The following is a 139,580-nucleotide window of genomic DNA, read 5'->3' as shown; positions in this document are numbered from 1 at the left end:
CCCTCACTGCTGAGTACTTGGTGCAGTGTAGCAGGAGGTGGGTTTCATCCTCCAGGGCCTCCAGGTCACAGTGTTGGCACAGTCTATCCTCCCTGGGCTTGTAGCTCTGCTTGTGTCGGCCGGATTCGATGGCTAGACTGTGGGCACTGAGTCTATATCGGCTCAGGGTCCTGCGGTCTCTGGGGTCCGGGATTTTCTCCAGATACGGGGCCAGTCTGTAGTCTCTCTGTAGTCTCTGGTACGTGGTCAGTTTCTGTGAGGTGTTGATGTCGGTCCTCCAGTCACTGACATACCTCTCCTGGCCCTCGTCTACCATCTTCCTGATTCTGGTTCTTGTCAGGCTGCTGTGATTGGTTATTTTGTCCAGTTGGGTTTGGGAGAGCTGTGCCCGGGGTCCTGGTTCATCTGGCCCACGTATATGTATCAGAGCTTTGTGGTGATGGGAGCTTGGATTGCTGCTCTGTAGGTGAGCCTGAAATGATAGTGCCCTCTTCAGAGCTGCTAGGTGTAGAGGGAATCTGCCCAGCTCAGCTCGACAGGCGCTGTTGGAGGTGCTTCCATGGACCTGGAGAAGGGGCTTACAGAATTCCAGGTGGAATATTTCTGTTGGGCTGGAATCCCACCTTGACCAATCTGGGTAAGTGTGAGGGCCCCAGACTTCACTGCCATACAGGAGGATTGGGGCAATGATGGAATCGAAGATTTTTAGCCAGACCCTCACTGGTGGCTTCAGATGATACAATTTCCTTCGGATGGCATAAAAGGTTTTGCAGGCCTTGTTTTTCAGGGTCTCTATGGCTTGTTTGAAGCTCCCTGACTGGTGAATTTCCAGGCCCAAGTAGGTGTATTTGTCTGTTCCTGTTAGAGTGCAGCCGTTTACGACAAATGAAGGATGCTGGTCAAATCTTCTTTTTCTCTTCTGGAACACCATGATGTTGGTTTTCTTTAGATTGATCGGTAGTGCCCATGTGGAGCTGAATTTCTCCAAGATCTGTAGGTTGTCTTGGAGACCTTTCTCGGTTGGTGACACCAGCAGTAGGTCATCTGCATAGAGCAAGAATTTCACCTGGGCGTCATGGAGTGTGAGACCTGGAGCAGGTGAAGATTCTAGAGCAGTAGCCGCTCATTGATGTAAATATTGAAGAGCGTTGGACTTAGGCTGCAGCCCTGTCTGACTCCTCGGCTCTGCTGGAAATAAGCCGTTCTTCTACCGTTCACACTCACGCTGCAGAGGTTCTCGGTGTAGGAGCTTTTGATGACATCGTAGGTCTTTCCTCCTATTCCGCTTTCCAGCATTTTTAAGAACAAGCCCGGGTGCCACACTGAGTCAAAGGCCTTTTTAAAGTCTACAAAGCAGGCGTATATCTTCCCATGCTTTGTATTGTGGACGTGGCTCTGAATGAGACTGTGCAGGGTGTAGATGTGGTCCGTGGTGCGGTGGTTTTGCACGATCCCTGCTTGGCTTTTGCTCATGACATTGTGCTCGGTAAGGAAACTGATGATCCTTTTGTTTAGGATGCTGTTGAACAGTTTTCCCAAGTTACTGCTGACACATATGCCTCTGTAGTTGGCAGGGTCATACCTGTCCCCACTCTTGTGGATCGGTGTAATGAGTCCTTGGTTCCAGGTACGAGGGAAGTAGCCAGCACTCAGCACAATGTTGAACAGTTTAACCATTGCAGCTTGAATTTCTGGTGGGCTGTACTTCAACATCTCTGGGGGGATTCCATCCAGACCACTAGATTTTTTACACTTTATGGAAGTGATTTTCTCTGCAACTTCCTGTAATGTAATTGGTGTGTCCAGTGGGTTTTGGAAGTTTTTGATTTTCTCTTCCATTGCCTTTAGTTTTGATGTTATGTTTTCCTGCTCTTGGCTTAGTCCTTCTTTTGGGATGTCTTTGTAGAGGTCTCTGAAGTACTGGAGCCAGATGTTGCCTTTTTGGATATGGGTATCAGTCTTTTTCTTGCTCTTTGTGTCCATGTGGCTCCATATTTCCCAGAAGGAGTTGTCTTGGAGGGCATCTTGGAGTTGGCTAAGTTTGGTAGAGATGTAGCTCTGCTTCTTCCTCCTGAGGATGGTTTTGTACTGCCTTTGTATGGTGTCATAGGCTTCCCTCAGGTCTGGGTTGTTGGGGTCTCTGTGTTTTTTGTTTGAGGCTGTTCTCAGGGTCTTTCGAACGCTTTACACTCTTTGTCAAACCAACCATTGATCTGCTTTTCTTTTGGCCTCTTGTAGTTGACTTGTTTGAGGTCGGACAATTTGGCCATGGTGTGGAATATTTTGTTGAGGTCTTTTGCAGCTTGATTCACTCCTTCTGGGTTTGACTTGTACTTGTAGCTGTAGAAGTTGTGGAGCATCTCTTGTAATTCCGGTCTGTTGGGAGCCTCTTTATATTTTATTTCTGACGTCTTGGACCATTTATAGGATGGAGGTCGCTTGTAGAGGCTGCTCTGCTGTGGCTTTTGTGTGGATGGTTTCTCTGTAGATTTTATGTACAGGAGAAGTTGGCTGTGGTCTGACAGGTGCGTTTGTGGGGTGACTATGAAGGCGCTAATATTTGCCGGGTCCATATCTGTAATGGCGTAGTCTACTACACTCCTTCCTACATGGGAGTTTAGTGTGTATCTTCCCAGTGAGTCTCCCTTTGTACGTCCATTAAGAATATGAAGACCTAAACTTTTACATAAGTTCAGGAGCTTTTTGCCACATTTGTTGACTGTACTGTCATAGCTGTTTCTCTCTGAGTGTTCTGGGTCGTGACTGTCGTTCTCTGCCCCAAATATGTAGATGTTTCCATCTGTGGTCAGAAAGTCTTTTTCTCTCCCTGTTCTTGCATTGAGGTCTCCAAAGATCAGAACTTTGCCCAGGACCTGATAATGGGTGGCTTCTTCTTGTAAGACCTCAAAGCTGTCTGGATTGAAGTAGGGGGACTCTGGCGGTGGTATATAGATGGTGCAGAGGTAGACATCGGACTGAGAGGTGAGGATGGAGCTGCTGATTCTGATCCATATGTGGCTGCCTCCTCTCTTCACTGGTTTGATGTACTGGTGGAGCTCTTCTTTATACCAGATCAATATTCCTCCTGAGCAGCGGCCCTGTTTGGTGTTTTTATTTTTAAGGGCAGGGACAGAGATTTCCCTGTATCCGATTGGCACCGGAGATTCGTTTTCAGCTCTGGTCCATGTTTCCAGGAGGATCTGAATGTCTATATTCTTCAGTCTTTGAATAAAGTCGGGGTCATTTGTTTTACATCCAAAGGCCGAGGTGCTCAGGCCTTGGATGTTCCAGCTGCTGATTGTGAATGAGGTCATTTTTTTTTTTTTTTCTATATACCTCATGTGTATATACCTTGTAATGAGTGCGGCTGTGTAAGACACTCTGGATTTACGACTGGTTTATAGGTATGTTAGATCCAGTCACATTAGTTTCCTGCACAATGTGCTGAGCAGGGTTCTAATCTCTTCCATATCTCTGCCCTGCATGTCTCTGTGTGGGGCTGATGGTCCCCTCCATGGTGGTCTCCTCCTCTGATGGCCCGATGTTGGGTGAAGGGCTTTGTTTCTGGCCTCCTGTGATGAAATTGGGGTTTCCTGTCTTTTTATTGTTGGGGGTCTTTCCATGGGATTTTGGTTGTTGTTGAGTCCAGGCATGGGGTCTCTGTTTAGTATAATGTCCTTCAGCTCTTTGGCCAGTAGGCTGACCCCTTGTTTGTTTAGGTGCTTGTCGTCATAGAGGTGTTGGTGATTTATGGAGGGGTGTTGTGCCAGGATCACGTCGGGCACAGCCTTGATTCTTGTGGTCAGGTCCATGTTGATGTTCTGGGTAGTTTGGCTGGATACATCATTTCTTGGGAGCAGAGATGATAGAATTATTTTGCTGTCTGGGAATTTTAGTTTTGCCGTCTTTGCCAGTTGTCCTGCGATCTGCTGGTGTTGGGCTGGCAGATTGTTTGTTCCTGTGTGTATAAAAATATGATTTGGGCTTGTGAACCGTGGGTTATTGATGACTGCCATCACCTGCTCAATTGTTGCACAGTGGATTTTTTTGACCCTTTTTCCTGGAAATAGTCGCCATGTTTTCAGGTATTTCCCATTTGAGTCCATTATTAGGATGGTATCAAAACGTTGTGAGGTCACGGGTGGGGTACGTGGGTGAAGCTGGGGGTCTGTGCTGGAGATTTTGCTGGTGGCTGGTTCTCTTCTCTTTTCTGTTTTTCTGGTTTGTGGTTCACTTATGTTATTTATGTTATGTTATGTCTATCTATCCCTCTATCCCTCTATCTATCTCTCTATCTCTCTATCTATCCCTCTATCTATCTCTCTATCTATCTATCCCTCTATCTATCTATCCCTCTATCTATCCCTCTATCTATCCCTCTATCTCTCTATCTATCTATCTATCCATCTATCTATCCCTCTATCCATCCCTCTATCTATCTATCTATCCCTCTATCCATCCCTCTATCTATCTATCTATCCCTCTATCTATCCCTCTATCTATCTATCCCTCTATCTATCTATCTATCTATCTATCTATCTATCCCTCTATCCATCCCTCTATCTATCTATCTATCTATCTATCCCTCTATCTATCCCTCTATCTATCTATCTCTCTATCTATCCCTCTATCTATCTATCTATCCCTCTATCCCTCTATCTATCTATCTATCCCTCTATCTATCTATCTATCCCTCTATCTATCTATCCCTCTATCTATCTATCTATCCCTCTATCTATCTATCTATCTATCTATCTATCCCTCTATCTATCTATCTATCCCTCTATCTATCTATCTATCTATCCCTCTATCTATCTATCCCTCTATCTATCTATCTATCCCTCTATCTATCTATCTATCTATCTATCTATCCCTCTATCTATCTATCTATCCCTCTATCTATCTATCCCTCTATCTATCTATCTATCTATCCCTCTATCTATCTATCTATCTATCCCTCTATCCCTCTATCTATCTATCTATCTATCTATCCCTCTATCTATCTATCTATCCCTCTATCTATCTATCTATCCCTCTATCTATCTATCTATCCCTCTATCTATCTATCTATCCCTCTATCTATCTATCTATCCCTCTATCTATCTATCTATCTATCCCTCTATCTATCTATCCCTCTATCTATCTATCTATCTATCCCTCTATCTATCTATCTATCCCTCTATCTATCTATCTATCCCTCTATCTATCTATCTATCTATCTATCCCTCTATCTATCTATCTATCCCTCTATCTATCTATCTATCTATCCCTCTATCTATCTATCTATCTATCCCTCTATCTATCTATCTATCTATCTATCTATCTATCCCTCTATCTATCCCTCTATCTCTCTATCTATCTATCTCTCTATCTATCTATCCATCTATCCATCCCTCTATCTATCTATCTATCTATCTATCCCTCTATCTATCCCTCTATCTATCTATCTCTCTATCTATCCCTCTATCTATCTATCTATCCCTCTATCCCTCTATCTATCTATCTATCCCTCTATCTATCTATCTATCCCTCTATCTATCTATCTATCCCTCTATCTATCTATCTATCCCTCTATCTATCTATCTATCCCTCTATCTATCTATCTATCCCTCTATCTATCTATCTATCCCTCTATCTATCTATCTATCCCTCTATCTATCTATCCCTCTATCTATCTATCTATCTATCCCTCTATCTATCTATCTATCTATCTATCCCTCTATCCCTCTATCTATCTATCTATCCCTCTATCTATCTATCTATCCCTCTATCTATCTATCTATCCCTCTATCTATCTATCTATCCCTCTATCTATCTATCTATCTATCCCTCTATCTATCTATCTATCCCTCTATCTATCTATCCCTCTATCTATCTATCCCTCTATCTATCTATCTATCCCTCTATCTATCTATCTATCTATCTATCCCTCTATCTATCCCTCTATCTATCTATTTATCCCTCTATCTATCTATCTATCCATCCCTCTATCTATCTATCTATCTATCCCTCTATCTATCCCTCTATCTATCTATTTATCCCTCTATCTATCTATCCCTCTATCTATCTATCTATCTATCCCTCTATCTATCTATCTATCTATCCCTCTATCCCTCTATCTATCCCTCTATCTATCTATCTATCTATCTATCTATCCCTCTATCTATCCATCTATCTATCTATCCCTCTATCCATCCCTCTATCTATCTATCCCTCTATCCATCCCTCTATCTATCTATCCCTCTATCTATCTATCTATCCCTCTATCTATCCCTCTATCTATCTATCTATCCCTCTATCTATCTATCTATCCCTCTATCTATCCATCCCTCTATCTATCTATCTATCCCTCTATCTATCTATCTATCCCTCTATCTATCTATCTATCCCTCTATCTATCTATCCCTCTATCTATCTATCCCTCTATCTCTCTATCCCTCTATCTCTCTATCTATCTATCCCTCTATCTATCTATCTATCTATCTATCCCTCTATCCATCCCTCTATCTATCTATCCCTCTATCTATCTATCTATCCCTCTATCTATCTATCTATCCCTCTATCTATCTATCTATCTATCCCTCTATCCCTCTATCTATCTATCCCTCTATCCCTCTATCTATCTATCTATCCCTCTATCTATCCATCCCTCTATCTATCCCTCTATCTATCATCTTTGAAGCTGAATAATCTGCTTCTGGTTTCTCTACTGCAATACGGAGGTCAAGATTACCAAATCTTCCTATGTTTTTCATTACAGGCAGTGGCTCAGTGGTAGAGCTGCTGCCTATGGATAATTAGTTCATCACTTCGAGTCCTGGCCGTCCTGGAAAAGAATTTAATTTTATTTATAATTATTATTTATTTATAATTATAATTTAATTTAATTATGCACTGAGGGGAGGAGCCACGGGACACACCTCTAAAATCGAGGCAGTTCACGGAATGAGGCTGCATTGAGTGCTCGCTCACAGATGTCGCTGAGTCAGTGTGGATTACGCCGGACCTGGATATTTGGAGGGGTTAATAAAGTGGTGACAGAGGGGGCTTTTTGGTGTTTTATTTTAAATAAAGGATTTTTTGGTGTTGTGTTTATTTACTTTAAAAAAGGCAGATATCCAGCATCAAGGAGAGTAGTGGATTAAAACTTGCTTTTATTAGACAAGTAAAAACAAAATGTGGTCCAGTGAGCACAGAGGCACAAGTATTATGCGTATAAACCAACGCGTTTCGACCAGAGCGTCTTATTCATGGCATGAATAAGACGCTCTGGTCGAAACGCGTTGGTTTATACGCATAATACTTGTGCCTCTGTGCTCACTGGACCACATTTTGTTTTTACTTGTCTAATAAAAGCAAGTTTTAATCCACTACTCTCCTTGATGCTGGATATCTGCCTTTTTTGAAGTTGTCTTCCGCCCGGGCCAGGGCGTTCCCTGCATCGGTTGGAGTCCAGGAGTGAAGAGGGGTGAGCTGACTATGGTTCTTGTTTATTTACTTTACTTACAGATTAGTGATGGTGTGTCATAGACTCTGCCATTACTAATCTTGGACTTAGTGGCAGCTATGGGTTGCTATTAACTCCTTATATTACCCTGATTGCCACCGTATCACGGCAATCGCGAAGGGCCGGTGACAAGCCGGGACTGTCGTATCTAATGGATGCGACATTCTCGGGGCAGCAGCGGGCTGATATTCTCGGCTGCGAGAGGGGGGGCCGTAACCATGGCCCTCGCCCTCCCCAGCCTGAAAATACCGGCCTGCTGCTGTGTGCTTACCTCGGCTGGGTATCATTTTTGGCGGGGGACCGCACGTTGTTGTTCTAAATTATTTATTTTACTACAAGATATAGACCCACCCACCAGCGGCTGTGATTGGTTGCAGTGAGACAGCTGTCACTAACGGAAACCACTCATAGGCGCCGGTGGGCGGGGGAAGCAGGGAATACGAGATGGAATAATGAGTGGCCGGCATATTCAAAAGCTGGAGAACCCGCCGCAGTGTGACAGACGTGCAGCGCTGCGCCCGTGATCGGTGAGTAAGGAAGAGAGAGGGAGAGACTGACTGACCAAAATGGCCGCTGGCTTATATAGCCCCTATGACGCCGTGCGGCCAAGCCAATCACAGTAACACCACAACAAAGATGGCTGCGGCGTTACTGTGAGGACAAGCAACATCAGATGTGTTCATTGGCTGGAAAAAGGCGCCAGGAAGTCCAGAAATGAAAATGAAAGTACCGGAGCGTGTCTCCGGTACGTGCTAGGTCCGTGCCCGCATGTACTAGAGACACGGGCACACGTAAACCCATTTAAATCAATGGGTTTATGTGCATGCACGTGTGCAGCCATTGGCCCGTGCCTCCGTGTGGACCAAACGTGAGCCCGTGTGCTCCACACGGATGCATGTCCGTTTTTCTCCGGCAGCACGGGTGTCACACGGCTCGCACACATACCACACGGAGGGATGTAGTGTGGATGCGGTCCTGTGTGACACACGCCGGAGAAAACTCACGTGCCAGAGAAAAAAACCCCAAAACATTACTCACCTTCTCCAGCCCTCCTGTCTCCGCCGCTGCTGTCACTTGCTGCCGACCGCTGCTCATTTAATATTCACTTCACTGCGGCCGGAAGCAGCAGCAGCGGCGGGGAGTCGGCAGGACCGGAGACCGAAGATCAGCACCACGGACAGCGACGCCAGGGACAGGTGAGTAGAAAGTTCCCGTTCTCCGTGTGTTATTACGGATAACACAAGGAGAACACACGTGAAACGCACCTTTGACACGTCCGTGAAACACGTGTGTGATTTTCACGGGCGTGTGAAGGGGGTCTTAGAGTGTGGATAGCAGTTAGATGTGATAATAGGGATGTGGTGAGGAGGCCAGGATTAGGAGAGATATCTCCAGCAGAGAGAGTGTTAGTAGGTGGGAGCAGGAGAGGCCGTGAGGGGCCATGTGTGTCCGGAGACCAGGGGCTGGCTGGTAAATTTTGGCCTGAGGGGCAGCACACAGCAGTGGCCCATGAGCAGCGACCCATCCTTATTGTATTTACCTTCGGCTGCTTAATATAAGGAGTAGAGGTAACAAGGCTTTAAAAAGATAAAGCCAAAGTAATGATGATATTGTCGTGGGGAAATGCCGACTAAATTCTCATCCACGTCTATCAGTGTCCTACTGAGAGGTGTCCGGGACTCTAATCAGCACCTGACCATAACTGTGCAAAATGCATACATCCGATCACTACACTAGGAATACAGGGGAATCCTGACAGTGTGCACTGCGCTCTATCACCAGTCATCAGTCTGTTGTCGCTTCCATTATAAAACAGTCCACCTAAAGAAGCCTCATATGAACTTTTTTCTCTTTCTATGTGTAAATATTACTGTAGTGTACTGTCATTGTGCTAATATACTCACCTGCCACAACCTTTTCCTGTGTGCTGCACCGCTCTGCTCCTCTTCTCAGTGACATCACCGCTCTGCAGACTCTCTGGGTCGCACTGTGATCTGCTCCTCTTCTCAGTGACATCACTGCTCTGCAGACTCTCTGGCTCGCACTGTGATCTGCTCCTCTTCTTAGTGACATCACCGCTCTGCAGACTCTCTGGCTCGCACTGTGATCTGCTCCTCTTCTTAGTGACATCACCGCTCTGCAGACTCTCTGGCTCGCACTGTGATCTGCTCCTCTTCTCAGTGACATCACCGCTCTGCAGACTCTCTAGCTCGCACTGTGATCTGCTCCTCTTCTCAGTGACATCACCGCTCTGCAGACTCTCTGGCTCGCACTGTGATCTGCTCCTCTTCTCAGTGACATCACCGCTCTGCAGACTCTCTGGCTCGCACTGTGATCTGCTCCTCTTCTCAGTGACATCACCGCTCTGCAGACTCTCTGGCTCGCACTGTGATCTGCTCCTCTTCTCAGTGACATCACCGCTCTGCAGACTCTCTGGGTCACACTGTGATCTGCTCCTCTTCTCAGTGACATCACCGCTCTGCAGACTCTCTAGCTCGCACTGTGATCTGCTCCTCTTCTCAGTGACATCACCGCTCTGCAGACTCTCTGGCTCGCACTGTGATCTGCTCCTCTTCTTAGTGACATCACCGCTCTGCAGACTCTCTGGCTCGCACTGTGATCTGCTCCTCTTCTCAGTGACATCACCGCTCTGCAGACTCTCTGGCTCGCACTGTGATCTGCTCCACTTCTCAGTGACATCACCGCTCTGCAGACTCTCTGGGTCGCACTGTGATCTGCTCCACTTCTCAGTGACATCACCGCTCTGCAGACTCTCTGGGTCGCACTGTGATCTGCTCCTCTTCTCAGTGACATCACCGCTCTGCAGACTCTCTGGCTCGCACTGTGATCTGCTCCTCTTCTCAGTGACATCACCGCTCTGCAGACTCTCTGGGTCACACTGTGATCTGCTCCTCTTCTCAGTGACATCACCGCTCTGCAGACTCTCTGGGTCGCACTGTGATCTGCTCCTCTTCTCAGTGACATCACCGCTCTGCAGACTCTCTGGCTCGCACTGTGATCTGCTCCTCTTCTCAGTGACATCACCGCTCTGCAGACTCTCTGGCTCGCACTGTGATCTGCTCCACTTCTCAGTGACATCACCGCTCTGCAGACTCTCTGGGTCGCACTGTGATCTGCTCCTCTTCTCAGTGACATCACCGCTCTGCAGACTCTCTGGCTCGCACTGTGATCTGCTCCACTTCTCAGTGACATCACCGCTCTGCAGACTCTCTGGGTCGCACTGTGATCTGCTCCTCTTCTCAGTGACATCACCGCTCTGCAGACTCTCTGGCTCGCACTGTGATCTGCTCCTCTTCTCAGTGACATCACCGCTCTGCAGACTCTCTGGGTCGCACTGTGATCTGCTCCTCTTCTCAGTGACATCACCGCTCTCCAGACTCTCTGGCTCGCACTGTGATCTGCTCCTCTTCTCAGTGACATCACCGCTCTGCAGACTCTCTGGCTCGCACTGTGATCTGCTCCTCTTCTTAGTGACATCACCGCTCTGCAGACTCTCTGGCTCGCACTGTGATCTGCTCCTCTTCTTAGTGACATCACCACTCTGCAGACTCTCTGGCTCGCACTGTGATCTGCTCCTCTTCTCAGTGACATCACCGCTCTGCAGACTCTCTGGCTCGCACTGTGATCTGCTCCTCTTCTCAGTGACATCACCGCTCTGCAGGCTCTCTGGCTCGCACTGTGATCTGCTCCTCTTCTCAGTGACATCACCGCTCTGCAGACTCTCTGGGTCACACTGTGATCTGCTCCTCTTCTCAGTGACATCACCGCTCTGCAGACTCTCTGGGTCGCACTGTGATCTGCTCCTCTTCTCAGTGACATCACCGCTCTGCAGACTCTCTGGGTCACACTGTGATCTGCTCCTCTTCTCAGTGACATCACCGCTCTGCAGACTCTCTGGGTCGCACTGTGATCTGCTCCTCTTCTCAGTGACATCACCGCTCTCCAGACTCTCTGGCTCGCACTGTGATCTGCTCCTCTTCTCAGTGACATCACCGCTCTGCAGACTCTCTGGCTCGCACTGTGATCTGCTCCTCTTCTCAGTGACATCACCGCTCTGCAGACTCTCTGGCTCGCACTGTGATCTGCTCCTCTTCTCAGTGACATCACCGCTCTGCAGACTCTCTAGCTCGCACTGTGATCTGCTCCTCTTCTCAGTGACATCACCGCTCTGCAGACTCTCTGGCTCGCACTGTGATCTGCTCCTCTTCTTAGTGACATCACCACTCTGCAGACTCTCTGGCTCGCACTGTGATCTGCTCCTCTTCTTAGTGACATCACCGCTCTGCAGACTCTCTGGCTCACACTGTGATCTGCTCCTCTTCCCAGTGACATCACCGCTCTGCAGACTCTCTGGGTCGCACTGTAATCTGCTCCTCTTCTCAGTGACATCACCGCTCTGCAGACTCTCTGGCTCGCACTGTGATCTGCTCCTCTTCTCAGTGACATCACCGCTCTGCAGACTCTCTGGGTCGCACTGTGATCTGCTCCTCTTCTCAGTGACATCACCGCTCTGCAGACTCTCTGGGTCGCACTGTGATCTGCTCCTCTTCTCAGTGACATCACCGCTCTGCAGACTCTCTGGCTCGCACTGTGATCTGCTCCTCTTCTCAGTGACATCACCGCTCTGCAGACTCTCTGGCTCGCACTGTGATCTGCTCTTCTTAGTGACATCACCGCTCTGCAGACTCTCTGGGTCGCACTGTGATCTGCTCCTCTTCTCAGTGACATCACCGCTCTGCAGACTCTCTGGCTCACACTGTGATCTGCTCCTCTTCTTAGTGACATCACTGCTCTGCAGACTCTCTGGCTCGCACTGTGATCTGCTCCTCTTCTCAGTGACATCACCGCTCTGCAGACTCTCTGGGTGACACTGTGATCTGCTCCTCTTCTCAGTGACATCACCGCTCTGCAGACTCTCTGGCTCGCACTGTGATCTGCTCTTCTTCTTAGTGACATCACCGCTCTGCAGACTCTCTGGCTCGCACTGTGATCTGCTCCTCTTCTCAGTGACATCACCGCTCTGCAGACTCTCTGGGTCGCACTGTGATCTGCTCCTCTTCTCAGTGACATCACCGCTCTGCAGACTCTCTGGGTCGCACTGTAATCTGCTCCTCTTCTCAGTGACATCACCCCTCTGCAGACTCTCTGGCTCGCACTGTGATCTGCTCCTCTTCTCAGTGACATCACCGCTCTGCAGACTCTCTGGGTCGCACTGTGATCTGCTTCTCTTCTCAGTGACATCACCGCTCTGCAAACTCTCTGGGTGACACTGTGATCTGCTCCTCTTCTCAGTGACATCACCGTTCTGCAGACTCTCTGGCTCGCACTGTGATCTGCTCCTCTTCTCAGTGACATCACCGCTCTGCAGACTCTCTGGCTCGCACTGTGATCTGCTCCTCTTCTCAGTGACATCACCGCTCTGCAGACTCTCTGGCTCGCACTGTGATCTGCTCCTCTTCTTAGTGACATCACCGCTCTGCAGACTCTCTGGGTCACACTGTGATCTGCTCCTCTTCTCAGTGACATCACCGCTCTGCAGACTCTCTGGCTCGCATGGTGATCTGCTCCTCTTCTCAGTGACATCACCGCTCTGCAGACTCTCTGGCTCGCACTGTGATCTGCTCCTCTTCTTAGTGACATCACCACTCTGCAGACTCTCTGGGTCGCACTGTGATCTGCTTCTCTTCTCAGTGACATCACCTCTCTGCAGACTCTCTGGCTCGCACTGTGATCTGCTCCTCTTCTTAGTGACATCACCCCTCTGCAGACTCTCTGGCTCGCACTGTGATCTGCTCCTCTTCTCAGTGACATCACCGCTCTGCAGACTCTCTGGCTCGCACTGTGATCTGCTCCTCTTTTTAGTGACATCACCGCTCTGCAGACTCTCTGGCTCGCACTGTAATCTGCTCCTCTTCTCAGTGACATCACCGCTCTGCAGCCTCTCTGGGTCGCACTGTGATCTGCTCCTCTTTTTAGTGACATCACCGCTCTGCAGACTCTCTGGCTCGCACTGTAATCTGCTCCTCTTCTCAGTGACATCACCGCTCTGCAGACTCTCTGGCTCGCACTGTGATCTGCTCCTCTTTTTAGTGACATCACCTCTCTGCAGACTCTCTGGCTCGCACTGTGATCTGCTCCTCTTCTTAGTGACATCACCGCTCTGCAGACTCTCTGGCTCGCACTGTGATCTGCTCCTCTTCTCAGTGACATCACCGCTCTGCAGACTCTCTGGCTCGCACTGTGATCTGCTCCTCTTCTCAGTGACATCACTGCTCTGCAGACTCTCTGGCTCGCACTGTGATCTGCTCCTCTTCTCAGTGACATCACCGCTCTGCAGACTCTCTGGGTCACACAGTGATCTGCTCCTCTTCTCAGTGACATCACCGCTCTGCAGACTCTCTGGCTCGCACTGTGATCTGCTCCTCTTCTCAGTGACATCACCGCTCTGCAGACTCTCTGGCTCGCACTGTGATCTGCTCCTCTTCTTAGTGACATCACCGCTCTGCAGACTCTCTGGCTCGCACTGTGATCTGCTCCTCTTCTCAGTGACATCACCGCTCTGCAGACTCTCTGGCTCGCACTGTGATCTGCTCCTCTTCTTAGTGACATCACCGCTCTGCAGACTCTCTGGGTCACACTGTGATCTGCTCCTCTTCTCAGTGACATCACCGCTCTGCAGACTCTCTGGCTCGCACGGTGATCTGCTCCTCTTCTCAGTGACATCACCGCTCTGCAGACTCTCTGGCTCGCACTGTGATCTGCTCCTCTTCTTAGTGACATCACCACTCTGCAGACTCTCTGGGTCGCACTGTGATCTGCTTCTCTTCTCAGTGACATCACCTCTCTGCAGACTCTCTGGCTCGCACTGTGATCTGCTCCTCTTCTTAGTGACATCACCCCTCTGCAGACTCTCTGGCTCGCACTGTGATCTGCTCCTCTTCTCAGTGACATCACCGCTCTGCAGACTCTCTGGCTCGCACTGTGATCTGCTCCTCTTTTTAGTGACATCACCGCTCTGCAGACTCTCTGGGTCGCACTGTGATCTGCTCCTCTTCTCAGTGACATCACCGCTCTGCAGACTCTCTGGCTCGCACTGTGATCTGCTCCTCTTCTCAGTGACATCACCGCTCTGCAGACTCTCTGGCTCGCACTGTGATCTGCTCCTCTTCTCAGTGACATCACCGCTCTGCAGACTCTCTGGCTCGCACTGTAATCTGCTCCTCTTCTCAGTGACATCACCGCTCTGCAGCCTCTCTGGGTCGCACTGTGATCTGCTCCTCTTCTCAGTGACATAACCGCTCTGCAGACTCTCTAGCTCGCACTGTGATCTGCTCCTCTTCTCAGTGACATCACCGCTCTGCAGACTCTCTGGGTCGCACTGTGATCTGCTTCTCTTCTCAGTGACATCACCGCTCTGCAGACTCTCTGGGTGACACTGTGATCTGCTCCTCTTCTCAGTGACATCACCGCTCTGCAGACTTTCTGGGTCGCACTGTAATCTGCTCCTCTTCTCAGTGACATCACCCCTCTGCAGACTCTCTGGCTCGCACTGTGATCTGCTCCTCTTCTCAGTGACATCACCGCTCTGCAGACTCTCTGGGTCACACAGTGATCTGCTCCTCTTCTCAGTGACATCACCGCTCTGCAGACTCTCTGGCTCGCACTGTGATCTGCTCCTCTTCTCAGTGACATCACCGCTCTGCAGACTCTCTGGCTCGCACTGTGATCTGCTCCTCTTCTTAGTGACATCACCGCTCTGCAGACTCTCTGGCTCGCACTGTGATCTGCTCCTCTTCTCAGTGACATCACCGCTCTGCAGACTCTCTGGCTCGCACTGTGATCTGCTCCTCTTCTTAGTGACATCACCGCTCTGCAGACTCTCTGGCTCGCACTGTGATCTGCTCCTCTTCTCAGTGACATCACCGCTCTGCAGACTCTCTGGCTCGCACTGTGATCTGCTCCTCTTTTTAGTGACATCACCGCTCTGCAGACTCTCTGGCTCGCACTGTAATCTGCTCCTCTTCTCAGTGACATCACCGCTCTGCAGCCTCTCTGGGTCGCACTGTGATCTGCTCCTCTTCTCAGTGACATCACCGCTCTGCAGACTCTCTGGCTCGCACTGTGATCTGCTCCTCTTCTCAGTGACATCACTGCTCTGCAGACTCTCTGGCTTGCACTGTGATCTGCTCCTCTTCTCAGTGACATCACCGCTCTGCAGACTCTCTGGCTCGCACTGTGATCTGCTCCTCTTCTCAGTGACATCACCGCTCTGCAGACTCTCTGGGTCGCACTGTGATCTGCTCCTCTTCTCAGTGACATCACCGCTCTGCAGACTCTCTGGCTCGCACTGTGATCTGCTCCTCTTCTCAGTGACATCACCGCTCTGCAGACTCTCTGGCTCGCACTGTGATCTGCTCCTCTTCTCAGTGACATCACCGCTCTGCAGACTCTCTGGCTCGCACTGTGATCTGCTCCTCTTCTCAGTGACATCACCGCTCTGCAGACTCTCTGGGTCGCACTGTGATCTGCTCCTCTTCTCAGTGACATCACCGCTCTGCAGACTCTCTAGCTCGCACTGTGATCTGCTCCTCTTCTCAGTGACATCACCGCTCTGCAGACTCTCTGGGTCGCACTGTGATCTGCTCCTCTTCTCAGTGACATCACCGCTCTGCAGACTCTCTGGGTCACAATGTGATCTGCTCCTCTTCTCAGTGACATCACCGCTCTGCAGACTCTCTGGGTCACACTGTGATCTGCTCCTCTTCTCAGTGACATCACCGCTCTGCAGACTCTCTGGCTCGCACTGTGATCTGCTCCTCTTCTCAGTGACATCACCGCTCTGCAGACTCTCTGGCTCGCACTGTGATCTGCTCTTCTTCTTAGTGACATCACCGCTCTGCAGACTCTCTGGCTCGCACTGTAATCTGCTCCTCTTCTCAGTGACATCACCGCTCTGCAGACTCTCTGGCTTGCACTGTGATCTGCTCCTCTTCTCAGTGACATCACCACTCTGACAGTTGCTATTAAAACCAGTAGTTCCAGGCTCCATTTACTTTAATGGAGGCATGTTCTTTGGAGAGTAACTGTAAAGCGCGGGGTTAAATATTCCTGTCAAAACATAGTCTGACGTTCCCCGAGTCACATGAGGTGTCTGTGCCAGGCCTCCTATACACACACACACACACAGGCCTCCTATACACACACACAGGCCTCCTATATACACACACACACACACACACCAAGGCCTTCTCTCTCTCGCTCTGTGTGTATGTATATGTATGTATATTATATATATATATATATATATATATAAAATAGATCCCTCTGTGTGTAATGACTGTATATAAAAGGTTCCCCGTTTGTATTGAATTACTGAAATAAATGAACTTTTTGATGATATTCTAATTTATTAAGATGCACATTAGTTTCTGTTTTGTTTTAATGAGGGTGATTTGAATAATCTTTTTTTTTTCTTCATATTTTTAGAAATACAAATAATTTTTACTTTATTTAAGTTCCCTTAGGAAGGACCTCATCTTGGATTCCTCCGCTTATTTTATATAATGTAATACAATGATATTAGAGTATATGATAGATACCATAGTTTTCTTCCATCATGGCAGGCACGGGGGCTTTCAGCCATGGCTGCCCAGGATCGAATTCTGTCCCCCCTCACCCCTGGACAAGACATCTTAAATGTAGCTATCAGATATTGACAGTGGCATTTAAGAGGTTAACAATAGTAATCAGAGCTCAACTCCGATCACTGCTGTTAGAGGTAGATGATGGCTGTGTACCACAGTCATCATCCGCTGTGTTGGATGCTGTGATGCCAATGTGATATGACTGAAAGAATGAGTGTGATTAGATAGGAATCCTAATCAAAAGATAGTGATCACAGGTATTATTTGATCCATCCAAAACTCAGTATCAAAGAGGTGTCCTCTGGTTGAACCTATTTCACCATGATGAAGAATATACATGTTAGTAGATCTTGAACAAACCACTTATGAGGAAGGAACGTTTACAATTCAACTTACAGGAAACTCATGTAAAATTCAGGGCTCATTGCAATTATCTCCAGGAAACTGTGGTCGGCCAATGGTCAACTAACAAAATGTGCAGGAAGCTACTGGTACCCACAGCCGCGTGTGGTCAGGTTACATGACCATGACTCATCAATCACATGCTGGTCACAGTTGCAATACTCGGTGCACACGACGTACACATTTTTGGTATAAAAATACAGGATTCGCTTAGTGAGATTAGGGACATTTCCAGGATGCTCAAGTAGACGCACCGCTCCTGTGATGCAGAGGCCGGGTTGTTTTCCTTCTCACTAATCGAGTCCCTCTGATGAGAAAGGAGTGCTACAACATACGTTAATGTTGATGCATATTTCTGTTATTGTATAAGAGTCTATGACTATAAAGTAGTTCTAATGCCTATGTACCATTGATTATTCATGTGCTATTAAAATAAATAGTATCTTGCTACAAAGAATCTTAGTATTCGTGCCTGATAAGGATATCAGGGAGCGCTTCGTAAGTACAGGCTTTCAGCCCCCTTTTTAGGAGAATTTAGCAAGACAGATGCCGGCAGCTCCAGAACTCACATCATGCACCGGGACCCCGGAACGTCCAATGTCGGATGGTGTTAGTCTCTCGGAGAATACATATTGCCGTTTCCTAGTTTCACCTTATGGCTATGGATCATGTAACCTCATGTAAACCTGCCAGTAACAGAAGGGGCGAGGTCCTTTATTTTCATAAGATGTAAAATACAAAACAAGTGTCCAATAAAAAAAGAATTGCCAAGTAAAAAGGCAGCGCCCATATTGCTTTTAGTGACTATATTCTATAAAATATCTTTATGTGCCATGATGAAGGTTGAGCTAAGGAGAAGGGCTTTGCACGCCACGGCCTCAGTCCTCGAAGTGGAAGCTCAGGTCGGTGTCTGCCATCTCCCGCTTATAATACTCGTCAAATAATTCATTTTGAGCCACCGTGAGATGGTTCTTCCAGTCTCCGCAAATCCCTAGAAAGGCAGAAATACAGGATTGGATGACCATAGACACAACATAGCATCAGTATTGATGCTCCCCACAAGCACCTCATACCTTTCCTCATGAAGGGCGAGATGTTGTGGTCCATGACGGTGGAAGGGACGGAGCGGTAGTTGGCCATGTGGTTGTCTTTCATGGTCTTGAAGGTGGTGCGTTCATTGATCTTCTCCAGAACATCCTCAGGTAGGTCCTTCCCTATGAACTTCATCACTTTCCTGATCTCACGGTCTTTGTTCTGTACCAAATAGATGGTAAAAGTTTAGAAAATGTTGCCAGCTTCTTGTCTAATCCTGACCTTCTCTTTATTTCCACGCCACTGCTGTCTCGGACCTCACTGGTTATGGATTGCACGCATGCGCTGGCTCCCGGCCTAATAACAATCTCGTCTAGGCCAAAATACCAATGCACCAGGCTTCTTGAGAAGCCTTGATGTTGACTTGTTGGTTGAGTAATAAGTCCCTATTGTTTCCTGGAGTCAACAAAGCGTTTGTTCGTGTTCCAGTTGACATTGACCCCGCTTGTATACTTGACCACATCATCTTATCTGCTGCCCATCCTGATCGCCACCTATTTGGTGCTGCCAACCAAACTTGGTCTGCCTCAGCTCTCTACGGTTTCTGTCCACTATCTTGAGACCACAATGAGGCATCTTCTTGTCACACTAAGTATGGGGAAAATACTGAGCGAACAGCGAGAAGGGAGAGAAGGGAAGAGGGTCTAGAGGAGGGGGAGATGGTGACCTCTGATAAAACCATCGACTGGTCCTTGGCTCCCCTGACCATCCTAGATAGATTCCACACCTATGCGCCAAGCAGGATTCCTGGCCCTGGCTGACCCTGAACTGGGTCCTAGGTAATGCACGGGCGGGAAGAGCTCAAGTCAACCCCACTAAAGGGTTCTTCTCACATAGCGAGATCGCTGCTGAGTTACAGATTTTGTGACGCACCCGTGACCTCATCAGCGATCTCGCTGTGTGTGACACTGAGCAGCGTCCTGGCCCCTGCTGTGAAATCGCTGCTCGTTACACACTGCTCTGGTTCATTTTTTGGACGTTGCTCTCCCGCTGTGAAGCACACATCGCTGTGTTTGACAGCGAGAGAGCAACGATCTGAATGTGCAGGGAGCAGGAGCTGGCGTCTGGAAACTGCGGACGCTGGTAACCAAGGTTCACATCGGGTAACTAAGTGAAGCGCTTTGCTTGGTTACCCGATATTTACCTTGGTTACTAGCGTCCGCCGCTCTCAGGCTGCCAGTGCTGGCTCCCTGCTTCCTGCCCACGTAGCCGGAGTATACATCGGGTAAATAGGCGAAGCGCTTCGCTTAGTAACCAGATGTTTACCATGGCTACGACTGCAGGGAGCCAGAACTAAGCGGTGTGTGCTGGTAACCAGGGTAAATATTGGGTAACCAAGCAAAGCATTTTGCTTAGTTACCCGATATTTACCTTGGTTACCAAGCGCAGCATTGTTTCCACGAGTCGCTGCTGGCTTGGGGCTGGTCACTGGTGAGATCTGCCTGATTGACAGCTCACCAGCGACCATGTAGCGACGCACCAGCGATCCTGACCAGGTCAGATCGCTGGTGGGATCGCTGGAGCGTCGCTTAAGTGTGACGGTACCCTAAGTCCTAAAGATAATACAGGAAAAACAAACAGGAAAAAATCAAACAAACAACTTATCTCCAAGATGATGTAGGGAGAGGAACAGCAACATACAACAGTGTTTCTCCAGATGATTACAAGCCGACTGATTGAAAAAGAAAAAAAAAAAAAGAGAAGAGCCACAGAGAGAAGAGGACCAAAAAAAAATGGTGGAGAAACAAAAAAAAAGAGAGAGGAGCTGCCACAGAGAGAAGAGAAGAAGAGTTCCCACCTGTAACATGTCCTCGTAGAAGAGGTAGAGGATGTCCTTCTGTTGTCTGATCTTCCACCAGCCCTTCACGTGATCGCTCCATGGCCCAAAAGCCGCTACATGGAAGAAAAGAGGACAATCAGTGACAAGGTCGAAATGTGAAAAGTCGCAGAAACAGCAAAGTGTTTCCAGTGCATGCTGAGATTTGTAGTGTCCTCTCTTCTGGGGTGCGGCCGGTTTGGTGACTGATATCGCTCAGTCGAGGATGTATTTATTTGCATCCAAGAAGGTTACAGTCCCGATCCCATTATTGGATTTAACCCTTTATGTGTGCAGCTAGTTTTCACCCCATGGCCGGGTATATTATACGTACCTTTCCCTTCTATAAACGTGTGCAGGTATTCTTCAAGAGTCCCCGGATCTGGGTGCACAACGGCCATGCGATAAAAATGATAATAAGACACCAGTACATCCTTCGGGTTTCGGGCGATGTAAATGATCTGCAGGGGTAAAAGAGGAAATCACACGACTTAAACCTGTACGTCTGATTGGTTCAGCAAAACGTGGTATAGGAAGTTTTATAGGATAAAAGATGCTTCTGGATAAACAGCGACAAAGGATAAGCAAGGATTAAAGAAAGACAGACCCTTTATAGCAATAGAGCATGATAAAGTCTACAGAGGTAGAAAAGGGCACATTACAGCAGTAGAGTACAACCAAGGTCTACGACAGTATGGACCCATTATAGCAATGGAGTATATCCAAGGTCTCCAATACCATAGAAACCAGGGCCGTGGAGTCAGTCGGTATAAAATGGACCGACTCAGACTCCTAAAATACAGCTGAAACCCTTAGTTTCCCTCCCTCTCTATACAGACACAGCTGCAGGTTTTTCCCTCCACTCTCTATACAGACACATCTGCAGGTTTTTCCCTCCACTCTCTATACAGACACATCTGCAGGTTTTTCCCTTTACTCTCTATACAGACACATCTGCAGGTTTTTGCCTCCCTCTCTATACAGACACATCTGCAGGTTTTTGCCTCCCTCTCTATACAGACACATCTGCAGGTTTTTCTCCCATTTTCGGTTAATTAGGAACCAACATTATTTCTATTTGCCAAATGCCAGAATAATGAGAGAGAGAGAATGTTTTCAGGCACTCTTCTTCCTTTCTGCACAGCGACGTTTCCTCCAGGTCATTAGTATTTGGTGGCATTGCCTTTACACTGTGTGACTTGGGGGGAAACATTTTGGATCCTTCCAGAAGCTTCTCACAATAGTTGGTGGAATTTGGGCCGATTCCTCCTGACAGATCTGGTGTAGCTGAGCCATGTTTGGAGGTCGCCTTGCTCATTGCCTTTTCAGCTTTGTCCATAAATTTTCAGTTGGACTGAGATCAGGGATTTGTGATGGCCACTCCAAGACAATTGACTTTGTTCTCCTTAAGGCCGGTTTCACACATCCGGCTTTTCGCTTGTTTGCCGGATCCGGCGCTCTCCCGTACAGACAATACAGTACAGTGACAGCGCTGTAACTTCCGGGTCACATGCGCCAGTCACATGACAGCATGTGACCGGCGCTTGTTGCGCTGTCACTGTACTGTAGTCACTGTATGGGAGAGCGCCGGATCCGGCAAACAAGCGAAAAGCCGGATGTGTGAAACCGGCCTAAGCCACTTTGTAACCAGTTTGGCAGTAGCTTCAGGACATTGTCCATTTGGAAGACCCATTTCCGACCAAGTTTTAAGTTCCTGGCTGATGTCTTCAGATGTTCTTCAGTATTGCCACATACCTGCAGATGTGTCTGTATAGAGAGTGGAGGGAAAAACCTGCAGATGTGTCTGTATAGATAGTGGAGGGAAAAACTTGCAGATGTGTCTGTATAGAAAGCAGAGGGGAAAACCTACAAACGTGGATTTATATAGAGAGGATGGAAAAACCTGCAGATGTGTCTGTATAGAGAGCGGAGGGAAAAACTTGCAGATGTGTCTGTATAGAGAGCGGAGGGAATAACCTGCAGATGTGTCTGTATAGAGAGCGGAGGGAAAAACCTGCAGATGTGTCTGTATAGAGAGCGGAGGGAAAAACCTGCAGAGGTGTCTGTATAGGGAGAGGAAGGAAAAATCTGCAGATGTGTTTGTATAGAGAGGAGGGAAAAACCTGCAGATGTGTCTGTATAGAGAGAGTTGTACAGGTGCTAGAGGTGGGGAGACAGAAAGCGCAAATAGGGTCTTACCCGGTATGACTGGAGATGACGAAAAATAAGAGTACACTCACCTGATCTGGTTGTGCCAGTCACAACTCCTGAGATCGCATGTGAGTGTCAGATTGGTTTGAAAGCAGCGGCCCCGTGACGAGCAAATGTCAAATATATAGAAATAGGAAAACGGGTTTTAGCCGCGCTGAAAAACCACTGGTGCAGGATTAATGAAAAGGTTTCTTTTTTATTTCAGCATTTCCAACGCGTTTCAGAGACAAGGACCGTCTCCTTCCTCAGGGAAAAAAGAAATCATGATGTCTGTATAGAGAGCGGAGGGAAAAACCTGCAGATGTGTCTGTATAGAGAGCGGAGGGAAAACCTGCAGCTGTGTCTGTATAGAGAGAGGAGGAAAAAATCTGCAGATGTGTCTGTATAGAGAGAGGAGGGAAAAATCTGCAGATGTGTCTGTATATAGAGAGGAGGGAAAAACCTGCAGATTTGTCTGTATAGAGAGCAGAGGGAAAAACCTGCAGATGTGTCTGTATAGAGAGCGGAGGGAAAAACCTGCAGATGTGTCTTTATAGAGAGAGGAGGGAAAAACCTGCAGAGGTGTCTGTATAGAGAGAGGAGGGAAAAATCTGCAGACGTGTCTTTATAGAGAGCGGAGGGAAAAACCTGCAGATTTGTCTGTATAGAGAGCGGAGGGAAAAACCTGCAGATGTGTCTGTATAGAGAGCGGAGGGAAAAACCTGCAGATGTGTCTTTATAGAGGGCGGAGAGAAAAACCTGCAGATGTGTCTTTATAGAGAGCGGAGGGAAAAACCTGCAGATGTTTCTTTATAGAGCGGAGGGAAAAACCTGCAGATGTGGCTTTATATAGAGAGGAGGGAAAAACCTGCAGATGTGTCTGTATAGAGAGCGGAGGGAAAAACCTGCAGATGTGTCTTTATAGAGGGCGGAGAGAAAAACCTGCAGATGTGTCTTTATAGAGCGGAGGGAAAAACCTGCAGATGTGGCTTTATATAGAGAGGAGGGAAAAACCTGCAGATGTGTCTATATAGAGAGCGGAGGGAAAACCTGCAGATGTGTCTGTATAGAGAGCGGGGGGTAACTATTTACACTGTATATATATATATATATATTGAGTCCAGGATGTGATGAATATTTTTCCCTAAGAGTTTGTGAAATGTCCTATAAATGCCTGTCCTGTCCTGATGTGCGGACCTCGGCTGTTAGTGGAGAGGAGTCTGTGCTGCGCGTCTGTCCTGATGTGCGGACCTCGGCTGTTAGTGGAGAGGAGTCTGTGCTGCGCGTCTGTCCTGATGTGCGGACCTCGGCTGTTAGTGGAGAGGAGTCTGTGCTGCACGTCCGTCCTGATGTGCGGACCTCGGCTGTTAGTGGAGAGGAGTCTGTGCTGCACGTCTGTCCTGATGTGCGGACCTCGGCTGTTAGTGGAGATGAGTCTGTGCTGCACGTCTGTCCTGATGTGCGGACCTCGGCTGTTAGTGGAGATGAGTCTGTGCTGCGCGTCTGTCCTGATGTGAGGACCTCGGCTGTTAGTGGAGATGAGTCTGTGCTGCGCGTCTGTCCTGATGTGCGGACCTCGGCTGTTAGTGGAGAGGAGTCTGTGCTGCGCGTCTGTCCTGATGTGAGGACCTCGGCTGTTAGTGGAGATGAGTCTGTGCTGCGCGTCTGTCCTGATGTGAGGACCTCGGCTGTTAGTGGAGAGGGGTCTGTGCTGCACGTCTGTCCTGATGTGCGGACCTCGGCTGTTAGTGGAGAGGAGTCTGTGCTGCGCGTCTGTCCTGATGTGAGGACCTCGGCTGTTAGTGGAGAGGGGTCTGTGCTGCACGTCTGTCCTGATGTGCGGACCTCGGCTGTTAGTGGAGAGGAGTCTGTGCTGCACGTCTGTCCTGATGTGCGGACCTCGGCTGTTAGTGGAGAGGAGTCTGTGCTGCGCGTCTGTCCTGATGTGCGGACCTCGGCTGTTAGTGGAGATGAGTCTGTGCTGCACGTCTGTCCTGATGTGCGGACCTCGGCTGTTAGTGGAGAGGAGTCTGTGCTGCGCGTCTGTCCTGATGTGCGGACCTCGGCTGTTAGTGGAGAGGAGTCTGTGCTGCGCGTCCGTCCTGATGTGCGGACCTCGGCTGTTAGTGGAGAGGAGTCTGTGCTGCACGTCTGTCCTGATGTGCGGACCTCGGCTGTTAGTGGAGAGGAGTCTGTGCTGCACGTCTGTCCTGATGTGCGGACCTCGGCTGTTAGTGGAGAGGGGTCTGTGCTGCACGTCTGTCCTGATGTGCGGACCTCGGCTGTTAGTGGAGAGGGGTCTGTGCTGCACGTCTGTCCTGATGTGCGGACCTCGGCTGTTAGTGGAGAGGAGTCTGTGCTGCACGTCTGTCCTGATGTGCGGACCTCGGCTGTTAGTGGAGAGGGGTCTGTGCTGCACGTCTGTCCTGATGTGCGGACCTCGGCTGTTAGTGGAGAGGAGTCTGTGCTGCACGTCTGTCCTGATGTGCGGACCTCGGCTGTTAGTGGAGAGGAGTCTGTGCTGTGCGTCTGTCCTGATGTGCGGACCTCGGCTGTTAGTGGAGAGGAGTCTGTGCTGCGCGTCCGTCAGCTCCATGATGTCAGTAGTGATGTCACCATTTTACTATAGTAAATTTATCACAAACGTGAGTGATGTATGAGGACGTGGGACTGGAAATGAGGGAACCTGAGGAGTCGGGGGTTTGGCTAACCCACTCCACAGCCCTGCCGGAAACTATAGGCTAAGCTAAAGGATAGATGGGTACGTTATAGGAAAAGGGTAAGACACGGGTCCACGATAGCACAGCTCAGCCTCTTACAACCCAGCCAGGGTCGCAGAGACCTCTGCATACGATACCCCGAGCTGTACAGTAAAGCCTTACACTAAAGAGTTTGGATATCTAAAAAATAAAGGAATTTTAGATAATTTTCCACAGTAACATGAATGAGATTCCGAGCTACTAACCAATGACAAATATCTTTCTAAAAACTGATGTGTCATATTTTGGGAGATGAGTGAACCCGAACTGTAAAGTGTGGGGTTCGTACCGAATACAGACTTTGGCGTTCGGGTGCTGCGCGTGTACTGACCACTCGCTCCAGCATCGGCGGCTCTGGTACACGCGGTGCTCGGCCCAGTGCGAGCAGCTTGCAGTCGCTCAATGGCTCTCAGGGGGGTTAAAAGAATGGTTTTGAATATAGTGTGTCCAACAAAAAAAAACAAACCCACCCTCCCCCCCCAGGAAATGCCGTGTTTACGGCTGACGGTATGTGGGAGGAAAACCGAACTGCCCCATCAGTGACTTTCGATGGGGTTTGGACTACGAAATATAGTTGGGATCAAGTCTGGATCTTCCGAACTGAACTTGATCTGAAGTCCGGCTAAACCTGAATTTTCACGGGTCCACTCATCTCTGGTCAAATTGGATTTTTTTAAATGTTGAGAGAGGCTGAAGGACAAAATTGCCTCATAATGTTTTATACATCTGCATCCCATCCCAATGAGGCTAAGAATGCATGTTTATGGGTTTATGGTGGAGTCAGGAATTCGTCTGACAGCTATCAAAGATGTATGGGCTGCTTGGGACAAGAGAGAAAGTGCAACTCGTTAAAGAGCGATAGGTCAGCCCTTGAGCTGAGATTAACCCCTTATTACCCTGATTGCCACCACTACAGGGCAATTGGGAAGAACCAAGTAAAGTGCTGGGGTTGTCACATCTAATGAATGCGACGATCCTGGATGGCTGCAGGCTCATATTTTTAGGCTCCCAATAACTTGGGTCTCCCCAGCCTGAGAATTCCAGCCCCCAGCTGTCTGGCTTTATCTTGGCTTGTATGATAGATGCTGTATGTAAAAAGATAGGTCACATATAAAATAAGTTTTCCATGGAGGCAAAGACCAAGAGATGTAGGTGAAGGAGAACGTAAAAGGAAGACCTGAGCAGACAGCAGGAGAAGAAGGAAACCAAGGCTCCACGTCACCCCAGACTGATCCGGAAGATGCAGGGTTGTGATCGGCCTCGATCTACAAGGAGCTCACGTCGATCTTCCAGTACCTTGCATTTCTTTTCCCAGAAGCTGCTCGGCAGGAGGTGCACCGGTAAATGAGATTTGATGACGCGTGGAGACTCCCTCGCGTTCAGGATCTCAGTTCCTGAGGAAGAGGCAACAAGTTGGACTTGGAACAAAAGAAAAGGACGCGTCGGACAAGATAAGAAACGGACTCCAGGAAGATCCGTGGCCCATGGTCATCCAGGTCACCGGAGCTTCTGACTTGGGGTAGCCCGTTCCTTTATAGAGCAGATCATAAACCAATGTGACATCAGCTACCTGTGGGCATGTTGGGCACCGCATACTCCAGAAAGGGCACACGCTCGTATATGGCTCCACGCTGGGTTTTCGCTACATCTCCATTATGAAGCATTAAATCCAAAATCTCGCTCATCCACGTGGTACCTGATAGGAAGTAACGGGTTAATCACGGACATGTCCGGTTTTCCACTGTAAACAACAATTGGAACAACTGATTTTTAATCCTTTTTTGATACCAAAATGCCATCGCCTTAAAGGGTTATTCCAGTCTTCATGGATGGATATTGTCAGCATTAATGGAGTCATTTAAAAGTACAACTCGTCCCGCAAAAACCAAGCCCTCACATGGCGAGATTGACGGAAAAATAAAAAAGCTACGGCTCTCGGAAGAAGGGGAGCAAAAAAACGAAAAACTGAAAATAGTAAGACGATAGCGATAAAATACACACATTATACATATGGAGAAAAACGGAAAGCAGAAGAGGGAAAATGTGGCTGTGTAAAAAAAAAGTGGGTGACCAGGTGACCAAACAATTGTCCATACCCATCAAAATGGCTGCCTATGTCATCATATTGGTATGTTCATATGCAAATCACCAGGATATAATCATTCTCCAGGATGAGGCTCTCAGTATTGTATGTAATATCTGCAAAAAATGGTCTCACCTGATTTTGGATAGGTAACTATCAGCAGGTCCTCATCTCTGGCCTGGAAGCACTGAACATTCTCCCAATTTTCTGCAAAGGGTCCCAGGGTGGGCATCCCACTCACCACTTTTATAGGCGGGCGTTCAACCATGTTTTCAACCTAGAAGATAGGTGGAGAGGCTTTATAAGAGGTGCGAGGTCTGGATAGATCTGGGAATGTAGCATGAGAGGTGAGGAGGATGGAAAAAATGATGTAACTAGTGATGAGCGGGCACTACCATGCTCAGTACTGGTAACTAGTGATGAGCGGGCACTACCATGCTCGGGTGCTCAGTACTGGTAACTAGTGATGAGCGGGCACTACCATGCTCAGGTGCTCAGTACTGGTAACTAGTGATGAGCGGGCACTACCATGCTCAGGTGCTCAGTACTGGTAAGTAGTGATGAGCGGGCACTACCATGCTCGGGTGCTCAGTACTGGTAACTAGTGATGAGCGGGCACTACCATGCTCAGGTGCTCAGTACTGGTAACTAGTGATGAGCGGGCACTACCATGATCGGGTGCTCAGTACTGGTAACTAGTGATGATTGGGCACTACCATGCTCAGGTGCTCAGTACTGGTAACTAGTGATGAGCGGGCACTACCATGCTCGGGTGCTCAGTACTGCTAACTAGTGATGAGCGGGCACTACCATGCTCAGGTGCTCAGTACTGGTAACTAGTGATGAGCGGGCACTACCATGCTCGGGTGCTCAGTACTGGTAACTAGTGATGAGCGGGCACTACCATGCTCAGGTGCTCAGTACTGGTAACTAGTGATGAGCGGGCACTACCATGCTCGGGTGCTCAGTACTGGTAACTAGTGATGAGCGGGCACTACCATGCTCGGGTGCTCAGTACTGGTAACTAGTGATGAGCGGGCACTACCATGCTCGGGTGCTCAGTACTGGTAACTAGTGATGAGCGGGCACTACCATGCTCGGGTGCTCAGTACTGGTAACTAGTGATGAGCGGGCACTACCATGATCGGGTGCTCAGTACTGGTAACTAGTGATGATTGGGCACTACCATGCTCAGGTGCTCAGTACTGGTAACTAGTGATGAGCGGGCTCTACCATGCTCGGGTGCTCAGTACTGGTAACTAGTGATGAGCGGGCACTACCATGATCGGGTGCTCAGTACAGGTAACTAGTGATGAGCGGGCACTACCATGCTCAGGTGCTCAGTACTGGTAACTAGTGATGAGCGGGCACTACCATGATCGGGTGCTCAGTACTGCTAACTAGTGATGAGCGGACACTACCATGCTCGGGTGCTCAGTACTGGTAACTAGTGATGAGCGGGCACTACCATGATCGGGTGCTCAGTACTGGTAACTAGTGATGAGCGGACACTACCATGCTCGGGTGCTCAGTACTGGTAACTAGTGATGAGCGGACACTACCATGCTCGGGTGCTCTGTACTCGTAACTAGTGATGAGCGGGCACTACCATGCTCGGGTGCTCAGTACTGGTAACTAGTGATGAGCGGGCACTACCATGATCGGGTGCTCAGTACTGGTAACTAGTGATGAGCGGGCACTACCATGCTCGGGTGCTCAGTACTGGTAACTAGTGATGAGCGGGCACTACCATGCTCGGGTGCTCAGTACTGGTAACTAGTGATGAGCGGGCACTACCATGATCGGGTGCTCAGTACTGGTAACTAGTGATGAGCGGGCACTACCATGCTCAGGTGCTCAGTACTGGTAACTAGTGATGAGCGGGCACTACCATGCTCGGGTGCTCAGTACTGGTATCTAGTGATGTGCGGGCACTACCATGCTCGGGTGCTCAGTACTGGTAACTAGTGATGTGCGGGCACTACCATGCTCGGGTGCTCAGTACTGGTAACTAGTGATGAGCGGGCACTACCATGCTCGGGTGCTCTGTACTGGTAACTAGTGATGAGCGGGCACTACCATGCTCGGGTGCTCAGTACTGGTAACTAGTGATGAGCGGGCACTACCATGCTTGGGTGCTCAGTACTGGTAACTAGTGATGAGCGGGCACTACCATGCTCGGGTGCTCAGTACTAGTAACTAGTGATGAGCGGGCACTACCATGCTTGGGTGCTCAGTACTGGTAACTAGCGATTAGCGGGCACTACCATGCTCGGGTGCTCAGTACTCGTAGCTAGTGATGAGCGAGCACTACCATGCTCAGGTGCGCAGTACTGGTAACTAGTGATGAGCGAGCACTACCATGCTCAGGTGCTCAGTACTGGTAACTAGTGATGAGTGGGCACTACCATGCTCGGGTGCTCAGTACTGGTAACTAGTGATGAGCGGGCACTACCATGCTCGGGTGCTCAGTACTGGTAACTAGTGATGAGCAGGCACTACCATGCTCGGGTGCTCTGTACTGGTAACTAGTGATGAGCGGGCACTACCATGCTCGGGTGCTCAGTACTGGTAACTAGTGATGAGCGGGCACTACCATGCTTGGGTGCTCAGTACTGGTAACTAGTGATGAGCGGGCACTACCATGCTCGGGTGCTCAGTACTAGTAACTAGTGATGAGCGGGCACTACCATGCTTGGGTGCTCAGTACTGGTAACTAGCGATTAGCGGGCACTACCATGCTCGGGTGCTCAGTACTCGTAGCTAGTGATGAGCGAGCACTACCATGCTCAGGTGCGCAGTACTGGTAACTAGTGATGAGCGAGCACTACCATGCTCAGGTGCTCAGTACTGGTAACTAGTGATGAGTGGGCACTACCATGCTCGGGTGCTCAGTACTGGTAACTAGTGATGAGCGGGCACTACCATGCTCGGGTGCTCAGTACTGGTAACTAGTGATGAGCAGGCACTACCATGCTCGGGTGCTCTGTACTGGTAACTAGTGATGAGCGGGCACTACCATGCTCGGGTGCTCAGTACTGGTAACTAGTGATGAGCGGGCACTACCATGCTTGGGTGCTCAGTACTGGTAACTAGTGATGAGCGGGCACTACCATGCTCGGGTGCTCAGTACTAGTAACTAGTGATGAGCGGGCACTACCATGCTTGGGTGCTCAGTACTGGTAACTAGCGATTAGCGGGCACTACCATGCTCGGGTGCTCAGTACTCGTAGCTAGTGATGAGCGAGCACTACCATGCTCAGGTGCGCAGTACTGGTAACTAGTGATGAGCGAGCACTACCATGCTCAGGTGCTCAGTACTGGTAACTAGTGATGAGTGGGCACTACCATGCTCGGGTGCTCAGTACTGGTAACTAGTGATGAGCGGGCACTACCATGCTCAGGTGCTCAGTACTGGTAACTAGTGATGAGCGGGCACTACCATGCTCAGGTGCTCGGTATGTGTAACTAGTGATGAGCGGGCAGCATTGGACCGTGAGGGTCAGGAACTGCCGGCAGGGTCACGTAAGATCCCACCGCTGTTACCAATTTATCAGGATATGACTGCTCTCTAGCACCCCCTTATCGTCGGGCCAATTATGGAACTGCCAGTCAATAAGTAAATGAGGCAGCTGCATTGCAATTATGCCAAATATTGAAGGTCTCACAGCATGAATAATGTATATATCTCACCGATTCACACTAATGGAATATATATATATATATATATATATATATATATATATATATATATATATATATAAAAAAATTGTTTAAAAGAACAGAGAGTCCTCAGTGGTTGATACCTTTTAATGGCTAACTGAAAAGATGGTAATAATTGCAAGCTTTCGAGACTACTCAGGAAGAGACCTGAGTAGTCTCGAAAGCTTGCAATTATTACCATCTTTTCAGTTAGCCATTAAAAGGTATCAACCACTGAGGACTCTCTGTTCTTTTAAACAATTTTTTTACCTCTACTGGCTAACACGGTACAAAGATATATTTTACTTGTATATATATATATATATATATATATATATATATATATATATACCTCGGCACCCTTACTGGCAGCACCACAATAATCCTACGCAAAAAATAATCTAGCTGCCACCACCCATCTGTAGGACGATCGGACACCTGTTTCAGATAGCATAAGGCTTTTTAGGTTTGGGGTCCGAATATAGAGCAAGAGGAACAGAGCTATTAAATGTTATATATTAAATTAAAAATATAAGGGAGTGTTTATAAAAATATACAGGAATTTACAGCAGAGAACAATACTATACAATATACAGTTACATAACATAAAAAGGCAAAAATAAAAGAATTCTACTACACCTGGTCACGCATTTGGCTCAGATATTGGGAGAGAGGGACTCCAGGAGAAGGTGGACAATCCTATGCACAGCATGTATGCCTCTAGGCATTCACCTTGAGTGTAATGAGGCACTTACTTATATTACCTCTGTCACACCCACAGCCCCCACCTCTGGAGTTATCATATAGGGGAGGGGGCTCCAACTCTCACAGAAGTATAAAATTCTCGTTGTCCTCATATCTCCGCCTGGGAGCGTCCCACATGGAAGATATTGCCCTCATATTTCATATTACGATTTTAGCAGAATGTGGATAGTAAATAAGGTAAATCTAGTGTGCTCTGAATGGCAGATATTAATTTTTGGCTCTTTCATATATCCTACGATTAAGCTAAAATATGTCTTGTGTGCGGGATGGACTCCTCAGATCAGCGGTATGCCCGCCATATTTGTGTGACTTATGTGCCTCGCAATATTAATACTTTTCCAACGGCTCCAGTCAGGCTGAGGCATTCTTTTGATCAGAGGATCTGTCTTCTGCACAGACGCTTCTCCTCCGCCCTCGTGTACACAAATTGTAGTCGGACCGTCTCTGAGCCCCCAGGGGGTTCCTGACTTCAAAGATTTTTGTATCCTTTCTTCAATTAATCTGGTCACGCCCCTGCCAGGGGAACATTTAGGCTATGTGCGCACTAGGCGTTTTTTTCACGCTGCGTTTTTATGTGCGTTTTTGTCTAAAAAACGCACCCGCATGCGTTTTTGCCGCGATTTGGTGCGTTTTTTGCTGCGTTTTTGCTCACTGCGTTTTTAATCAGTGCACAATGCCATTAAAGATTGTTGATGAAAAAAAAAAGGTCTGATGTCATTTCCTTCTTCAAAATGTTCATTGTATGCAGGAGAGCAGACAGCAGCTGCAGAACTACAAGTCTCAGCATCCTCCATTCACTAGTGTATGGAGGAGAGCAGACAGCAGCTGCAGAACTACAAGTCTCAGCATCCTCCATTCACTAGTGTATGCAGGAGAGCAGACAGCAGCTGTAGAACTACAAGTCTCAGCATCCTCCATTCACTAGTGTATGCAGGAGAGCAGACAGCAGCTGCAGAACTACAAGTCTCAGCATCCTCCATTCACTAGTGTATGCAGGAGAGCAGACAGCAGCTGCAGAACTACAAGTCTCAGCATCCTCCATTCACTAGTGTATGCAGGAGAGCAGACAGCAGCTGCAGAACTACAAGTCTCAGCATCCTCCATTCACTAGTGTAAGCAGGAGAGCAGACAGCAGCTGCAGAACTACAAGTCTCAGCATCCTCCATTCACTAGTGTATGCAGGAGAGCAGACAGCAGCTGCAGAACTACAAGTCTCAGCATCCTCCATTCACTAGTGTATGCAGGAGAGCAGACAGCAGCTGCAGAACTACAAGTCTCAGCATCCTCCATTCACTAGTGTATGCAGGAGAGCAGACAGCAGCTGCAGAACTACAAGTCTCAGCATCCTCCATTCACTAGTGTATGCAGGAGAGCAGACAGAAGCTGCAGAACTACAAGGCTCAGCAGCCTCCATCCAGGACTGTATGCAGTTTTTTGCCCAAAAAGAAAAAAAAATGACATGGGCTTCGCCATATTTTTGTATGCTAGCCGGGTACAGCAGACAGATACGGGCTGCCCCCAACCCCCAGCTGCCTATTTGTACCCGGCTGGGAACCAAAAATATAGAGAAGCCCTTTTTTTTTAATTATTTCATGAAATAATTAAAAAAAAAAAATGACGTGGGCTTCGCCTAATTTTTGAGTCCAGCCGGGTACAACTAGGCAGCTGGGGATTGGAATCCACAGTGCAGGGTGCCCATGCTTTCTGGGCACCCCCACTGCGAATTGCAGTCCGCAGCCACCCCAGAAAATGGCGTTTTCATAGAAGCGCCATCTTCTGGCGCTGTATCCAACTCTTCTAGCTGCCCTGGTGACGGGTGGCTAGCTAGGTAATAATGGAGTTAGGGCTAGCTGTATATTATCAGCTAGCCCTAAGCCCGAAATTCATGGTGTCACGCCAATATTAGACATGGCCACCATGAATTTCTAGTAAAGATAAAAAAAAAACACAACACACAGAAAAATATTTTTATTAGAAATAAAACACAACACAATTAGTGACTCCATCTTTATTGAAATAACCCCCCTCCGCAGTAATCCTGGGTCAGGGTCCCGCGCCGTCCAATCAGGATCCAATATCATCTGATCGGTTTGCTGGAAGGCAAAGCGATCAGATGATGTGTCAGGTTAAAGGACGTGAATCACATCACACATCAGCTGATTGTATAAAAGCCGATTATACAGTCAGCTGATGCATCAGTAGAAAAAAAAAAAAATAATAATACTCACTTATGTGCTGTGCTGATTACCGGCAGCTCCTGGAGCGATCGATTGGACAGGAGTCTGATCCTATACGATCGCTGCCGGAGCTGCCGGTAATCAGCTGATGAAGTCCCCTGACGGCAGGATCAGCTGATAGCCGGCCGGGCGCGAAAAAGCCGGCGACACCGCGATCAGCTGATGCGTCAGGTGACTGCATCAGGTGATCAGCGCCAGGTCCTGCAAGCAAGGTCCTGCCCCGGGGAGACTGCACACAGCCAGAGCGGCGGTACCGGGAGGAGCTGGGAGCGGGCATGGCACCGGGACCCTGCGGACAGGTGAGTATATGACATTTTTTTATTTTTCTACTGTTCACTTTGGTTTTCGCCGCTGCCTCCACCTCCCGCCCAGACATGACGCCGCACGGAGCTGACATGCACAGGACGGGAGGTGGAGGCAGCGGTGACGGTACCGGGAGGATTCATGCTTCTGTGTTTACCAACAGAAGGAATCCTCTTCCTGTACACGTCACTGTAGTGCCCACCCCTTGCGTTTATAGCTGCGTTTTTAGTCATAGAAACGCGGCTATATGCGTTATTCATTGCGTTTTTAACATCTCATTGAATTCAATGAGTGAAAAACGCAGTGGAAAACGCAGAAATAATTGACATGCTGCGTTTTTGTGGTCACCACAAAAACGCAGCTAAAAAAAAACGCTGTGTGAGGACAGCACTTCTGAAAACCCATAGACATTGCTGGGGAAGCAATGTCACTGCGTTTTCAGCACAAAAACGCGGTAAAAAACGCCGCTAAAAACGCGGCAAAAACGCCTAGTGCGCACATAGCCTTACCTGTCTGCTCCTGAGGGAGGAGTCGCTTCTGCTCCAGGGGTCAAGGAGACATATTTGACTATTATATTTTCATGCCAGTGGGTCCACGAAGATTCGTTACACGCTGCAAGCAGCTATTGCCTGTGGATCAGCGGGTCCATGAAGACTTCTGGAGTGGTGCAGAGCTGTGTGAGCAGCAGCAGGCCCGGGACCGATGGATCTTCTGGAGGAGGCAGCGCAGGTGGATAAGATCAAGGAGCTGTGGGGCCAGCTGATGCAGGTTGGTGAGCAGCTAAATGGGGCTGTCAGGCGGAGGTCTCCGGAGAGCCAGCGACTGCAACGAGAGCTGCGGCAGCGACAGGAGCTGCTGACAGACACACTTGATAAGGCAGTAATGGACCGGTTTAGGCAATCCCTTGTTGGGCCAGTACAGACACAGGGTGCCCAGGGTGATGCACCGAGAAACAGTGCGGACTAGAACGTGAAAATTTCCTGGGGAGTCCATGGAACATACCTCCTTTAGACTGGGGTACCCAAAAGGGGACAGAGTCCCAGAAAGGAGTGGATGCCCAAAAGGGGCAGGAGTCCCAAAAGGGGTGGTTGCCCAAAAGTGAGTGGAATCCCAGAAAGGGGTAGTGGCCCAAAAAGGGGTGGAGTCCCAGAAAGGGGTGGTTGCCCAAAAGAGGGAGGACTTCCAGAAATGGGTGGTTGCCCAAAAGAGGAAGGACTTCCAGAAATGGGTGGTTGCCCAAAAGAAGGTGGAGTCCCAGAAAGGGTAGTTGCCCGAAAGGGGTGGTTACCCAAAATGGGGTGGAGTCCCAGAAAGGGTAGTGGCCTAAAAGGGAGGCAGAGACCCAAAAAGGGGTGGTGGCCTAAAAGGGGTGGAGCATCCCAAATCCAATGGGGCAGTGGCACAGATGAACTGTAGTCAGGGACAAAGGTGGTCATGCTACAAGTGTCCGGTCTTCAGTATAGACTGCCCGTTTAATGAGGAGCCACATCTGTATTCCGTGGAAGTGCACAGACAATGCTTGACTGGACTTAAAGACGGTCACTGAGGAGGGGTCTGACAATGGGGCGTGATGTCTGAGTCAGAGAGTCCCTTACCAAAAAGGGCTTAATGACAGTGACAGACCGTGTCTACGGAGCGGAAGCTGAACGTTACCAGAGAAGTATCCCTGAGGGAAGGCGCCAAGCCCCGCGGCTTGTGGAGGAAGATATGTAACATGGCGGAGGGTGTGTACCACGAAAGTGGTGTAAGCCTGGATATCTGCTCTAGCACTTGTAGTGCCACAAGCCTTATTAGGGCTTTCCAGGGACATGTTTTACGGATAGCCGGAGAGATGGGCGGGTCTGGCTATCCACATACCTCCGCCCATGGGTATTTCTCAGGTCTTTAAAATAGCGTCAGTCATTTGGCACATGGTCTGAGAGTGGAGGTGAAAACACCTGCATTAGTCAGCTCAGCGAGAGGCTGACCGGGCCTGAGGACGAATGGCAGACCGGGTCTGAGGACGAGTGACTGACCGGGTCTGAGGATGAGTGGCAAACCTATATGGACGGGCTTTGCTTATTTTCCCTTATGCTGATGCCGGAGAAAGGCGGTTTTGTTCTTGTTCCCTGGAAGTTTATGGGCTTTAAATACATTTTCCTGGTGTTGACATAAATCACGCTGCTGTGCCTGCCTCAATACAGCTGAGAAGTGGAGCGAGCGCCCCCATCACATGTGGTGCAATCGCACATTCCAGAAAATGAGCAACAACTATGGTTTCTTAGAAGGTCTTGGAGTAGAGTCAACAAATCTGCTCTACGAATCCACACAAGACATTTATGAAGCATTACAGATTGTCGGATTAATATAATAGCTCTCGGGTGCGGGCACACGGCGTCTTTTGGCTTACGCCAATCCCTATAGCAGTATACACTATGTTAAAGGCAGCGGGGTCCTTCAGCTCCGGCTTCTGTTTGCATTTGGTAACGTTTACCCGAGCGCTGGACTTTCACGGACTGTCTCCTAATGCAGCGGACGGGTGAAGGAGCTGCCAACTATCGACATCCACTGGTCCGGTCTGTAGTGTGGTCCGGTCTGTAGTGTGGTACGATCTGTAGTGTGGTCCGGTCTGTAGTGTGGTCCGGTCTGTAGTGTGGTCCGGTCTGTAGTGTGGTCCGGTCTGTAGTGTGGTCCGGTCTGTAGTGTGGTCCGGTCTGTAGTGTGGTCCGGTCTGTAGTGTGGTCCGGTCTGTAGTGTGGTCCGGTCTGTAGTGTGGTACGATCTGTAGTGTGGTACGATCTGTAGTGTGGTACGATCTGTAGTGTGGTCCGGTCTGTAGTGTGGTACGATCTGTAGTGTGGTACGATCTGTAGTGTGGTACGATCTGTAGTGTGGTACGATCTGTAGTGTGGTCCGGTCTGTAGTGTGGTCCGGTCTGTAGTGTGGTCCGGTCTGTAGTGTGGTACGATCTGTAGTGTGGTACGATCTGTAGTGTGGTCCGGTCTGTAGGGTGGTACGAATAAGAAATAACGTTTGGAACACCATTCTATGTCTGAACTGGGTACAAAAACCTAAAAAAACATCACTATGGGGAGATAAGGTATGCACACCAGTGACTATGTAAGGGGAATACATGGAATAGCAGAAACTGCTGTGTGAATACTGACATGAAAAATCCAATAGCTATATGCAAGAGTGAATATGTGAAAAATGGAATCTGCATTACTGCCATGAATATATGAATCAAGAGAAATTTAGCTACTGAATTGATCAATGCAATAGACCCCAACACTACGCCAAAGTATTCCTCTACGTTGGGGTCCCTAGCTTGTGTGTGTCCTCTCATGCAGCTAAAAAACCTACCGTGTATGGGAGGCTGAGACCCAGGCTATATATGCGTATAATGTGGATTGGCAATAGGTGTGTGTGGGGAGGGTTCACAAACAAAAAACTACTAACATTAAGGAATAACGTTTGGAACTCCATTCTATGTCTGAACTGGGTGCAAAATCCTAAAAAAAAAAAAGTCACTGGTGTGCATACCTTATCTCCCCATAGTGATGTTTTTTAGGTTTTTGCACCCAGTTCAGACATAGAATGGAGTTCCAAACGTTATTCCTTAATGTTAGTTGTTTTTCGTTTGGGAACCCTCCCCATACACACCTATTGCCAATCCACATCGTATATATAGCCTGGGTCTCAGCTTCCCATATACGGTAAGTTTTGTAACTGCATGAGAGGACACACACAAGCTCGGGACCCCAACGTAGAGAAATACTTTGGCGTAGTGTTGGGGCTCTTCTGCATTGATCAATTCAGTAGCTAAATTTCTCTTGATTCATATATTCATGGCAGTAATGCAGATTCCATTTTTCACATTTCATTCTTACATATAGCTATTGAATTTTTCATGTCAGTATTCACACAGCAGTTTCTGCTATTGCATGTATTCCCCTTACATAGTCACTGGTGTGCATACCTTATCTCCCCATAATAATATTGTAGTGTGGTACGGTCTGTAGCGTGGTCCGGTCTGTAGCGTGCTCCGGTCTGTAGCGTGCTCCGGTCTGTAGCGTGCTCCGGTCTGTAGCGTGCTCCGGTCTGTAGCGTGCTCCGGTCTGTAGCGTGCTCCGGTCTGTAGCGTGCTCCGGTCTGTAGCGTGCTCCGGTCTGTAGCGTGCTCCGGTCTGTAGCGTGCTCCGGTCTGTAGCGTGGTCCGGTCTGTAGCGTGCTCCGGTCTGTAGCGTGCTCCGGTCTGTAGCGTGCTCCGGTCTGTAGCGTGCTCCGGTCTGTAGCGTGCTCCGGTCTGTAGCGTGCTCCGGTCTGTAGCGTGCTCCGGTCTGTAGCGTGCTCCGGTCTGTAGTTTGCTCCAGATGGGTACTTGCTGCGATTTCATCCTTTCGTGGTTGAGGTGTGCAGCAGCACATTGGCTAACAGCAATCTGTGTGCGGCCATTGTGCAAAGACGTTCTTGTGAACCTAATCCTTGGCTTCTTCGCTAAGGGGCACTTTGCACACTATGACATCGCAAGCCGATGGTAGCGATGCCGAGCGCGATAGTCCCTGCCCCCATCGCAGCTGCGATATCATGGTGATAGCTGCCATAGTGAACATTATCGCTATGTCAGTTTCACATGCACTCACCTGCTTTGCGACATCGCTCTGGCCGGCGACCCACCTCTTTATTAAGGGGGCGGGTCGTGCGGCGTCATAGCGTCGTCACATGGTTGGCGGCCAATAGAAGCGGAGGGGCGGAGATGAGCAGGACGTAAACATCCCGCCCACCTCCGTCCTTCCGCATAGCCAGCGTGAGCCGCGTGAGGCAGGTAGGAGATGTTCCTCGCTCCTGCGGCTTCATACACAGCGATGTGCGCTACCGCAGGAACGAGGAACAACATCGTAACATCGGTCATTCCCAATTCATGGAAATGACCGACGCTACACCGATAATACGATTTGGACGCTTTTGCGCTCGTTAATCGTATCAAAAATGCTTTACACACTACGATATCGCCTGCGACGTCGGATGTGCGTCACCTTCAATTTGACCGCACTGACATCGCAGCTAAGAAACATGAGACTTTTGCCTATTTTCCCAATTTAGACATAGCAATTAGGGAAGGTTATGCTGCAGCGCGACACCCATGACACGATGCTTAGAGCAGTGGCATTCACAGTGAAAGAACTTGTTACCGACTAGTAACTGGTGCGGGACCCCCATAAGGCTCCCACAGTGTGTACAGGTAATGATACACATATATATATGCAAAGATCTGCAGAATGGATCCCCGCTTCAAACTTATAGCAAGTGAGCAAAACCGTGGTGGGTGCACTGCGCGGGCGTATAAAACCGAGCATGCCTGCACACTGCTGCACTATACAAGAACGCCAAGGATGGGCGAGGAAAGATTCCACTGTACACACAGAATACCGCAATACACAGGGCATTTACAAGACCAATATACAAGACTGACAAACGCCCCGCAAACCGCACTACTGCAACACATACATGCAATGCTACAGTATTGTATCTACATGGCAGTATTATAGTAGTTATATTCTTGTACATAGGGAGCAGTATTATAGTAGTTATATTCTTGTATATAGGAGCAGTATTATAGTAGTTATATTCTTGTACATAGGGAGCAGTATTATAGTAGTTATATTCTTGTACATAGGGGCAGTATTATAGTAGTTATATTCTTGTACATAGGGAGCAGTATTATAGTAGTTATATTCTTGTATATAGGGGCAGTATTATAGTAGTTATATTCTTGTACATAGGGAGCAGTATTATAGTAGTTATATTCCTGTACATAGGGGCAGTATTATAGTAGTTATATTCTTGTACATAGGGGCAGTATTATAGCAGTTATATTCTTATACATAGGAGCAGTATTATAGCAGTTATATTCTTGTACATAGGAGCAGTATTATAGTAGTTATATTCTTGTACATAGGGGCAGTATTATAGTAGTTATATTCCTGTACATAGGAGCAGTATTATAGCAGTTATATTCTTGTACATAGGGGCAGTATTATAGTAGTTATATTCTTGTACATAGGGGGCAGTATTATAGTAGTTATATTCTTGTACATAGGGGCAGTATTATAGCAGTTATATTCTTGTACATAGGGAGCAGTATTATAGTCGTTATATTCCTGTACATAGGAGCAGTATTATTATAATAGTTATATTCTTGTACATAGGAGCAGTATTATAGTTGACATTTTTATACATAGGAGCAATATTATAGTACTTAGTCTTAAGTGCACTATATATATATATACAGTCAGGTCCAGAAATATTTGGACAGTGACACAAGTTTTGCTATTTTAGCTGTTTACAAAAACATGTTCAGAAATACAATTCTATATATAATATGGGCTGAAAGTGCACACTCCCAGCTGCAATATGAGAGTTTTCACATCCAAATCGGAGAAAGGGTTTAGGAATCATAGCTCTGTAATGCATAGCCTCCTCTTTTTCAAGGGACCAAAAGTAATTGGACAAGGGACTCTAAGGGCTGCAATTAACTCTGAAGGCTTCTCCCTCGTTAACCTGTAATCAATTAAGTAGTTAAAAGGTCTGGGGTTGATTACAGGTGTGTGGTTTTGCATTTGGAAGCTGTTGCTGTGACCAGACAACATGCGGTCTAAGGAACTCTCAATTGAGGTGAAGCAGAACATCCTGAGGCTGAAAAAAAAGAAAAAATCCATCAGAGAGATAGCAGACATGCTTGGAGTAGCAAAATCAACAGTCGGGTACATTCTGAGAAAAAAGGAATTGACTGGTGAGCTTGGGAACTCAAAAAGACCTGGGCGTCCACGGATGACAACAGTGGTGGATGATCGCCGCATACTTTCTTTGGTGAAGAAGAACCTGTTCACAACATCAACTGAAGTCCAGAACACTCTCAGTGAAGTAGGTGTATCTGTCTCTAAGTCACCAGTAAAGAGAAGACTCCATGAAAGTAAATACAAAGGGTTCACATCTAGATGCAAACCATTCATCAATTCCAAAAATAGACAGGCCAGAGTTACATTTGCTGAAAAACACCTCATGAAGCCAGCTCAGTTCTGGAAAAGTATTCTATGGACAGATGAGACCAAGATCAACCTGTACCAGAATGATGGGAAGAAAAAAGTGTGGAAAAGAAAGGGAACGGCACATGATCCAAGGCACACCACACCCTCTGTAAAACATGGTGGAGGCAACGTGATGGCATGGGCATGCATGGCTTTCAATGGCACTGGGTCACTTGTGTTTATTGATGACATAACAGCAGACAAGAGTAGCCGGATGAATTCTGAAGTGTACCGGGATATACTTTCAGCCCAGATTCAGCCAAATGCCGCAAAGTTGATCGGACGGCGCTTCATAGTACAGATGGACAATGACCCCAAGCATACAGCCAAAGCTACCCAGGAGTTCATGAGTGCAAAAAAGTGGAACATTCTGCAATGGCCAAGTCAATCACCAGATCTTAACCCAATTGAGCATGCATTTCACTTGCTCAAATCCAGACTTAGACGGAAAGACCCACAAACAAGCAAGACCTGAAGGCTGCGGCTGTAAAGGCCTGGCAAAGCATTAAGAAGGAGGAAACCCAGCGTTTGGTGATGTCCATGGGTTCCAGACTTAAGGCAGTGATTGCCTCCAAAGGATTCGCAACTAAATATTGAAAATAAAAATATTTTGTTTGGGTTTGGTTTATTTGTCCAATTACTTTTAACCTCCTAAAATGTGGAGTGTTTGTAAAGAAATGTGTACAATTCCTACAATTTCTATCAGATATTTTTGTTCAAACCTTCAAATTAAACGTTACAATCTGCACTTGAATTCTGTTGTAGAGATTTCATTTCAAATCCAATGTGGTGGCATGCAGAGCCCAACTCGCGAAAATTATGTCACTGGCCAAAGATTTCTGGACCTAACTGTATATATATATATGGGCAATATTGTAGCAGTTATATTCTTATATGTAGGAGCAATATTAAAAGTAGGTATATTCTTATATATAGCAGCAGTATTATAGTAGTTATATTCTTGTACATAAGGCAGTATTATAGTAGTTATATTCTTGTATATAGGGGCAGTATTATAGTAGTTATATTCTTGTACATAAGGGCAGTATTATAGCAGTTATATTCTTGTACATAGGGGGCAGTATTATAGCAGTTATATTGTATATAGGGGCAGTATTATAGTAGTTATATTGTATATAGGGGCAGTATTATAGTAGTTATATTGTATATAGGGGCAGTAATATAGTAGTTATATTCTTGTACATAGGGGCAGTATTCTAGTAGTTATATTCTTGTATATAGGGGGCAGTATTATAGCAGTTATATTCTTGTACATAGGGGGCAGTATTATAGTAGTTATATTCCTGTACATAGGGGCAGTATTATAGTAGTTATATTCTTGTACATAGGGGCAGTATTCTAGTAGTTATATTCTTGTATATAGGGGGCAGTATTATAGCAGTTATATTCCTGTACATAGGGGCAGTATTATAGTAGTTATATTCTTGTACATAGGGGCAGTATTCTAGTAGTTATATTCTTGTATATAGGGGGCAGTATTATAGTAGTTATATTCTTGTATATAGGGGCAGTATTATAGCAGTTATATTCCTGTACATAGGGGGCAGTATTATAGTAGTTATATTCTTGTACATAGGGGCAGTATTATAGTAGTTATATTCTTGTACATAGGAGCAGTATTATAGTAGTTATATTCTTGTATATAGGGGGCAGTATTATAGCAGTTATATTCTTGTATATAGGGGCAGTATTATAGCAGTTATATTCCTGTACATAGGGGGCAGTATTATAGTAGTTATATTCTTGTATATAGGGGCAGTATTATAGCAGTTATATTCCTGTATATAGGGGGCAGTATTATAGTAGTTATATTCTTGTACATAGGGGCAGTATTATAGTAGTTATATTCTTGTACATAGGAGCAGTATTATAGTAGTTATATTCTTGTACATAGGAGCAGTATTATAGTAGTTATATTCTTGTACATAAGGCAGTATTATAGTAGTTATATTCTTGTATATAGGGGCAGTATTATAGTAGTTATATTCTTGTACATAAGGGCAGTATTATAGCAGTTATATTCTTGTACATAGGGGGCAGTATTATAGCAGTTATATTGTATATAGGGGCAGTATTATAGTAGTTGTATATAGGGGCAGTATTATAGTAGTTGTATATAGGGGCAGTATTATAGTAGTTATATTCTTGTACATAGGAGCAGTATTATAGTAGTTATATTCTTGTACATATGGGCAGTATTATAGTAGTTATATTCTTGTACATAAGGCAGTATTATAGTAGTTATATTCTTGTATATAGGGGCAGTATTATAGTAGTTATATTCTTGTACATAAGGGCAGTATTATAGCAGTTATATTCTTGTACATAGGGGGCAGTATTATAGCAGTTATATTGTATATAGGGGCAGTATTATAGTAGTTGTATATAGGGGCAGTATTATAGTAGTTGTATATAGGGGCAGTATTATAGTAGTTGTATATAGGGGCAGTATTATAGTAGTTATATTCTTGTACATAGGAGCAGTATTATAGTAGTTATATTCTTGTACATATGGGCAGTATTATAGTAGTTATATTCTTGTACATAAGGCAGTATTATAGTAGTTATATTCTTGTATATAGGGGCAGTATTATAGTAGTTATATTCTTGTACATAAGGGCAGTATTATAGCAGTTATATTCTTGTACATAGGGGGCAGTATTATAGCAGTTATATTGTATATAGGGGCAGTATTATAGTAGTTATATTGTATATAGGGGCAGTATTAGTTATATTGTATATAGGGGCAGTATTATAGTAGTTATATTCTTGTACATAGGGGCAGTATTCTAGTAGTTATATTCTTGTATATAGGGGGCAGTATTATAGCAGTTATATTCTTGTATATAGGGGCAGTATTATAGCAGTTATATTCCTGTACATAGGGGGCAGTATTATAGTAGTTATATTCTTGTACATAGGGGGCAGTATTATAGTAGTTATATTCTTGTACATAGGGGCAGTATTATAGTAGTTATATTCTTGTACATAAGGCAGTATTATAGTAGTTATATTCTTGTACATAGGGGCAGTATTATAGTAGTTATATTCTTGTACATAGGGGGCAGTATTATAGTAGTTATATTCTTGTACATAGGGGCAGTATTATAGTAGTTATATTCTTGTACATATGGGCAGTATTATAGTAGTTATATTCTTGTATATAGGGGCAGTATTATAGTAGTTATATTCTTGTACATAAGGGCAGTATTATAGCAGTTATATTCCTGTACATAGGGGCAGTATTATAGTAGTTATATTCTTGTACATAGGGGCAGTATTATAGTAGTTATATTCTTGTATATAGGGGGCAGTATTATAGCAGGTATATTCTTGTACATATGGGCAGTATTATAGTAGTTATATTCTTGTATATAGGGGCAGTATTATAGTAGTTATATTCTTGTACATAAGGGCAGTATTATAGCAGTTATATTCTTGTACATAGGGGCAGTATTATAGTAGTTATATTCTTGTACATAGGGGGCAGTATTATAGCAGTTATATTCTTGTACATAGGGGCAGTATTATAGCAGTTATATTCTTGTACATAGGGGCAGTATTATAGTAGTTATATTCTTGTATATAGGGGGCGGTATTATAGTGGTTATATTCTTGTACATAGGGGGCAGTATTATAGTAGTTATATTCTTGTACATAGGGGGCAGTATTATAGTAGTTATATTCTTGTACATAGGGGCAGTATTATAGTAGTTATATTCTTGTACATAGAGGCAGTATTATAGTAGTTATATTCTTGTACATAGGGGGCAGTATTATAGTAGTTATATTCTTGTACATATGGGCAGTATTATAGTAGTTATATTCTTGTATATAGGGGCAGTATTATAGTAGTTATATTCTTGTACATAGTGGGCAGTATTATAGTAGTTATATTCTTGTACATAGGGGGCAGTATTATAGTAGTTATATTCTTGTACATAGGGGCAGTATTATAGTAGTTATATTCTTGTACATATGGGCAGTATTATAGTAGTTATATTCTTGTATATAGGGGCAGTATTATAGTAGTTATATTCCTGTACATAGGGGGCAGTATTATAGTAGTTATATTCTTGTACATAGGGGCAGTATTATAGTAGTTATATTCTTGTATATAGGGGGCAGTATTATAGTAGTTATATTCTTGTACATAGGGGCAGTATTATAGTAGTTATATTCTTGTACATAGGGACAGTATTATAGTAGTTATAGTCTTGTACATAGGGGCAGTATTATAGTAGTTATATTCTTGTACATAGGGGGCAGTATTATAGTAGTTATATTCTTCTACATAGGGGCAGTATTATAGTAGTTATATTCTTGTATATAGGGGCAGTATTATAGTAGTTATAATCTTGTACATAGGGAGCAGTATTATAGTAGTTATATTCTTCTACATAGGGGCAGTATTATAGTAGTTATATTCTTGTATATAGGGGCAGTATTATAGTAGTTATATTCTTGTACATAGGGAGCAGTATTATAGTAGTTATATTCTTCTACATAGGGGCAGTATTATAGTAGTTATATTCTTCTACATAGGGGCAGTATTATAGTAGTTATATTCTTGTATATAGGGGCAGTATTATAGTAGTTATAATCTTGTACATAGGGGCAGTATTATAGTAGTTATATTCTTGTACATAGGGGGCAGTATTATAGTAGTTATAGTCTTGTACATAGGGGCAGTATTATAGTAGTTATATTCTTGTACATAGGAGCAGTATTATAGTAGTTATACTCTTGTACATAGGGGCAGTATTATAGTAGTTATATTCTTGTACATAGGAGCAGTATTATAGTAGTTATATTCTTGTACATAGGGGCAGTATTATAGTAGTTATATTCTTGTACATAGGGGCAGTATTATAGTAGTTATATTCTTGTATATAGGGGCAGTATTATAGTAGTTATATTCTTGTACATAGGGGCAGTATTATAGTAGTTATATTCTTGTACATGGGGGCAATATTATAGTAGTTATATTCCTGTACAAAGGAGGGCACTCTAACTTCTAATGCTCCATGGTCTTCAGTATATGGGGGCACTCTAGCAGCAGATGCTCCATGATCTCCACTATATTGATTGCACTCACATAGCAGATGCTCCATGGTCTCAAGTAAATGGTGCACTCTAGCAGCAGATGTTCCATGGCTTCCAGTATATGGGGCACACTAGCAGCATATGCTTCATGGTCTCCAATATAAGGGGCATGCTAGCAGCCAATGCACCATGGTCTCCTGTATGGGGGGGCAGTCTAGCAGCAGATATTCCATGGTCTCCAGGGTATGGGGACACTCGTCTAGGACAGGACCTGTCTGATACATTACTGCACTTTAGATTATCTCTGACTAAACATTTTACCATGGAGCCCCAGCCACGGTACATCTCTCATATGAGGGGGAGACTCGGGGGTCTAGCAAGGTTTTTGCACCCGGTTTCACATGTGGCCTTGGGACGCCTCTAAGTTGTATTTGGACACTGAAGTCACATGACAGAATGTTTTCGTTCCGCTCCTTCCTACTCAGCTGCTTGAAGTCCTCACACAGGATCCACCATGTAATGACCCTACTTATTACATGAACACTTTACTAAGAATCATTATTCTTTATCCTGCCTGAGATCCTATTGATGGGTCCCCGACCGACCACACAGACACAAACCGCTGCATCTGGCTCTTAAACAAATAAGACCACGGCGTCTTCTCTGAATTCTTACAGAATGAAAATTTCTTAATTCGAAACAAGTCATTAAAGAAGATCTCCGGGCAGAGCATGAAGAGGCCGCCATCGTTATAGGGGAGACAGACAACGTGTCTCCTGACCACATTCACTCTGTTACCCCATAAGAAGTGGAAGAAGACATTGGTGAGACAGGGGAGTAACGTATCGTGCATCGGGATCAGGAAGGTCTTCAGCCGGATCTTCTCCACATACATCAGATCCAGTGCTTCCAGCTCTGCACCTTCTGCTCACACACCACCAGCTTCTCCTCCCAGTTCACCTTCCCATCATCACACACCACCAGCTTCTCCTCCCAGTTCACCTTCCCATCATCAGACACCACCAGCTTCTCCTCCCAGTTCACCTTCCCATCATCACACACCACCAGCTTCTCCTCACGCTTTACCTTCCCATCATCACACACCACCAGCTTCTCCTCCCAGTTCACCTTCCCATCATCACACACCACCAGCTTCTCCTCCCAGTTCACCTTCCCATCATCAGACACCACCAGCTTCTCCTCCCAGTTCACCTTCCCATCAGACACCACCAGCTTCTCCTCACGCTTTACCTTCCCATCATCACACACCACCAGCTTCTCCTCCCAGTTCACCTTCCCATCATCAGACACCACCAGCTTCTCCCAGTTCACCTTCCCATCATCACACACCACCAGCTTCTCCTCCCAGTTCACCTTCCCATCATCACACACCACCAGCTTCTCCTCCCAGTTCACCTTCCCATCATCACACACCACCAGCTTCTCCTCCCAGTTCACCATCCCATCATCACACACCACCAGCTTCTCCTCACGCTTTACCTTCCCATCATCACACACCACCAGCTTCTCCTCCCAGTTCACCTTCCCATCATCAGACACCACCAGCTTCTCCTCCCAGTTCACCTTCCCATCATCACACACCACCAGCTTCTCCTCACGCTTTACCTTCCCATCATCACACACCACCAGCTTCTCCTCCCAGTTCACCTTCCCATCATCACACACCACCAGCTTCTCCTCCCAGTTCACCTTCCCATCATCAGACACCACCAGCTTCTCCTCCCAGTTCACCTTCCCATCAGACACCACCAGCTTCTCCTCACGCTTTACCTTCCCATCATCACACACCACCAGCTTCTCCTCCCAGTTCACCTTCCCATCATCACACACCACCAGCTTCTCCTCCCAGTTCACCTTCCCATCATCACACACCACCAGCTTCTCCTCCCAGTTCACCTTCCCATCATCACACACCACCAGCTTCTCCTCCCAGTTCACCTTCCCATCATCAGACACCACCAGCTTCTTCTCCCAGTTCACCTTCCCATCATCACACACCACCAGATTTTCCTCCCAGTTCACCTTCCCATCATCACACACCACCAGCTTCTCCTCCCAGTTCACCTTCCCATCATCAGACACCACCAGCTTCTCCTCCCAGTTCACCTTCCCATCATCACACACCACCAGCTTCTCCTCCCAGTTCACCTTCTCATCATCACACACCACCAGCTTCTCCTTCCAGTTCACCTTCCCATCATCACACACCACCAGATTCTCCTCCCAGTTCACCTTCCCATCATCACACACCACCAGCTTCTCCTCCCAGTTCACCTTCCCATCATCACACACCACCAGCTTCTCTTCCCAGTTCACCTTCCCATCATCACACACCACCAGCTTCTCCTCCCAGTTCACCTTCCCATCATCACACACCACCAGCTTCTCCTCCCAGTTCACCTTCCCATCATCAGACACCACCAGCTTCTCCTCCCAGTTTACCTTCCCATCATCACACACCACCAGCTTCTCCTCCCAGTTCACCTTCCCCACATCACCAGCTTCTCCTCCCAGTTTACCTTCCCATCATCAGACACCACCAGCTTCTCCTCCCAGTTCACCTTCCCATCATCACACACCACCAGCTTCTCCTCCCAGTTCACCTTCCCATCATCACACACCACCAGCTTCTCCTCCCAGTTCACCTTCCCATCATCACACACCACCTTCTCCTCCCAGTTCACCTTCCCATCATCAGACACCACCAGCTTCTCCTCCCAGTTCACCTTCCCATCATCAGACACCACCAGCTTCTCCTCCCAGTTCACCTTCCCATCATCACACACCACCAGCTTCTCCTCCCAGTTCACCTTCCCATCATCACACATCACCAGCTTCTCCTCCCAGTTCACCTTCCCATCATCACACATCACCAGCTTCTCCTCCCAGTTCACCTTCCCATCATCAGACACCACCAGCTTCTCCTCCCAGTTCACCTTCCCATCATCAGACACCACCAGCTTCTCCTCCCAGTTCACCTTCCCATCACACACCACCAGCTTCTCCTCCCAGTTCACCTTCCCATCATCACACACCACCAGCTTCTCCTCCCAGTTCACCTTCCCATCATCACACACCACCAGCTTCTCCTCCCAGTTCACCTTCCCATCATCACACACCACCAGCTTCTCCTCCCAGTTCACCATCCCATCATCACACACCACCAGCTTCTCCTCACGCTTTACCTTCCCATCATCACACACCACCAGCTTCTCCTCCCAGTTCACCTTCCCATCATCACACACCACCAGCTTCTCCTCCCAGTTCACTTTCCCATCATCACACACCACCAGCTTCTCCTCACGCTTTACCTTCCCATCATCACACACCACCAGCTTCTCCTCCCAGTTCACCTTCCCATCATCACACACCACCAGCTTCTCCTCCCAGTTCACTTTCCCATCATCACACACCACCAGCTTCTCCTCACGCTTTACCTTCCCATCATCACACACCACCAGCTTCTCCTCACGCTTTACCTTCCCATCATCAGACACCACCAGCTTCTCCTCCCAGTTCACCTTCCCATCATCACACACCACCAGCTTCTCCTCCCAGTTCACCTTCCCATCATCACACACCACCAGCTTCTCCTCCCAGTTCACCTTCCCATCATCACACACCACCTTCTCCTCCCAGTTCACCTTCCCATCATCACACACCACCAGCTTCTTCTCCCAGTTCACCTTCCCATCATCACACACCACCAGATTCTCCTCCCAGTTCACCTTCCCATCATCACACACCACCAGCTTCTCCTCCCAGTTCACCTTCCCATCATCAGACACCACCAGCTTCTCCCAGTTCACCTTCCCATCATCACACACCACCAGCTTCTCCTCCCAGTTCACCTTCCCATCATCACACACCACCAGCTTCTCCTTCCAGTTCACCTTCCCATCATCACACACCACCAGCTTCTCCTCCCAGTTCACCTTCCCATCATCACACACCACCAGCTTCTCCTCCCAGTTCACCTTCCCATCATCACACACCACCAGCTTCTCCTCCCAGTTCACCTTCCCATCATCACACACCACCAGCTTCTCCTCCCAGTTCACCTTCCCATCATCACACACCACCAGCTTCTCCTCCCAGTTCACCTTCCCATCATCACACACCACCAGCTTCTCCTCCCAGTTCACCTTCCCATCATCAGACACCACCAGCTTCTCCTCCCAGTTTACCTTCCCATCATCACACACCACCAGCTTCTCCTCCCAGTTTACCTTCCCATCATCACACACCACCAGCTTCTCCTCCCAGTTCACCTTCCCATCATCACACATCACCAGCTTCTCCTCCCAGTTTACCTTCCCATCATCAGACACCACCAGCTTCTCCTCCCAGTTCACCTTCCCATCATCACACACCACCAGCTTCTCCTCCCAGTTTACCTTCCCATCATCACACATCACCAGCTTCTCCTCCCAGTTCACCTTCCCATCATCAGACACCACCAGCTTCTCCTCCCAGTTCACCTTCCCATCATTAGACACCACCAGCTTCTCCTCCCAGTTCACCTTCCCATCATCAGACACCACCAGCTTCTCCTCCCAGTTTACCTTCCCATCATCACACACCACCAGCTTCTCCTCCCAGTTCACCTTCCCATCATCACACATCACCAGCTTCTCCTCCCAGTTCACCTTCCCATCATCAGACACCACCAGCTTCTCCTCCCAGTTCACCTTCCCATCATCAGACACCACCAGCTTCTCCTCCCAGTTCACCTTCCCATCATCACACACCACCAGCTTCTCCTCCCAGTTCACCTTCCCATCATCACACACCACCAGCTTCTCCTCCCAGTTCACCTTCCCATCATCACACACCACCAGCTTCTCCTCCCAGTTCACCATCCCATCATCACACACCACCAGCTTCTCCTCACGCTTTACCTTCCCATCATCACACACCACCAGCTTCTCCTCCCAGTTCACCTTCCCATCATCAGACACCACCAGCTTCTCCTCCCAGTTCACCTTCCCATCATCACACACCACCAGCTTCTCCTCCCAGTTCACTTTCCCATCATCACACACCACCAGCTTCTCCTCACGCTTTACCTTCCCATCATCACACACCACCAGCTTCTCCTCACGCTTTACCTTCCCATCATCAGACACCACCAGCTTCTCCTCCCAGTTCACCTTCCCATCATCACACACCACCAGCTTCTCCTCCCAGTTCACCTTCCCATCATCAGACACCACCAGCTTCTCCTCCCAGTTCACCTTCCCATCATCACACACCACCAGCTTCTCCTCCCAGTTCACCTTCCCATCATCACACACCACCAGCTTCTCCTCCCAGTTCACCTTCCCATCATCACACACCACCAGCTTCTCCTCCCAGTTCACCATCCCATCATCACACACCACCAGCTTCTCCTCCCAGTTCACCATCCCATCATCACATACCACCAGCTTCTCCTCCCAGTTCACCTTCCCATCATCACACACCACCAGCTTCTCCTCCCAGTTCACCTTCCCATCATCAGACACCACCAGCTTCTCCTCCCAGTTCACCTTCCCATCATCACACACCACCAGCTTCTCCTCCCAGTTCACCTTCCCATCATCACACACCACCAGCTTCTCCTCCCAGTTCACCTTCCCATCATCACACACCACCAGCTTCTCCTCCCAGTTCACCATCCCATCATCACACACCACCAGCTTCTCCTCCCAGTTCACCATCCCATCATCACATACCACCAGCTTCTCCTCCCAGTTCACCTTCCCATCATCAGACACCACCAGCTTCTCCTCCCAGTTCACCTTCCCATCATCAGACACCACCAGCTTCTCCTCCCAGTTTACCTTCCCATCATCACACATCACCAGCTTCTCCTCCCAGTTCACCTTCCCATCATCAGACACCACCAGCTTCTCCTCCCAGTTCACCTTCCCATCATTAGACACCACCAGCTTCTCCTCCCAGTTCACCTTCCCATCATCAGACACCACCAGCTTCTCCTCCCAGTTCACCTTCCCATCATCAGACACCACCAGCTTCTCCTCCCAGTTCACCTTCCCATCATCACACACCACCAGCTTCTCCTCCCAGTTTACCTTCCCATCATCACACACCACCAGCTTCTCCTCCCAGTTCACCTTCCCATCATCACACACCACCAGCTTCTCCTCACAGTTCACCTTCCCATCATCACACACCACCAGCTTCTCCTCCCAGTTTACCTTCCCATCATCACACACCACCAGCTTCTCCTCCCAGTTCACCTTCCCATCATCACACACCACCAGCTTCTCCTCCCAGTTCACCTTCCCATCATCAGACACCACCAGCTTCTCCTCCCAGTTCACCTTCTCATCATCAGACACCACCAGCTTCTCCTCCCAGTTCACCTTCCCATCATCACACACCACCAGCTTCTCCTCCCAGTTCACCTTCCCATCATCAGACACCACCAGCTTCTCCTCACGCTTTACCTTCCCATCATCACACACCACCAGCTTCTCCTCACGCTTTACCTTCCCATCATCACACACCACCAGCTTCTCCTCACGCTTTACCTTCCCATCATCAGACACCACCAGCTTCTCCTCCCAGTTCACCTTCCCATCATCACACACCACCAGCTTCTCCTCCCAGTTCACCTTCCCATCATCAGACACCACCAGCTTCTCCTCCCAGTTCACCTTCCCATCATCACACACCACCAGCTTCTCCTCCCAGTTCACCTTCCCATCATCACACACCACCAGCTTCTCCTCCCAGTTCACCTTCCCATCATCACACACCACCAGCTTCTCCTCCCAGTTCACCATCCCATCATCACACACCACCAGCTTCTCCTCCCAGTTCACCATCCCATCATCACATACCACCAGCTTCTCCTCCCAGTTCACCTTCCCATCATCAGACACCACCAGCTTCTCTTCCCAGTTCACCTTCCCATCATCAGACACCACCAGCTTCTCCTCCCAGTTTACCTTCCCATCATCACACATCACCAGCTTCTCCTCCCAGTTCACCTTCCCATCATCAGACACCACCAGCTTCTCCTCCCAGTTCACCTTCCCATCATTAGACACCACCAGCTTCTCCTCCCAGTTCACCTTCCCATCATCAGACACCACCAGCTTCTCCTCCCAGTTCACCTTCCCATCATCAGACACCACCAGCTTCTCCTCCCAGTTCACCTTCCCATCATCACACACCACCAGCTTCTCCTCCCAGTTTACCTTCCCATCATCACACACCACCAGCTTCTCCTCCCAGTTCACCTTCCCATCATCACACACCACCAGCTTCTCCTCACAGTTCACCTTCCCATCATCACACACCACCAGCTTCTCCTCCCAGTTTACCTTCCCATCATCACACACCACCAGCTTCTCCTCCCAGTTCACCTTCCCATCATCACACACCACCAGCTTCTCCTCCCAGTTCACCTTCCCATCATCAGACACCACCAGCTTCTCCTCCCAGTTCACCTTCTCATCATCAGACACCACCAGCTTCTCCTCCCAGTTCACCTTCCCATCATCACACACCACCAGCTTCTCCTCCCAGTTCACCTTCCCATCATCAGACACCACCAGCTTCTCCTCCCAGTTCACCTTCCCATCATCACACACCACCAGCTTCTCCTCCCAGTTCACCATCCCATCATCACACACCACCAGCTTCTCCTCCCAGTTCACCTTCCCATCATCAGACACCACCAGCTTCTCCTCCCAGTTCACCTTCCCATCATCACACACCACCAGCTTCTCCTCCCAGTTCACCTTCCCATCATCACACATCACCAGCTTCTCCTCCCAGTTCACCTTCCCATCATCACACACCACCAGCTTCTCCTCCCAGTTCACCTTCCCATCATCAGACACCACCAGCTTCTCCTCCCAGTTCACCTTCCCATCATCACACACCACCAGCTTCTCCTCCCAGTTCACCTTCCCATCATCACACACCACCAGCTTCTCCTTCCAGTTCACCTTCCCATCATCAGACACCACCAGCTTCTCCTCCCAGTTCACCTTCCCATCATCACACACCACCAGCTTCTCCTCCCAGTTCACCTTCCCATCATCACACACCACCAGCTTCTCCTCCCAGTTCACCTTCCCATCATCACACATCACCAGCTTCTCCTCCCAGTTCACCTTCCCATCATCACACACCACCAGCTTCTCCTCCCAGTTCACCTTCCCATCATCAGACACCACCAGCTTCTCCTCCCAGTTCACCTTCCCATCATCACACACCACCAGCTTCTCCTCCCAGTTCACCTTCCCATCATCACACACCACCAGCTTCTCCTTCCAGTTCACCTTCCCATCATCAGACACCACCAGCTTCTCCTCCCAGTTCACCTTCCCATCATCACACACCACCAGCTTCTCCTCCCAGTTCACCTTCCCATCATCAGACACCACCAGCTTCTCCTCCCAGTTCACCTTCCCATCATCAGACACCACCAGCTTCTCCTCCCAGTTCACCTTCCCATCATCAGACACCACCAGCTTCTCCTCCCAGTTCACCTTCCCATCATCACACACCACAAGCTTCTCCTCCCAGTTCACCTTCCCATCATCAGATACCACCAGCTTCTCCTCCCAGTTCACCTTCCCATCACCACACACCACCAGCTTCTCCTCCCAGTTCACCTTCCCATCATCACACACCACCAGCTTCTCCTCCCAGTTCACCTTCCCATCATCACACACCACCAGCTTCTCCTCCCAGTTCACCTTCCCATCATCAGACACCACCAGCCTCTCCTCCCAGTTCACCTTCCCATCATCACACACCACCAGCTTCTCCTCCCAGTTTACCTTCCCATCATCAGACACCACCAGCTTCTCCTCCCAGTTCACCTTCCCATCATCACACACCACCAGCTTCTCCTCCCAGTTCACCTTCCCATCATCAGATACCACCAGCTTCTCCTCCCAGTTCACCTTCCCATCATCACACACCACCAGCTTCTCCTCCCAGTTCACCTTCCCATCATCACACACCACCAGCTTCTCCTCCCAGTTCACCTTCCCATCACCACACACCACCAGCTTCTCCTCCCAGTTCACCTTCCCATCATCACACACCACCAGCTTCTCCTCCCAGTTCACCTTCCCATCATCAGACACCACCAGCTTCTCCTCCCAGTTCACCTTCCCATCATCAGACACCACCAGCTTCTCCTCCCAGTTCACCTTCCCATCATCACACACCACCAGCTTCTCCTCCCAGTTCACCTTCCCATCATCACACACCACCAGCTTCTCCTCTCAGTTCACCTTCCCATCATCAGATACCACCAGCTTCTCCTCCCAGTTCACCTTCCCATCATCACATACCACCAGCTTCTCCTCACGCTTTACCTTCCCATCATCACACACCACCAGCTTCTCCTCCCAGTTCACCTTCCCATCATCACACACCACCAGCTTCTCCTCCCAGTTTACCTTCCCATCATCACACACCACCAGCTTCTCCTCCCAGTTCACCTTCCCATCATCAGACACCACCAGCTTCTCCTCCCAGTTTACCTTCCCATCATCACACACCACCAGCTTCTCCTCCCAGTTCACCTTCCCATCATCACACACCACCAGCTTCTCCCAGTTCACCTTCCCATCACCACACACCACCAGCTTCTCCTCCCAGTTCACCTTCCCATCATCACACACCACCAGCTTCTCCTCCCAGTTTACCTTCCCATCATCACACACCACCAGCTTCTCCTCCCAGTTCACCTTCCCATCATCATACACCACCAGCTTCTCCTCCCAGTTCACCTTCCCATCATCACACACCACCAGCTTCTCCTCACGCTTTACCTTCCCATCATCACACACCACCAGCTTCTCCTCCCAGTTCACCTTCCCATCATCAGACACCACCAGCTTCTCCTCCCAGTTTACCTTCCCATCATCACACACCACCAGCTTCTCCTCCCAGTTCACCTTCCCATCATCACACACCACCAGCTTCTCCTCCCAGTTCACCTTCCCATCATCAGACACCACCAGCTTCTCCTCCCAGTTCACCTTCCCATCATCACACACCACCAGCTTCTCCTCACAGTTCACCTTCCCATCATCACACACCACCAGCTTCTCCTCACGCTTTACCTTCCCATCATCACACACCACCAGCTTCTCCTCCCAGTTCACCTTCCCATCATCAGACACCACCAGCTTCTCCTCCCAGTTCACCTTCCCATCATCACACACCACCAGCTTCTCCTCCCAGTTCACCTTCCCATCATCAGATACCACCAGCTTCTCCTCACGCTTTACCTTCCCATCATCACACACCACCAGCTTCTCCTCCCAGTTCACCTTCCCATCATCACACACCACCAGCTTCTCCTCCCAGTTTACCTTCCCATCATCACACACCACCAGCTTCTCCTCCCAGTTCACCTTCCCATCATCAGACACCACCAGCTTCTCCTCCCAGTTTACCTTCCCATCATCACACACCACCAGCTTCTCCTCCCAGTTCACCTTCCCATCATCACACACCACCAGCTTCTCCTCCCAGTTCATCTTCCCATCACCACACACCACCAGCTTCTCCTCCCAGTTCACCTTCCCATCATCACACACCACCAGCTTCTCCTCCCAGTTTACCTTCCCATCATCACACACCACCAGCTTCTCCTCCCAGTTCACCTTCCCATCATCATACACCACCAGCTTCTCCTCCCAGTTCACCTTCCCATCATCACACACCACCAGCTTCTCCTCACGCTTTACCTTCCCATCATCACACACCACCAGCTTCTCCTCCCAGTTCACCTTCCCATCATCACACACCACCAGCTTCTCCTCACGCTTTACCTTCCCATCATCAGACACCACCAGCTTCTCCTCCCAGTTCACCTTCCCATCATCAGACACCACCAGCTTCTCCTCCCAGTTCACATTCCCATCATCACACACCACCAGCTTCTCCTCCCAGTTCACCTTCCCATCATCAGACACCACCAGCTTCTCCTCCCAGTTCACCTTCCCATCATCACACACCACCAGCTTCTCCTCACAGTTCACCTTCCCATCATCACACACCACCAGCTTCTCCTCACGCTTTACCTTCCCATCATCACACACCACCAGCTTCTCCTCCCAGTTCACCTTCCCATCATCAGACACCACCAGCTTCTCCTCCCAGTTCACCTTCCCATCATCACACACCACCAGCTTCTCCTCCCAGTTCACCTTCCCATCATCATACACCACCAGCTTCTCCTCCCAGTTCACCTTCCCATCATCACACACCACCAGCTTCTCCTCACGCTTTACCTTCCCATCATCACACACCACCAGCTTCTCCCAGTTCACCTTCCCATCATCACACACCACCAGCTTCTCCTCACGCTTTACCTTCCCATCATCACACACCACCAGCTTCTCCTCCCAGTTCACCTTCCCATCATCAGACACCACCAGCTTCTCCTCCCAGTTCACCTTCCCATCATCAGACACCACCAGCTTCTCTTCCCAGTTCACCTTCCCATCATCACACACCACCAGCTTCTCCTCCCAGTTCACCTTCCCATCATCAGATACCACCAGCTTCTCCTCCCAGTTCACCTTCCCATCATCACATACCACCAGCTTCTCCTCACGCTTTACCTTCCCATCATCACACACCACCAGCTTCTCCTCCCAGTTCACCTTCCCATCATCACACACCACCAGCTTCTCCTCCCAGTTTACCTTCCCATCATCACACACCACCAGCTTCTCCTCCCAGTTCACCTTCCCATCATCAGACACCACCAGCTTCTCCTCCCAGTTTACCTTCCCATCATCACACACCACCAGCTTCTCCTCCCAGTTCACCTTCCCATCATCACACACCACCAGCTTCTCCTCCCAATTCACCTTCCCATCACCACACACCACCAGCTTCTCCTCCCAGTTCACCTTCCCATCATCACACACCACCAGCTTCTCCTCCCAGTTTACCTTCCCATCATCACACACCACCAGCTTCTCCTCCCAGTTCACCTTCCCATCATCATACACCACCAGCTTCTCCTCCCAGTTCACCTTCCCATCATCATACACCACCAGCTTCTCCTCCCAGTTCACCTTCCCATCATCACACACCACCAGCTTCTCCTCACGCTTTACCTTCCCATCATCACACACCACCAGCTTCTCCTCCCAGTTCACCTTCCCATCATCACACACCACCAGCTTCTCCTCACGCTTTACCTTCCCATCATCACACACCACCAGCTTCTCCTCCCAGTTCACCTTCCCATCATCACACACCACCAGCTTCTCCTCCCAGTTCACCTTCCCATCATCACACACCACCAGCTTCTCCTCCCAGTTCACCTTCCCATCATCAGACACCACCAGCTTCTCCTCCCAGTTCACATTCCCATCATCACACACCACCAGCTTCTCCTCCCAGTTCACCTTCCCATCATCAGACACCACCAGCTTCTCCTCCCAGTTCACCTTCCCATCATCACACACCACCAGCTTCTCCTCACAGTTCACCTTCCCATCATCACACACCACCAGCTTCTCCTCACGCTTTACCTTCCCATCATCACACACCACCAGCTTCTCCTCCCAGTTCACCTTCCCATCATCAGACACCACCAGCTTCTCCTCCCAGTTCACCTTCCCATCATCACACACCACCAGCTTCTCCTCCCAGTTCACCTTCCCATCATCAGACACCACCAGCTTCTCCTCCCAGTTTACCTTCCCATCATCACACACCACCAGCTTCTCCTCCCAGTTCACATTTCCATCATCAGACACCACCAGCTTCTCCTCCCAGTTCACCTTCCCATCATCACACACCACCAGCTTCTCCTCCCAGTTCACCTTCCCATCATCACACACCACCAGCTTCTCCTCCCACCCCTTTACATCCTCCGCTTCACTCTGCAGGTGACACCTCAACCCTGTAAAATTATTATTATTATTATTATTTATTTATAGAGCACCATTAATTCCATGGTGCTGTACATGAGAAGGGGGTTACATACAAAATACGTATACAAGTTACAGTAGACAGACTAGTACAGAGGGAAGAGGGCCCTACCCTTGCGGGCTTACATTCTATAGGATTATGGGGAGGAGACAATAGGTGGGGTGTAGGTCAGGCGGCAGCTCCGCACGGTGGTCGGGCGGCAGCTCCGCACGGTGGTCGGGCGGCAGCTCCGCACGGTGATTGGGCGGCAGCTCCGCACGGTGGTCGGGCGGCAGCTCCGCACGGTGGTCGGGCGGCAGCTCCGCACGGTGGTCGGGCGGCAGCTCCGCACGGTGGTCGGGCGGCAGCGAGTTCATTGTAGATTGTAGGCATTTCGGAACAGGTGCGTTTTCAGGTTCCGTTTGAAGTTTGCAAGGGTAGGGGATAGTCTGACGTGTTGAGGCAGCGAGTTCCAGGAGACTGGGGATGCTCGGGAGAAGTCTTGGAGTCGGTTGTGTGAGGAGCGAATGAGAGAGGAGGAGAGGAGGAGATCTTGGGAGGACCGGAGGTGACGTGTTGGAGTGTAGTGGGAGAGTAGTTCGGAGATGTACGGAGGGGAAAGATTATGCACAGCTTTGTAGGTCAGTGTTAGAAGTTTGAATTGGATACGGTGGAAGATTGGAAGCCAGTGGAGGGACATGCAGAGAGGAGAAGCGGGGTGGTATTGAGGAGAGAGGTGGATAAGTCGGGCAGCAGAGTTAAGGATGGACTGGAGAGGGGCAAGCGTGTTGGCAGGGAGGCCACAGAGGAGGATGTTACAGTAGTCGAGGCGGGAGATTATGAGGGCATGCACTAGCATTTTAGCTGATTGCAAATTGAGGAAAGGGCGGATTCTGGAAATATTTTTGAGTTGAAGACGGCAGGAGGTGGTGAGGGATTGGATGTGTGGTATGAAGGATAAGGCAGAGTCAAAGGTCACTCCGAGGCAGCGAACTTTGGGTACTGGCGAGAGCGTGGTGTTATTTATTGTAATAGATAGATCAGGTGGAGAGTGTAGGTGAGACGGAGGAAAGATGATTAGTTCAGTTTTGGCCACATTGAGCTTTAGGAAGCGAGAGGAGAAGAAGGAGGATATAGCAGATAGAGATTTCGGGATTTTGGACAGCAGAGATGTGACATCTGGGCCAGAGAGGTAGATCTGGGTGTCGTCGGCATATAGGTGGTATTGGAAGCCATGGGACTTTATGAGTTGTCCCAGGCCAAATGTGTAGATAGAGAAAAGTAGGGGTCCTAGGACAGAGCCTTGAGGGACGCCAACAGAGAGATGGTGGGATGAAGAGGTTGTGTGGGAGTGGGAGACACTAAAAGTGCGATTTGAGAGGTATGAAGAGATCCAAGAGAGGGCAAGATCTCTGACACCAAGGGAAGAGAGGGTCTGTAATAGGAGGGAGTGGTCAACGGTATCGAAGGCTGAGGACAGGTCTAGGAGTAGGAGTATAGAGAAGTGCTTGTTCGCTTTGGCAGTAAGCAAGTCATTTGTGATTTTAGTCAGGGCAGTTTCGGTGGAGTGATGTGGACGGAAGCCGGACTGTAGGTTGTCAAAGAGAGCGTTAGAGGAGAGGTGGGAGGAAAGTTCAGCATGGACATGCTGTTCCAGGAGTTTTGAGGCAAGTGGGAGTAGTGATATGGGGCGGTAGCTGGTAGTAGAGGTTGGATCGAGGGAAGGTTTCTTTAGGATAGGTGTGACTGTTGCATGTTTAAAGGCAGAGGGGAAGGTTCCAGTCGTTAAAGATAGGTTGAAGAGATGGGTTAAAGCTGGAATAAGGATGGTGGTGAGGTTGGGAAGGAGGTGGGATGGCATGGGGTCAAGTGCGCAGGTGGTGAGGTGCGCTTTTGAGAGCAGACGTGCAAGCTCTCCTTCGGTGATGGTGGGGAGGAAGTTTATGGGGGAGGGGCAGTGGTCAGCTACATGAAGGGGTTGTGGTGGCTGAGCAGAGAAGACTTGCCTTATTAGGTCGATTTTTTCTTGGAAATAGGTGGCAAAGTCTTCTGCAGAAATGAGGGAGGTTGGAGGGGGCAGTGGTGGGCGAAGGAGGGAGTTGAAAGTGTTGAATAACTGTTTGGGGTTGTGTGTTAGAGAGGATATGAGGTTTCTGAAGTAATCGTGTTTAGTGGAGGTGAGGACTGAACGAAATGTGTGAATTGCATTTTTGAATGCATTTTTGATCTCTTTGATCCTGTAACTTTCTAAGGAAAGGATCCAAAATAAAGACATACAACAAAGGGCTGAGAGGACGGCCCAGCCTTCCCCGACATGATCCTGAAGGGCTCGGCCAAGTGGCCATTAATCAGTAGCTGTCTAGTTTATAACCTCCTTATACAGAACCTGCAGTCCCTGCACAAACCTCCCCAGGAGGCCATAGAGTAACAACACCTGGTCCCGGTAGTCATCATGGACTCTATCGAGAGCTTTACTCTGGTATAAGCTCACAATATAGGCTCCTACGTTGTGCTGCCTAATGGACGTCACGGCTTTTCTCATCAGCAGCAATGAGTCCTCTATAGACCGACCCTTCACACCACACGTCTGATTGGCGATGATGAGCTCACCCGCTGCCTCGATCACCGATAGTACAAGATCTTGACCCAGATTTTATACACAATGTTCAGCAAAAACAATGGACGCCAGTTCCTTATATCTTTTAAATTTCTCTTCTTTTCCAAGAGAACCAGAACAGATTGATGCTGGCACGGTAGAAGCTTCCCGGCAGAGAGACAATCATTGTAGGCCTGCACCAGGTCCGGAGCTAATAAGTGCGTGAACTCTATAGCACTCGCTGGTCAGGACGTCGAGCCCCGGGCTATTGTTGCCATTTAATGAGTCAATGCTCCTCATCACCTCCTCCTCAGTTATAGGCACGGCCATACCATCCGCCTGCTCCAGGTCTAATGTCGGCAGAGCCTCACTCCTCAGATAGGCTTTATTATCGTCATCACTGATCTGAGCCCCTTTATACAAATCTCTATAACAATCACCAACAATCTTATAGACTTTCTCCTGATAGGACTGCTCCACCCCATTCTCATCTAACAAGATGGTCATTAACTTCTTACCGACCCTATTCTTACAGGCAATAAAGGCGTCTGGGGTATGGACGCCCCAAGTATCCCACTGTCCATCTGCCTGGAGAGACGTGAGGCTCTCTCATCCGCTGCTTTATCTGGCTGACGTTCCGGCTGTCCACCTCCTGTCCTCCATTCATCTCACTGTATATCCAGCTCAGGGCGGAGTACCTCATATACTCCATATTACTACGTCTCCTGGCTGCTCGTATAATGAACTGCTTGATGTCACTTTTCATGATCTCCCACCTCTCGGCTGTGTCATCACACATACATCGGGTGGTCCTCCGCTCATAATAGAAGGTGGTGAAGGCCTTTCTCATCCCCGATCCTGTATCATGGAGTTGTTCACCTTCCAGTACCCCGGACCACAGAGCACAGCATCGGCCAGATCCATCTTTACGCTCACCATACAATGGTCGGAGGACTCCAGGGGGCTGGTCCTGTACCGAGAACATCTCACCTCTCTCTTTATATACACCTGGTCTACTCTGATGGCATTACTGGCCTTATGGCAAGTGTACTTCTTATGGTGCGATGGGAACCATAGAGATCTATTAGATGGGCCTGCTGGACCATATGAAACATCTCATCACATCTCGGTCACTTGTGGCTGCTGTCCACATTACAGGTCACATTATTAAAGTCATCACACAATATAAATACTTTAGACATGGAGCAATATGGCTTCACGTGAAGCTCATTATGAGCCATATTCACATCACTTAGACTTTCTGGTCTTCCTCCGTCCATTACGGTCACCTGTAGCGCTCCATCTCTCTGGGGACACTGAGGGGTCAGGGTCCACCTTGTGAGAGTCATTTTCAGGGATGTACGAAGAACTTTGTGCCTCTTCTTCTTGCCCCCCTTCTCCCAGTACACTGTAGCATCCGGCACTTATCTCCGGCACGGGAGGCACAGATGTCTTCTGTACTGTGGTGACATTTCTTGAAGGATCAGCAGTAGCATTCTTTCTTTTTACGGTCACAAAACCTTTATCATCAACACTGGACACTGCGGCCGGATCAGCTGATTCTGCAGAGGTAGACGGCTGATGCCTGGATGGTTTGGTAACAGGTTTTCTTGACACAATAGGTCTTTCTTTAGCTACTGTTTAGATTTAACTTTAGTACTTGATGGTAGTTTAGGACTTTCTTTGATTACTGGTGTTACTTTAGGTCTTTATTTAAAATTTGATGGTACTTGAGGTCTTCCTTTAGTAGTTGAATGTACTTGAGGTCTTTAGTGGCTGATGGTAGATTAGGTCTTTCTTTAGTAGTTGATGGTAGTTTAGGTCTTTTTTTAGAGGTTGATGGTAGTTTAGCTTTTTCTTTAGTGGTTGATGGTAGTTTAGGTCTTTCTTTAGTAACTCATGGTACTTTATACTTAAGGTTTTTCTTTAGTGGTTGATGGTAGTTTAGGCCTTTTTTGGTGGTTGATGGGAGTTTAGGTCTTTCTTTAGTGACTGGTGGTACTTTAGGTGTTTCTTTAGTAGTTGATGGTACTTCAGGTCTTTCTTTAGTGACTGATGGTACTTTAGGTCTTTCTTTAGTAACTGGTGGTATTTTTAGGTCTTTCTTTAGTGGTTGATATTAGTTTAGGCCTTTTTTGGTGGTAGATGGTAGATTAGGTCTATCTTTAGTGGTTAATAGCAGTTTAGGCCTTTTTCGGTGGTTGATAATAGATTAGGTCTTTCTTTAGTGGTTGATGGTAGTTTAGGCCTTTCTTTAGTGGTTAATAGCAGTTTAGGCCTTTTTCGGTGGTTGATAATAGATTAGGTCTTTCTTTAGTGGTTGATGGTAGATTAGGTCTTTCTTTAGTGGTTGATGGTAGTTTATGCCTTTTTTGGTGGTTGATTAGGTCTTTCTTTAGTGGTTGATAGCAGTTTAGGCCTTTTTTGGTGGTTGATGGTAGATTAGGTCTATCTTTAGTGGTTGATGGTAGTTTAGTTTTTTCTTTAATGGTAGATTAGGTTTTCTTTAGTGATTAATGTTAGTTTAGGTCTTTAGTGTCTGGTGGTACTTTAGGTTGTGGTGCTACGAGTGCAGCATCCGTTGATGAAACATCAGACTCTGGGGCAGGTTCACTGATACTGTGACTTCTATCCTCATCAATGCCGGCTTCTGGGACACCAGGATCTCTGGTGACATCTTCCTGAAGTTCTATATAACTTCTAAGGAGATCTGGCCATTATATTTATGTTCTGCGTGCGGGCACTCCCGTACCGTATGTCCTGGTCCTGAGCACAGGTTACAGATAACGGGACCTGTACACTTGTACGTTGCATGCCTGAACTGCCTACATAATGAGATCTTGGCACAAGAGCAGTTCATCTCGAGGTACCGGCCCCCATCTGTGGCACAGACGTAGCTCATCAGAATAGTAACATACCCCCCTCTCTGAGCCCAGGTAGGAGTCCGGCAGATGTCTGGTCACACCGTTCTGTTGTATGAGCTGGAATTTTCCAGAATATCTTTCATTCCACATCTGTTCCTCCTCAGAGCTCTTCTCGGGATGACTTCTCACCATCCACTGCCGGTTCAGCCAGTGCTGCAGATCCACCAGCGCCACCCCCTCAGACTGGAACAGGACGGTGGCCGTTATGACCTGCGGCTTAGACAGCTGGACACATTGGAGATGATCCCAGATCTTATCCTCTCTGGTGTCATTATAGATGTTCCAGATCGCTGATGTCATAGACCCTGCTGGATGGGACATGGATCGGCGCGTAGGCCTCAGATGCCTTAACTTTCATTAACTCTTTCACTTTCCCAATATAAATTCTGGAGGAGGACGTTCTCCTCTGATCCTGTGCACTTTATCCTCACAACATTCCCCTCTGAGGTGGGGGGTTCTCTAGTCTTGTGACACTGGAGAACAGTCTCCTGGGCTGAGATGGATCAGTGCTGGAAGTTTCCCCAGCGGAAGGTGGATGAGTATTATAGCAGCAGGAGCGTAACGTCCGCGGTCAGAGGTCGGCATCACGACCGGGCCCGCAGGGTCAGGAGCCCGGCGCCTGCCCTACAGAGAAACAGCCAGCTCCTCTCTATGAGAGAGGAGCTGTGCTGTTCAGTGGCAGACCACGTGGCCGCTACGGGGCCTTAGTCGGGGGGGGGGGGGGGGGGGCCCGGTGTCAGCGGCGGCATCAGTCATCGCGCACAGCAATGATCAAGCATGGAGCGGCGTGCTCCTCTCCATGCTTCATCATTCTCCCCCTCTGCCTGCTCTTGACGTCAGCAGAACGCGGTGACGCGACCACTGTGCGACTGCTGTACTGAGACTACAGAGCGCAGAACGAGAGGACGCCCTGACCGGAGCAGCGGGGAACGAGGAGAGGTGAGGACTTGTTTTTTTTAATCAGTGAGTACACGGTGGCCAGAGGCCTATGGGGCTGCATAATACATGGAGGTCTATGGGGCTGCATAATACAACATGAAGGACATCTTATACAAGGACTATAGGGGTGTATTATACATGGAGGAGTATGGGGCTGCATAATACAATATGAAGGACACTTATACAAGGACTATAGGGGTGTATTATACATGGAGGAGTATGGGGCTGCATAATACAACATGAAGGACATCTTATACAAGGACTATATGGGTGCATTATACATGGAGGAGTATGGGGCTGCATAATACAATATGAAGGACACCTTATACAAGGACTATAGGGGTGCATTATACATGGAGGAGTATGGGGCTGCATAACACAATATGAAGGACACTTATACAAGGACTATAGGGGTGTATTATACATGGAGGAGTATGGGGCTGCATAATACAACATGAAGGACATCTTATACAAGGACTATATGGGTGCATTATACATGGAGGAGTATGGGGCTGCATAATACAATATGAAGGACACCTTATACAAGGACTATAGAGGTGTATTATACATGGAGGAGTATGGGGCTGCATAATACAATATGAAGGACACCTTATACAAGGACTATATGGGTGCATTATAAATGGAGGAGTATGGGGCTGCATAATACAATATGAAGGACATCTTATACATGGACTATAGGGGTGCATTATACATGGAGGAGTATGGGGCTGCATAATACAATATGAAGGACACCTTATACAAGGACTATAGGGGTGTATTATACATGGAGGAGTATGGGGCTGCATAATACAATATGAAGGACATCTTATACATGGACTATAGGGGTGCATTATACATGGAGGAGTATGGGGCTGCATAATACAATATGAAGGACACCTTATACAAGGACTATAGGGGTGCATTATAAATGGAGGAGTATGGGGCTGCATAATACAATATGAAGGACATCTTATACATGGACTATAGGGGTGCATTATACATGGAGGAGTATGGGGCTGCATAGTACAATATGAAGGACATCTTATACATGGACTATAGGGGTGCATTATACATGGAGGAGTATGGGGCTGCATAGTACAATATGAAGGACACCGTATAAATGGACTATAGGGGTGCATTATACATGGAGGAGTATGGGGCTGCATAATACAATATGAAGGACACTTATACAAGGACTATAGGGGTGTATTATACATGGAGGAGTATGGGGCTGCATAATACAACATGAAGGACATCTTATACAAGGACTATATGGGTGCATTATACATGGAGGAGTATGGGGCTGCATAATACAATATGAAGGACACCTTATACAAGGACTATAGGGGTGTATTATACATGGAGGAGTATGGGGCTGCATAACACAATATGAAGGACACTTATACAAGGACTATAGGGGTGTATTATACATGGAGGAGTATGGGGCTGCATAATACAACATGAAGGACATCTTATACAAGGACTATATGGGTGCATTATACATGGAGGAGTATGGGGCTGCATAATACAATATGAAGGACACCTTATACAAGGACTATAGAGGTGTATTATACATGGAGGAGTATGGGGCTGCATAATACAATATGAAGGACACCTTATACATGGACTATAGGGGTGTATTATACATGGAGGAGTATGGGGCTGCATAATACAATATGAAGGACATCTTATACATGGACTATATGGGTGCATTATAAATGGAGGAGTATGGGGCTGCATAATACAATATGAAGGACATCTTATACATGGACTATAGGGGTGCATTATACATGGAGGAGTATGGGGCTGCATAATACAATATGAAGGACACCTTATACAAGGACTATAGGGGTGTATTATACATGGAGGAGTATGGGGCTGCATAATACAATATGAAGGACATCTTATACATGGACTATAGGGGTGCATTATACATGGAGGAGTATGGGGCTGCATAATACAATATGAAGGACACCTTATACAAGGACTATAGGGGTGCATTATAAATGGAGGAGTATGGGGCTGCATAATACAATATGAAGGACATCTTATACATGGACTATAGGGGTGCATTATACATGGAGGAGTATGGGGCTGCATAGTACAATATGAAGGACATCTTATACATGGACTATAGGGGTGCATTATACATGGAGGAGTATGGGGCTGCATAGTACAATATGAAGGACACCTTATACAAGGACTATAGGGGTGCATTATAAATGGAGGAGTATGGGGCTGCATAATACAATATGAAGGACATCTTATACATGGACTATAGGGGTGCATTATAAATGGAGGAGTATGGGGCTGCATAATACAATATGAAGGACATCTTATACAAGGACTATATGGGTGCATTATACATGGAGGAGTATGGGGCTGCATAGTACAATATGAAGGACACCGTATAAATGGACTATAGGGGTGCATTATACATGGAGGAGTATGGGGCTGCATAATACAATATGCAGGGCACCATATACATGGACTATAGGGGTGTATTATACATGGAGGAGTATGGGACTGCATAATACAATATGCAGGGCACCATATACATGGAATATAGGGGTGTATTATACATGGAGGAGTATGGGGCTGCATAATACCACATAAAGGACACCTTATACATGGAACATAGGGGTGCATTATACATGGAGGAGTATGGGGCTGCATAATACCACATAAAGGACACCTTATACATGGAACATAGGGGTGCATTATACATGGAGGAGTATGGGGCTGCATAATACCACATAAAGGACACCTTATACATGGAACATAGGGGTGCATTATACATGGAGGAGTATGGGGCTGCATAGTACAATATGAAGGACACCTTATACAAGGACTATAGGGGTGCATTATAAATGGAGGAGTATGGGGCTGCATAGTACAATATGAAGGACATCTTATACATGGACTATAGGGGTGCATTATACATGGAGGAGTATGGGGCTGCATAGTACAATATGAAGGACATCTTATACATGGACTATAGGGGTGCATTATACATGGAGGAGTATGGGGCTGCATAATACAATATGAAGGACATCTTATACAAGGACTATATGGGTGCATTATACATGGAGGAGTATGGGGCTGCATAATACAATATGAAGGACATCTTATACATGGACTATAGGGGTGCATTATACATGGAGGAGTATGGGGCTGCATAATACAATATGAAGGACATCTTATACATGGACTATAGGGGTGCATTATACATGGAGGATTATGGGGCTGCATAACACAATATGAAGGACACCTTATACATGGAATATAGGGGTGCATTATACATGGAGGAGTATGCGGCTGCATAGTACAATATTCAGGGCACCGTATACATGGACTATAGGGGTGCATTATACATGGAGGAGTATGAGGCTGCATAATACAATATGAAGGACACCTTATACATGGACTATAGGGGTGCATTATACATGGAGGAGTATGGGGCTGCATAATACAATATGAAGGACACTTATACATGGAATATAGGGGTGCATTATACATGGAGGAGTATGGGGCTGCATAGTACAATATGAAGGACACCGTATACATGGACTATAGGGGTGCATTATACATGGAGGATTATGGGGCTGCATAATACAATATGCAGGGCACCATATACATGGACTATAGGGGTGCATTATACATGGAGGAGTATGGGGCTGCATAGTACAATATGAAGGACACTTATACATGGAATATAGGGGTGCATTATACATGGAGGAGTATGCGGCTGCATAGTACAATATTCAGGGCACCGTATACATGGACTATAGGGGTGCATTATACATGGAGGAGTATGAGGCTGCATAATACAATATGAAGGACACCTTATACATGGAATATAGGGGTGCATTATACATGGAGGAGTATGGGGCTGCATAATACAATATGAAGGACACCTTATACAAGGACTATAGGGGTGCATTATACATGGAGGAGTATGGGGCTGCATAGTACAATATGAAGGACACCTTATACATGGAATATAGGGGTGCATTATACATGGAGGAGTATGCGGCTGCATAGTACAATATTCAGGGCACCGTATACATGGACTATAGGGGTGCATTATACATGGAGGAGTATGAGGCTGCATAATACAATATGAAGGACACCTTATACATGGAATATAGGGGTGCATTATACATGGAGGAGTATGGGGCTGCATAATACAATATGAAGGACACCTTATACAAGGACTATAGGGGTGCATTATACATGGAGGAGTATGGGGCTGCATAATACAATATGAAGGACACCTTATACATGGAATATAGGGGTGTATTATACATGGAGGAGTATGGGGCTGCATAATACAATATTCAGGGCACCGTATACATGGAATATAGGGGTGCATTATACATGGAGGAGTATGGGGCTGCATAATACAATATGAAGGACATCTTATACATGGAATATAGGGGTGTATTATACATGGAGGAGTATGGGGCTACATAATACCACATAAAGGACACCTTATACATGGAACATAGGGCTGCATTATACATGGAGGAGTATGGGGCTGCATAATACAATATGAAGGACACCGTATACATGGACTATAGGGGTGCATTATACATGGAGGTCTATGGGGCTGCATAATACAATATGAAGGACATCTTATACATGGACTATAGGGGTGCATTATAATATGTGGAGGACTATGGGGGCTACCTTTTACATGGACTACGAGGGTGAATTATAATACATGCAGGACTATGAAGGCTGAATTATATATAGAGGACTACGTGGTGCATTATAATAATTGGAGGACTATGGGGGTGCATTCTAATATATGAAGGGCTATGTGGGACCCTTTATACTCTATGGAAGGCTATGTCGGTCCATTGTAGTATTTGGAAAACTATATACGAGGGGGGGGGGGGGGACAAAGATACAAGTATGGGATGGGAAAGTTTTGTGCTGAGGGAAAAAGACTCTTTCCTTCAGCACCCAGCTTTCCCATGCTCTGCTATACAGCTTCCCTCAGAGCATAGGAAAGCTGGGTGCTGAGGGAAAGAGCCAAGTGTCAGCATCATTATCCTGTACCCCGAGTGTTGGTGTCATTACCTAAAGTGCCGATGGGGAGGGGGGTCAGGTCCAAACTGTGCATCGGGGACCATCAAACTCTAGTTATGCCACTGTATAGTATTTATATTCTTGTACATAGAGGCAGAATTATAGTAGCTATATTCCTGTATATAGGGGCAGTATTATAGTAGTTATATTCTTGTACATAGGGGCAGTATTATAGTAGTTATATTCTTGTACATAGGGGCAGTATTATAGTAGTTATATTCTTGTACATAGGGGCAGTATTATAGCAGTTATATTCCTGTACATAGGGGCAGTATTATAGCAGTTATATTCTTGTATATAGGAGCAGTATTATAGTAGTTATATTCTTGTACATAGGGGGCAGTATTATAGTAGTTATATTCTTGTACATAGGGGCAGTATTATAGTAGTTATATTCTTGTACATAGGGGCAGTATTATAGCAGTTATATTCTTGTATATAGGAGCAGTATTATAGTAGTTATATTCTTGTACATAGGGGCAGTATTATAGTAGTTATATTCTTGTACATAGGGGCAGTATTATAGTAGTTATATTCTTGTATATAGGAGCAGTATTATAGTAGTTATATTCTTGTACATAGGGGCAGTATTATAGTAGTTATATTCTTGTATATAGGGGCAGTATTATAGTAGTTATATTCTTGTATATAGGGGCAGTATTATAGTAGTTATATTCTTGTACATAGGGGCAGTATTATAGTAGTTATATTCTTGTACATAGGGGCAGTATTATAGTAGTTATATTCTTGTACATAGGAGCAGTATTATAGTAGTTATATTCTTGTACATAGGGGCAGTATTATAGTAGTTATATTCTTGTACATAGGGGCAGTATTATAGTAGTTATATTCTTGTACATAGGGGCAGTATTATAGTAGTTATATTCTTGTACATAGGGGCAGTATTATAGTAGTTATATTCTTGTACATAGGGGCAGTATTATAGTAGTTATATTCTTGTACATAGGGGGCAGTATTATAGTAGTTATATTCTTGTACATAGGGGGCAATATTATAGTAGTTATATTCTTGTACATAGGGGCAGTATTATAGTAGTTATATTCTTGTACATAGGGGGCAGTATTATAGTAGTTATATTCTTGTGCATAGGGGCAGTATTATAGTAGTTATATTCTTGTATATAGGGGCAGTATTATAGTAGTTATATTCTTGTACATAGGGGGGCAGTATTATAGTAGTTATATTCTTGTATATAGGGGCAGTATTATAGTAGTTATATTCTTGTACATAGGAGGCAGTATTATAGTAGTTATATTCTTGTATATAGGGGCAGTATTATAGTAGTTATATTCTTGTATATAGGGGCAGTATTATAGTAGTTATATTCTTGTACATAGGGGCAGTATTATAGTAGTTATATTCTTGTATATAGGGGCAGTATTATATTCTTGTATATAGGGGCAGTATTATAGTAGTTATATTCTTGTACATAGGGGGGCAGTATTATAGTAGTTATATTCTTGTATATAGGGGCAGTATTATAGTAGTTATATTCTTGTACATAGGAGGCAGTATTATAGTAGTTATATTCTTGTATATAGGGGCAGTATTATAGTAGTTATATTCTTGTATATAGGGGCAGTATTATAGTAGTTATATTCTTGTACATAGGGGCAGTATTATAGTAGTTATATTCTTGTATATAGGGGCAGTATTATAGTAGTTATATTCTTGTACATAGGGGGGCAGTATTATAGTAGTTATATTCTTGTATATAGGGGCAGTATTATAGTAGTTATATTCTTGTACATAGGAGGCAGTATTATAGTAGTTATATTCTTGTATATAGGGGCAGTATTATAGTAGTTATATTCTTGTATATAGGGGCAGTATTATAGTAGTTATATTCTTGTACATAGGGGCAGTATTATAGTAGTTATATTCTTGTATATAGGGGCAGTATTATAGTAGTTATATTCTTGTACATAGGGGCAGTATTATAGTAGTTATATTCTTGTACATAGGGGCAGTATTATAGTAGTTATATTCTTGTACATAGGGGCAGTATTATAGTAGCTATATTCTTGTACAAAGGAGCAGTATTATAGTAGTTAAATTCCTGTATATAGGGGGCGGTATTATAGTAGTTATATTCTTGTATATAGGAGCAGTATTACAGTAGTTATATTCCTGTACATAGGAGCAGTATTATAGTAGTTATATTCTTGTATATAGAGGGCAGTATTATAGTAGTTATATTCTTGTACATAGGGGGCAGTATTATAGTAGTTATATTCTTGTACATAGGGGCAGTATTATAGTAGTTATATTCTTGTACATAGGGAGCAGTATTATAGTAGTTATATTCTTGTATATAGGGGCAGTATTATATTCTTGTATATAGGGGCAGTATTATTATATTCTTGTATATAGGGGCAGTATTATATTCTTGTATATAGGGGCAGTATTATATTCCTGTATATAGGGGCAGTATTATAGTAGTTCTATTCCTGTATATAGGGGCAGTATTATAGTAGTTCTATTCCTGTATATAGGGGCAGTATTATAGTAGTTCTATTCCTGTATATAGGGGCAGTATTATAGTAGTTATATTCTTGTACATAGATGCAGTATTATAGCAATTATATTCTTGTACATATGGGCGGTATTATAGTAGTTATATTCTTGTATATAGGGGCAGTATTATAGTAGTTATATTCTTGTACATAGGGGCAGTATTATAGTAGTTATATTCTTGTACATAGGGGCAGTATTATAGTAGTTATATTCTTGTACATAGGGGCAGTATTATAGCAGTTATATTCTTGTATATAGGAGCAGTATTATAGTAGTTATATTCTTGTACATAGGGGCAGTATTATAGTAGGTATATTCTTGTACATAGGGGCAGTATTATAGCAGTTATATTCTTGTACATAGGAGCCGTATTATAGTAGTTATATTCTTGTACATAGGGAGCAGTATTATAGTAGTTATATTCTTGTACATAGGGAGCAGTATTATAGTAGTTATATTCTTGTATATAGGGGCAGTATTATATTCTTGTATATAGAGGCAGTATTATTATATTCTTGTATATAGGGGCAGTATTATATTCTTGTACATAGGGGCAGTATTATAGTAGTTATATTCTTGTATATAGGGGCAGTATTATAGTAGTTATATTCTTGTATATAGGGGCAGCATTATAGTATTTATATTCTTGTACATAGGGGCAGTATTATAGTAGTTATATTCTTGTACATAGGAGCAGTATTATAGTAGTTATATTCTTGTACATAGGGGCAGTATTATAGTAGTTATATTCTTGTACATAGGGGCAGTATTATAGTAGTTATATTCTTGTATATAGGGGCAGTATTATACGGTAGTTATATTCTTGTACATAGGGGCAGTATTATAGTAGTTATATTCTTGTACATAGGGGCAGTATTATAGTAGTTATATTCTTGTACATAGGGGCAGTATTATAGTAGTTATATTCTTGTACATAGGGGCAGTATTATAGTAGTTATATTCTTGTACATAGGGGCAGTATTATAGTAGTTATATTCTTGTACATAGGGAGCAGTATTATAGTAGTTATATTCTTGTATATAGGGGCAGTATTATATTCTTGTATATAGGGGCAGTATTATTATATTCTTGTATATAGGGGCAGTATTATATTCTTGTATATAGGGGCAGTATTATAGTAGTTATATTCCTGTATATAGGGGCAGTATTATAGTAGTTCTATTCCTGTATATAGGGGCAGTATTATAGTAGTTCTATTCCTGTATATAGGGGCAGTATTATAGTAGTTATATTCTTGTACATAGATGCAGTATTATAGCAATTATATTCTTGTACATATGGGCGGTATTATAGTAGTTATATTCTTGTACATAGGGGCAGTATTATAGTATTTATATTCTTGTACATAGGAGGCAGTATTATAGTAGTTATATTCTTGTACATAGGGGCAGTATTATAGTATTTATATTCTTGTATATAGGGGCAGTATTATAGTAGTTATATTCTTGTACATAGGGGGCAGTATTATAGTAGTTATATTCTTGTATATAGAGGGCAGTATTATAGTAGTTATATTCTTGTACATAGGGGGCAGTATTATAGTAGTTATATTCTTGTACATAGGGGCAGTATTATAGTAGTTATATTCTTGTACATAGGGAGCAGTATTATAGTAGTTATATTCTTGTATATAGGGGCAGTATTATATTCTTGTATATAGGGGCAGTATTATATTCTTGTATATAGGGGCAGTATTATATTCTTGTATATAGGGGCAGTATTATATTCTTGTATATAGGGGCAGTATTATATTCTTGTATATATGGGCAGTATTATATTCTTGTATATAGGGGCAGTATTATATTCTTGTATATAGGGGCAGTATTATATTCTTGTATATAGGGGCAGTATTATATTCTTGTATATAGGGGCAGTATTATATTCTTGTATATAGGGGCAGTATTATATTCTTGTATATAGGGGCAGTATTATTACCCTTTCATACAGGAGATATTTGGGTGTTGATGAGCAGAGAATATTCTCGCGGTTTGTGCTGCTTTTTAGGGCAGATAATGGTTATCTCTTGTGTTGTGGGTGATAAGTTATGAGTTGGTAGAAATGTTCCTTCTCCTCCTGTATCTGCAGTGTTATGTGGCTGCTGGTTCTGACCCGTGAGCTGTAATTGCAGTCACAATAACGCGGTTGTCGTCTGGTCAATACCAAATGTGCGCGGAGCATCAGAACCAGCCCGGTGTGTGCGGAGCATCAGAACCAGCCCGGTGTCTGCGGAGCAGCAGAACCAGCCCGGTGTCTGCGGAGCAGCAGAACCAGCCCGGTGTCGGCGGAGCAGCAGAACCAGCCCGGTGTCGGCGGAGCAGCAGAACCAGCCCGGTGTCGGCGGAGCAGCAGAACCAGCCCGGTGTCGGCGGAGCAGCAGAACCAGCCCGGTGTCTGCGGAGCAGCAGAACCAGCCCGGTGTCTGCGGAGCAGCAGAACCAGCCCGGTGTCTGCGGAGCAGCAGAACCAGCCCGGTGTCTGCGGAGCAGCAGAACCAGCCCCGGTGTCTGCGGAGCAGCAGAACCAGCCCCGGTGTCTGCGGAGCAGCAGAACCAGCCCGGTGTGTGCGGAGCAGCAGAACCAGCCCGGTGTGTGCGGAGCAGCAGAACCAGCCCGGTGTGTGCGGAGCAGCAGAACCAGCCCGGTGTGTGCGGAGCAGCAGAACCAGCCCGGTGTGTGCGGAGCAGCAGAACCAGCCCGGTGTGTGCGGAGCAGCAGAACCAGCCCGGTGTGTGCGGAGCAGCAGAACCAGCCCGGTGTGTGCGGAGCAGCAGAACCAGCCCGGTGTGTGCGGAGCAGCAGAACCAGCCCGGTGTGTGCGGAGCAGCAGAACCAGCCCGGTGTGTGCGGAGCAGCAGAACCAGCCCGGTGTGTGCGGAGCAGCAGAACCAGCCCGGTGTGTGCGGAGCAGCAGAACCAGCCCGGTGTGTGCGGAGCAGCAGAACCAGCCCGGTGTGTGCGGAGCAGCAGAACCAGCCCGGTGTGTGCGGAGCAGCAGAACCAGCCCGGTGTGTGCGGAGCAGCAGAACCAGCCCGGTGTGTGCGGAGCAGCAGAACCAGCCCGGTGTGTGCGGAGCAGCAGAACCAGCCCGGTGTGTGCGGAGCAGCAGAACCAGCCCGGTGTGTGCGGAGCAGCAGAACCAGCCCGGTGTGTGCGGAGCAGCAGAACCAGCCCGGTGTGTGCGGAGCAGCAGAACCAGCCCGGTGTGTGCGGAGCATCAGAACCAGCCCGGTGTGTGCGGAGCATCAGAACCAGCCCGGTGTGTGCGGAGCAGCAGAACCAGCCCGGTGTGTGCGGAGCATCAGAACCAGCCCGGTGTGTGCGGAGCAGCAGAACCAGCCCGGTGTCTGCGGAGCATCAGAACCAGCCCGGTGTGTGCGGAGCAGCAGAACCAGCCCGGTGTGTGCGGAGCATCAGAACCAGCCCGGTGTGTGCGGAGCATCAGAACCAGCCCGGTGTGTGCGGAGCAGCAGAACCAGCCCGGTGTGTGCGGAGCAGCAGAACCAGCCCGGTGTGTGCGGAGCATCAGAACCAGCCCGGTGTGTGCGGAGCAGCAGAACCAGCCCGGTGTGTGCGGAGCATCAGAACCAGCCCGGTGTGTGCGGAGCATCAGAACCAGCCCGGTGTCTGCGGAGCATCAGAACCAGCCCGGTGTCTGCGGAGCATCAGAACCAGCCCGGTGTGTGCGGAGCATCAGAACCAGCCCGGTGTGTGCGGAGCATCAGAACCAGCCCGGTGTGTGCGGAGCAGCAGAACCAGCCCGGTGTGTGCGGAGCAGCAGAACCAGCCCGGTGTGTGCGGAGCAGCAGAACCAGCCCGGTGTGTGCGGAGCAGCAGAACCAGCCCGGTGTGTGCGGAGCAGCAGAATCAGCCCGGTGTGTGCGGAGCATCAGAACCAGCCCGGTGTGTGCGGAGCATCAGAACCAGCCCGGTGTGTGCGGAGCAGCAGAACCAGCCCGGTGTGTGCGGAGCAGCAGAACCAGCCCGGTGTGTGCGGAGCAGCAGAACCAGCCCGGTGTGTGCGGAGCATCAGAACCAGCCCGGTGTGTGCGGAGCATCAGAACCAGCCCGGTGTGTGCGGAGCATCAGAACCAGCCCGGTGTGTGCGGATCGTCAGAACCAGCCCGGTGTGTGCGGAGCAGCAGAACCAGCCCGGTGTGTGCGGAGCAGCAGAATCAGCCCGGTGTGTGCGGAGCATCAGAACCAGCCCGGTGTGTGCGGAGCATCAGAACCAGCCCGGTGTGTGCGGAGCATCAGAACCAGCCCGGTGTGTGCGGAGCAGCAGAACCAGCCCGGTGTGTGCGGAGCAGCAGAACCAGCCCGGTGTGTGCGGAGCATCAGAACCAGCCCGGTGTCTGCGGAGCATCAGAACCAGCCCGGTGTGTGCGGAGCAGCAGAACCAGCCCGGTGTCTGCGGAGCATCAGAACCAGCCCGGTGTGTGCGGAGCAGCAGAACCAGCCCGGTGTGTGCGGAGCAGCAGAACCAGCCCGGTGTGTGCGGAGCAGCAGAACCAGCCCGGTGTGTGCGGAGCAGCAGAACCAGCCCGGTGTGTGCGGAGCAGCAGAACCAGCCCGGTGTGTGCGGAGCAGCAGAACCAGCCCGGTGTGTGCGGAGCAGCAGAACCAGCCCGGTGTGTGCGGAGCAGCAGAACCAGCCCGGTGTGTGCGGAGCATCAGAACCAGCCCGGTGTGTGCGGAGCAGCAGAACCAGCCCGGTGTGTGCGGAGCATCAGAACCAGCCCGGTGTGTGCGGAGCAGCAGAACCAGCCCGGTGTCTGCGGAGCATCAGAACCAGCCCGGTGTGTGCGGAGCAGCAGAACCAGCCCGGTGTGTGCGGAGCATCAGAACCAGCCCGGTGTGTGCGGAGCATCAGAACCAGCCCGGTGTGTGCGGAGCAGCAGAACCAGCCCGGTGTGTGCGGAGCAGCAGAACCAGCCTGGTGTGTGCGGAGCATCAGAACCAGCCCGGTGTGTGCGGAGCAGCAGAACCAGCCCGGTGTGTGCGGAGCATCAGAACCAGCCCGGTGTGTGCGGAGCATCAGAACCAGCCCGGTGTGTGCGGAGCATCAGAACCAGCCCGGTGTCTGCGGAGCATCAGAACCAGCCCGGTGTGTGCGGAGCATCAGAACCAGCCCGGTGTGTGCGGAGCATCAGAACCAGCCCGGTGTGTGCGGAGCATCAGAACCAGCCCGGTGTGTGCGGAGCATCAGAACCAGCCCGGTGTGTGCGGAGCAGCAGAACCAGCCCGGTGTGTGCGGAGCAGCAGAACCAGCCCGGTGTGTGCGGAGCAGCAGAATCAGCCCGGTGTGTGCGGAGCATCAGAACCAGCCCGGTGTGTGCGGAGCATCAGAACCAGCCCGGTGTGTGCGGAGCAGCAGAACCAGCCCGGTGTGTGCGGAGCAGCAGAACCAGCCCGGTGTGTGCGGAGCAGCAGAACCAGCCCGGTGTGTGCGGAGCATCAGAACCAGCCCGGTGTCTGCGGAGCATCAGAACCAGCCCGGTGTGTGCGGAGCATCAGAACCAGCCCGGTGTGTGCGGATCGTCAGAACCAGCCCGGTGTGTGCGGAGCAGCAGAACCAGCCCGGTGTGTGCGGAGCAGCAGAATCAGCCCGGTGTGTGCGGAGCATCAGAACCAGCCCGGTGTGTGCGGAGCATCAGAACCAGCCCGGTGTGTGCGGAGCATCAGAACCAGCCCGGTGTGTGCGGAGCAGCAGAACCAGCCCGGTGTGTGCGGAGCAGCAGAACCAGCCCGGTGTGTGCGGAGCATCAGAACCAGCCCGGTGTCTGCGGAGCATCAGAACCAGCCCGGTGTGTGCGGAGCAGCAGAACCAGCCCGGTGTCTGCGGAGCATCAGAACCAGCCCGGTGTGTGCGGAGCAGCAGAACCAGCCCGGTGTGTGCGGAGCAGCAGAACCAGCCCCGGTGTCTGCGGAGCAGCAGAACCTGGCAGGCGGCTCCGGTCCAGTTACTGTCGCCAGCTCCTACCTGAGGACGGTGTCAGCCGCGCTCCGATCACTCATCAATGAGAAGCCTGAGGAGGAGCAGGGGGCGGAGCCTGCACGGCTGGAGCTGACCACGTGACCTCACTATTAACCCCCCGCGCCCCAGAGCGTCCTGTAATTATCTGATCATACTGGATTGAAGACATATTCTATGTAACTGGAATTAGATGCAGCAGAAAGTATCACTCATAAGATTAGATACACGGCTCAGCAGACAGTATCACACAGGAGAGGATTAGATACACAGCTCAGCAGACAGTATCACACAGGATAGGATTAGATACACGGCTCAGCAGACAGTATCACACAGGAGAGGATTAGATACACGGCTCAGCAGACCGTATCACACAGGAGAGGATTAGATACATGACTCAGCAGACAGTATCACACAGGAGAGGATTAGATACACGGCTCAGCAGACAGTATCACACAGGAGAGGATTAGATACACGGCTCAGCAGACAGTATCACACAGGAGAGGATTAGATACACAGCTCAGCAGACAGTATCACACAGGAGAGGATTAGATACACGGCTCAGCAGACCGTATCACACAGGAGAGGATTAGATACACGACTCAGCAGACAGTATCACACAGGACAGGATTAGATACACAGCTCAGCAGACAGTATCACACAGGAGAGGATTAGATACACAGCTCAGCAGACAGTATCACACAGGAGAGGATTAGATACACGGCTCAGCAGACAGTATCACACAGGAGAGGATTAGATACACAGCTCAGCAGACAGTATCACACAGGAGAGGATTAGATACACAGCTCAGCAGACAGTATCACACAGGATAGGATTAGATACACAGCTCAGCAGACAGTATCACACAGGATAGGATTAGATACACGGCTCAGCAGACAGTATCACACAGGAGAGGATTAGATACACGGCTCAGCAGACCGTATCACACAGGAGAGGATTAGATACACGACTCAGCAGACAGTATCACACAGGAGAGGATTAGATACATGGCTCAGCCGACAGTATCACACAGGATAGTATTAGATACACGGCTCAGCAGACAGTATCACACAGGAAAGGATTAGATACACGGCTCACCAGACAGAATGACATAGGAGAGGATTAGATACACAGCTCAGCAGACAGTATCACATAGGAGAGGATTAGATACACAGCTCAGCAGACAGCATCACACAGGAGGGGATTAGATACACAGCTCAGCAGACAGTATCACACAGGAGAGGATTAGATACACAGCTCAACAGACAGTATCACACAGGAGAAGATTAGATACACAGCTCAGCAGACAGTATCACACAGGAGAGGATTAGATACACAGCTCAGCAGACAGTATCACACAGGAGAGGATTAGATACACAGCTCAGCAGACAGTATCACACAGGATAGGATTAGATACACAGCTCAGCAGACAGTATCACACAGGACAGGATTAGATACACAACTCAGCAGACAGTATCACACAGGAGAAGATTAGATACACAGCTCAGCAGACAGTATCACACAGGAGAAGATTAGATACACAGCTCAGCAGACAGTATCACACAGGATAGGATTAGATACACGGCTCAGCAGACAGTATCACACAGGACAGGATTAGATACACAACTCAGCAGACAGTATCACACAGGAGAAGATTAGATACACAGCTCAGCAGACAGTATCACACAGGAGAAGATTAGATACACAGCTCAGCAGACAGTATCACACAGGATAGGATTAGATACACTGCTCAGCAGACAGTATCACACAGGAGAGGATTAGATACACAGCTCAGCAGACAGTATCACACAGGATAGGATTAGATACACAGCTCAGCAGACAGTATCACACAGGACAGGATTAGATACACAACTCAGCAGACAGTATCAGACAGGAGAGGATTAGATACAGGGCTCAGCAGACAGTATCAGACAGGAGAGGATTAGATACACAGCTCAGCAGACATTATCACACAGGAGGGGATTAGATACACAGCTCAGCAGACATTATCACACAGGAGGGGATTAGATACACAGCTCAGCAGACAGTATCACACAGGACAGGATTAGATACACAGCTCAGCAGACAGTATCACACAGGACAGGATTAGATACACAGCTCAGCAGACAGTATCACACAGGAGAGGATTAGATACACGGCTCAGCAGACAGTATCACACAGGACAGGATTAGATACACAGCTCAGCAGACAGTATCACACAGGAGAGGATTAGATACACGGCTCAGCAGACAGTATCAGACAGGAGAGGATTAGATACACAGCTCAGCAGACAGTATCAGACAGGAGAGGATTAGATACACAGCTCAGCAGACAGTATCACACAGGATAGGATTAGATACACGGCTCAGCAGACAGTATCACACAGGAGAGGATTAGATACACGGCTCAGCAGACAGTATCACACAGGAGAGGATTAGATACACGGCTCAGCAGACAGTATCACCAGGGGTGTACATAGAAATCATGGGGTTCCATAGGAAAGTGCACCCCTCCAAAAAAAAATCAAAACCATATTGCGGTAGTTGGGGATGACAGCGCATGGTCAGAGGCACAGAAGGGCAGTCAGTGAGAGACATGTAATGTATTGCAGTGGAGCGGCCCCTGCTGAAGACCCCTAATGTCTCTCCACTATGATCCTGCCAAAAATATCCCATACACACACACGAGAATAACAGCCCCCCCGGGCAGAGAAGCGGCCTCCCGGGGCTCAGGGTCTGCAACATGCAGCGGAATGAGGAGGAAGCTGGGGGCGGAATATCTGGGGGGCGTCACTGTGGGGGTATCATACTGTGCTGGGGGAAGATTATCTGGGGGGCTTCACTGTGGGGGTGTCATACTGTGCTGGGGGCTGATTATCTGGGGGGCTTCACTGTGGGGGTATCATACTGTGCTGGGGGCAGATTATCTGGGGGGCGTCACTGTGGGGGTATCATACTGTGCTGGGGGCTGATTATCTGGGGGGCTTCACTGTGGGGGTATCATACTGTGCTGGGGGCAGATTATCTGGGGGGCGTCACTGTGGAGGTATCATACTGTGCTGGGGGAAGATTATCTGGGGGGCTTCACTGTGGGGGTATCATACTGTGCTGGGGGCTGATTATCTGGGGGGCGTCACTGTGGGGGTATCATACTGTGCTGGGGGCTGATTATCTGGGGGGCTTCACTGTGGGGGTATCATACTGTGCTGGGGGCAGATTATCTGGGGGGCTTCACTGTGGGGGTATCATACTGTGCTGGGGGCAGATTATCTGGGGGGCGTCACTGTGGGGGTATCATACTGTGCTGGGGGCAGATTATCTGGGGGGCTTCACTGTGGAGGTATCATACTGTGCTGGGGGCGGAATATCTGGGGGGCGTCACTGTGGGGGTATCATACTGTGCTGGGGGCTGATTATCTGGGGGGCGTCACTGTGGGGGTATCATACTGTGCTGGGAGCTGATTATCTGGGGGGCTTCACTGTGGGGGTATCATACTGTGCTGGGGGCAGATTATCTGGGGGGCGTCACTGTGGGGGTATCATACTGTGCTGGGGGCTGATTATCTGGGGGGCTTCACTGTGGGGGTATCATACTGTGCTGGGGGCAGATTATCTGGGGGGCGTCACTGTGGAGGTATCATACTGTGCTGGGGGAAGATTATCTGGGGGGCTTCACTGTGGGGGTATCATACTGTGCTGGGGGCTGATTATCTGGGGGGCGTCACTGTGGGGGTATCATACTGTGCTGGGGGCTGATTATCTGGGGGGCTTCACTGTGGGGGTATCATACTGTGCTGGGGGCAGATTATCTGGGGGGCTTCACTGTGGGGGTATCATACTGTGCTGGGGGAAGATTATCTGGGGGGCTTCACTGTGGGGGTATCATACTGTGCTGGGGCTGATTATCTGGGGGGCGTCACTGTGGGGGTATCATACTGTGCTGGGGGCAGATTATCTGGGGGGCTTCACTGTGGGGGTATCATACTGTGCTGGGGGAAGATTATCTGGGGGGCGTCACTATGGGGGTATCATACTGTGCTGGGGGCTGATTATCTGGGGGGCTTCACTGTGGGGGTATCATACTGTGCTGGGGGCAGATTATCTGGGGGGCGTCACTGTGGGGGTATCATACTGTGCTGGGGGCTGATTATCTGGGGGGCTTCACTGTGGGGGTATCATACTGTGCTGGGGGCAGATTATCTGGGGGGCGTCACTGTGGAGGTATCATACTGTGCTGGGGGAAGATTATCTGGGGGGCTTCACTGTGGGGGTATCATACTGTGCTGGGGGCTGATTATCTGGGGGGCGTCACTGTGGGGGTATCATACTGTGCTGGGGGCTGATTATCTGGGGGGCTTCACTGTGGGGGTATCATACTGTGCTGGGGGCAGATTATCTGGGGGGCTTCACTGTGGGGGTATCATACTGTGCTGGGGGAAGATTATCTGGGGGGCTTCACTGTGGGGGTATCATACTGTGCTGGGGGAAGATTATCTGGGGGGCTTCACTGTGGGGGTATCATACTGTGCTGGGGCTGATTATCTGGGGGGCGTCACTGTGGGGGTATCATACTGTGCTGGGGGCAGATTATCTGGGGGGCTTCACTGTGGGGGTATCATACTGTGCTGGGGGCAGATTATCTGGGGGGCTTCACTGTGGGGGTATCATACTGTGCTGGGGGAAGATTATCTGGGGGGCTTCACTGTGGGGGTATCATACTGTGCTGGGGGAAGATTATCTGGGGGGCGTCACTGTGGGGGTATCATACTGTGCTGGGGGCTGATTATCTGGGGGGCTTCACTGTGGGGGTATCATACTGTGCTGGGGGCAGATTATCTGGGGGGCTTCACTGTGGGGGTATCATACTGTGCTGGGGGCAGATTATCTGGGGGGCTTCACTGTGGGGGTATCATACTGTGCTGGGGGCAGATTATCTGGGGGGCTTCACTGTGGGGGTGTCATACTGTGCTGGGGGCTGATTATCTGGGGGGCGTCACTGTGGAGGTATCATACTGTGCTGGGGGCTGATTATCTGGGGGGCGTCACTGTGGAGGTATCATACTGTGCTGGGAGCTGATTATCTGGGGGGCTTCACTGTGGGGGTATCATACTGTGCTGGGGGCTGATTATCTGGGGGGCGTCACTGTGGAGGTATCATACTGTGCTGGGGGCTGATTATCTGGGGGGCGTCACTGTGGAGGTATCATACTGTGCTGGGAGCTGATTATCTGGGGGGCTTCACTGTGGGGGTATCATACTGTGCTGGGGGCTGATTATCTGGGGGGCGTCACTGTGGAGGTATCATACTGTGCTGGGGGCTGATTATCTGGGGGGCTTCACTGTGGGGGTATCATACTGTGCTGGGGGCTGATTATCTGGGGGGCGTCACTGTGGGGGTATCATACTGTGCTGGGGGCTGATTATCTGGGGGGCGTCACTGTGGAGGTATCATACTGTGCTGGGGGCAGATTATCTGGGGGGCTTCACTGTGGGGGTATCATACTGTGCTGGGGGCAGATTATCTGGGGGGCTTCACTGTGGGGGTATCATACTGTGCTGGGGGAAGATTATCTGGGGGGCGTCACTGTGGGGGTATCATACTGTGCTGGGGGCTGATTATCTGGGGGGCTTCACTGTGGGGGTATCATACTGTGCTGGGGGCAGATTATCTGGGGGGCTTCACTGTGGGGGTATCATACTGTGCTGGGGGCAGATTATCTGGGGGGCTTCACTGTGGGGGTATCATACTGTGCTGGGGGCTGATAATCTGGGGGGCGTCACTGTGGAGGTATCATACTGTGCTGGGAGCTGATTATCTGGGGGGCTTCACTGTGGGGGTATCATACTGTGCTGGGGGCTGATTATCTGGGGGGCGTCACTGTGGAGGTATCATACTGTGCTGGGGGCTGATTATCTGGGGGGCTTCACTGTGGGGGTATCATACTGTGCTGGGGGCTGATTATCTGGGGGGCGTCACTGTGGGGGTATCATACTGTGCTGGGGGCTGATTATCTGGGGAGCGTCACTGTGGAGGTATCATACTGTGCTGGGGGCAGATTATCTGGGGGGCGTCACTGTGGGGGTATCATACTGTGCTGGGGGCAGATTATCTGGGGGGCGTCACTGTGGGGCTATCATACTGTGCTGGGGGCTGATTTTCTGGGGGGGCGTCACTGTGGGGGTATCATACTGTGCTGGGGGCTGATTATCTGGAGGGCGTCACTGTGGGGTATCCTACTGTGCTGGGGGCTGATTATCTGGGGGGCTTCACTGTGGGGGTATCATACTGTGCTGGGGGCAGATTATCTGGGGGGCGTCACTGTGGAGGTATCATACTGTGCTGGGGGAAGATTATCTGGGGGGCTTCACTGTGGGGGTATCATACTGTGCTGGGGGCTGATTATCTGGGGGGCGTCACTGTGGAGGTATCATACTGTGCTGGGGGAAGATTATCTGGGGGGCTTCACTGTGCGGGTATCATACTGTGCTGGGGGCAGATTATCTGGGGGGCGTCACTGTGGAGGTATCATACTGTGCTGGGGCAGATTATGTGGGGGGCTTCACTGTGGGGGTATCATACTGTGCTGGGAGCTGATTATCTGCGGGGCTTCACTGTGGGGGTATCATACTGTGCTGGGGGAAGATTATCTGGGGGGCGTCACTGTGGGGGTATCATACTGTGCTGGGGGCTGATTATCTGGGGGGCTTCACTGTGGGGTATCATACTGTGCTGGGGGCAGATTATCTGGGGGGCTTCACTGTGGGGGTATCATACTGTGCTGGGGGCTGATTATCTGGGGGGCTTCACTGTGGAGGTATCATACTGTGCTGGGGGCAGATTATCTGCGGAGCTTCACTGTGGGGGTATCATACTGTGCTGGGGGCTGATTATCTGGGGGGCGTCACTGTGGGGGTATCATACTGTGCTGGGAGCTGATTATCTGGGGGGTTTCACTGTGGGGGTATCATACTGTGCTGGGGGCAGATTATCTGGGGGGCGTCACTGTGGAGGTATCATACTGTGCTGGGGCAGATTATCTGGGGGGCTTCACTGTGGAGGTATCATACTGTGCTGGGAGCAGATTATCTGGGGGGCGTCACTGTGGAGGTATCATACTGTGCTAGGGGCAGATTATCTGGGGGGCTTCACTGTGGGGGTATCATACTGTGCTGGGGGCAGATTATCTGGGGGGCTTCACTGTGGGGGTATCATAATGTGCTGGGAGCTGATTATCTGGGGGGCGTCACTGTGGAGGTATCATACTGTGCTGGGGGCTGATTATCTGGGGGGCTTCACTGTGGAGGTATCATACTGTGCTGGGAGCAGATTATCTGGGGGGCGTCACTGTGGAGGTATCATACTGTGCTAGGGGCAGATTATCTGGGGGGCGTCACTGTGGAGGTATCATACTGTGCTAGGGGCAGATTATCTGGGGGGCGTCACTGTGGAGGTATCATACTGTGCTGGGGGCAGATTATCTGGGGGGCTTCACTGTGGGGGTATCATACTGTGCTGGGAGCTGATTATCTGGGGGGCTTCACTGTGGGGGTATCATACTGTGCTGGGGGCTGATTATCTGGGGGGCTTCACTGTGGGGGTATCATACTGTGCTGGGAGCTGATTATCTGGGGGGCTTCACTGTGGGGGTATCATACTGTGCTGGGGGCTGATTATCTGGGGGGCGTCACTGTGGAGGTATCATACTGTGCTGGGGGCTGATTATCTGGGGGGCTTCACTGTGGGGGTATCATACTGTGCTGGGGGCTGATTATCTGGGGGGCGTCACTGTGGGGGTATCATACTGTGCTGGGGGCTGATTATCTGGGGGGCGTCACTGTGGAGGTATCATATTGTGCTGGGGGCAGATTATCTGGGGGGCTTCACTGTGGGGGTATCATACTGTGCTGGGGGCAGATTATCTGGGGGGCTTCACTGTGGGGGTATCATACTGTGCTGGGGGAAGATTATCTGGGGGGCGTCACTGTGGGGGTATCATACTGTGCTGGGGGCTGATTATCTGGGGGGCTTCACTGTGGGGGTATCATACTGTGCTGGGGGCAGATTATCTGGGGGGCTTCACTGTGGGGGTATCATACTGTGCTGGGGGCAGATTATCTGGGGAGCTTCACTGTGGGGGTATCATACTGTGCTGGGGGCAGATTATCTGGGGGGCTTCACTGTGGGGGTGTCATACTGTGCTGGGGGCTGATTATCTGAGGGGCGTCACTGTGGAGGTATCATACTGTGCTGGGGGCTGATAATCTGGGGGGCGTCACTGTGGAGGTATCATACTGTGCTGGGAGCTGATTATCTGGGGGGCTTCACTGTGGGGGTATCATACTGTGCTGGGGGCTGATTATCTGGGGGGCGTCACTGTGGAGGTATCATACTGTGCTGGGGGCTGATTATCTGGGGGGCTTCACTGTGGGGGTATCATACTGTGCTGGGGGCTGATTATCTGGGGGGCGTCACTGTGGGGGTATCATACTGTGCTGGGGGCTGATTATCTGGGGGGCGTCACTGTGGAGGTATCATACTGTGCTGGGGGCAGATTATCTGGGGGGCGTCACTGTGGGGGTATCATACTGTGCTGGGGGCAGATTATCTGGGGGGCGTCACTGTGGGGGTATCATACTGTGCTGGGGGCTGATTATCTGGGGGGGCGTCACTGTGGGGGTATCATACTGTGCTGGGGGCTGATTATCTGGGGGGCGTCACTGTGGGGGTATCATACTGTGCTGGGGGCTGATTATCTGGGGGGCTTCACTGTGGGGGTATCATACTGTGCTGGGGGCTGATTATCTGGGGGGCGTCACTGTGGGGTATCCTACTGTGCTGGGGGAAGATTATCTGGGGGGCGTCACTGTGGAGGTATCATACTGTGCTGGGGGCAGATTATCTGGGGGGCGTCACTGTGGAGGTATCATACTGTGCTGGGGGAAGATTATCTGGGGGGCTTCACTGTGGGGGTATCATACTGTGCTGGGGGCTGATTATCTGGGGGGCGTCACTGTGGAGGTATCATACTGTGCTGGGGGAAGATTATCTGGGGGGCTTCACTGTGGGGGTATCATACTGTGCTGGGGGCTGATTATCTGGGGGGCGTCACTGTGGAGGTATCATACTGTGCTGGGGGCTGATTATCTGGGGGGCTTCACTGTGGGGTATCATACTGTGCTGGGGGCAGATTATCTGGGGGGCTTCACTGTGGGGGTATCATACTGTGCTGGGGGCTGATTATCTGGGGGGCTTCACTGTGGAGGTATCATACTGTGCTGGGGGCAGATTATCTGCGGAGCTTCACTGTGGGGGTATCATACTGTGCTGGGGGCTGATTATCTGGGGGGCGTCACTGTGGAGGTATCATACTGTGCTGGGGGCTGATTATCTGGGGGGCTTCACTGTGGGGTATCATACTGTGCTGGGGGCTGATTATCTGGGGGGCTTCACTGTGGGGGTATCATACTGTGCTGGGGGCAGATTATCTGGGGGGCTTCACTGTGGGGGTATCATACTGTGCTGGGGCAGATTATGTGGGGGGATTGTGGGGGTATCTTTTCTTGATATGCTTCATTTTTCAGCCTGTGAACATAGAGCTGATGTGCTTTACCAAAAACTTCCATGTTTGTCTCCTCTGTCCATGGGACATTCTCCCAGGAGCTTTGTGACTTGTCAATATGTAGTTTGGCAAATTCCAGTCTGGCTTTTTATGTTGGTTGTTTTTTTTTTTTATTCAACAATGGTGTCCTCCTTGGTCGTCTCCCATGAAGTCCACTTCGGCTCAAACAACGACGGATGGTGCAATCTGACACTGATGTTCCTTGAGCTTGAAGTTCACCTTTAATCTCTTTAGAAGTTTTTCTAGTTCTTTTGTTACCATTCGTATCATCCATCTCTTTGATTTGTCATCAATTTTCCTCCTGTGGCCACATCCAGGGAGGTTGGATATAGTCCCATGGATTTTAAATTTCTGAATAATACGTGAAACTGTAGTCACAGGAACATCAAGCTGCTTGGAGATGGTCTTATAACCTTTACTGTAACATTCTTGTTTTCTTTCTAATCTCCTGAGACAACTCTTTCCTTTACTTTCTCTGGTCCATGTTGAGTGTGATACACACTGTCACCAAACAGCACAGGGAGTATATGTAGCCCTATATACAGGCCACTGACTGATTACAAGGTTGTAGTCACCTGTGATGCTGATTAGTGGACACACCTTCATTTAACATGGCCCTTTTGTCACATTTTTTCAAGGGCGCCATCATTTCTGTCCAGGCCTATTTCATGAGTAAAAGCAGCAATGTCTGACGTCATCTGTTCATTTTCATAGATTTTTTATTTATTATTACTTTTGTCAGATTCAAGTTATTTCTGTGACCAGTGTGGGGTTTTCTTTCATTGACGAGGGGCGAGGGGGACCAACAATTTTGAGCACGTGTGTATATGAGCGGGATTGCTCCATCATTAGTACTAGATTTTTGAACAGAGACTACTCAGTAGATACCATCAGAAATGCTAAAACTAAAGTGGACAAAAAGAGTAGAGAACGGCATCTCTTACCTAAAGAGAACAAGATTCCGGGTAATAGACCTCTGGTCACTTTCTCTACTAATTTCAGCAATCATCATAATCAAATTGTCCAAATAGTGAGGAGAAATTTACCTGTTTTATACACAGATAATATCTTGAAGGAAATTCTTCAAAACATTGTGCGATTTGTGTCAAGAAAATGTCGTACTATCGGGTCAATTGTATCCCCCAGTCATCATACGAAACGCACTATAAAAACCCCCCACAAAATACCGCAACTGACAATATATGGTTCCCTAGTGCTGGTTCACACAAATGCGGCAAAAAAACCTGCGGACCATGTCCATATATGATTTATTCCCTGAAAGTAACATCTTTTTCCATTTTTTTAAATCATTTCTAAATTGCGGCAGCTCTGATCTCATATATTATTTCCTGCAACCAATGTAAGGTCCAATATGTAGGGTGTACTATGGTATTAAATAATTTCTAAATAGCGGCAGCTCTGATCTCATATATATTATTTCCTGCACCCAATGTAAGGTCCAATATGTAGGCTGTACTATGGTATTAAATCATTTCTAAATTGCGGCAGCTCTGATCTCATATATATTATTTCCTGCACCCAATGTAAGGTCCAATATGTAGGGTGTACTATGGTATTAAATCATTTCTAAATAGCGGCAGCTCTGATCTCATATATTATTTCCTGCACCCAATGTAAGGTCCAATATGTGGGGTGTACTATGGTATTAAATCATTTCTAAATTGCGGCAGCTTTGATCTCATATATATTATTTCCTGCACTCAATGTAAGGTCCAATATGTGGGGTGTACTATGGTATTAAATCATTTCTAAATTGCGGCAGCTCTGATCTCATATATATTATTTCCTGCACCCAATGTAAGGTCCAATATGTGGGGTGTACTATGGTATTAAATCATTTCTAAATTGCGGCAGCTCTGATCTCATATATATTATTTCCTGCACCCAATGTAAGGTCCAATATGTGGGGTGTACTATGGTATTAAATCATTTCTAAATTGCGGCAGCTCTGATCTCATATATATTATTTCCTGCACCCAATGTAAGGTCCAATATGTGGGGTGTACTATGGTATTAAATCATTTCTAAATTGCGGCAGCTTTGATCTCATATATATTATTTCCTGCACCCAATGTAAGGTCCAATATGTGGGGTGTACTATGGTATTAAATCATTTCTAAATTGCGGCAGCTCTGATCTCATATATATTATTTCCTGCACCCAATGTAAGGTCCAATATGTGGGGTGTACTATGGTATTAAATCATTTCTAAATTGCGGCAACTCTGATCTCATATATTATTTCCTGTACCCAATGTAAGGTCCAATATGTGGGATGTACTATGGTATTAAATCATTTCTAAATTGCGGCAGCTCTGATCTCATATATATTATTTCCTGCATCCAATGTAAGGTCCAATATGTGGGGTGCACTACACGTACTCTTAGGAGACGTATCTCTGAACATCTTCATGATGTTAACAACAAAACCCCACACAGTTTGTCCGGTTCGTCGCTGTACTTTCTCCAGGTGCACAAAAGTGAAGTAAGTGGGTTTCGGGTGCAGGCGATTGATAAGGTACAGTTGCCAAAAAGAGGGGGTGACTATTAATTGGACATCTTTTTCTGAGCAGGTTTCCTTTTCTGAACCTCAAACAATTGCAAACACCTACCGTAATGTTAATCTGAATTCACTCCATAGAATTAAGAATCCTTATACTTCTATCCAGTACAATCTAGATCGGGGGTTCTTGATATTTTTCTGGAATCTATTAGGAATTAAAGATTCTTAAAAAAAAACCCCAAATAAATTAAAGTGGAAAATTGTTTAAAAAAGACCCATAGTGGCAGGTATGCGGCGTTTAGGAGCGACAGTCGGTTCTTGGGTGGACATGTATCTGCAGCCTCTGGCTATGAATACACCCGGATGTATACGGCATATTACACGTTATTGCTCCATTGGATGGTAGAGAATTTACAGAAGACAATGTTTGGTTACTTGTGATGTGGTGGGATTGGAGGCTTCTATGCCCCTTGATCTGGTTATTTCTGCCCTTAGACCCTGTGCGCACGCTGCGGATTTACCATGGATTTGCTGCAGAAAATATGTCTAACATTGCTGCAGTCATTCCCCAGCAAAACCTAAGGGTATAAAAAAATGCTGTGCGCATACTGCGGGTTTTTTATACTGCGGATTTACCCGCGGAATTAATGAGCATGTCACTTCTCTTCTGCGGGTACCTGCGTTTTTTGCCATAGATAATGGGGAAAACCCACAGGGACCAACCTGCAGAAAAGCAGCACCAAAACTGCATGCGGATTGTGTTGCGTTTTTTTACCGCAGGTGCGGGATTCTTTAAGGGGGTCCGGTTTTTCCTCAAGAAAAACAAGAAAAAGTCACTTTCTAGTGCGCACAGGGCCTGAGGAGACATCTGGAGAAATATAGCTCTAAAGGCCGCTTTACACGCTGCGATATCGGTCCCGATATCGCTAGTGTGGGAACCCGCCCCCATCTGTTGCGCGACACAGGCAAATCACTGCCCGTGCCGCACAACATCGCCCAGACCCGTCACACATACTTACCTGCCCGGCGACGTTGCTGTGACCGGTGAACCGCCTCCTTTCTAAGGGGGCGGTCCGTGCGGCGTCACAGCGACGTCACTGAGCGGCCGCCCAATAGCAGCGGAGGGGCGGAGCTGAGCGGGACGTAACATCCCGCCCACCTCCTTCCTTCCTCATAGCGGCCGGGAGGCAGGTAAGGAGAGGTTCCTCGTTCCTGCAGTGTCACACGTAGCGATGTGTGCTGCCGCAGGAGCGACGAACTACCTCGTTACTGCTGCAGTAACGATAATCGAGAATGGACCCTCATGTCACCGATGAGCGATTTTGCACGTTTTTGCAACGATATCGGTGTCACACGCAGCAACATCGCTAATGCGGCCGAATGTGCGTCACAAATTCCGTGACCCCAACGACTCCGCATTAGCGATGTCGCAGCGTGTAAAGCCCCCTTTAGGCTATGTGCACACTAGAAAAAGGATTTTTCTCAAGAAAATTTCTTAAGAAATTTCTTGAGAGTGAAGGATTAGCGCAGCTGCGTTTTTACCGCGATTTGGTGCGTTTTTACCGCAACTTGGTGCGTTTTTACCGTGATTTGGTGCGTTTTTACCGCAATTTGGTGCGTTTTTACCGCAATTTGGTGCGTTTTTACCGTGATTTGGTGCGTTTTAACAGCTGGTCGCTCCCTGCGCTATTGTGCCATTATCTCTGGCAAATAACGCAGTGAGCTGCAGAAAAGAAGCGACTGCTCATTCTTTTTCTTAAGAAAATCTACTGAAAGAATTTTCTTAAGAAAAAAAACCGCAGCGTGCGCACAGATAATTTTTTTTGCCATAGGTTTTGCTGGGAAATGTCTGCAGAAAAGTTACAAGAATTTCTCAAGAAATTTCTGCAGCAAAAACGCACCAAAACCGCAGGTAAAAAAACGCAGTGTGTGAACACAGCCTTATGTGGTTCAAATACAAGAATTTTTGGTTTCAGCTGTTCGTTTTTTACTAACTAGAAATTATTTTTCATTCAATACATTTTTTTTTTTTTTTTTTTTTTTTTTTTACACACCTGGGGATGGGGAGGGGGGAGTTGTGCTCCGTCCCTAGCTAATATTTTCATGCTTCAGTGTGAGGAATTTTTGCAGTATATGAATAATATTGGTAGGAATCTCCACTTTACCCATTGTGTGCGTATGGATACTGTAGATTACCTGGACGTCACCTGGAGCAGAACAATACAAAATACCATCGCTCTACTCCTTACAGGAAAAAAAACATTTTTGGTGATATTGCATAACTGCTGAGGATTATGTTGAAAAAAATAAGCAGGTTTTAACCTCATATAGAGGTAACATTTGGTCAGGGACCCCATAAATAAGAGATTACCGCGAAGTGGTTATGGGGCAGTAATGAATTGATCAATACATTAGCTAAATATCTCTTTTTTTCAAAATAATCCTCAGCAGTTATGCAATATCACCAAAATGTTTTTTTAATTTTTCATATAGTTGTATTTTTCATTCTTTATGTATCATCAAACAGTTCTGCTTCTTCATATTACTCTGAATTTGGTGTGCAGCTTTCACTTCATATAGATTATGTATTTTTTTGGCTAGCACCCTGTTCACATTTATAATGGTGTTCCAGCAGTCATTTTGATTATGTCCGTTATTTCTGGCATCACTGATGTCCCATGGACCACACTATGGTGTGATCTGTGAACCACGTACCAGAAAAACACGGACATTGAAAATAATAAACATTTTCAACTCGCCTTTCCAGCGACGCTCTGTGCAGTCTTCTGCCCGGCTCATTATGGTCATGAATATTCATGAATGCAGCCAGAGCCGACCCGGAAGTAGCTGCGGAGAGCGGTGGCCGGATGCTGCAGAGCCGACCCGGAAGTAGCTGCAGAGAGCGGTGGGCGGATGCTGCAGAGCCGACCCGGAAGTAGCTGCAGAGAGCGGTGGCCGGATGCTGCAGAGCCGAGGAGTTCAGCACCATGGACAGCAGGAACGTGACAGGTGAGTAATGTCCATGTGCAATCACGGATTCCACATGGACAACCACCGAGTGCCGTGAATTACGACACACGGAGGGACATAGGCGTTTTTTACACGTCAGTAAAGAACATTTTTTTTTTTTTTACTTACGCGTGAAACAGGCCTAAGGATGTAAAAAAATGTGGAGATATTAAACTTAAAAAAAAAAAGGTTTAGACCACAGTTTGATAAAATTAAAGGAATAATTTATAAGTATTTTTCGATTCTTTATCAGGATGGAAATCTTAAAAAAAAATCCTGTCTGATCCAGTGAGATTTGTGGCCACCGGTCACCAACAATATCGTCCCCTAGGCTCTTTTTTGTATGGAGAGAAGAGCAATGAGGATAACTGGCTTCAGACTGCCGGTTTGGTCTCAGTAAATGTATCTGCGGTAAAAGTGGATATTTTTTTGTCTCTGCTACGACGGGAGAGAGATTTAAAATTAAAAATTCCATGAACTGTAACACACAAGGTGGGACTCATCTGATGACTTGTGTGACTTGTAGCCTACAATATGTGGGCTGCACGTCAGGGCCATTATAGGTCAGAATACGTAGGCATTTATCGGAAGTGGCAAAAAAAAATTGATGACGTGTTCTGCAGCTACCGGACATTTCTCTGCCGTACGTGGAGGAGATATTAGCATGTGTAGAATTCATGGTATCGAGAAAGTTACATTACCAGCACGTGGTGGAGACTTGGATAGGATTCTATTGAACTGAGAATCCTGGTGGATCTATCGGCTGGAGACGGCAAGGTTTGAATAAGAGGTAGGACATTATATTGTCTTTATAATCGAAATGAAAAAAATATATATTTTTTATTAATCTAATATATTATTTATTAGTATTTATTATTTTAGTGCCCTTTATTCCATGACGCTTTACATGTGAAAGGGGTGTATATACTAGCGACAAGTACATATACTGTTTATTCATATGTAGGTGCGTACATTTGTCATGGATTCATACTCCTGGATTTGCGGGTTGTAGCTTCTTTGTGATTGGTGGATTCCTCACATGTGATATACAGGATATGATATAACCCGCTGAGGATACGTGGATTGGGAAATACAATGAATAAGGATTTATAAATCTGAAACGCGTTTGTTTGTGGTGGGGGGTCCCTCCTGTGATTGCGTTTTCCTGTTTTTATGGAATGAAAGCCCCATTTTTACAAATTTTCTACATAAAGCCGGATCCTGCCTCGTTCTACTTTATTCAGTTGTGACATAGAAGAGGGGTGCGGGGGAGTGTTTACCTGGACCCTCGTGCACCCGATGGAAGGAACATGAAGAGTGACCCGTTCTGCCTGTGTGGCCTCACCGAGGGGCATGTAGCGGCTGATTGTTCGGGATCTCCGTCATTTCCGGCCGTCTCTCAGTGACACTGGGTGTTCACGGTCCCTTTTCAAATCGTGTGAACAACACAAACTGTCCGGACGCGTCTGCACCATGTGGCGGAATAATCCATTCTTCTTCTTATGGATTTTAATTTTCATGGAAAAGAAATCTCTTTGATTTTACCTGAGGATTATCCTGTGCTCAATGACCCGGAATCCTCTTCATTCACCCCCTACACACAGTATGATACCCCCACAGTGACCCCCAACATAACCTGCCCCCAACACAATATGATACCCCCACAGTGACCCCCAACATAATCTGCCCCCAACACAGTATGATACCCCCACAGTGACCCCCAACATAACCTGCCCCCAACACAATATGATACCCCCAACATAACCTGCCCCCAACACAATATGATACCCCCACAGTGACCCCCAACATAACCTGCCCCCAACACAGTATGATACCCCACAGTGACCCCCAACATAACCTGCCCCCAACACAATATGATACCCCCACAGTGACCCCCAACATAATCTGCCCCCAACACAATATGATACCCCACAGTGACCCCCAACATAACCTGCCCCCAACACAATATGAAACCCCCACAGTGACCCCCAACATAATCTGCCCCCAACACAATATGATACCCCCACAATGACCCCCAACACAATATGATACCCCCACAGTGACCCCCAACATAACCTGCCCCAACACAATATGATACCCCCACAGTGACCCCCAACATAATCTGCCCCCAACACAGTATGATACCCCACAGTGACCCCCAACATAATCTGCCCCAACACAGTATGATACCCCACAGTGACCCCCAACATAATCTGCCCCCAACACAGTATGATACCCCACAGTGACCCCCAACATAACCTGCCCCCAACACAGTATGATACCCCACAGTGACCCCCAACATAATCTGCCCCCAACACAGTATGATACCCCACAGTGACCCCCAACATAATCTGCCCCCAACACAGTATGATACCCCACAGTGACCCCCAACATAATCTGCCCCCAACACAGTATGCTACCCCACAGTGACCCCCAACATAACCTGCCCCCAACACAATATGATACCCCACAGTGACCCCCAACATAATCTGCCCCCAACACAGTATGATACCCCACAGTGACCCCCAACATAATCTGCCCCCAACACAGTATGATACCCCACAGTGACCCCCAACATAATCTGCCCCCAACACAGTATGATACCCCACAGTGACCCCCAACATAATCTGCCCCCAACACAGTATGCTACCCCACAGTGACCCCCAACATAACCTGCCCCCAACACAGTATGATACCCCCACAGTGACCCCCAACATAATCTGCTCCCAACACAGTATGCTACCCCACAGTGATCCCCCAACATAATCTGCCCCCAACACAGTATGCTACCCTCACAGTGATCCCCCAACATAACCTGCCCCCAACACAGTATGCTACCCCACAGTGACCCCCAACATAATCTGCTCCCAACACAGTATGCTACCCCACAGTGACCCCCAACATAATCTGCCCCCAACACAGTATGCTACCCCACAGTGACCCCCAACATAACCTGCCCCCAACACAGTATGCTACCCCCACAGTGATCCCCCAACATAACCTGCCCCCAACACAGTATGATACCCCCACAGTGACCCCCAACATAACCTGCCCCCAACACAATATGCTACCCCCACAGTGACCCCCAACATAATCTGCTCCCAACACAGTATGCTACCCCCACAGTGACCCCCAACATAATCTGCTCCCAACACAGTATGATACCCCCACAGTGACCCCCAACATAATCTACCCCCAACACAGTATGATACCCCACAGTGATCCCCCAACATAACCTGCCCCCAACACAATATGATACCCCACAGTGATCCCCCAACATAACCTGCCCCCAACACAATATGATACCCCACAGTGACCCCCAACATAATCTGCCCCCAACACAATATGATACCCCACAGTGACCCCCAAAATAATCTGCCCCCAACACAATATGATACCCCACAGTGACCCCCAACATAATCTGCCCCCAACACAGTATGATACCCCCACAATGACCCCCAACATAACCTGCCCCCAACACAATATGATACCCCCACAGTGACCCCCAACATAACCTGCCCCAACACAATATGATACCCCCACAGTGACCCCCAACATAATCTGCCCCCAACACAGTATGATACCCCACAGTGACCCCCAACATAATCTGCCCCCAACACAGTATGATACCCCACAGTGACCCCCAACATAATCTGCCCCCAACACAGTATGATACCCCACAGTGACCCCCAACATAACCTGCCCCCAACACAGTATGCTACCCCACAGTGACCCCCAACATAACCTGCCCCCAACACAGTATGATACCCCACAGTGACCCCCAACATAATCTGCCCCCAACACAGTATGATACCCCACAGTGACCCCCAACATAATCTGCCCCCAACACAGTATGATACCCCACAGTGACCCCCAACATAATCTGCCCCCAACACAGTATGCTACCCCACAGTGACCCCCAACATAACCTGCCCCCAACACAGTATGATACCCCCACAGTGACCCCCAACATAATCTGCCCCCAACACAGTATGATACCCCCACAGTGATCCCCAACATAATCTGCCCCCAACACAGTATGCTACCCCCACAGTGATCCCCCAACATAACCTGCCCCCAACACAGTATGATACCCCCACAGTGACCCCCAACATAACCTGCCCCCAACACAATATGATACCCCCACAGTGACCCCCAACATAACCTGCCCCCAACACAATATGATACCCCCACAGTGACCCCCAACATAATCTGCTCCCAACACAGTATGCTACCCCCACAGTGACCCCCAACATAATCTGCTCCCAACACAGTATGATACCCCCACAGTGACCCCCAACATAATCTACCCCCAACACAGTATGATACCACACAGTGATCCCCCAACATAACCTGCCCCCAACACAATATGATACCCCACAGTGATCCCCCAACATAACCTGCCCCCAACACAATATGATACCCCACAGTGATCCCCCAACATAACCTGCCCCCAACACAGTATGCTACCCCACAGTGATCCCCCAACATAACCTGCCCCCAACACAGTATGCTACCCCACAGTGATCCCCCAACATAATCTGCCTCCAACACAATATGATACCCCACAGTGACCCCCAACATAACCTGCCCCCAACACAATATGATACCCCCACAGTGACCCCCAACATAATCTGCCCCCAACACAGTATGATACCCCCACAATGACCCCCAACATAACCTGCCCCCAACACAATATGATACCCCCACAGTGACCCCCAACATAACCTGCCCCAACACAATATGATACCCCCACAGTGACCCCCAACATAATCTGCCCCCAACACAGTATGATACCCCACAGTGACCCCCAACATAATCTGCCCCCAACACAGTATGATACCCCACAGTGACCCCCAACATAATCTGCCCCCAACACAGTATGATACCCCACAGTGACCCCCAACATAACCTGCCCCCAACACAGTATGCTACCCCACAGTGACCCCCAACATAACCTGCCCCCAACACAGTATGATACCCCACAGTGACCCCCAACATAATCTGCCCCCAACACAGTATGATACCCCACAGTGACCCCCAACATAATCTGCCCCCAACACAGTATGATACCCCACAGTGACCCCCAACATAATCTGCCCCCAACACAGTATGATACCCCACAGTGACCCCCAACATAATCTGCCCCCAACACAGTATGCTACCCCACAGTGACCCCCAACATAACCTGCCCCCAACACAGTATGATACCCCCACAGTGACCCCCAACATAATCTGCTCCCAACACAGTATGCTACCCCACAGTGATCCCCCAACATAATCTGCCCCCAACACAGTATGCTACCCCCACAGTGATCCCCCAACATAACCTGCCCCCAACACAGTATGCTACCCCACAGTGACCCCCAACATAATCTGCTCCCAACACAGTATGCTACCCCACAGTGACCCCCAACATAATCTGCCCCCAACACAGTATGCTACCCCACAGTGACCCCCAACATAATCTGCCCCCAACACAGTATGCTACCCCCACAGTGATCCCCCAACATAACCTGCCCCCAACACAGTATGATACCCCCACAGTGACCCCCAACATAACCTGCCCCCAACACAGTATGCTACCCCCACAGTGACCCCCAACATAATCTGCTCCCAACACAGTATGATACCCCCACAGTGACCCCCAACATAATCTACCCCCAACACAGTATGATACCCCACAGTGATCCCCCAACATAACCTGCCCCCAACACAATATGATACCCCACAGTGATCCCCCAACATAACCTGCCCCCAACACAGTATGCTACCCCACAGTGATCCCCCAACATAATCTGCCTCCAACACAATATGATACCCCACAGTGATCCCCAACATAATCTGCTCCCAACACAGTATGCTACCCCACAGTGACCCCCAACATAATCTGCTCCCAACACAGTATGCTACCCCACAGTGACCCCCAACATAACCTGCCCCCAACACAATATGCTACCCCACAGTGATCCCCCAACATAACCTGCCCCCAACACAGTATGCTACCCCACAGTGACCCCCAACATAACCTGCCCCCAACACAATATGCTACCCCACAGTGACCCCCAACATAACCTGCCCCCAACACAATATGCTACCCCACAGTGACCCCCAACATAACCTGCCCCCAACACAATATGCTACCCCATAGTGACCCCCAACATAACCTGCCCCAACACAATGATACCCCCACAGTGACCCCCAACATAATCTGCCCCCAACACAGTATGATACCCCACAGTGACCCCCAACATAATCTGCCCCCAACACAGTATGATACCCCACAGTGACCCCCAACATAATCTGCCCCCAACACAGTATGATACCCCACAGTGACCCCCAACATAATCTGCTCCCAACACAGTATGCTACCCCACAGTGACCCCCAACATAATCTGCTCCCAACACAGTATGCTACCCCACAGTGACCCCCAACATAACCTGCCCCCAACACAATATGCTACCCCACAGTGATCCCCCAACATAACCTGCCCCCAACACAGTATGCTACCCCACAGTGACCCCCAACATAACCTGCCCCCAACACAATATGCTACCCCACAGTGACCCCCAACATAACCTGCCCCCAACACAATATGCTACCCAACAGTGACCCCCAACATAACCTGCCCCAACACAATGATACCCCCACAGTGACCCCCAACATAATCTGCCCCCAACACAGTATGATACCCCACAGTGACCCCCAACATAATCTGCCCCCAACACAGTATGATACCCCACAGTGACCCCCAACATAATCTACCCCCAACACAGTATGATACCCCACAGTGATCCCCCAACATAATCTACCCCCAACACAGTATGATACCCCACAGTGATCCCCCAACATAACCTGCCCCCAACACAATATGATACCCCACAGTGATCCCCCAACATAACCTGCCCCCAACACAGTATGCTACCCCACAGTGATCCCCCAACATAATCTGCTCCCAACACAGTATGCTACCCCACAGTGACCCCCAACATAATCTGCTCCCAACACAGTATGCTACCCCACAGTGACCCCCAACATAACCTGCCCCCAACACAATATGCTACCCCACAGCGATCCCCCAACATAACCTGCCCCCAACACAGTATGCTACCCCACAGTGACCCCCAACATAACCTGCCCCAACACAATGATACCCCCACAGTGACCCCCAACATAATCTGCTCCCAACACAGTATGATACCCCCACAGTGACCCCAAAACATAACCTGCCCCCAACACAGTATGCTACCCCACAGTGACCCCCAACATAACCTGCTCCCAACACAGTATGCTATCCCACAGTGACCCCCAACATAACCTGCTCCCAACACAGTATGCTACCCCACAGTGACCCCCAACATAATCTGCCCCCAACACAGTATGCTACCCCACAGTGATCCCCCAACATAACCTGCCCCCAACACAGTATGCTACCCCACAGCCCCCAACATAATCTGCCCCCAACACAGTATGCTACCCCACAGTGACCCCCAACACAGTATGCTACCCCACAGTGATCCCCCAACATAACCTGCCCCCAACACAGTATGCTACCCCACAGCCCCCAACATAATCTGCCCCCAACACAGTATGCTACCCCACAGTGACCCCCAACATAACCTGCCCCCAACACAATATGATACCCCCACAGTGATCCCCCAACACAATATGATACCCCCACAGTGATCCCCCAACATAATCTGCCCCCAACACAATATGATACCCCCACAGTGATCCCCCAACATAACCTGCCCTCAACACAGTATGCTACCCCACAGTGAACCCCCAACATAACCTGCCCCCAAGACAGTATGCTACCCCACAGTGATCCCCCAACATAACCTGCCCCCAACACAGTATGCTACCCCACAGTGATCCCCAACATAACCTGCCCCCAACACAATATAATACCCCTCCACAGTGATTGACCAACATAATCTGCCCCCAACATAATATGATACCCCTACAGCCCCCAACATAATATGATACCCCTACAGCCCCCAACATAATCTGCCCTCATAGCCCCCAACACAGTATGATACTCCCACAGTAAATCCGCCAGATAATCTGCCCCCAACACAATATGATACCCCCACAGTGAATGCCCCCATAGCACCCAGTACAGTATGACACTCCCAAAGTGAATCCCCCCCACAACCCCCAGTACAGTATGATACTCCCACAGTGGACCCCCCCCCCCCCAGATAATCTGCCCCCAACACAATGATACCCCTCCACAGTGATTGCCCAACATAATGATACCCCTACAGCCCCCAACACAATGATACCTCTACAGCCCCCAACACAATGATACCTCTACAGCCCCCAACACAATGATACCTCTACAGCCCCCAACACAATGATACCTCTACAGCCCCCAACACAGTATGATATTCCCACAGTGAGTCCCCCAGATAATCTGCCCCCAGCACAGTATGATACCCCCGTAGTGAATCGCCCAGATAATCTGTCCCCACAGCCCCCCACACAATATGGTACCCCAACAGTGAATCCCCCACATAATCTGCCCCTTCAGCCACCCGCACAGTAGGATACCCCCACAGCCATTCCACAGTGTGATCTTCAAACGTTTTCCCTGCACAAGTACTGACACTAAAGATAAAATCTACTACCAATGAAATTGATCAGGAGAGGATTAGATACACGGCTCAGCAGACAGTATCACACAGGAGGGGATTAGATACACGGCTCAGCAGACAGTATCACACAGGAGAGGATTAGATACACGGCTCAGCAGACAGTATCACACAGGAGGGGATTAGATACACGGCTCAGCAGACAGTACCACACAGGCTAGGATTAGCTACACAGCTCAGCAGACAGTATCACACAGGATAGGATTAGATACACGGCTCAGCAGACAGTATCACACAGGAGAGGATTAGATACACGGCTCAGCAGACAGTATCACACAGGAGGGGATTAGATACACGGCTCAGCAGACAGTACCACACAGGAGAGGATTAGCTACACAGCTCAGCAGACAGTATCACACAGGAGAGGATTAGATACACGGCTCAGCAGACAGTATCACACAGGAGAGGATTAGATACACGGCTCAGCAGACAGTATCACACAGGAGAGGATTAGATACATGGCTCAGCAGACAGTATCACACAGGAGAGGATTAGATACACGGCTCAGCAGACAGTATCACACAGGAGAGGATTAGATACACAGCTCAGCAGACAGTATCACACAGGAGAGGATTAGATACACAGCTCAGCAGACAGTATCACACAACAGAGGAATAGATACACAGCTCAGCAGACAGTATCACACAGGAGAGGATTAGATACACGGCTCAGCAGACAGTATCACACAGGATAGGATTAGATACACAGCTCAGCAGACAGTATCACACAGGAGAGGATTAGATACACAGCTCAGCAGACAGTATCACACAGGAGAGGATTAGATACACAGCTCAGCAGACAGTATCACACAGGAGGATTAGATACACAGCTCATCAGACAGTATCACACAGGAGAGGATTAGATACACAGCTCAGCAGATAGTATCACACAGGATAGGATTAGATACACGGCTCAGCAGACAGTGTCACACAGGATAGGATTAGATACACGGCTCAGCAGACAGTATCACACAGGAGGGGATTAGATACACGGCTCAGCAGACAGTATCACAGAGGATAGGATTAGATACACGGCTCAGCAGACAGTATCACACAGGATAGGATTAGATACACGGCTCAGCAGACAGTATCACACAGGAGAGGATTAGATACACAGCTCAGCAGACAGTATCACACAGGAGAGGATTAGATACACAGCTCAGCAGACAGTATCACACAGGATAGGATTAGATACACAGCTCAACACAGTATCACACAGGAGAGGATTAGATACACAGCTCAGCAGACAGTAACACAGGATAGGATTAGATACACGACTCAGCAGACAGTATCACACGAGAGGATTAGATACACGGCTCAGCAGACAGTATCACACAGGATAGGATTAGATACACAGCTCAGCAGACAGTATCACACAAGAGAGGATTAGATACACAGCTCAGCAATCAGTATCACACAGGATAGGAGCAGATACACGGCTCAGCAGACAGTATCACACAGGAGAGTATTAGATACACAGCTCAGCAGACAGTATCACACAGGATAGGATTAGATACACAGCTCAGCAGACTATCACACAGGAGAGGATTAGATACACAGCTCAGCAGACAGTATCACACAGGAGAGGATTAGATACACGGCTCAGTAGACAGTATCACACAGGAGAGGATTAGATACACAGCTCAGCAGACAGTATCACACAGGAGAGTATTAGATACACAGCTCAGCAGACAGTATCACACAGGAGAGGATTAGATACACAGCTCAGCAGACAGTATCACACAGGAGAGGATTAGATACACAGCTCAGCAGACAGTATCACACATTTCTTGTCTTCCATGTTTCCTGGCTGTTATGTCGTCATCTTTGTGACATCAGCCTCCATTGGATGTTACAGCGTTCTCTGTTATCAGCCGTTGTTGCACTCGGAGGCTTCCTCGTGTTGGTTCCTCCCGTCTTTTGGCATTTTTATTAGTGAGGTACATGTGCTCGTGCTCGTCCTCGTCTCTGGAGCTTTTTCGGATGTGACTGTTGAGTGTTTTGGCTTTTGTGATAGGAGTTTCTGAGCTGATGCTGTACATAGAGACGTCCAGCAGAGGGCGCAGTGCAGCCATCACAGAATGTATGGACCGGTTATAGGACCACGCACCCTGCAGATGGCGGCATTATACAGGCGCGGGCAGAGGATGACAACAGAGAGAAATGGCATCATAGTGAGACTACAACTCCCAGCATGCCCTGACAGCCACCAAGAGTGAGCATGGGGCAACCTGAAGCTATATCCCCCTCCCCCCCACCGACTGCAGGAAGTGGTGACTGGGTGACACAATCCGGGTGAGGCAACGAGGGGTTACATCACAGCCCCCGGAAGCACGGCAAGATGGAAAGTAACAACAGGCGGCGCCACAATGAGCGCAGCCGGGACCCCCATAACATAACCGTATGTCCGCCACAATGAGCGCAACCGGGACCCCCATAACATAACCGTATGTCCGCCACAATGAGCGCAGCCGGGACCCCCATAACGTATCCACCATAACAAGCGCAACAGGAATCTCCATAACATAACAGTATGTCCGCCACAATGAGCACAGCCGGGACCCCCATAACGTATCCACCATAACGAGCGCAACCGGGACCCCCCATAACGTGTCCGCCATAACGAACGCAACAGGAACCTCCATAACATAACAGTATCTCAGCCACAATGAGCGCAACCGGGACCCCCCATAATGTAATAACGTGTCCGCTACAATGAGAGCATCCGGGACCCCCCATAATGTGTCCGCCATAACGAGCGCAACAGGAAACCCCATAACATGTGTCCGCCACAATGAGCGCAACCGGGACCCCCATAACGTAGTAACCCTCCGGAGGGGGGGGGGGGGGGGAGCAGCGCGCCCTCAGGAAACCAGTGCTGACCACTGTGACCATGTAGAGGGTAGATGATGCCAGATACGCCCCGGCTGCTGCAGAACCTCTTTGATCCTTACGTCACCTTCTATTAAAATAATAGTGGATGCAGCAATGCAGTGACCCGGCCCCTCCTGGAGGAAGGAATGGTCCCCTGCGGGGGCAGACCACCCCGGCGCCCCCTATAGGGCCGCGCTTGGATCCAGACACAATTTTGGAGCCTGCCTTGCCCACAGAGCTGACACTCTTCACCCCCCGGGGGTCACCATCACTTCCCATGAGTGTAATCAGCGGGCACAAGGGGCCTTATCTGAGGGACCCCTATAATCTGCACCTCTCGGCAAAAATATGGGGGTCCTATTAACCCTTTGTTCGCTTTTTGTGATATCACCGTGCTGTTTAACCCTTTGTCTACTCTGAGCCCAGAGGACCTGATTTCAAATCGCAGTTAACCCCTCCCCTGCTGAGGAGGAAGATAAGACACCCTCCGGCTTCCTGCCCTCCTCCTCCTCCTCCTCCTCCGTCTTACAGAATATTCTCCGAAAAAGCAGAAGTTTGATGCAGACCCCGAGCAGCTGACGCCGAGCATCACCCTCCACCGGACCCCGCAGCGCACAGCAGGTGAGAGGCGGGGGGCCGCCATTGTCCCGGGCACTCGGGGCATCAGTGATGACCCATATGGGGCATCCCAGGTCATAGGAAAGATGCTCCCAGCCATCACCTGCCGGAGCCTCATCCGTCCTCTCCGGGAGGGGTGCACATAGTTATGGGACCCATTTTGCTAGACCCCAATTAATGCCGCCCCCTCAATGGTTGCAGGACGTTGTGCCGCCATCAGGCTGCACAGTCTACGATTTGGCAATTATTGGATTTGGATTTACAGCAATGGTAAAATGGGATGAAGCTGCCATTTGTGACCACGACGTCCTTTTCGCGCCCCCCACTTTCCTCACTCTTTCCCCCCCCCAGGCCTCATCATGATGAGGAAGGTCGTCCGCACCAGTAAGTTCCGCCACGTCTTCGGGCAGCCGGTGAAGGCCGACCAGTGCTACGACGACATCCGCGTCTCGCAGAACACATGGGACAGCAACTTCTGCACCGTCAACCCCAAGTTCTTGGCCATCGTGGTGGAGGCCAGCGGCGGAGGAGCGTTCCTGGTACTGCCCCTGTCCAAGGTGGGTCATGGCGGACGAACGGTCGGGGGAGCTGGGCGCATTCATTTTACAGAAGTGTCTGCAAGAGCTGAAAGCGTTGGCTGCGGTCAGGATGTGGTGGTTTTGTCACAGGAAGTGGAGAGAGCTGATGCAGGTGAAAAGGCTGCGCCGTGTATGTACATAGACCCCGCCGGCCCGATCGCCCACGCCAGAGCCGTGTATGTACATAGAGCCCGCCGGCCCGATCGCCCACGCCAGAGCCGTGTATGAACATAGAGCCCGCCGGCCCGATCGCCCACACCAGAGCCGTGTATGTACATAGACCCCGACGGCCCGATCGCCCACGCCAGAGCCGTGTATATACATAGACCCCGACGGCCCGATCGCCCACGCCAGAGCCGTGTATGTACATAGACCCTGACGGCCCGATCGCCCACGCCAGAGCCGTGTATGTACATAGAGCTCGCCGGCCCGATCGCCCACGCCAGAGCCGTGTATGTACATAGACCTCGCCAGCCCGATCGCCCACGCCAGAGCAGTGTATGTACATAGACCCCGACGGCCCGATCGCCCACGCCAGAGCCGTGTATGTACATAGACCCCGACGGCCCGATCGCCCACGCCAGAGCCATGTATGTACATAGACCCCGCCGGCCCGATCGCCCACGCCAGAGCCGTGTATGTAGCTAGAGCTCGCCGGCCCGATCGCCCACGCCAGAGCCATGTATGTACATAGAGCTCGCCGGCCCGATCGCCCACGCCAGAGCCGTGTGTGTACATAGACCCCACCGGCCCGATCGCCCACGCCAGAGCAGTGTACGTACATAGAGCTCGCCAGCCCGATCGCCCACGTCAGAGCCATGTATGTACATAGAGCTCGCCGGCCCGATCGCCCACGCCAGAGCCGTGTATGTACATAGAGACAGACGGCCCGATCGCCCGCGCCAGAGCAGTGTATGTACATAGACCCCGCTGGCCCGATCGCCCACGCCAGAGCCGTGTATGTACATGTATGTACATAGAGCTCGCCGGCCCGATCGCCCACGCCAGAGCAGTGTATGTAGGCGTGGGTTCAAATCCCACCGCTGCCACCAATTGTGGAGACACGGGGCTCAGTGGGCGCTCTCGTCCACTAAAACCCGCCGCCTTTAGAAAGACAGCGTGGCTCAGGGCCCATCCCAACTGAACGCCGGCCTCCTTAACCGTGGGCGTAACACTACTCAGACAACACAGGGTGAGGGAACCACAATACTTAGACTTTATTGGATCCCCAAACAATTAACAGCACATAACACATAACCAGCAAAACACACAAATGTAACAGGCAACAGAGTGTCACCCTTCCGCTGCTCACCAGGGATTAGAATGTCCTTGCCTCACAGGTTCCAAGCTGTCTGAGGTCTGCAAAGTCTGTAACAGGTGACTGAACTGTCCCAACCTGAGTGTCCTCCTTAGGTAGTCCTGGTTTGATGTTACAATCCTGGCAGCTGGAGTCGAAATCCCTAGGCTGTGGATATGGTCTCCAACCGGGTCCGGAGTCCCTAGATTGAAGCCATAAGATATCCTGATCCTCCAGTCAGCTCCAAAGAGCTTAGACTGAATCCATCAACCATCATCAACCTGGTGGCTTAAAGAAGTCCTCTCTTATAGCCACAGCCCTCCCCCTGGACACACTGCGTCCTCATCCATTGGTTGGACAAGATTGCTTCTCCCATTGGACGAATTTCAAGCTACATGGACAATGCTCATTCAAATGATGTGCTTAGAAAGGCTGAGGGTGTACATGTAAACTGGGAGTCACTGACTAGACAATGGCTACTAAGGTAATTACATTATCAATACACAGCTACAATACAATGGTTACTGGAAATGTCTGGAGAACAATAGTCTAGCTTTCAGTGGCCAACACAATTACATTGAGTCAACAAGAGTCTTGTAAAAACAATGAGGGACTTCTCCCCCATCTATAGACAATCTATCGTGCTGTCTGGCTGGATTTTAAGAAACGTTAACCCATGAGAGTCCATGTCGTCACACATAGACCCCGCCGGCCCGATCGCCCACGCCAGAGCCGTGTATGTACATAAAGCTCGCCGGCCCGATCGCCCACGCCAGAGCCGTGTATGTACATAGACCCCGCCGGCCCGATCGCCCACGCCAGAGCCGTGTACGTACATAGACCCCGCCGGCCCGATCGCCCACGCCAGAGCCGTGTACGTACATAGAGCTCGCCGGCCCGATCGCCCGCGCCAAAGCCGTGTATGTACATAGACCCCGCCGGCCCGATCGCCCACGCCAGAGCCGTGTATGTACATAGACCCCGCCGGCCCGATCGCCCACGCCAGAGCCGTGTATGTACATAGACCCCGCCGGCCCGATCGCCCACGCCAGAGCCGTGTACGTACATAGACCCCGCCGGCCCGATCGCCCACGCCAGAGCCGTGTACGTACATAGAGCTCGCCGGCCCGATCGCCCGCGCCAAAGCCGTGTATGTAGCTAGAGCTCGCCGGCCCGATCGCCCACGCCAGAGCCGTGTATGTAGCTAGAGCTCGCCGGCCCGATCGCCCACGCCAGAGCCGTGTATGTAGCTAGAGCTCGCCGGCCCGATCGCCCACGCCAGAGCCGTGTATGTACATAGAGCCCGCCGGCCCGATCGCCCACGCCAGAGCCGTGTATGTAGCTAGAGCTCGCCGGCCCGATCGCCCACGCCAGAGCCGTGTATGTAGCTAGAGCTCGCCGGCCCGATCGCCCACGCCAGAGCAGTGTATGTAGCTAGAGCTCGCCGGCCCGATCGCCCACGCCAGAGCCGTGTATGTACATAGAGCCCGCCGGCCCGATCGCCCACGCCAGAGCCGTGTATGTAGCTAGAGCTCGCCGGCACGATCGCCCACGCCAGAGCCGTGTATGTAGCTAGAGCTCGCCGGCCCGATCGCCCACGCCAGAGCCGTGTATGTAGCTAGAGCTCGCCGGCCCGATCGCCCACGCCAGAGCCGTGTATGTAGCTAGAGCTCGCCGGCCCGATCGCCCACGCCAGAGCCGTGTATGTAGCTAGAGCTCGCCGGCCCGATCGCCCACGCCAGAGCAGTTTATGTACATAGAGCCCGCCGGCCCGATCGCCCACACCAGAGCCGTGTATGTACATAGACCCCGCCGGCCCGATCGCCCACGCCAGAGCCGTGTATGTACATAGACCCTGACGGCCCGATCGCCCACGCCACAGCAGTGTATGTACATAGAGCTCGCCGGCCCGATCGCCAACGCCACGTGGTCCAATAAAGGGCATCCATAGCGGGTGCAGAGGTGGCGATTCCGCTCGTCGCTGCGTCCGGGGTAAAGTTGCCGTCCGTATACCGGAGCGCGGCGCTGTGGATGGCGCAGACAGGGCAGATACATACGTATCACACGGGGGCTGGCGGTGATCGCAGCACACAATGGCCCCTGTGTGTCCCCGTGACATCCCGCCATGTGTGAGTGATGGGGGGTGTTATTCCCTCCGGGGGTAGAGCATCTTATGACCGTCATAAAAGCTGTGGAGCCGCCGAGGACGAGCAATTAACCCCTTCAGCCACTGGCGCGTGGAAATTGAACGTGGTTCCTGTCGGCGCAACCCATTATCTGGTGCCGAGGCGGGACGGGCACAAAATGTGGTGATCAGGCACACAACTGGGCTGCGGCCCCTCAGCACCGGGGGTCCTCCCATGGCTCGCAGGTCGTGTGCTCTGCAGTAATTGGGGAAGTGCCGGTGACTCCCCGCGGCGCAGACTTGCCCTTATTTGGTGCTGAAGGTTGATTTTCGTGACACCTTCCTCGTACAAACCACAGCGATGGGAGGAACGAGTGTGAAACCCACAGCACTATTATCACCAGAATCGCTGCAGAGCATCCGACCGCAGAGCATCGCACAGCCTCCACGAGACTGGAATCAGCACCTCCGCGCCCGCGCTGCTGTGTAGTCACGGCCTCTTAAAGGGCAGCTCCATAATACGAGTTATACAGTGTATGGAGTGGGGGAAGGGAAGCGACAACGACCCCCGAGCACATTGCTGGCGCACTATCCTGGTTGTCAGAGCTGCACTCACACTTCTGCCGTATTGCTGTAAGCTCCTGGGCTGCGGCCCCCCCGGCCCCCCCCCTCTGCGGCCCCCCCGGCCCCCCTCCTCTGCGGCACCCCCGGTCTCCCCCTCTGCGGTGGGCTGTAGGAGACGCAGTGGTCGCACCAGGCAGGACTGATGGCCGCTCCTCCGGGGGCTGAAACGCGTCAGGTCCCCCTCACGTGTGGTCTCTTCACAGACAGGACGCCTGGATAAGTCGCAGCCGCTGGTCTGCGGGCACACGGCGCCGGTGCTGGACATTGACTGGTGCCCGCACAACGACAACGTCATCGCCAGCGGCTCCGAGGACTGCACCGTCATGGTAAGACTCGCTGCTGCCCCCCGATGGTGGCTTCATAGTAGTGGGAATGTGGCCAGGTCATGTATCTGCATGTATACCTCACTCGCGCCTCCACTTTCTGACCAGGTATGGGAGATTCCGGACGGCGGTCTCAGCCGCCCCATCACAGAGCCCCTGGTCACTCTGGAGGGCCACACCAAGAGGGTGGGCATCGTTTTATGGCACCCGACTGCACAGAACGTCCTGCTGAGCGCAGGTGAGTCATAGTAATGCAATACAGGTTGCACTGCTAGCAATGGGAGGAGGAAAAATGGAGATCTGCAAGATTCACAGTATAACCCTTTATAATACAGGCTGCACTGCTAGCCATGGGAGGAGGGTAGTGGTGTTCTGTAAGAGGCGGGCACAGTATTACCTATGTCTGATAGCATAGGCTGCACTGCTAGCTCTGTAGGGAGGGTAGTAGTATTCTGTAAGAAGCGGGCACACTGTAACCCATGACATGTAGCGCAGGCTGCACTGCTAGCTTCAGAAGAAAGAAAGTCGTTCTGTAGGAACTGCAGACAAGAAGCAGAACTGTGAAACCCATGTCTTATAGCACAAGCTGCACTGTTAGGCGTGATGGAAGGGTAGCGGTTTTCTGTAAGGAGTGTAAGTAATAAGTGGATACAGTGTAACACATTATACACTACAAGCTGCACTTTTTGCTGTAAGGGTAGCATGGTGGTATTATGTTAGAAATGTAGGTACAAAGCAAGCACAGTATAATCCATGTTATATAGCACAGGCTGCACTGGTAGGTGTGGGGGCACAGTATAAACCATGCCATGTAACACAGGCTGCACTGGTAGCTGTGGGGGCACAGTATAAACCATGTCATGTAACACAGGCTGCACTGGTAGCTGTGGGGGTACTGTATATAAACCATGCCATGTAACACAGGCTGCACTGGTAGCTGTGGGGGTACTGTATATAAACCATGCCATGTAACACAGGCTGCACTGGTAGCTGTGGGGGCGCAGTATGAACCATGCCATGTAACACAGGCTGCACTGGTAGCTGTGGGGGCGCAGTATGAACCATGCCATGTAACACAGGCGGCACTGGTAGCTGTGGGGGCGCAGTATAAACCATGCCAAGTAACACAGGCTGCACTGGTAGCTGTGGGGGCGCAGTATAAACCATGCCATGTAACACAGGCTGCACTGTTGGCTCTGTGAGGAGGGTAGTGGTGGTATGTAAGGCATGCAGTTAGTAAGTGGGCACTGTCCAAGGTAAATAGCTCAGGCTGCACTGGTAGCTCTGGGGGCACAGTATAAACCATGCCATGTAACACAGGCGGCACTGTTAGCTGTGGGGGCACAGTATAAACCATGCCATGTAACACAGGCTGCACTGGTAGCTGTGGGGGCGCAGTATAAACCATGCCATGTAACACAGGCTGCACTGTTGGCTCTGTGAGGAGGGTAGTGGTGGTATGTAAGGCATGCAGTTAGTAAGTGGGCACTGTCCAAGGTAAATAGCTCAGGCTGCACTGGTAGCTCTGGGGGCACAGTATAAACCATGCCATGTAACACAGGCGGCACTGTTAGCTGTGGGGGCACAGTATAAACCACGCCATGTAACACAGGCTGCACTGGTAGCTGTGGGGGCGCAGTATAAACCATGCCATGTAACACAGGCTGCACTGTTGGCTCTGTGAGGAGGGTAGTGGTGGTATGTAAGGCATGCAGGTAGTAAGTGGGCACTGTCCAAGGTGAATAGCTCAGGCTGCACTGCTAGCTGTGGGGGTAATGTACCCATGTACTGAAATACTTCGGTCTCCCGTCCCCAGGTTGTGATAACGTCATCCTAATCTGGGACGTGGGCTGCGGTCAGTCCATCATCTCCATAGATGAGACCCACACCGACCTTATCTACAGCGTGGCCTGGAACAGGAACGGATCCCTGATCTGCACCTCCTGCAAAGACAAGAAGATCCGGATCATAGAACCCAGAGCTGGGACCGTCATAACGGTGAGCGTGCAGAGCATTGCACCTGCAGAGCATTGCACATTACTTTGTAATGTAAGGGTAACCCCTGAATACACCAGTGGGGGGCGGCAGAACATTCGCCCCCCGAGCAATGCCCCAATAATGACATCATGTTCCCTGCAGGAGAAAGACAAGCCGCACGAGGGCAGCCGGCCGGTCCGCGCCATCTTTGTATCTGATGACCAGATACTGACCACAGGGTTCAGCCGGATGAGCGAGCGGCAGTTGGCCCTATGGGACACGGTGAGTCCATGTAAAGTGCTGCCACCTAGTGCACACTGACGCTGTCCTGCAGATGTGGTGACGGTGTGCGGCTCTGCAGAGCGTCTCACCTCCGGATCCTGTGTCTCCCCCACAGAAGGCCGTGGACTCGCCGCTGACCCTGCAGGAGCTGGACACGAGCAGCGGCGTCCTCATTCCCTTCTTTGACCCCGATACGAATATCGTCTACGTGTGCGGGAAGGTGGGCGATGGCGGGTTATACAGCGCTCGTCTTTACGGGGTGCAGTAAGTTGTGGGGTCACATCTGGGTCTCGTCGCAGGGGGACAGCAGCATCCGCTACTTCGAGGTGACGGACGAGGCGCCGTACGTCCATTACCTGTCGCTGTACAGCAGTAAAGACTCCCAGCGGGGGATGGGCTATATGCCGAAGCGCGGCCTGGAGGTCAACAAGTGCGAGATCGCCAGGTAGGTGTCACGGCGGAGCGCTGCCCCCTGCAGGCTCGGAGGACCCGCGGTGACGGCCAGTATATTATTACTGCAGGTTTTACAAGCTGCACGAGAGGAAATGTGAACCCATCGCCATGACGGTGCCCAGGAAGGTGAGAGCCTGCCACCGGGGGCATCAGACGAGCAAGGGGCACGACTACCACGCCGGCATCAGACGGGCACAGGGCGAGGGGCACGACTACCACGCCAGCATCAGACGAGCACGGGGCGAGGGGCACGACTACCACGCCGGCATCAGACGGGCACAGGGCAAGGGGCACAACTACCACGCCAGCATCAGACGGGCAAGGGGCACGACTACCACGCCAGCATCAGACGGGCACAGGGCGAGGGGCACGACTACCACGCCGGCATCAGACGGGCACGGGGCAAGGGGCACAACTACCACGCCTGCATCAGACGGGCACGGGGCAAGGGGCACGACTACCACGCCGGCATAAGACGGGCAAGGGGCATGACTACCACGCCAGCAGACGGGCACAGGGCGAGGGGCACGACTACCACGCGGATATCAGAAGGGCACGGGGCAAGGGGCACGACTACCAAACCAGCATCAGACGGGCACGAGGTGAGGGGCACGACTACCACGCCAGCATCAGACGGGTGAGGGGCGAGGGGCACGACTACCACGCCGGCATCAGACGAACACGAGGCGAGGGGCATGACTACCACGGCAGCATCAGACGGGCACGGGGCGAGGGGCACGACTACCACGCTGGCATCAGACAGGCACGGGGCGAGGGGCTTGACTCTACCACTCCTCTCCTCCGCAGTCTGACCTGTTCCAGGAGGATCTGTACCCGGACACAGTCGGCCCGGACCCCGCCATCACAGCGGACGAGTGGCTGTCGGGGAAGAACGCGGAGCCGCTACTCATCTCCCTGAAGGACGGGTACGTCCCGAGCAAAAGCCGAGAACTGAAGGTCACAAAGAACGTCCTGAACGTGCGGCTGCCGAAACGCAGCCAGTCCTCCAACGGGGGCGGAACGTGTGCGGTAAGAGGGCACCGCCACTGCCGGCTGTCAGTGACTGACGAGTCCCGCTCCACCCATAACCCACCTCCCCATTATCCCCCGCAGGACTCCACCCTGGAGAAGCTCCTGGAGGACATAAAGCAGCTGCAGGCGACCGTCACAGAACAGGGGCAGCGCATCGCCGAGCTGGAGGGCAAAGCCGCCAACTAGCCCAGAAAGACCCCGTAATCCCGCGCTCCCCCGGGGTGAAGAGTCTTCAACCGGATCCTCAGACAACGGAACAGCGGACAGACTGTGATAGCGGAGCTAATAATACCGCCAGATGTGCCGCCTGCGCCCACAGTCATCGGTGCCATCCTGGAGGGGCACAGCCAGGTGTAAATAATACTTAGAGTAGTACCCGATGCCCCCCACCCAAGAAGACCCCCGGAGCCGTCATCTTCTGTCAGGCGCTTCCATGTCCTGCCCCCCTGTGCGGCCAATACGATGATCATCACACCCAGCTTTCCTGCTGTCCTGAATGTCAGCTCTGCCCGATCATCCAGCGATCTGCCTGATCATCCAGCGATCTGCCCGATCATCCAGCGATCTGCCCGATCATCCAGCGATCATCCAGCGATCTGCGAGGGGAGGACGATGCTGCACCGGAGATAAAGCGGCAAAGCGACAACCTGACAGAAGACGACGGCGCCAGGAAGAGATCATTCTATATTACATGTGCTTTTAATATAAATTCTGTTTAATAACGATGGACCCAAGAAATAAAAGAGAATCTATCTACAAGATCAAACGCTTCATGTCAACTTATACACGAGAGCCCCAAAAATACTGTCTGCAGCCACCACTAGGGGGAGCTCCCTGTATACAGAGATACATGATAAGATCCTGTCTGCAGTCACCACTAGGAGGAGCTCCCTGCATACAGAGATACATGATAAGATCCTGTCTGCAGCCACCACTAGGGGGAGCTCCCTGTATACAGAGATACATGATAAGATCCTGTCTGCAGCCACCACTAGGGGGAGCTCCCTGTATATAGAGATACATGATAAGATTATGTCTGCAGCCACCACTAGGGGGAGCTCCCTGTATACAGAGATACATGATAAGATTATGTCTGCAGCCACCACTAGGGGGAGCTCCCTGTATACAGAGATACATGATAAGATCCTGTCTGCAGCCACCACTAGGGGGAGCTCCCTGTATACAGAGATACATGATAAGATCCTGTCTGCAGCCACCACTAGGGGGAGCTCCCTGTATACAGAGATACATGATAAGATCCTGTCTGCAGTCACCACTAGAGGGAGCTCCCTGTATACAGAGATACATGATAAGATCCTGTCTGCAGCCACCACTAGGGGGAGCTCCCTGTATACAGAGATACATGATAAGATCCTGTCTGCAGTCACCACTAGGGGGAGCTCCCTGTATACAGAGATACATGATAAGATCCTGTCTGCAATCACCACTAGGGGGAGCTCCCTGTATACAGAGATACATGATAAGATCCTGTCTGCAGCCACCACTAGGGGGAGCTAACTGTATACAGAGATACATGATAAGATCCTGTCTGCAGCCACCACTAGGGGGAGCTCCCTGTATACAGAGATACATGATAAGATCCTGTCTGCAGCCACCACTAGGGGGAGCTCCCTGTATACAGAGATACATGATAAGATCCTGTCTGCAGTCACCACTAGGGGGAGCTCCCTGTATACAGAGATACATGATAAGATCCTGTCTGCAGCCACCACTAGGGGGAGCTCCCTGTATACAGAGATACATGATAAGATCCTGTCTGCAGTCACCACTAGGGGGAGCTCCCTGTATACAGAGACACATGATAAGATCCTGTCTGCAGCCACTACTAGGGGGAGCTCCTGTATACAAAGATACATGATAAGATCCTGTCTGCAGACACCACTAGGGGGATCTCCCTGTATACAGAGATACATGATAAGATCCTGTATGCAGCCACCACTAGGGGGAGCTCCCTGTATACAGAGATACATGATAAGATCCTGTCTGCAGCCACCACTAGGGGGAGCTCCCTGTATACAGAGATACATGATAAGATCCTGTCTGCAGCCACCACTAGGGGGAGCTCCCTGTATACAGAGATACATGATAAGATCCTGTCTGCAGTCACCACTAGAGGCAGCTCCCTGTATACAGAGATACATGATAAGATCCTGTCTGCAGCCACCACTAGGGGGAGCTCCCTGTATACAGAGATACATGATAAGATTCTGTCTGCAGTCACCACTAGGGGGAGCTCCCTGTATACAGAGATACATGATAAGATGCTGTCTGCAGCCACCACTAGGGGGAGCTCCCTGTATACAGAGATACATGATAAGATCCTGTCTGCAGCCACCACTAGGGGGAGCTCCCTGTATACAGAGATACATGATAAGATCCTGTCTGCAGCCACCACTAGGGGGAGCTCCCTGTATACAGAGATACATGATAAGATCCTGTCTGCAGTCACCACTAGAGGGAGCTCCCTGTATACAGAGATACATGATAAGATCCTGTCTGCAGCCACCACTAGGGGGAGCTCCCTGTATACAGAGATACATGATAAGATTCTGTCTGCAGTCACCACTAGGGGGAGCTCCCTGTATACAGAGATACATGATAAGATCCTGTCTGCAGCCTCCACTAGGGGGAGCTCCCTGTATACAGAGATACATGATAAGATTCTGTCTGCAGTCACCACTAGGGGGAGCTCCCTGTATACAGAGATACATGATAAGATCCTGTCTGCAGCTACCACTAGGGGGAGCTCCCTGTATACAGAGATACATGATAAGATTCTGTCTGCAGTCACCACTAGGGGGAGCTCCCTGTATACAGAGACACATGATAAGATCCTGTCTGCAGCCACCACTAGGGGGAGCTCCCTGTATACAGAGATACATGATAAGATCCTGTCTGCAGTCACCACTAGGGAGAGCTCCCTGTATACAGAGATACATGATAAGATTCTGTCTGCAGTCACCACTAGGGGGAGCTCCCTGTATACAGAGATACATGATAAGCTCCTGTCTACTGCCACCACTAGGGGGAGCTCCCTGTATACAGAGATACATGATAAGATTCTGTCTGCAGTCACCACTAGGGGGAGCTCCCTGTATACAGAGATACATGATAAGATCCTGTCTGCAGCCACCACTAGGGGGAGCTCCCTGTATACAGAGATACATGATAAGCTCCTGTCTGCAGCCACCACAAGGGGGAGCTCCCTGTATACAGAGATACATGATAAGATCCTGTCTGCAGCAGCCACTAGGGGGAGCTCCCTGTATACAGAGATACATGATAAGATCCTGTCTGCAGCCACCACTAGGGGGAGCTCCCTGTATACAGAGATACATGATAAGCTCCTGTCTGCAGCCACCACTAGAGGGAGCTCCCTGTATACAGAGATACATGATAAGATTCTGTCTGCAGCCACCACTAGGGGGAGCTCCCTGTATACAGAGATACATGATAAGATCCTGTCTGCAGCCACCACTAGGGGGAGCTCCCTGTATACAGAGATACATGATAAGATCCTGTCTGCAGCCACCACTAGAGGGAGCTCCCTGTATACAGAGATACATGATAAGATCCTGTCTGCAGCCACCACTAGGGGGAGCTCCCTGTATACAGAGATACATGATAAGATCCTGTCTGCAGCCACCACTAGGGGGAGCTCCCTGTATACAGAGATACATGATAAGATCCTGTCTGCAGCCACCACTAGGGGGAGCTCCCTGTATACAGAGATACATGATAAGATCCTGTCTGCAGTCACCACTAGGGGGAGCTTCCTGTATACAGAGATACATGATAAGATCCTGTCTGCAGTCACCACTAGGGGGAGCTCCCAGTATACAGAGATACATGATAAGATCCTGTCTGCAGCCACCACTAGGGGGAGCTCCCTGTATACAGAGATACATGATAAGATCCTGTCTGCAGCCACCACTAGGGGGAGCTCCCTGTATACAGAGATACATGATAAGATCCTGTCTGCAGTCACCACTAGGGGGAGCTCCCTGTATACAGAGATACATGATAAGATCCTGTCTGCAGCCACCACTAGGGGGAGCTCCCTGTATACAGAGATACATGATAAGATCCTGTCTGCAGCCACCACTAGGGGGAGCTCCCTGTATACAGAGATACATGATAAGATCCTGTCTGCAGCCACCACTAGGGGGAGCTCCCTGTATACAGAAATACATGATAAGATGCTGTCTGCAGCCACCACTAGGGGGAGCGCCCTGTATACAGAGATACATGATAAGATTCTGTCTGCAGCCACCACTAGGGGGAGCTCCCTGTATACAGATACATGATAAGATCCTGTCTGAAGCCACCACTAGGGGGAGCTCCCTGTATACAGAGATACATGATAAGATCCTGTCTGTAGTCACCACTAGGGGGAGCTCCCTGTATACAGAGATACATGATAAGATCCTGTCTGCAGTCACCACTAGGGGGAGCTCCCTGTATACAGAGATACATGATAAGATCCTGTCTGTAGTCACCACTAGGGGGAGCTCCCTGTATACAGAGATACATGATAAGATCCTGTCTGCAGTCACCACTAGGGGGAGCTCCCTGTATACAGAAATACATGATAAGATGCTGTCTGCAGCCACCACTAGGGGGAGCTCCCTGTATACAGAGATACATGATAAGATCCTGTCTGTAGTCACCACTAGGGGGAGCTCCCTGTATACAGAGATACATGATAAGATCCTGTCTGCAGTCACCACTAGGGGGAGCTCCCTGTATACAGAAATACATGATAAGATGCTGTCTGCAGCCACCACTAGGGGGAGCTCCCTGTATACAGAGATACATGATAAGATCCTGTCTGCAGCCATCACTAGGGGGAGCTCCCTGTATACAGAGATACATGATAAGATCCTGTCTGCAGCCACCACTAGGGGGAGCTCCCTGTATACAGAGATACATGATAAGATCCTGTCTGCAGTCACCACTAGGGGGAGCTCCCTGTATATAGAGATACATGATAAGATCCTGTCTGCAGCCACCACTAGGGGGAGCTCCCTGTATACAGAGATACATGATAAGATCCTGTCTGCAGTCACCACTAGGGGGAGCTCCCTGTATATAGAGATACATGATAAGATCCTGTCTGCAGCCACCACTAGGGGGAGCTCCCTGTATACAGAGATACATGATACGATCCTGTCTGCAGCCACCACTAGGGGGAGCTCCCTGTATACAGAGATACATGATAAGCTCCTGTCTGCAGCCACCACTAGGGGGAGCTCCCTGTATACAGAGATACATGATAAGATTCTGTCTGCAGCCACCACTAGGAGGCGCTCCCCCAGCGGTGACTGCAGACAGGATCTATATGCAGGGACCTGTAGTATCGCGGTAGATGAGACACTATAGGACAAATAGATGTGACATTTCCTAGACACATTTTATTGTTACATGTGATTGGTCGCTGGTCCCCGGGTGCAGCGTCCTCAGTGCATATATAATGATGCCGCCTCCGTCCTCATCACTTTTCCTTCTCTTTTTCCCACTGCGCTGGAGTCAGAGTTTTCTGTTCAAAGGCGTGGATGATCTTCAGCTCTTCTGCCAGGCAGCTGTTAACGAGCCTGCGAGAGAGCGGAGGGGCACGAATGAGGACTGTAATGACCGGGTCATGAGAGCCCGTCAGCCGCAGCAAGGCGTCCATCCACGACGGGAGCCTAATGTCACGCGGCCCCCGGGATAAAAGCCTGGAAACGTATGGGCAGCACCAGCACTAACCAAAGACACGGGATACACTGATATATAGGAGATACATACTCTGTATTACACACCACAACAGTGACTGCACCAGCAGAATAGTGAGTGCAGCTCTAGAGGATAATACAGGAGGTAACTCAGGATCAGTAATGTAATGTATGTACACAGTGACTGCACCAGCAGAATAGTGAGTGCAGCTCTAGAGGATAATACAGGAGGTAACTCAGGATCAGTAATGTAATGTATGTACACAGTGACTGCACCAGCAGAATAGTGAGTGCAGCTCTGGAGTATAATACAGGAGGTAACTCAGGATCAGTAATGTATGTGCACAGTGACTGCAGAATAGTGAGTGCAGCTCTGGAGTATAATACAGGAGGTAACTCAGGATCAGTAATGTATGTGCACAGTGACTGCAGAATAGTGAGTGCAGCTCTGGAGTATAATACAGGAGGTAACTCAGGATCAGTAATGTATGTGCACAGTGACTGCAGAATAGTGAGTGCAGCTCTGGAGTATAATACAGGAGGTAACTCAGGATCAGTAATGTATGTGCACAGTGACTGCAGAATAGTGAGTGCAGCTCTGGAGTATAATACAGGAGGTAACTCAGGATCAGTAATGTATGTACACAGTGACTGCAGAATAGTGAGTGCAGCTCTGGAGTATAATACAGGAGGTAACTCAGGATCAGTAATGTATGTGCACAGTGACTGCAGAATAGTGAGTGCAGCTCTGGAGTATAATACAGGAGGTAACTCAGGATCAGTAATGTATGTGCACAGTGACTGCAGAATAGTGAGTGCAGCTCTGGGGTATAATACAGGAGGTAACTCAGGATCAGTAATGTATGTGCACAGTGACTGCAGAATAGTGAGTGCAGCTCTGGAGTATAATACAGGAGGTAACTCAGGATCAGTAATGTAATGTATGTGCACAGTGACTGCAGAATAGTGAGTGCAGCTCTGGAGTATAATACAGGAGGTAACTCAGGATCAGTAATGTAATGTATGTGCACAGTGACTGCAGAATAGTGAGTGCAGCTCTGAAGTATAATACAGGAGGTAACTCAGGATCAGTAATGTATGTACACAGTGACTGCAGAATAGTGAGTGCAGCTCTGGAGTATAATACAGGAGGTAACTCAGGATCAGTAATGTATGTACACAGTGACTTCAGAATAGTGAGTGCAGCTCTGGAGTATAATACAGGAGGTAACTCAGGATCAGTAATGTATGTGCACAGTGACTGCAGAATAGTGAGTGCAGCTCTGGGGTATAATACAGGAGGTAACTCAGGATCAGTAATGTATGTGCACAGTGACTGCAGAATAGTGAGTGCAGCTCTGGAGTATAATACAGGAGGTAACTCAGGATCAGTAATGTAATGTATGTGCACAGTGACTGCAGAATAGTGCGTGCAGCTCTGGAGTATAATACAGGAGGTAACTCAGGATCAGTAATGTAATGTATGTGCACAGTGACTGCAGAATAGTGAGTGCAGCTCTGGAGTATAGGTGTCACCTGTGCCTCTGGAGCAGCGCTTTGCCTTCGAACTGCGGAGACACCACTATGGCCCTGAAGCTGGTGGAGCAGTGATCGGGGGACGTGTCTTCTACTTCCTGGGGGGACAGAGATACAGGGGTCAGTAATCACCTGGAGAACTACAATTCCCAGCAGTCAGCACACATTGATATCTGTCTCAGCTGTTCCCTTTACGTTGGTCGTCTCCGCGGTATTTTGGGGTCTCAGGGGCGCAGCTTCACCCAGCGTAAGTCACCATAGTAACCAGTGATCATCCCGACAAGTGTGAAGTGAGTCACGTGACGGGCTGACCCCTGCACATGCGCCTGTAGTGACCGGGGGCTGGGAAGGTTGCCTGGGACTTGTAGTCCTCCTCAGTGACAGTGAGGCCGTCACGTGACCGGGCGCCCCTCACCACATGTTCCGCCTGCAGCTCGCGCCTCAGCTTCTCCTTCAGGGTCTCCGCGCTGATCTCGCCGTCTCCAGCCATGATCCCACCACCTGACACACTGCGCCTGCGCAAACACTACCGCACTGCGCGGGGCTCCGGCTCTGCTCATTGGTCCAACGTTGTCCAATCAGCACTGACCATAGTGACTGACAGGAGTTTCGTGCAATTACTGAGCGCGAGGTAATGAAGGAGGCGGGGACATATACAAAGCAGCCAATCAAATATCATATAACTTTAGGCCCCGGTATTTGTGATCTGGGCTGTCCAAGTTATTGCCTGAAAATAAAAATGTTCACATTTGTAACTTTTCTTCAGCATTAGATGGAGATCTGTGACATAATCACATAATAATGACTGCAGTAAACGCCCTTTACCTCGTGTAATCTCTGACTGCGGGATTATCTCAGTTTAATAATATACACATACAGGCGTTTGCGTTGGACGAGCCTGCTGCTATGGAAGCCATGACCAGGCCCCCGTCTCCAGGAAGTGTCTGCAGAGGGGCGGAGCTGCTGCTCTCCGCGGGCGGGATGGTGGTGGAGGTGGAGGGGTTCTTCGGGGTTTATCTCCTTTATTGCACGAACCCGAAGTATAAAGGACGAATCTACATCGGCTTCACCGTGAACCCGGAGCGGCGCATCCAGCAGCACAATGGCGGCAAACAAAAGGGCGGAGCCTGGAAGACGAGTGGGCGGGGCCCCTGGTAACGTCTCCTCCCATCCCGACCTCTGCTTGCTGTCAGTGAAAGTGACTGAGCCCATTATCTCCCCGCACTGCTGGGGTTTGGTGCAATGTGTCAGTTCGGAGCTTTAGCTGGAGGCGCATTGTGTGCACTGGATACACTGCAGCAAATCCTCAGCTGTGAGCAGGTCACTAACAGTAAGGCGCAGCTGACTGGGGGGCGTTTGGGGCCCTTCATTGTGGGGGGGCGATCATGGCCCTTTGTTTGGGGGAAGGGCCCTCATTGTTGGGAGCAGAGCATTCAAGGGCTCCTTGTTTTGGGGGCTGAGGTGCTCGGAGGCCTCTCATTTGGGGTTGGAGGCGTTCTGGGTCTCATTTTGGGGGTGCACTCGGGGCTGGGGGCGCTCAGGGCCCTTCATTTGGGGGAGTGTTTGGATCCATTCTTTGTGGGGTGAGGCACACAGGGCCCTTTGTTAGGGGTGGGGGCGCTCGGGGTCTCCTGTTGTGGGGGGGTGCGCTCAGGGCCCTTCATTTGGGGTTTGAGGCATTCTGGGTCTCGTTTTGGGGGTGCACTCGGCGCCTTTGTTGGAGGGAGCGCTCAGGGACCTCATTTGAGGGAGGAGTGTTCAGCTCCCTTCTTTGTGGGGTGCTCAGGGCCCCTTGTTGGGGGTGGGATGCACAGGGTCTCTCATAGGGGTGCACTCGGGGCCCCTTGTTGGAGGGAGCTTGGGGCCCCTTGTTGGGGCTGGGGGCGCTTGGGATCTCTCGTTGTGAGGGGTGCATTCGGGGCCCTTCATTTGGGGGAGGAGTGTTCGGATCCCTTCCTTGTTGGGGGTGGGGCGCGCGGGGCCCCTTGTTGGGGGTGGGGCGCGCGGGGCCCCTTGTTGGGGCGCGCAGGGGGGCCCTTGTTTTGGGGCTGCACTCGGGGCCCCGGCCTCTCTTACACCATCCCTGTGTGACATTTCCTTCCCCTTATACAGGGACATGGTGCTGATCGTCCACGGATTCCCGAATGACATCGCAGCCTTACGGGTGAGCAACCAGTGTGAGCTGTACAGGGACAATGAGGCGGCTGAAGTGTGAGCGCAGCTCTGGGTGTGATTGGAGGATGTGATTGGAGGATGTGATTGGAGTGCCGCCCTCTAGGTGTGCATGTAAGAGTTCAGCTCTGGGTGTGAGTGGAGGATGTGAGTGGAGGATGTGATTGGAGTGCCGCCCTCTAGGTGCTGGGTGTAAGAGTTCAGCTCTGGGTGTGAGTGGAGGATGTGATTGGAGTGCCGCCCTCTAGGTGCTGGGTGTAAGAGTTCAGCTCTGGGTGTGAGTGGAGGATGTGATTGGAGGATGTGATTGGAGTGCCGCCCTCTAGGTGCTGGGTGTAAGAGTTCAGCTCTGGGTGTGAGTGGAGGATGTGATTGGAGGATGTGATTGGAGTGCCGCCCTCTAGGTGCTGGGTGTAAGAGTTCAGCTCTGGGTGTGAGTGGAGGATGTGATTGGAGGATGTGATTGGAGTGCCGCCCTCTAGGTGCTGGGTGTAAGAGTTCAGCTCTGGGTGTGAGTGGAGGATGTGATTGGAGTGCCGCCCTCTAGGTGCTGGGTGTAAGAGTTCAGCTCTGGGTGTGAGTGGAGGATGTGATTGGAGGATGTGATTGGAGTGCCGCCCTCTAGGTGCTGGGTGTAAGAGTTCAGCTCTGAGTGTGACTGGATCTTAAGAATCCCACATTCATCTCTGGCTGTAACCGTTGGTCCCGTCTCCTCAGTTTGAGTGGGCCTGGCAGCACCCGCACGTCTCCCGCCGGCTCACCCACGTGCCACGCAAGACAAAGAAGCAATCCAGCTTTGACTTCCACCTGATGGTCCTCTACCACATGCTGCGCGTGGCCCCCTGGAAGCGCCTGCCCCTCACCCTGCGCTGGATCAGGCAGGAATACCACAGAGCGCTGCTGCCCCTGCTCCAGCCCCCGCTGCACATGCCGCTGGCGTACGGGCAAGTGAGGGCCAAGCCCATCGCTAAGACACAAGGGGAAAAAGGCCAAGAAGAGGAGGGGAGCGGCCAACTGCAGAGCGTCTGCCAGCGCTGCCGGGTCTGCTACAGCAAACTGCAGGTGGGTGTCCGGGTGTACAGCGAGGGGCGCAGTATATAGGGGTGCACTCACACAGGTGTACAGTGAGGGGTGCAGTATATATGTGTGCACTCACATGGGTGTACAGGGAGGGGTGCAGTATGTAAGGGTGCACTCACATGGGTGGACAATGAGGGGCGTGGTATGTAGGGGTGCACTCATACGGCAAGGGGTGTACAGTGAGGGGTGCAGTATGTAAGGGTACACTCACATGGGTGGACAGTGAGGGGCGTGGTATGTAGGGGTGCACTCATATACAGCAAGGGGTGTACAGTGAGGGGTGCAGTACGTAGGGGTGCACTCACACGGGTGTACAGTGAGGGGTGCAGTATATAGGGGGTGCACTCACACGGGTGTACAGTGAGGGGTGCAGTATATAGGGGGTGCACTCACACGGGTGTACAGTGAGGGGTGCAGTATATAGGGGGTGCACTCACACGGGTGTACAGTGAGGGGTGCAGTATATAGGGGGTGCACTCACACGGGTGTATAGTGAGGGGTGCAGTATATAGGGGTGGACAGTGAGGGGCGCTGTATGTAGGGGTGCACAGTGCGGTGGAGGGCGCTGTATGTAGGGGTGCACTCACATACTGCAGGGGGGGTGTACAGTGAGGGGCGCAGTATGTAGGGGTGCACTCACACTGGTGGATATTGAGGGGTGCAGTATGTAGGGGTGCACTCACATACTGCAGGGGCTGTACAGTGAGGGGCGTAGTTCATACAGGTGCACTCACACGGGTGGACAGTGAGGGGCGCAGTATGTAGGGGTGCACAGTGGGGTGGAGGACGCTGTATGTAGGGGTGCACAGTGGCGTGGAGGGCGCTGTATGTAGGGGTGCACAGTGGCGTGGAGGGCGCTGTATGTAGGGGTGCACAGTGGCGTGGAGGGCGCTGTATGTAGGGGTGCACAGTGGCGTGGAGGGCGCTGTATGTAGGGGTGCACAGTGGCGTGGAGGGCGCTGTATGTAGGGGTGCACAGTGGCGTGAGGGGGGCTGTATGTAGGGGTGCACAGTGGGGTGGAGGGCGCTGTATGTAGGGGTGCCCTCACACGGGTGCACAGCGGGGTGGAGGGTGCAGTTGGGGAGCACTGACCTAGCCGTTGTGACTGTCCCATGTGCTGACCCCTCTTCTTCTCCCCGGCAGGGTCCGGATGACGCCCTGCGCTGCGTCCACCCCGGCTGCTCTATGGCCGCCCACATCTTCTGCTTGGCCAAACTCTTCCTGCAAAGTGAGCCTGAGCACCTGATCCCCTTGGAGGGCGTCTGCCCCAGGTAAGCCCTCCCCCGCAGAGCCAGGCATTGTATAGAGATCTGTGCTGTGGATTTCTTTCCGTCAGACGGGCCGCTGGATACATTGTAACAAACCCTCAGCTGTGAGATGGGGCAGAAACCCTCGAGTTCTACATGTAACTGAGGCTGCTCCGTGGTTCTGTGCTGAGCGGAGTTCTGCTCTGAAGGACGAGCTCGTGACCTCTGCCGCCTCCTCTCTTGCAGCTGCGGGAATTCTGTTCTGTGGGGAGACCTGATCCGACATAAGAAGGGTTGCTATGGCGATCTGGAGGAGATCTCACCAACGCAGGTGGAGTAGACCTGATCTCCCCCTCCACCTCCCGCCGGACCCTGGGGCTGGATGTAACGTCCTCTTCTCTCCTGCAGGGTCACTGGGTGGACGAGCTGCACGGCTGATGGATGACGCCCGCCCGCGCGATGTATATACTGTACAGCGGATGCTCCTCTACACTGTGCATGCTGGGAGTTGTAGTGCGACACTGAGGTTTTAATATCATGTAATTTGATCTGTAATAAATATTATGGCCACAAGATTGTAAAGAGCCGTATAATGGAGCGGACACGAGCCGGCCCCGGAACAGAAGTGACCACCATGAGCCCGGAGTCATTCATTTATAGGGGGAGACAGTCACCTCAGTGCGGGGGAGGGGCCGGAGATCGGGGTCTGGGTAGATCCCAACAGATCACCCCTTGTGGTCTCTTTAGGACTCACGGTCATCACAATTTCTGGGGTTTCGCAGCTTCTCGAGGGCCGGAGATCTGCAGTTTCCTGGTTGAGGACCCAAAGTGTCCCTGTTTTGTTACCTGACCACTTTTCCCCTTGTGACCCGGTCTCTAATATTGTGAAAGGCAGGATTCGGATAATTATACTCCAGTAACCGTAGAAACAGCCAACTAAAGGCTACTTTACACGCTTCGATATCGGTCCCGATATCGCTAGCGTGGGTACCCGCCCCCATCTGTTGCGCGACACGGGCAAATCGCTGCCCGTGCCGCATAACATCGCGCAGACCCGTCACACATACTTACCTGGCCGGCGACGTCGCTGTGACCGGCGAACCGCCTCCTTTCTAAGGGGGCGGTCCGTGCGGCGTCACAGCGTCGTCACTGAGCGGCCGCCCAATAGAAGCGGAGGGGCGGAGATAAGTGGCCGGAACATCCCGCCCACCTCCTTCCTTCCTCATAGCGGCAGGTAAGGAGAGGTTCCCCGTTCCTGCGGCGTCACATGGAGCGATGTGTGCTGCCGTAGGAGCGACGAACTATATTGTTACTGCTGCAGTAACGATATTAGAGAATGGACCCCCATGTCACCGATGAGCGATTTTGCACGTTTTTGCAACGATGCAACATCGCTAACGTGGCCGGATGTGCGTCACCAATTCCGTGACCCCAACGACTCCGCATTAGCGATGTCGCAGCGTGTAAAGCCCCCTTTAGGCTTCTTTCACACGTCCGTGGAAACCACACATTGCTCATGGATGTGTTGTAGGTGTGTATGGCCCTCCCTGTGCCGTGATTTGGCACATGTGTGTTGTCCATGATAGCACACGGAGAGCAGGAACTTTATACTCGTCTGGTCCCGGTGCTGCTGTCTGGTGCTCGTGTCCCCGGCGCTGCAGTTACTTGCTTCCAGGCCCGCAGTGCAGTAAATATGCAATGAGTGGGACCCGGAAGCAAGTGACACCAGCGCTGGGGACAGGTGAGTATAGAAAAGCATTTTATTTCAGACACGTGTTGTCTCCGGTCCATGTCACATCAGAGCTGCCAAAGAAAACCAGGCATGTCTCTGTGCGGGGGACACCGGCCGCAAGGAACCATTGATATGTGCAGAGCCATTGATGTTAATGGGTCTGTCTACGACTTCTATAAAACATGAAAGAAAGTCCAGCGCAGTCCTCAAGGTGCAATTAAAATTTTTTCCGTTTATTTGATAAATCCATTAAAAATGAAAAGTGTACAAGGCGGTCAGCTAGGAAGGTATGGGGGACATAGAACCCCACAGAACTACGCGTTTCCACACATAGTCTTAATCATGTTCTCACTGAATTTTCACTTATTGTCTATGACTTTGGTACATATTAAAACGGCGTCATCCGTCCCGGAATCACTGACGTGTGAAAGGGCCTGGAACAGCGAGAAACACGGAAACCCAAACCTTGTGTCCCTCCACCGGGAAGTCGTCCATTCTCTCTCCAATGCAGAGCAGTAAAAGCCTTTAAAGGGAACCGGACAGCAGATACCGCCTAATCCACGGGGATCCGAGAAAGGCGCACGATGTCAGCCATGCTGAACCCCGAAATTATGTGGAGGAAAGTTTATTCTCCCCCCGCTCCCCCCCTACAAGGAGAGACCTGTGAGTCCAGGGGAGCGGGGGGAGAGAATCCTGGGGGCTGAGGGCCGGGAAGGGGGAAATTCAGTTTTGTTTTTTTATTCTCCGTTCCACTGATCTATCGCTGTTTCTCTATATACAGTGTGTCCCCCCGTATCCTGTATACGCCGCACCTCTACACAGTGTGTCCACCCATATCCTGTATACACCGCACCTCTATACAGTGTGTCCACCCATATCCTGTATACACCCTGCACCTATATACAGTGTGTCCACCCATATCCTGTATACACCGCACCTATATACAGTGTGTCCACCCATATCCTGTATACACCGCACCTCTATACAGTGTGTCCCCCCGTATCCTGTATACACCGCACCTCTATACAGTGTGTCCACCCGTACCCTGTATACGCCGCACCTCTATACAGCGTGTCCCCCCATCTCCTGTATACGCCGCACCTCTATACAGTGTGTCCCCCCATCTCCTGTATACACCGCACCTATATACGGCGTGTCCCCCCATCTCCTGTATACGCCACACCTCTATACAGCGTGTCCACCCGTATCCTGTATACGCCGCACCTCTATACAGCGTGTCCACCCGTATCCTGTATACGCCGCACCTCTATACAGCGTGTCCACCCGTATCCTGTATACGCCGCACCTCTATACAGCGTGTCCACCCGTATCCTGTATACGCCGCACCTCTATACAGTGTGTCCACCCATATCCACCGCACCTATATACAGCGTGTCCACCCATATCCTGTATACACCGCACCTATATACAGTGTGTCCCCCCCCATCTCCTGTATACACCGCACCTATATACAGTGTGTTCACACATATCCACCGCACCTATATACAGTGTGTCCACCTATATCCTGTCCACCGCCTTTAAGTTGAGAACGGCGGCAGCTATAGGTATAGTAAAGTAGCCATGAAACCACCTATAGCGCCACCTGGTGGTAAACAACGGAGTTAGCATTTTTATCTCGAAAACGGAACAAGATAGACAAAAAGTGAATTACAAAGTTTTGGGCCTCATCAATTCAATATGAATAGACACCTTGCACAGAAATGCTATGATATGAAACCCATGACCCCCCAAAACATTGAATGCTGGTCACGCATATGGCGCTCATTAGTGGCCCCCATCAGCTGCAATGCACATCTGGCCTCTGCACAGCATACTGTATCTGGCTGCAATGCACATCTGGCTCTGCACAGCATACTGTATCTGGCTGCAATGCACATCTGGCTCTGCACAGCATACTGTATCTTGCTGCAATGCACATCTGGCCTCTGCACAGCATACTGTATGCTGCAATGCACATCTGGCCTCTGCACAGCATACTGTATCTGCTGCAATGCACATCTGGCCTCTGCACAGCATACTGTATCTGGCTGCAATGCACATCTGGCCTCTGCACAGCATACTGTATCTTGCTGCAATGCACGTCTGGCCTCTGCACAGCATACTGTATCTTGCTGCAATGCACATCTGGCCTCTGCACAGCATACTGTATCTTGCTGCAATGCACATCTGGCCTCTGCACAGCATACTGTATCTGCTGCAATGCACATCTGGCTCTGCACAGCATACTGTATCTGGCTGCAATGCACATCTGGCCTCTGCACAGCATACTGTATCTGGCTGCAATGCACATCTGGACTCTGCACAGCATACTGTATCTTGCTGCAATGCACGTCTGGCCTCTGCACAGCATACTGTATCTGCTGCAATGCACATCTGGCTCTGCACAGCATACTGTATCTGGCTGCAATGCACATCTGGCCTCTGCACAGCATACTGTATCTGGCTGCAATGCACATCTGGCTCTGCACAGCATACTGTATCTGGCTGCAATGCACATCTGGCTCTGCACAGCATACTGTATCTTGCTGCAATGCACGTCTGGCCTCTGCAATGCATACTGTATCTGGCTGCAATGCACATCTGGCTCTGCACAGCATACTGTATCTTGCTGCAATGCACATCTGGCTCTGCACAGCATACTGTATCTTGCTGCAATGCACGTCTGGCCTCTGCACAGCATACTGTATCTGGCTGCAATGCACATCTGGCTCTGCACAGCATACTGTATCTTGCTGCAATGCACGTCTGGCCTCTGCACAGCATACTGTATCTGCTGCAATGCACATCTGGCTCTGCACAGCATACTGTATCTGGCTGCAATGCACATCTGGCCTCTGCACAGCATACTGTATCTGGCTGCAATGCACATCTGGCCTCTGCACAGCATACTGTATCTGGCTGCAATGCACATCTGGACTCTGCACAGCATACTGTATCTTGCTGCAATGCACATCTGGCTCTGCACAGCATACTGTATCCTGCTGCAATGCACATCTGGCCTCTGCACAGCATACTGTATCTGGCTGCAATGCACATCTGGCCTCTGCACAGCATACTGTATCTTGCTGCAATGCACATCTGGGCTCTGCACAGCATACTGTATCTTGCTGCAATGCACATCTGGCCTCTGCACAGCATACTGTATCTGGCTGCAATGCACATCTGGGCTCTGCACAGCATACTGTATCTGGCTGCAATGCACATCTGGCTCTGCACAGCATACTGTATCTGCTGCAATGCACATCTGGACTCTGCACAGCATACTGTATCTTGCTGCAATGCACATCTGGACTCTGCACAGCATACTGTATCCTGCTGCAATGCACATCTGGCCTCTGCACAGCATACTGTATCTTGCTGCAATGCACGTCTGGCCTCTGCACAGCATACTGTATCTGCTGCAATGCACATCTGGCTCTGCACAGCATACTGTATCTGGCTGCAATGCACATCTGGCCTCTGCACAGCATACTGTATCTGGCTGCAATGCACATCTGGACTCTGCACAGCATACTGTATCTTGCTGCAATGCACATCTGGCTCTGCACAGCATACTGTATCTGCTGCAATGCACATCTGGCCTCTGCACAGCATACTGTATCTGGCTGCAATGCACATCTGGCCTCTGCACAGCATACTGTATCTTGCTGCAATGCACATCTGGGCTCTGCACAGCATACTGTATCTTGCTGCAATGCACATCTGGCCTCTGCACAGCATACTGTATCTGGCTGCAATGCACATCTGGCCTCTGCACAGCATACTGTATCTTGCTGCAATGCACATCTGGCCTCTGCACAGCATACTGTATCTTGCTGCAATGCACATCTGGACTCTGCACAGCATACTGTATCCTGCTGCAATGCACATCTGGCCTCTGCACAGCATACTGTATCTTGCTGCAATGCACATCTGGACTCTGCACATCATACTGTATCTTGCTGCAATGCACATCTGGACTCTGCACATCATACTGTATCTTGCTGCAATGCACATCTGGACTCTGCACATCATACTGTATCTTGCTGTAATGCACATCTGGGCTCTGCACAGCATACTGTATCTTGCTGCAATGCACATCTGGGCTCTGCACAGCATACTGTATCTTGCTGCAATGCACATCTGGACTCTGCACATCATACTGTATCTTGCTGTAATGCACATCTGGGCTCTGCACAGCATACTGTATCTTGCTGCAATGCACATCTGGCCTCTGCACAGCATATTGTATCTTGCTGCAATGCACATCTGGCCTCTGCACAGCATACTGTATCTTGCTGCAATGCACATCTGGCCTCTGCACAGCATACTGTATCTGCTGCAATGCACATCTGGCCTCTGCACAGCATACTGTATCTGGCTGCAATGCACATCTGGACTCTGCACAGCATACTGTATCTGGCTGCAATGCACATCTGGCCTCTGCACAGCATACTGTATCTGGCTGCAATGCACATCTGGGCTCTGCACAGCATACTGTATCTTGCTGCAATGCACATCTGGACTCTGCACAGCATACTGTATCTGGCTGCAATGCACATCTGGGCTCTGCACAGCATACTGTATCTGGCTGCAATGCACATCTGGACTCTGCACAGCATACTGTATCTGGCTGCAATGCACATCTGGGCTCTGCACAGCATACTGTATCTGGCTGCAATGCACATCTGGCCTCTGCACAGCATACTGTATCTTGCTGCAATGCACATCTGGACTCTGCACAGCATACTGTATCTGGCTGCAATGCACATCTGGCCTCTGCACAGCATACTGTATCTTGCTGCAATGCACATCTGGACTCTGCACAGCATACTGTATCTTGCTGCAATGCACATCTGGCCTCTGCACAGCATACTGTATCTGCTGCAATGCACATCTGGCCTCTGCACAGCATACTGTATCTGGCTGCAATGCACATCTGGACTCTGCACAGCATACTGTATCTGGCTGCAATGCACATCTGGCCTCTGCACAGCATACTGTATCTGGCTGCAATGCACATCTGGGCTCTGCACAGCATACTGTATCTTGCTGCAATGCACATCTGGACTCTGCACAGCATACTGTATCCTGCTGTAATGCACATCTGGCCTCTGCACAGCATACTGTATCTTGCTGCAATGCACATCTGGACTCTGCACAGCATACTGTATCCTGCTGTAATGCACATCTGGCCTCTGCACAGCATACTGTATCTTGCTGCAATGCACATCTGGGCTCTGCACAGCATACTGTATCTGGCTGCAATGCACATCTGGGCTCTGCACAGCATACTGTATCTTGCTGCAATGCACATCTGGGCTCTGCACAGCATACTGTATCTGGCTGCAATGCACATCTGGGCTCTGCACAGCATACTGTATCTGGCTGCAATGCACATCTGGACTCTGCACAGCATACTGTATCTGGCTGCAATGCACATCTGGGCTCTGCACAGCATACTGTATCTGGCTGCAATGCACATCTGGCCTCTGCACAGCATACTGTATCTTGCTGCAATGCACATCTGGACTCTGCACAGCATACTGTATCTGGCTGCAATGCACATCTGGCCTCTGCACAGCATACTGTATCTTGCTGCAATGCACATCTGGACTCTGCACAGCATACTGTATCTTGCTGCAATGCACATCTGGCCTCTGCACAGCATGTATCCTGCTGCAATGCACATCTGGCCTCTGCACAGCATACTGTATCTGGCTGCAATGCACATCTGGCCTCTGCACAGCATACTGTATCTGGCTGCAATGCACATCTGGCCTCTGCACAGCATACTGTATCTTGCTGCAATGCACATCTGGACTCTGCACAGCATACTGTATCTTGCTGCAATGCACATCTGGCCTCTGCACAGCATACTGTATCTGGCTGCAATGCACATCTGGCCTCTGCACAGCATACTGTATCTTGCTGCAATGCACATCTGGACTCTGCACAGCATACTGTATCTTGCTGCACGCTGTGCAATATGGTAGGCGACACGTTTGCACACATCTGTGATACGTGGTGGTGGGTCCTGCAATGTTGGGGGAGGGGTCGCTGCTGTTTGATGTGACCTCACAGAAAGAAGTCCAATGGGGTGAGGTCAGGTGAGCGGAGGCCACACAGCCCCATACCCAATGACTTGTAGGAAGGTCTCCATGAGGTTTCGCTTCACGTCCGCAGCCTTGTGAGTGTTACACTCTCTAATCATAGCATTTCTGTGCAAGGTGTGGATTCGTATTGAATTGATGAGGCCCAAAACTTTGTAATTCACTTTTTTTCTATCTCGTTCTGTTTTTGAGATAAAAATGCTAACTCCGTTGTTTTCCACCAGGTGGCGCTATAGGTGGTTTCATTGCGTAGCGCATGGCTACTTTACTATACCTAGACACCACTTCTATGCCTATAGCTGCCGCCGTTCTCAAGTTAATGGCGGTGGACAGGATATGGGTGGACACACTGTATATAGGTGCGGTGTATACAGGATATGGGTGGGCACACTGTATATAGGTGCGGTGTATACAGGATATGGCTGGACACGCTGTATATAGGTGCGGTGTATACAGGATATGGGTGGGCACACTGTATATAGGTGCGGTGTATACAGGATATGGGTGGACACGCTGTATATAGGTGCGGTGTATACAGGATATGGGTGGGCACGCTGTATATAGGTGCGGTGTATACAGGATATGGGTGGGCACGCTGTATATAGGTGCGGTGTATACAGGATATGGGTGGGCACGCTGTATATAGGTGCGGTGTATACAGGATATGGGTGGACACGCTGTATATAGGTGCGGTGTATACAGGATATGGGTGGGCACGCTGTATATAGGTGCGGTGTATACAGGATATGGGTGGGCACGCTGTATATAGGTGCGGTGTATACAGGATATGGGTGGGCACGCTGTATATAGGTGCGGTGTATACAGGAGATGGGTGGACACGCTGTATATAGGTGCGGTGTATACAGGATATGGGTGGGCACGCTGTATATAGGTGCGGTGTATACAGGAGATGGGTGGACACGCTGTATATAGGTGCGGTGTATACAGGAGATGGGTGGACGCGCTGTATATAGGTGCGGCGTATACAGGAGACGGGTGGACGCGCTGTATAGAGGTGCGGCGTATACAGGAGACGGGTGGACGCACTGTATAGAGGTGCGGCGTATACAGGAGACGGGTGGACGCACTGTATAGAGGTGCGGCGTATACAGGTGCGGCGTATACAGGAGACGGGTGGACGCACTGTATATAGGTGCGGCGTATACAGGATACGGGTGGACGCACTGTATATAGGTGCGGCGTATACAGGATACGGGTGGACGCACTGTATATAGGTGCGGCGTATACAGGAGATGGGTGGACACACTGTATATAGGTGCGGCGTATACAGGAGATGGGTGGACACACTGTATATAGGTGCGGTGTATACAGGTGGACACGCTGTATATAGGTGCGGTGTATACAGGAGATGGGTGGACACGCTGTATATAGGTGCGGTGTATACAGGATACGGGTGGACGCACTGTATATAGGTGCGGCGTATACAGGATACGGGTGGACACGCTGTATATAGGTGCGGCGTATACAGGATACGGGTGGACACACTGTATAGAGGTGCGGTGTATACAGGATATGGGTGTACACACTGTATATAGGTGCGGTGTATACAGGATGAAGGGAATTTTGTTACTTACCGTAAATTCCTTTTCTTCTAGCTCCTATTGGGAGACCCAGCCGATTGGGTGTATAGCACTGCCTCCGGAGGCCACACAAAGCATTACACTAAAAAGTGTAAGGCCCCTCCCCTTCTGGCTATACACCCCCAGTGGGATCACTGGCTCACCAGTTTTAGTGCAAAAGCAAGAAGGAGGAAAGCCAATAACTGGTTTAAACAAATTCACTCCGAAGTAACATCGGAGAACTGAAAACCGTTCAACATGAACAACATGTGTACCCGAAAACAACCAAAAATCCCGAAGGACAACAGGGCGGGTGCTGGGTCTCCCAATAAGAGCTAGAAGAAAAGGAATTTACGGTAAGTAACAAAATTCCCTTCTTCTTCGTCGCTCCATTGGGAGACCCAGACGATTGGGACGTCCAAAAGCTGTCCCTGGGTGGGTAAAGAAATACCTCATGTTAGAGCTGCAAGACAGCCCTCCCCTACGGGGAGGCAACTGCCGCCTGCAGGACTCTTCTACCTAGGCTGGCGTCCGCCGAAGCATAGGTATGCACCTGATAATGTTTGGTGAAAGTGTGCAGACTCGACCAGGTAGCTGCCTGGCACACCTGTTGAGCCGTAGCCTGGTGCCGTAATGCCCAGGACGCATCCACGGCTCTGGTAGAATGGGCCTTCAGCCCTGATGGAACCGGAAGCCCAGCAGAACGGTAGGCTTCAAGGATTGGTTCCTTGATCCATTGAGCCAGGGTGGATGTTGCAGCCTGCGATCCCTTGCGCTGACCAGTGACAAGGACAAAGAGTGCATCCGAGCGGCGCAGGGGCGCCGTGCGGGAATGTAGATTCTGGGTGCTCTACACCAGATCCAACAATGCAAAGCCATTACATATCGATGAAATGGAGAAAAGGAAGGTAAGGAGATATCCTGATTGTGATAAAAAGGGGATACCACCTTAGGGAGAAACTCTGGGATCGGACGCAGCACTACCTTATCTTGGTGAACACCAGGAAGGGAGCTCTGGATGACCGCGCTGCTAGTTCTGACACTCTCCGAAGAGACGTGACCGCTACCAGAAAGGCCACTTTCTGTGAAACTCGAGAAAGTGAAAACAACCCTCAGAGGCTCGAAGGGCGGCTTCTGGAGAGCAATTAATACCCTGTGCAGATCCCATGGGTCTGACGGCCTCTTGTACGGAGGGACAATGTGATAATCCCCCTGCAGGAACGTGCGTACCTGAGGAAGTCGTACTAGGCGCTTCTGAAAGAATACCGACAGCGCTGCGACTTGTCCTTTAAGGGAGCCGAGCGACAAACCTTTTCCCAATCCAGATGCAGGAAGGGGGGAAAAGGGAGACAATGCAAATGGCCAGGGAGACACTCCCGAAGCAGAGCACCAAGATAAGAATAACTTCCACGTCTTGTGGTGGATTTTGGCAGACGTCGGCTTCCTAGCCCGTCTCCTGGTGGCAATGACGTCTTGAGATAATCCTGAAGACGCTAGGATCTCGGACTCGATGGCCACACAGTTCGGATCAGGGCCGTAGAATTCAGTGGAAAAAACGGCCCTTGGGACAGTAAGTCTGGCCGGTCTGAGAGTGCCCACGGTTGGCCGACCGTGAGATGCCACAGGTCCGGGACCACGACCTCCTCGGCCAGTCTGGGACGACGAGGATGGCGCGGCGGCAAGCGGAGCTGAGCTTGCGTAGCACTCTGGGCAACAGTGCCAGAGTAGGAAACACATAGGGTAGCTGGAACTGCGACCAATCCTGAACTAGGGCGCCTGCCGCCAGAGCTCTTTGCTCGTGAGACCGCGCCATGAAAATCGGGACCTTGTTGTTGTGCCGAGACGCCATTAGGTCGACGTCCAGCATCCTCCAGCGGCTATAGATTTCCTGACACCATTCTGGGTGCAGAGGCCATTCCCCTGCGTCCATACCCAGGCGACTGAGGAAGTCTGCTTCCCAATTTTCTACGCCCGGGATGTGAACTGCGGATATGGTGGATGCTCTGTCCCCCACCCACATCAGAATCCGCCGGATTGCCTGGTAGGCTTGGCGATGCGTGTTCCGCCTTGGTGGGCGATGTCTGCCACCGCTGTGGAATTGTCCGACTGAATTCGGATCTGTTTTCCTTCCAGCCACTGCTGGAAGGCTTGCAGGGCAAGATGCACTGCCCAGATTTCCAGAACATTGATCTGAAGGATGGACTCCTCTGGAGAGAGTCCTTGACCGTCTGAGAAGGGAAACGTTCCTGACTAGGGACGTCGACTCCCCAACCCATTGGCAAAGCATGTCCCATTGAAGTGGACGCAGTGAAACTGCGCGAAAGTGACTGCCTCTGCATGATGCGTCTTAAGGGGTGTGACTGGCCTTGAAGGAGAGACTGCACCCCCGTCTGTAGTGAACGCTGCTTGTCCAGCGGAAGCTTCACTATCGCTGAGGGAGTGTGAAACTCCGTGCCCAGATATGTCAGCGATTGGGTCGGTGCCCGATGTAACCTTGAAAAGTTGATGATCCACCCGAAACTCTGGAGAGTCTCCAGCGCCACGTTCAGGCTGTGTCGGCATGCCTCTTGAGAGGGTGCCTTGACAAGTGGATCGTCCAGTAATGATCACAGAGTGACCCTGAGAGTGCAGGACTGCTCCCACTGCTGCCCTGAACTTGGTGAAAACCCGTAGGGCTGTCGCCAGACCGAAGGGCAGTGGTACGCACTGA

The 139,580-nt window shown here is 49.6% G+C and overlaps 4 protein-coding genes across 4 annotated transcripts; 2 read left to right on the top strand and 2 right to left on the bottom strand.

Moving 5' to 3' along the window:
• Positions 1-18,267: 18,267 nt before the first annotated feature.
• LOC142245648 (sulfotransferase 1 family member D1-like) lies at positions 18,268-79,753 on the bottom strand. Its single transcript, XM_075318544.1, has 8 exons — positions 79,693-79,753; positions 27,650-27,791; positions 27,002-27,127; positions 26,728-26,825; positions 20,817-20,943; positions 20,465-20,559; positions 18,648-18,828; positions 18,268-18,565 (listed from the first exon to the last, which is right to left on the bottom strand). Exons 2-8 carry the CDS (start codon positions 27,780-27,782, stop codon positions 18,453-18,455), a joined length of 873 nt encoding a protein of 290 aa, XP_075174659.1. The 5' UTR covers positions 27,783-27,791; positions 79,693-79,753; the 3' UTR covers positions 18,268-18,452.
• Positions 79,754-105,618: 25,865 nt separating this feature from the next.
• On the top strand, positions 105,619-116,433 carry CORO1A (coronin 1A). Its single transcript, XM_075318543.1, has 11 exons — positions 105,619-106,986; positions 107,335-107,540; positions 111,811-111,933; positions 112,039-112,168; positions 113,747-113,928; positions 114,070-114,189; positions 114,305-114,409; positions 114,489-114,634; positions 114,711-114,768; positions 115,450-115,671; positions 115,756-116,433. The coding sequence occupies exons 2-11, from the start codon at positions 107,343-107,345 to the stop codon at positions 115,858-115,860; spliced, it is 1,389 nt and encodes a 462-aa protein (XP_075174658.1). The 5' UTR covers positions 105,619-106,986; positions 107,335-107,342; the 3' UTR covers positions 115,861-116,433.
• Positions 116,434-121,089: 4,656 nt separating this feature from the next.
• Positions 121,090-123,470, bottom strand: LOC142246536 (bolA-like protein 2). The gene is made up of 3 exons (XM_075319599.1): positions 123,361-123,470; positions 122,946-123,043; positions 121,090-121,289 (listed from the first exon to the last, which is right to left on the bottom strand). Exons 1-3 carry the CDS (start codon positions 123,433-123,435, stop codon positions 121,190-121,192), a joined length of 273 nt encoding a protein of 90 aa, XP_075175714.1. The 5' UTR covers positions 123,436-123,470; the 3' UTR covers positions 121,090-121,189.
• A 433-nt stretch (positions 123,471-123,903) lies between these two features.
• Positions 123,904-128,018, top strand: LOC142246535 (structure-specific endonuclease subunit slx1-like). The gene is made up of 6 exons (XM_075319598.1): positions 123,904-124,099; positions 125,058-125,109; positions 125,835-126,179; positions 127,342-127,469; positions 127,692-127,776; positions 127,854-128,018. Exons 1-6 carry the CDS (start codon positions 123,927-123,929, stop codon positions 127,881-127,883), a joined length of 813 nt encoding a protein of 270 aa, XP_075175713.1. The 5' UTR covers positions 123,904-123,926; the 3' UTR covers positions 127,884-128,018.
• The last annotated feature ends 11,562 nt before the right edge of the window (positions 128,019-139,580 follow it).

The sequence above is a fragment of the Anomaloglossus baeobatrachus genome, chromosome 7 (genome assembly GCF_048569485.1).
Source record: "Anomaloglossus baeobatrachus isolate aAnoBae1 chromosome 7, aAnoBae1.hap1, whole genome shotgun sequence".
Taxonomy (NCBI): domain Eukaryota; kingdom Metazoa; phylum Chordata; class Amphibia; order Anura; family Aromobatidae; genus Anomaloglossus; species Anomaloglossus baeobatrachus.
The sequence above is the reverse complement of the archived record's forward strand: the minus strand, read 5'-3'. Positions and strand labels throughout refer to the sequence as shown.

Coding starts and splice junctions, on each gene's coding strand:
- LOC142246536 (XM_075319599.1), bottom strand. CDS start 123,435: ATGGCTGGAGACGGCGAGATCAGCGCGGAGACCCTGAAGGAGAAGCTG. Junction 123,044..123,360: donor AGCTGCAGGCGGAACATGTG/GTGAGGGGCGCC, acceptor CTGTCCCCCCAG/GAAGTAGAAGACACGTCCCC. Junction 121,290..122,945: donor GCGCTGCTCCAGAGGCACAG/GTGACACCTATA, acceptor GCTCTCTCGCAG/GCTCGTTAACAGCTGCCTGG.
- LOC142245648 (XM_075318544.1), bottom strand. CDS start 27,782: ATGGTTGAACGCCCGCCTATAAAAGTGGTGAGTGGGATGCCCACCCTG. Junction 20,560..20,816: donor CACGTTTATAGAAGGGAAAG/GTACGTATAATA, acceptor TCTTCCATGTAG/CGGCTTTTGGGCCATGGAGC. Junction 18,829..20,464: donor TCTACGAGGACATGTTACAG/GTGGGAACTCTT, acceptor TATTTGGTACAG/AACAAAGACCGTGAGATCAG.
- LOC142246535 (XM_075319598.1), top strand. CDS start 123,927: ATGGTGGTGGAGGTGGAGGGGTTCTTCGGGGTTTATCTCCTTTATTGC. Junction 124,100..125,057: donor ACGAGTGGGCGGGGCCCCTG/GTAACGTCTCCT, acceptor CCCCTTATACAG/GGACATGGTGCTGATCGTCC. Junction 126,180..127,341: donor TCTGCTACAGCAAACTGCAG/GTGGGTGTCCGG, acceptor TCTCCCCGGCAG/GGTCCGGATGACGCCCTGCG.
- CORO1A (XM_075318543.1), top strand. CDS start 107,343: ATGATGAGGAAGGTCGTCCGCACCAGTAAGTTCCGCCACGTCTTCGGG. Junction 114,769..115,449: donor CCATGACGGTGCCCAGGAAG/GTGAGAGCCTGC, acceptor TCTCCTCCGCAG/TCTGACCTGTTCCAGGAGGA. Junction 115,672..115,755: donor ACGGGGGCGGAACGTGTGCG/GTAAGAGGGCAC, acceptor TATCCCCCGCAG/GACTCCACCCTGGAGAAGCT.